Genomic DNA, 144,179 nt, shown 5'->3' on the forward strand with positions numbered 1-144,179 from the left:
AACTGAGAAATAATGAATTTTTTCCATTTCTTTCTTAATTTTCCTGTTAAGATGTATTTAGAATAAAATAATTCTTAGCAAAATAATTAGTGGTGGAAAAAACAAGATATAGATCATTTCAGTGTGATAAGTAGTGATAAAGTTATGACAAATGAATGGGAGGTGAAAGTTGCTCGGATGCATAAAGTGAACATCACTGTGGGCTGAAGTGGTTAAATGGAAAGTATGGGCAACTGTAAAGGGTTGGCCCGCATCTAAGATGGTGGAAATTTTACTTCTGCTTCTGTTTACTGCTCGGATGGATGGAGGGGCGGGGCTAAACCCTAATCCCTGCAAAAAACATTTCAGATTACAGAATGAGATTATATAAGGCAGCCTGTTGGGATCCCCCCCTTTCAGTGCTCTGGAGTTTTGGCCTTTATAATATTATGGGAAGCACTGTAATAGAGGCATTATATTAATGAGCGCTACCATTATATTGGGGAGATCTGTAACGGGGAAACTCTTAAGGTACCCATTAACAGTACATTTTTTTCATTAGATGTGATATTGATATTACGATCGGAAATAATCAGAAGGTAATTCTCGATTGTTCCCATAAACAGGTTGATTAGGGCATTTTCTCTCTTCAGATATGATAGTAAAATTCTAATTTTGGGTCGACTTTCAGTTCCAATCAATCAAAAATCATTTCACATTGATTTTCACCAAACACCATGCTGTTTCCTGTACAATTCGATTGGCATCAAAAGATCACTTCTGATGAAAATATTGTACTGTTAATGGGCACCTTAAAAATACCCACTAATAATAAAATCTTAATTGTACAATCTTACCATTTCTATGTAATATAAAGGGACTACTTAAAATATCTAACCAAAGTATATTTGCTCCGTTTACTCTTCTACAACATGGATTTGGTAAGATTGTACAATCACGATTGTATCAATAGTGGGCACCTTCAGCAAAGTACTGTAATTCTATTGAGAACACTAGTATAAGGTTAGAAACTTGCAATTATAATGGGGAACAAAAAATAAGTGAAGTGTTGAAAAGAACATAAAAAAGGCAATATGCGGGGCTCTATGAAATGAGCATTGTACTGGGGAGCTCTTCACTGGGGGCCAGGGGTGTAACTACAGGGGAGCAGCTCCTGCATCCACCGGGGGGGGGGGGGGGCAGAGCTGAAAGGGGGTACACAGCAGGATTTGATACCACTCGGCACTCAGCAGAAACTTTCTGGAGGGGGAAGGGGGGAGTCAAACTGCACTTGCAAATTATATTGTACACATCCCGGTGTTGCACCTGTATAGAGGCTTATTCAAACAAGCTTGGTGGCGTGCAGACCGGCAGACTGAAAACAGAAGCAGGTTATACGAAGTTTTAGTACATTTGAGGCAGGCCGGGCACTGTCACTTTAAATGCTTTTATTTTCTTGCAGCCATATATACATTCATTGTTGATAAACATCACATCATTTTCGTCTAACAACGTAACCGTTACAGACCTTGAGTGGTGGCGGTGCTGGGGTGTTGGGGACGTAGGTGACCAGGGAAGAACGGACGGCACAACAGCCGTTTCACGCCTGAAGTCGGCGCTTGCTCACGTGCGTGTCCTGACACGCACGTGAGCAAGCGCCGACTTCAGGCGTGAAACGGCTGTTGTGCCGTCCGTTCTTCCCTGGTCACCTACGTCCCCAACACCCCAGCACCGCCACCACTCAAGGTCTGTAACGGTTACGTTGTTAGACGAAAATGATGTGATGTTTATCAACAATGAATGTATATATGGCTGCAAGAAAATAAAAGCATTTAAAGTGACAGTGCCCGGCCTGCCTCAAATGTACTAAAAAGAGCTGAAAGGGGGCCCCAACTGCAACACTCCCACTGATAAAGAGGTCAATTCTTCAGATAAGATGTTTTGTGGCTATACTTGTTCTGCGTGTAAAGATTATGATGCAATCTTGCAAGATGGGCCCCCAGCTGGGTAAGGGGTAGGCAAGGGGAAGGGTGTCAACATTGGGGGGGGGACACTAAAGTTTTGCAGGGGGCCCCCATGATTTAGTTACACCCCTGCTGGGGGCTCTATGATGGGGGCTCTATGAGGGGAGATTAAAATTAGAAACACTATTGCAGGGGCACTATTATGCATTAGAATGGGGGCATTAAAGGGCAGTATAGCAGGGGCAGTATATTCAAGAGCACTATACTGTAACAGAGCATGGTACTGGGAACACCATAATGAAGTAATTATTTTTTTTTTTTTTTTTTTTTTTGACAATCAGCAAGCTCTCATAGCTCGTAGCCCGGCAAAGAATATCAGCTTCATCACAGTGCTCTTAAACCAGGGCTATGTTTTGCATCATAGTCAAAAATCGAGTCAAAAATCGTCCCTATTCTTTTATCCCTCCCTCTCCCCCCCTCACTCCCATCCCGCCCCATCCCCCCCCTCACCTCCCTTCAGCCACCCCCCCGACCCCGAAAATGAGCTATATATAGCGCACTACAATAGAGAAAGGAAAGAAGAAGAAGAGAGAGAGAAAGAAAAAAAAAAAAAAGAAAAAAAAAGCACATATCACTTTATTACAATATCAAAGTTATCAGTGTCTTAATATTAGCGACAAGAACAGCCAATTTTAAAAAATTTCCTATACTTCTCAGGTCTCCAGCAGCAAACTGGAGAACCTATGAGGTTGCGTACGCACTAATCTTCCGCGGGGAGACCCCCCAACCGTACACCCGCACAAAGAGCCAATGGCTATCTCGCACCGATGCCCGGACGTCAGACGGTGGGCCAACCGCCCCATCCCTGCGTGAACACAGCCCCTTCATCCCTCACATATCAGATTTTCCACCAAACAAATACATACTCACATATCAGATTTTCTACCAAACAAATACATACTCAGCCCGTACCCCAACCGAGAGATTACTTGCCTCATTACCTCACCAGTCAACCCAGTCACTTCAATACCTCAAAGAGAAGAACTATTTGCCTCTTTGCCTCAGCAGATAACCTGCTCACAATATAGCTAGGTTTCTATAACAGAACTCCATATCCCGTACAGATTTGACGGGTATTCCAGTGAATCATTATCCGTATCATCCACCACATTATCTTCAATTCTCAAATAAAATGAAACCTTTTCTTTCCATTCTTGTAAACTTAATGTCAATGGGCTTTTCCATCTTTCTGCAATCAATTTACGTGCAATTAGAAGGGCAAAATTTACTATTTTTCTCTTGGGCGACAATTCCTTTTCGGCCTTGGGCTCAAAAATATCTCCAAAAAGGGCAATTAATGTATCATCACTATTTCTAGCCATATCAAAATGTCTATGAGGAAAATCCAGTACCTTCGACCAATATACTCTAATTATCGGGCAATGGGCCCACATATGCAAATAGCCAGGTGAGTCTTCCTTACATCTCCAACACACATTTCCATCTTTTTGTTTACCCATTTTCGTCTTTCCGGGAAACCAGTACCACCACATTACCAATTTATACTGAATCAATTGACAAGCGGGTATCCTTGAAATCCATATACTGTCCAGTATTTTTTTCCACATCGCATTATCAATCATTGAACCTAGTTCATCAGACCACTTATCACATACTCTATTTGGTACTATCAATTCATTCTTATTAAGAATTTTATAAATACGAGAGATTGACCGTGATGGTGTTTTTTTATCCATAAAGAGTTCCTCCAACTCGTTTGGGGCAGATCTTACCAATCCCCATTCTTTTTTTAACTTTGCCATTATATTACAGGCTTGTATCAGAAAGAAGGATTTTAAATGGTCATTTTGTTTAGTGATATTCTCCCTTTCCTTGTCCAGTAATGACATCAGATCTCCGATTGTGGCCTGTTCCGTTAATCCTATCCTCAATAACCACGTCTTATCCCTCAATTGCTCTATCCCCAGACTCTGAAGAGAAACAATCGGTGACATATTCTTAAGGCCTCTTTTTGGCTTTAGGTAATTCATTAGTATACGTAAAGTAGGTTTTATTAGAGGGTGAGAATTCATCAAGAAGAGCTGCCGGTACATTTTAAAATTCCATGTGGCCAACAATTTATCATCAATTAAACTCATCTCCAGATTAGTCCATATCCTAGCCTGGTCACAATTCCTCCAACATAAGACCCGATCAAAATGAACTGCTTGGTAGTATTTAAAAAAGTCGGGGGCTGCCAGACCACCATCTCCTTTATTTTTAGTCAATGTTCTATAACAGATCCGTACTTTTTTTTTGTGCCAAATAAATTCTTGTAAAAGCTTATGAAGCTCTTTAAACCACATATTTGGTATATTTACTGGTAGATTTTGGAAAAGAAACAATATCTTTGGTGTAATCATCATTTGTATAATATAGATTCTTCCCATGCTATTAAAGCATGTTCGATCCCATCTGTCCAATAACATTCTAGATTCATTAATAACATTTCTATAATTTAGCTCGAAGAGCTCATCTAATTTTGTACCAATCTTTATACCTAAATATTTAATATATTTTTCAGACCATATCATGTTTATTCTGTTAGAGATGTATTCTCTTGTAATTTTTTTACATCCCAAATCCAGAATCAAAGATTTTTCATCATTGACCCTGAATCCAGACAGAGGTCCAAATTCTGCGACTAGGTCCAGCGCTCTTGGTATAGATCTTCCTGGACTAGTAAGCATTAGCATAATATCATCCGCATAAGCCAAGATCTTTGCCTCTCCATAAGTGAAGGGCAAACCATCCACAAGTTCATCCTGTTGGATCTTTTGAATAAGTATCTCAATAACTAAATTGAACAAATATGGAGATAGAGGACATCGCTGGCGAACCCCTCTATCCACTGACAACAAATTGGAATTAAAACCATTAATTTTGACATACGCATATTGGTTCTTATATAATTTCTTAATGCGATCAACCGTATTTCCCCCAAAACCTATTTCATACATAATTTCATAGAGAAAATCTCTAGAGATCATATCAAAAGCCTTCTCAGCATCTAGGCTTACCAGAACCGCCTCTAATTGTTGAGCTTGGCATTTATGTATAAAGCTACAGATGGTATATATATTATCCCGTGCCTGTTTGCCCTTTCTGAAGCCTGCTTGCTGTGCTCCTAATATTTTTTCCATGACAGAATCCATCCTAGTTGCCAGAATCTTAGAATATATTTTCACATCAATATTTATAATGGAAATCGGTCTGTAATTCTCACAAGCGGTCTGTAGCCTACCTTCTTTATGAATCAGAGAAATAGCCGCTGTATTTGTTGTATTAGAAAAAGTAGTTGAGGTCTGATCATTATTTACCATTATGCAAAATGGCTCTGCCAGAGTTGATACAAATGTTTTATAGAATTCAGCTGTATATCCGTCCGGTCCTGGACTTTTGTTTAAAGCCAGGCCTTTCACAACGTTAACAAATTCTTCTTCCTGAATTGGTGCATTCAGGAGCAATCTTTCTTCCTCCTCCAATTTTGGTAAATTAATTGTTTTTAGATATCTAAACATATCTGATGGAGGACCTTTCTCTTTTGTATAGAGCTTTCCAAAGAATTCCACAAAGGCATCAGCTATATCCGTAGTACTATTGGCACAGTTACCATCTTTTTTTATAATTTTTTCAATAAATTTCTCCGCTTTTTCTCTATGTAACTGGTCGGCAAGAAACTTTCCTGGTTTATTAATCCCTATCATATAAGTATTTTGTGCCTTTCTATGTAGGCCGCTACATTTTTTATCCAGCAGTGAATTTAATTCTTCCCTATACTGTACTAGGCGCCTATAAGTTATATTGGATCCGTCTTTTTTATGATTAATTTCCAATAGCTTTATTAAATCTAATAAATTCTGTATTCTTACTTTTTTTTCTTTACTTTTTCTGCAACTATATTTAATAAGAATACCTCTAATAACGCATTTCAGCGTATCCCATATTGTTAACTCATTCATGTCGGGAGATCTATTTTCTTTATAAAAATTTTTAATAGTGAGTTCAATCTCCTTCTTTATCTCTGGATCTCCAATTAGTTCATTGTTAAGTTTCCAATATCTTGTCTTGGGGGTTTCCAATTTGGGGCTGAAAACAATATTTACAGGTGCATGATCGGAAAAGGAGAAGCTGCCAATTTCTGACTTCAGATAATCGGTTATCTGATCCTGGAGTACAAAGAACATATCAATTCTAGTATACGTATTATGAACCCTCGAATAAAACGTATAATCTTTATTATTAGAATTAAAAGTTCTCCAAATATCAATAAATCGATTTGCATTCAGCATCATTTTCAATTTCTTTAATTGTTTGGTAGTGGTAACGGACTTTCCCTTAGAGTTATCCAAAGCAGGGTCAAGCACCATATTAAAGTCTCCTCCAACTATCATATATCCTTTTCCCAATTCCTTAATTTTCCTAAAACATGTACATATATAATCAACTTGACCCGAGTTTGGTGCGTAAATATTTGCCAATGTTACGTCACATCCATGTACTTTTCCAACCAAAATCAACAAACGTGCTTTATTATCCAAATAAGAAGTCTCCATTACGAAGTTCAACTTAGATTTTATCATTATAGCCACTCCTGCGGCCTTTCTGTGGGAATTAGAGTTTAAATACCATTTATAGTCTTTATTACTTAAGAGGGGGATCTTATCCACCCTAAAATGAGTTTCTTGCAGGAAAGCAATATCTGCTTGATTCCTCTTGAGTTCATCAATAATGCGATTTCTTTTAGGCCCAGAATTTGCTCCCTTTACATTATATGTCACAAGTTTAATGGATTCCATAAGAAGACAAAAAAGAGAAAGGAGCCTCTCAAAAACATCATATATCCGAGGCCCAATGACTGCATATTATTTGCCCATATATTCCGACAAGAAATTTGGCATCGCCTAATTATACCATTCAAGAAATGAGTGTTGATTATATTACACCCTTGGTAGTCAATATCATAACTAGAATGATTAATAGCAGGAAACTTAATACCAGTGTAAAAAGAAAAAATCAAGACTAAACCAAAGAATAGAGAAAAAAGAAAACAAAGAATTAAAATCTGAGGAAAGGACCCATAGAAGTATATGTTGACTGTCGTTCCCAAATAGGGCCAACATTGGCAGCCAACAAGTGTTCCTTGACACTTCAACTCCCGGCTGAGAAATTCATCCGGAGTAGGTGAAAAACTTCAAGATGGTAAGATAAGGGGAGGGGCAACGGGCTTACTGATGATCCAGTTTCTAAGAAATAGGATCAAAGGGAAGGGATTCATCTTATCCAGCACTTTTCTTATGTTGCCATTTTGTTACCTCCAAACTAGAAGTTTCAAAAGTTTTAGAATATTCCCACTCCCAACCCTCCAATTTAATAGTTGTTAGATTCAGTTTTTCCATAAACGGGGCAATTGGATCATAATCTTTAAGTGAGATTAATCGTCCTTCATGATATACAACCAAAGCGAGCGGATAGCCCCATCTATATCTTATATTTTTTTCTCTAAGAATATCCAACAGGGGCTTAAGAATTCTCCTTCTAGACAAAGTACGCGGAGTTATATCTTGATAGAATTCGATTTTAGCCTGTTCAAAAGTAATGTTTTTCTGTTGCCGTGTCTTAGATATAATAAGTTCTTTTAATGAGAAAGATTGAAGTTTGCATAAAACATCCTGAGTCATTCCCTGACCTGTATCTCTGATTTTTGTGGGCTCGTTCAATTTCAATAGATGCCGGTGCTTCATCTCCCAACACTTGTTTAAATAGTTTTTTCAACAATGATAATGAAGTAATTATAATGGGGAACACTATAGTGGGGAGATATAATGCTGGTGCTTTACAGAGGAACTGTATTAAAAATAATGTAATTAATAAAGTAGCTTTTTTTTTCAATATTTATTTATGAATTTAGTCAGTGTTTGCCCATTGTAAAATCTTTCCTCTCCCTGTTTTACATTCTGAAACTTATCACAGGTGGCGTCGTGGCGTAACTAGAGTTAATAGGGACCACCTGCAAAAATGATAGCATGGGGCCCCCTTGGTCACCAAACCCCATGCGGGTCACGTAACTGGGAGTCAGCGAATGGCAGCAGGGAATGTTCTGCTGTGAAGAAGCCTCTGGAAGCAGGAAAAAATTACAGCTACTCGTTACTCTGCATGGCGGGAGGAAGTGGCAGGGACTTTTTAAGTGAACGGGGAGGTTTTTTTGCTAATTGGCTGCACTTGCGGTTGGGGAGAGGAAGGAGGAGCCTCCGGGGCCCCCCCAGCGATGGCAGGGGTTGCAGGGGTGAGTGCTACGCCCATGGGTGACGACATCATTAGTCCTGTCAGCAGGGGAGCCTCTAGGCATAGGCAGTACAGGCCATTGCCTGGAGTGCTATTGGTCCTGGGGGGCACCATGTTGCTGGATTAAGCTACGGCCCCAAATTAAGCCCAACTAAGACTAAGCCCCGCCCCATGGGTATTCTATTACTTGCTTTTGCTGAATCTACTTAGCGTAAGTTGCAGGCAGCTGCCACCTCTGTGCCTTGTGCATCCTTCTTTCCCCCTTTGTGCCTACTTCTGTCTTCTTGTGTATGAGGGCTATTAGGGAAACTAATGGGAAAGGGGGGGGGGGGGAGGAAGAGAGAGGAGCCCTGCCTATGTGTATTTTCTGGTGAACCGCTGCCCTCATTGCATACTTTCTGGTGAAACGCTGCTGCATTTCATGTTTTTTTCTGGTGAAACGCTGCCGCAATAAGTGTAATTTCTGGTGAAACACTGCCCCATTATGATTATTTTCTGGTGAAATATAGCCGCATTATATTCTGGTGGAACGCTGCTGTATTACAATTATTTTCTAGTAAAACGCTGCCATGATTATTTTCATGGGGGGGTGCCATGGGGTGGGTGCGCCACGGGTTTTTTCGCCTGGAGTGACAAAATGGTTAGAGGCTCCCCTGCCTGTCAGGTGCAACTCTGCGAATTTCAAAGCCAGTGAAAGTAATGCCTAGTCTCCCAGAATGCTCTGGGAGGATAATTCTGCATAACTACAGTCTCATTGGGAAACCACTCCCTTCGCTTGACCTTCTCTACAACTCCAGACTGCGCTCCAGAGCACAAAGGATCGCAAACGACCGCTCACACCCAGGTCACCGTTACTTTAATGTGCTCCCATCAGGCAGAAGGCTACAGACCATTTCCATCAAGACAGCTAGGCATATGAACTCCTTTTTCCCTGCTGCCGTTAGACTCTTGAATTCCATCCACTGGCTCCCCCCCTCAGGCCAGTAGTCCGAGTCTGATCATAGGGTTCCAACGATATGAGTGATAGGTCACCCACTGTCTGTGTGGGTGTTTTTTATTTTTCTTTCTGCCACCATTGTTCCCCTTTCTAAAGCTACACCTAGTTACTGTACAACTTACTGCACTCTTTTGGGCGTCATCTGTTTTGGGGGTAGATGTCATGGTTGTACTTAATGTCTGTGTTGTTGTCTTTTTGTATTACTGCTGTTTTTTGCTTCTTATCTTTTTTGTCGCTGAGTTCTCTGTTTTTTGTGCCAAACCCAATTCCGGGCATGTCCCAGTCATGCTTGGCGAAATAAACTTCTGATTCTGATTCTGATTCTGATTCTTGGCTAAGCATCACTGGAAGGGCGGGGCTGCAGACCAATGCACAGCAATATATAGATGCAGGAAGTATTTCTGATGCTGAACCTGGGAAAATTACCATAAAAGTGGATATCCTGAATCATTTACTGCATTCTACTATGTGTCACCACAGTGCCTTTTTAAAGAGGGCATAAAGAGGAGTACTAAAACAGTAAGTACTTTAATGGTGGGGAGGACAGTGAACTGGCTCTTTGTTTAAAAAGTCTGAGGATCCCGAAAGTAGTATTTGTGGTTTACAGAAGTACAAAAAAAGGACTCTTTTAGTGGCTAAGAACTCTTCGCTTTGATGTGTGACCCCCTCACAAACACACAGACTGCAGTAAAATGACTCATCACTTGAGTGAGGCGGAGACAAGCTTGTATGGATTGTGCAGCCCCTTTCCCTGCTCCTGTCCTGGATTTCACGAGGCTCCTCCGAAAATAAAACTGAAAAAAACATTGATTTTCTACCCATTCACACTAGAGCGTTTTGCCGCGATTTCAGCAAAACGCGCAAACGCTAGCGGTTTTTAAAAGCGATAGTGTAATAAAACCCTATGGGCCCGTTCTATCTTGGGCGATTTGTGCTAATCGCCGCAAATCGCCCAAAATCGCGAAACGCAAACACGTCGCCTGCACCATTTTCAGGCGATTTCGCGTTTCAGTGCTATAGAAGCGCTAAACGCGATCACGGAAAAATCGCCACACCTTTCTGCGTGAAATCGCGGCAAAATCACTCCTGCAAAACGCCGGCGTTTGTCGAACGCAAGTGTGAATGGGCCCTAAAGCCCAAACCTAGAAGTTTTTGTTTTTGATTTGGATAGCATTGTCAGAGAATAGCCACTGTGGGCCATTTAGTGTGGTTATTAAAAGCCTGTTAATGACCCTGATTGGGTGAATGTCCCTTACTTCATGACCTGACAGGAAGTGTGTGACACTCCCCCAAAGTACGAGGGGTAGAAAAGAAATTAACCCTTATTTTTTAGACTAAAGCAGGCCATACACTGGCCCGATTTGCGCCCGTTTCGACAGCAGATTCGATCACTGGGATCGAATCTGCTGCCAATCGTTCACGCTACACGCCGAATTTCGATCCATTTCGTCCGATCCCGTCGATCGTGCCGTGCGGAAAATAACCGTCGATCGCCCGCGGGTAAAGAGCGCATCGCTAGCGGCGTTCGAGTGCCCGACGACCGACGCAATAGAGCCCGCATACATTACCTGCTCCGCCGGCGCGACTGCAGTCTCCCGGTCACCGCTGCTCCGTCTGCGCTCTGGTCTCCAGGTCCGGCATGCCTCACTTCTTCTAGCCTGGCAGGAAGTTTAAACAGTAGAGCGCCCTCTACTGTTTAAACTTCCTGCCGGGCTAGAAGAAGTGAGGCATGCCGGATCTGGAGACCAGAGCGCAGACGGAGCAGCGGTGACCGGGAGACTGCAGTCACGCCGGCGGAGCAGGTAATGTATGCGGGCGGGCGGGGGCAGCAGCAGCAGTACCACCACAACAGATTGTGAACGGTTTCAGGCTGAAATCGGTTCACAATCTGTTTGCTGTAAAGGTAGCCATACGATCCCTCTCTGATCAGATTCGATCAGAGAGGGATCTATCTGTTGGTCGAATCTGATGGCAAATCGACCAGTGTATGGCCACCTTAAGTTTTAAATCTTTATCAAGTTTTCATTGATGACCCCTCAGGTTTCATTAAAAAAACCTTGAGGCCTGTTCAGTTCTCTGGGACGGGAACTGAGGGTATAATGGGGGCATAGGGGCATAACATTGGTCTGGAACATGCCAGATGGAATTCAGCTGAAGCGGCCGATAACAACCACCTTTGCCGAGAGTCCAGTGTGTGTACAGCAGCTCCCGATTCCTCCTGACCACTTGGCCAGCAATTTGCCTGAAAGATCACTTCGGCCAAGCGACAGGAGATAACATTGTTCTCCCCCACTTACACCATGCAACGTCACTCTTGCGCAGGGCCGCATTTACCATAAGGCGCTGTAGGCACATGCCTACAGGCGCCTGATGATGAAAAGGCTGCTCACTCCCCTCCCCCAGATCCTCCCTCCTTCCTTATGCAAGTCCTGATGAGAGTGTAAATGAGAGGTTATCTACCTTGCTCCTGGCATTCCACTAACGAGAACTCCCTCCAGTCAGGGGCACCTGTGGCTACTTATGATGGGCAAGGGAAATAAGGGAGAAGTGACAGCTGGGCCAGAGAGCACACTTGTGGTGCATTTTGGTTGGGGTCTGTAGGTTCATGGAGGGCGGAGACTAGGGTGCCCAGACATTAGGCTCCTATAATGTAAATCCGGGCCTGCTCTTGCGCCACTCTGCCCCTCTCAGCATAGAGCAGAACGCTTTGCACTGCACAGCCTCACCCTGAAATGTCAGGTGAAGATAATTGAACATTTATATGGGTCTTAAAGGGAAGGTCCAAGCAAAATAAAAAAATGAGTTTCACTTACCTGGGGCTTCTACCAGCCCCATGCAGCCATCCTGTGCCCTCGTAGTCACTCACTGCTGCTCCAGTCCCCCTCTGGCAGCTTGCCGACCTCGGAGGTCGGCGGGCCGCATTGCGTACATTTTTACGCTTTCCCGCTAGTGCAGGAACATTAACACATACATTTTTACGCATTACTGGTTCAATGCGTAAAAATTTACGCATTAAACCAGGAACGCGTAAAAATGTATGTGTTAATGTTCCTGCACTAGCGGGAATGCGTAAAAATGTACGCAATGCGGCCATCCGACCTCCGAGGTCGGCAAGCTGCTAGCGGAGGACTGGAGCAGCAGTGAGTGACTACGAGGGCACAGGATGGCTACATGGGGCTGGCAGAAGCCCCAGGTAAGTGAAGCTCATTTTTTTATTTTGCTTGAACCTTCCCTTTAACATCACTGAGTAAACTCTTAAAAGGAAGACGGGATTCATAAACCTTCTGGCCATAGTGTGTTCATCTTATCTGAAACAGGAAGCTTGTTATCTGCATACTGAGATAAGCTTGTTACTGTAGCTTGAAAAAAAAAAAAAAAAACACAATCCCGCTGGCACTGCACAGTTCCTGCAGATAGGCAAAGGAACCCAGAGCAGGGAAAAAAATTGAGTGACATATAGGGGACCTATTACAGAAAAAAGGGGTTTACATATATGGGGCTGGTTCCCCAAACCATAAAGAGACATGAGGGGCCCTTTTGTTACAGCCAGATTTCCCTCCAGGGCAACTGAGCTGGCTGCTGTAACTCACCCCACCCCCAACTGGTCTCCCTGGGGTCCCTGCAGAGTCTTTGGCAGCGTCTCACCTGTTGGGCGCACTCCTTGCGAAAATTCCCGATTGCGCACCAAAAAATGCATGTGAAAACGCTAGCACGGCCGTGCTAGGAGTTAGCACGGTTTAGTGAATCAAGTCCTAGGTGTACAGAAAATGCAGACAGAAAAACGCACACAGAAAGCTGACAGATAGGTGTGCTGCCAACCTCAGCTTATTACACTCACTCTGTCCTCTGATGGAGCAGAATCGGCTTTGCAAACTTCTCCAGCATCATTACAGTACACAGAACTTGGGGAGGGGTAGAGAGGTTGGGGTGGGGCTCTGTAGACTCCTCCAGCATCACAACAGTACACAGCACTTGGGAAGGGGGTAGAGAGACTGGGGCTGGGCGCTGTACACTGAATAGGGACTGTCTACAAAACTTTGTATGATTCCTTATAGTGGCTGAGCAGATGCAATTGTGCAGAGAGCAGAAAGCTTTTTCTCTCCGTGCCCTTAGTTGTTAGTATCTCAGGACAGAAAAAAAAAAACTCCCCCCATGGGGCCTCCTGCAGCTCCTGGGCCCCCCTGAGGCTGCATCCCATGCAAGGTCTATTGTTATGCCCCTGCAGCAAGGTAATGTGCATTGTTTAAAAGGAAATAAATGTCAGCCTCCATGTTTATCTTACTTCAGATGCGCTTTTCTACATTTACAGTGGGGAGTTGTGTTGTGTTCCCTGGAAAACAGGAATTCAGTGAAAGTGGAAAATCATACAGCACTTTATGCATGCAGTGCAATGCATACAATACACAAAAGTATGCTTTACTGCTACTGTTATGCGTTTGTTATACGGTAATGCATTGCATGCAGCACGTTATACCCAATGCGCAGATGTGAACATACCATTACAATCATCTTGTTACCAATGCAATTATATTACCTGACGCAGTGCTCTAAAAATAAATTATTAAATATATTAAACAAGCCTGAGTATTTCCAGTAGCCGTAATTAAAAGCATGCAGGATTATTTTTTACACACTCTAGGACAAAGTACTGGGCATTTTTCCAGTAGCATTGGAACAACGCACTTACGGTGAATTTCTATTGGCCGCAGAAAATTCTACCATTGTCTGCTTCGCGTTAAAAAACTACGTGCATCTACTTTCCGCATACCACGTGGGCGTCTAATCTATAGCTTTTTGTTGCAATTTTAAAAATTGCACGAAAGAAAAAAAAAATTAGGCTGTGACTTCACCCAGCCTAATTGTTGTACTCAATTATAAAGTAACTACTCCTAAAAAAGTGTCAGGCAGGGGTAAATCGTGTGTTTTCCCATATAGCGTAAATGCACGCAAAAACACACTCAGGCCTTGTTCGCATTGCGCTCCATTCGTGTGTCTGTCCGCGTCGGGCTGTTTTTCAGGTGTCTTTTTTTTCTGATTCCCGGCGCTTGAGTGGGTGATTCGTATTTGCGCTTAGCGGTTTTCTAAGCGTTTTTTCCGAGCGGTTTTGTAATTCACTCCCTGACGCAAGTCAGGAAGTGAACTCTTTGACCCGGAAAAGAATAAATACAATGTATTTATTCTTAAAAACACAATCGCTACACGAAGTGATTTTGTGAGCGTTTTGCGTCTCTCCTATACTTTCCATTGAGGCGGAATCACCTCAAAAATGGTACATTTTTACTGAACGGACAGCGCATGATCAGCGCTGATATGAACCTTCTCATAGACATTCATTGTTCATGCGGTCGGGGGGAGTTTTTAAAAATTGCACACGGCAAAAAAAGCCGAAAACGCCTATAGTGTGAACAAGCCCTCAATGGTTCTCTATGTAGAATCATAGTAATCACGGTAATAGTCTGATTTTCCACATGCAGAAAAAAAATCAGGTTTTTTTTCCCGCAAACGCATGTGAATGGCACTATAGTGTATCGAATGAATTAAATAACAACGCATGCAATCGATGAAAATCTAACAAAAACTCGGTAGTGAAAAAAACACTGCTTTTTTACACTTCTAAATGTGACCCCTGCCTCATTGTGGGTACTTAAAACTTGCTCTGAGTTTATAGAAATTCTCTCAAAAATACTTCATTTTTTAGTAGCTAGGTTGGTATAAAAATATAAATACCATATATATATATATATATATATATATATATATATATATATATATATATATATATATATATATATATATATATATATATATATATACCGGTAGTACTATATAAAATGTAAATACAAATGTGTTAGAAATACAGAGCCTGATAACTCCTGGCAGAAATAATAGCACCCTAGTCTACCAGGGCATGCTTGGACTTCTAGCACCGCAGCTGCATTCCAGCACCGTGCACAAGTCATTGTATATTCTCACACTTCCTAGCTCAGCAAAGCGAGTCAGTGTGATTAGCATGAGTGAGGCGAGGGTCAGGAAAGTGATCAGGCTGTGAGAGAGAGGAGGAATGGAGGAAGGGAGGAGGCATTAGCAGGGGAGAGGCTGCGTGCTGTGTAAATATATATTTATGAAAGTGTCAATGTTGACTGGTCCAAGCCTCCACCCTAATCCACCCTCCACCCATTGGGCAGGACCTGCCCTGCCCCACCCTGCCGGCTGTTGCTGGTGTACAGTGTTGCTGATTAGACCTTCCCTCCCTTCTTGCTGAATTGCCATCCCTTAGAGGCTTGTCCCTAACCTCCAGGCTGCTGCAGCCACACACCGGCGTCCTGCTCATGTGAGCACAGCGGAGATAGAGAGAGAGCTCGGCTGCCGGGATCATTACTTCTGCCACTGCTCATCACCCAAGGAAGGATTATTATCATCATCCCTGCTTGTCACCAGGGGGGGACGGGAGACTCAGGCTTATCACAGTAAGTTCAATCATCATCATCATCCTTTCTGGGAAAGTAGCTGAGAGTGTATCAGTGCAGGTGCTGAGCCTCAGAGAGTGGGGTGATGTGGGGGCGCTTCACTCCTGCCTGGGGCCACTTGGAGCAGACCTTGCAGTTGCAGGGGGGCCCTGAGATGTAGGGGCCCCCCACTACAACTTCACTCCCTCTGATAAAGGGGTCCATCCTTCAGATCAGGTGTTTTTGTGGCTACACTTATGGATTTGAAGATTAGGATGTCCACACTTGTTTTATGACTCTTGTGAGAAGGTATTCCAAGGCTATGAGGGTCACCAGGGGTAGGCAAGGAAAAGGGTGTCGATATTGGGGGCTCTCTCAAAGTTTTGCTGGGGGACCCCATGATTGGTAGTTCTTCTCTCAGCTGCCTGTGCTGGTGGATCTCACTGCTGGATGGAGGAGACCCTCACATAAGGAGAGAGAGAGAGGAGTTGAGTTTGTGTTGGCACCGATCACCTGGCTGCGGTGGGCACCATTCCCAGGACACACTGTCAGCTGATTGAGCGCTGGCCAAACATTGCTCGGCATTTTCCACCAGGGGAGATCGGGCTGAATAACAAAACGCTGATTGATGGCGAGAGCACACAGCGCAAGTCCCAGTGGCCCAGCCGGGACCCCTCAGGACGGAGGACAGACGAGCCCTTGTCGCTCCCCCTGCCTGCCGGGTCCCTACAAGATTGGCATGTGTGTGTATGGGATTTCCGTGCTCTGATACTTATGTATACTCACCTATAGTTACCTTTTCCCACCTTTCTGAGGACATTGTCCACCACTAATACTATTTGTGATTTTTTTTTTTTTTTTTTTTTGTCACAAATTCCCACATTTTACTATTGTTTACCTTACCGCATACCTCCCTGTACTATTAGCAGAGCACACACACATTTACTGCTATCTGATACCTGCCTTCTACTCATTACTTTTTATGGCATTTTTGTGTGTGAAGTCATAGGATTATGATTACTTAGTATTTATATAGCGTCGACCTCTTCCGCAACGCTGTACAGCGTATATTGTCTTGTCATCCACATCTGTGGAATTTTGGGGGTCATTTTTGTATTGTTATCATTTTTTGTTGTTGTTTTTCTTTTACTTTTTTTGTTGTTTTTTGTTTGCTTTTATTTTACTTTATTCTTGTTTTAACTTGTGCTTCAGATTTTTTTTATCTTTTTTTTTTTTTTTTTTTTTTTTTAAGTAATTTTAAACTTACGAATATCTGCTATGTCAGCTTATTATTCTGTTTAAAATTTCTACCCATATACTATTTGTACAGCACCTCCATATCCAGGCAGGGAGTTTTGGAGTAGGTTTGTTGTTTCAGCAGTTCTGCATTGCTGGTAGCTGCCTGATGACTGACAGCTTATAGTCTTTAGTTACATTGGCTTCTCTATCTGCTGGTTTTGTCTGTATGCTTTTGCTGTGACCTGGGTGTCTTTTCTATGCTTGCAGTGTAGTAGACTGTAGAATTAGTAAAGTGTGGAATAACTGGTAGCGAGAAGGCTACCTTGGAATGCTATCAGCAAACCCTAATCCTATATACATATATTAACATGTACATTCTGATAGCGAGAGAGTAATCTGTGTGTACACAGCTGGGGGAAACATTTATTTTAATACCATGGGTGTGGGGATCCAACTAGAGCATTTGCATACTGTATGTGTGAAGAGCTACTGTAGGAAATCTCCCACTTTAGAATAATCAGAGGTGATTTCTGATTGGTTGCTTGGGGCTATTGCAGACCACTTTAGCTGTAGCGCCTGGTACACACCATGCAATTTCCTGGGTCCGATAGATAACTTCCCACAGGTCCGATCTGATTTCCGATCATTTAACTGATCAGTTTTTTAATCACTTCTGTGCAAAATCAGTCAGAAAAACGATCGGAAGTCGGATTGGACCTGTTGGAAATCATCGATTTGACCCGAAAATCTGATAGGAAATTGCATGGCATTAGGCTTATTTTTTTTTTTTTTTTTTTTTTATGTGGAATTGATTAGAATTATTTGAAAAGCTGCTGAACAATTTGAACAGTTCAGTGACCACTTCTGACTAGTATAAGTTGATACAGTTTGAAACCTGGTTGCTATGGTTTGCTTCACTTGTCACTTCCTGTTTCAGCATATCGCTTTCTGAAATGACCTGATTGGGTTTATATTGTTGATCAGCTCTGTGCTGCACTGAAGTTGTCTGTGGGATGTTGTAATGACTAAAAAAAGCAGACTTTGCCCTCAGCCTGCCCTTCACTGTGTTATGAGTAGGGCAGATGTGGTCACACCACACAGTTCTGGGACTCTGGGAGCCTGACTGACACAGAAGCAGCACAAACCCCTCATTGTCAGATATCATCAGCTTGGAATGATGAGATTGTTTCATAGTAACTCTGATTGTGGCTGCCTTCATTCCTATGGTCCAGAAAGCAGCAGCACCCGATCATTCTCTTTTCATACATGGAGGGGTTTGGAGAAATTGTAGTGGGAACTTAAAGCAAACCTAATGAAATAATGAATTGTATGTGTTGTACAGCTAAGAAATAGAACACTAGAAGCAAAGAAGAATTACATGTTGTTTTCCAGTACAGGAAAAGTTAAAACAAAACAAACTTTGGTTGTTATCTATGCAAAAGAGCTTCTCTGACCTACTTGACCCAACTTGGTCACATACAATCCTTTTTTCTGGAGCACATAAGCCCAATCTACACGATACGATTCTTTATACGATTTGATTACAATTCTATTTACGATCCGATTAAATCCAACATGTCCGATCGGGATTCAATTCGATTTGCCATTGCATAACAATTGCAAATCGAATTGAATCGAATCCCGATCGGACATGTTGGATTTAATCGGATCGTAAACAGAATCGTAATCGAATCATATAAAGAATCGTATCGTGTAGATGGGGCTTTAAAAAGCCAATAAACAGTGAGAGATAAGGCTTTACTGTAGGAAAGTTTAAAAGGCCATTATTTCTGCTTTGCTTTATAGCTGAAAAGGCAGAGTGTGGTTTTAAAACTGCAACTGTGACACTATGATGCAATGTTTGATGCAAAAGAGATGGGATAACTGAAAATAAAACTGGTACGCATCATGCAATTTCCCGTCAGATAAATGGGTCGAATCGATAAATTCTGACAGATCTGATCTGAATTCCTATTGTTTCTATGATCCTTTTTTTTGTATAACAGTGATCGTAAAATCGATCAGAAAAACGATTGGAGTGTAATAATGAACAATGACCATTAGAAGTCTTGTTATTATTTGCAGATTTTTTTTGTGAGTAGGTGCCAAAATGCCAACTCTTTCCTAAAGGCAGAGGAAGTGGTATAGCTGCTGTTTGCCGCAAGACCCAGGCAAGCAGGCTGCACACAGCAACACCAGGGAGTTTTGAGGTAGAAGGCAGATGTTTCACAAAGTAAATATTTCCACCTACTGTACTAGTGTTCAGAGCTGACTGATATGCTTTCCAGCTTTATCTGTGTGACTCTGTGGGCTGTAGGATTCTAATCCTCTTGTGGCAGCTCAGCCACTGTGGCTCTGTACAGCCAGGTCTGAGTTTATGGCCAGATTGGGCAACCATCTAATGTATCAGTATCTCCCGATGCCCTCTGCCTGGGGGAAAAGCTCCTATACCTCTACTGTACCGCTTGCCATCATTCTTCACTTGTCCCATGATCTTCCACCTCCATTTTTTGCCTTGTTTTAGAAATTTCAATCAACTTTATTTGTTGTTTTTTTTTAAATGTACACCCTGCTTTGTCTGTCTTCCCAGAGGGTAGTTGTGCCTGAGCATCCAGCAGCACTTGCCTGTAAGGTGAATACTGTATTGATCTGCTCTTTCCACACTGATGGAGCTCTCACAGCTAACCAACCTTCTTAGGCATACAGCTCCTGCCTTGGAACGCCTCAAAATTGGTACCATTCATATACTGCAAGCTGTCAGTGAGCAGCTGTGGTCTGACTGCTGTATACCACCCTGGCTGGCACACCTGGCTGTTTCACATTTGCACTGTGTGTTGTTATCATCATGTTTTGGATTACTGGGGAATTCACAGTAATTGCTTCAGTATGCTGTGTGACAGATCCCAGCACTCTAGTAGTACTCATGTCTGTTTACCCAACCACAGCATTACTTGTCAATGTTAAATAATGTATTTCCCCCTGACTGGGCTTTTTATGTGTGTCACCAGTTGCTAAGGCCACCGCAATGCTATGCTTCCCTCTGCTTGTTGTGACACCTTACAAAGTTCAGTTTGCTCAAGGAAGCTGTGTGCGCTTCAACGTATGGACATCCTGTGCACAAACAGAGTGCTATATACCCACCTTGCTAACCTGTATGCTGAAGCAAGGGAGAACTCAGCATTCCATTGTGAACTCACCAGCCAATCATTTTCCATGTTTCCAGTATTGACTAACATAGGGAATGCAATCCACAACTACACTGTTTACTGCAAAACTTGGGGGGGGGTCGAGGTCTGTGGCTAATACTGATAGCCACAGACCCTGAACAAGCATGCAGATCAGTTACTACAGAGTACCCGGCAAGCTCAAGGAGAACCAGAACTCTCAGACTAAGTTCACAGTGGGACGTTAAAGTCGCGCGTTAAAAGAGCATTTAACGCAGAATAACTCACTGCAATGAAAAATCAATGCTCTGTTCACAGTGCACATGTTGCGTTGGTGTCTAACGCTGCACGTTAAGTAAAAGTACTGCATGCAGTGCGTTATACACGTTATTAGCTGCGTTGGACTGTTTGCACATGCTCAGTAAGGACTTGGAAGCATACTTTTCATTGCCTGTATTTTTTACTGTATCTGCTGTATGCGACGGTAATGCTGCGTTGCCACTTTTTGGGCGCGTTGCGATGTAAGCTTGCGGTGCGACTTTAACGTGGCATCAAAACGCAACGTCCCACTGTGAATCTAGCCTGACTCAAATCTGACTCAAATTAACCACATGCTTGTTTCAGGGTCTTGACTTTGACACTACTGATGCCAGAAGGGAAACAAGACTACCAGGCAACTGGTATTGTTTAAAAGGAAATAAATATGGCAGAAGGTTCCTTTTAACAATGTGTTTTGGGGTTTCTTTCTTGGACTCCAGACTTGACGAATCTGTGTGCAAAACACCAACCACCGCACACCAAATCAATGGGTGATTCACATTCTATGAAATTTGTAGTTCGCACTGTATGTGCAAAAAAGGGAGGGGGGCAGCCTGTTTTTTTTTCGGACACTGCAAGTTTTCTCTTAACTTTTACATTAGGCTACCAAGGAAAAGCGCAAACCTTTTTCCACATACGATTGTGTGTCCGGAGAAATGCAAGGGAAAGTACGTGCGTGGTTTTCGTGCATAGTAGTGTGAACCTTCCCTAAGTTGTAGTTTTTGATGTTTATTGAATAACCAAAAAGTTGTTGTTGTTTTTCTAATTACTACTTCGTTATTATTATTATTATTATTATTATTATTAATGTAGGTTACTAGGCCATTTGCCATCAGCCAATAATAGTTCTGAGTGAGAGAGGTGTAGGACTTGGAGTGATGTAGTCATTAGTCACATATTTCTCTTATATAATATGAATGCGGGCCCGGGACAAACACCCTGTGTGTATTTGTAAATAGGGTTGCTCCTGCCCATAAAGCTGTTGTTATTATTCACACCCATAGAACAAACACCTCCGCCCGCTACCGCCATATAAAATAACTGCAGCTGCTCATGAATATCGGTCAGCAAATTCTGACTAAAGTCTCTCTGTGCTTTCTCTGCAGCTCAGCCAGAAGAGCTGTTTCCTTTTCTTTGTTTCAAGGCTGGAGTTTGCGTCATACATTCCAAGTGGCATATGTGTGCTCTTTCCTGTTTCAGATCACGGGTCCTGACCAAACCCCTGTCACTACCCCAGCTACTCCCAGTCCACACCCAGGGAGTTAATACCTCTGCTCATTAACGCTTAACCCTTTGTCCCTGCTGATGAGATATGTATGATAAAGGCTATGAGCCACACTCATGATGTACTAATGTCCCTAGCAAGGCAGCAGTGTCTGTGAATACATCATTGTCTGCTGTGGGATTTATCTGTGTACAGCGTAATGTTAGCCTTGCCCTGAAAATGTGCTCAAAGTGTGGAACAAGAATATTAGTTTAGTATTCATATAGCGCCAACATCGTCCACAGGGCTTCAGAGTGTATATAGTCTTGTCACTACTGTCCCTCAGAGGAACTCCACAATCTAATCCCTACCATAGTCATATGTCCATTGTAGTCTGGGTCCAATTTAGGGGGAAGCCAGTTAACTTATCTGTGTGTTTTTTTGGGGATGTGTGAGGAAACCGGAGTGCCCTGAGGAAACCCACACAGGCATGGGGAGGACATACAAACTCCTTGCAGATAGTGCCCTGGCTGGAATTCAAACCAGTTACCCAGTACTGCAAGGCGAGAGCACTAACCACTATGCCGCCCAAGATTACGGACAACTTGCACTCTTGGCTCTGGGCTCAGGGGGTACTTCAATTTGCCCCAATCAAATTCTCATACAGTGGTACATTTTGAGATTAAATAAAAGCATATTGGAATTCTTGTCCACAATTGGGGATGTCTGGCTGATGCTATCTGATTAGGCCCTGGGTTGCCTCAATCTTCCAATTTGCATGGCCTGAGATGAACCATCAGTCATGCAAGCAACAATTCAATATGGATGTGTGATGAATATGCCCATAGACTGATGATGTTGTTGCTCCGTTGAATCCACTACACTGTCTGTGAAGCCGGCTATACATTGTACAATTTCCTTAAATAAACTAGATGTTGGTATCAATAAGAACATTTTAGCCAGTTTACGGTTGCTTTGAACTGACCATAATGTTAAAGAACTATGAGAACAACTTGATCTATTGTACTATTGTATTTATAAATAAGGTGGGGGACATGCAAAGCATGCTGGATTTCACTCCAACCAATGTAGATGTAGTCAGCTAAACAGGCATGTAATCTACTATGAGACCTCCCGTTGTGCATTGTCTCACAGAGGGGGGTGAGAGGTGGGGGAGGACTGTTGCACCTACAGACATTCAATTGTCATTCAGAAAGGCCATTAGGTCACAATGGCCAGCAGTCATTGAAAGCCTGTAGGGTGCTTTTCCTATGGATCGCTTGCTGGTTATCAGCTCTAGTGCTGGGAATACACGGGTCTATTCTGAGCTGATAGATGGATAATTTCCGACATGTCCGATTGCCGTTTGATCGTTTTGCCACTCGATTTGTCATTGAGTTGAATTGAAAAAAAATAACAAAAACGAGCGGAAGATAAGCGAATAGAGAGCAAAACGATCAGGTGCAGAATCGAGCGCCCCAAATCGACCCATGTATTACACTCGCAAAGTCGTCTGAGGCAGTCGAAAACGAAAGTTATACATATGTACAGCAGCCCCCGACCGCCGCTCCACAAGCAATGCCAACGGATCAGCTTGCCTGAGCGACAACTCCATTGTCCTGTTGCTCCCCTGCTTGCCCCATGACGTACGCACCGCTCCTCATAGCAACAGAGCGCATTGTCTACTGCTACTCAGCTGACTTTGCGTCTGTCAGCGATGGCCCAGCGAGGTCCTCTGGGGGATCAGATCCCTGATGTGTGGCATCACTCAGAAATATGTGTATGGACCTCCTCTGACAGGGAAGATCAGGGTTCGAATGCTGGCTGATGCCAGTACTTATTCAGTAAGGGGTCATTGGGCAAGACTTGATCTGGTGGCCATCAACTAGTGTTTGGCCACCTCTCTCTGTTGCCTTTGGAAATATGTTTCCCTTACTTCCTGTCCCAGTGACACAACAGGAAGTAGAGGAAACTTCCCCCAAAGAGAAGAGAAATCCCATCTTCGAACTATCACTGGAACAGGTGTGCCCTTTATTACCTAGATTTTGTTCTGGCGATACCCGTAACTTTTTGGGATTTACCTAACTTCTAGTCACAAAGCCAGGAGTTCTGGGAAAATGCTGTTTCCTAGCCAACTACAAAGGGAGAAGAATGACAGAAAATTCTCTACACAGGGGACGCAGACAGCAATGAAAACTGTAGAAAAAATGGAAGCGTGCCTGAGGTGATTATATTTCTCCCTCTTCTGTTTCACAGACAGGTGTCTTATGCATAAGTTTTTATTATTTTATAAAGCGCCAATATATTCTATGACCAACACACTAGAATTTCAAGGGGAAAGCAAAGCATTTCAGATGTTTGCCAGATTATCCATTCTTACTATGACTGGAGGGTTTAATGCTAGGTACACACAATACAATTTTCTGGCGCCAGATCTATTTTTTTTTTTCCAACATGTCCTATCTCAATTTCAATTTATTTTTCCGATCAATTTCTGTTCACTTCTATGGAAATCGATGATGAAAGCATTAGAATTCAGATCGGACATGTTGGAAAAAATCGATCTGGCAGGTAAATCTGCCAGAAAATTGTATTGTGTGTGTGTGTACCCAGCATAAAGGGATTCTGATGTTTAAAACAAACTAGGTGGCTGCAGCAAAACCTTTCCTCTAATATGTCCTGTTGCCACACCACCTCCTGCTTGTGTACCTGGGGCCCTGCTCCTCCCCCTTTCCCCAACAGTGTGATTCCAAGCCAATCACTAACTGCAAGGAGGAAGGGGATGCAGGATTTGTTCAAATTAGGACCTGTGGGGATAGTTTGGGACTAGAGAAGGTCAATGGCCTGTTAATAAGTCCACTGTAAATTAGATTGTATACAGATTGGAATTGGGCCATTTAGTACAAGTTTGAGTGGCCCATTTCAAATTGGCATAAATTGTTTACTATGTAAGCCAGAATTATACGGATCTGATTAAAGGGACACTTAAGCCAGAAAAAAAATGAGTTTTACTCACCTGGGGCTTCTACCAGCCCCCTGCAGCAGTGCTGTGCCCTCGCAGCCACTCACTAATCCTCTGGTCCCCCGCTGCCAGCTAGTTTTGTTTTTGCCGACAGGCCCATTAGGAATGGCCAAGCGTAGCTTTTTCCGCATTCCCGACTGCAATAGCGCTATTGCGGGCCGCAACGCGTACAAAAATACACAATGCCGCATTACAAACGCATAGGTATGCGGCAACGCGTATTTTTGTACACGTTGCGGCCCGCAATAGCGCTAATTACAGTCGGGAATGCGGAAAAAGCTACTTGTGGCCAGTCCTGATAAACTAGCTGGCAGCGGGGGACTAGAGGATTAGTGAGTGGCTGCGAGGGCACAGGACTGCTGCAGGGGGCTGGTAGAAGCCCCAGGTGAGTAAAATTCTTTTTCTTTTTTTTCTGACTTAAGGTTCACTTTAGGCTGCTTACACACAGGGACGTTACAGGCGCACGTTAGTGCGCCTGTAACGCTCCCCCAACGCACAGCAATGTAACTCAAGTGGGCTGTTCACACAGCCCACGTTGCGTTACATGTAACGCTGTACGTTGCCCGGAAAGTGCAGCATGCTACGGCGTTAGAGCGGCTATAGCCGCGTTAGACTGTTTACACATGCGCAGTAGGGGGCGGAGAGGAGGCGGGGAGAGCCAGCTACAGTAGCCGCGCACATGGCTACTTAATATTCACTGCACTGGCAGCCGCTGATTGGCCGGCGGGACCACATGATGCGGAGTGTCTCGCTCCGCATCACGTGGTCCCGCTGGCCAATCAGCGCCACTCTGGGAGACTTTATCGGAATTGAGCCGCCTAATGCGGCTCACTCTACCGTCGGCTCTTGCAGCACCATACGTTGTGTTAGGTGCACGTTATGCGACCTTAACGTGGCACCTAACGCAACGTCTTGGTGTGCAAGTAGCCTTAATCATCTCTATTCAAGAAAACAAAATAGGACATCAAATTTTATTTTTGAACAGCGTGATCTGTAATGTTCATGGGATTAGGTCTACCTTAAACAGGAATTTGTCAAACTTGTGAATAACAAATGGGGAACAAAAATAAAGTGCAGGCAGCCAATCCGGTACAGGGCCAGGCAGCCGATCCGGTACAGGGCCAGGCAGCCGATCCGGTACAGGGCCAGGCAGCCGATCCGGTACAGGGCCAGGCAGCCGATCCGGTACAGGGCCAGGCAGCCGATCCGGTACAGGGCCAGGCAGCCGATCCGGTACAGGGCCAGGCAGCCGATCCGGTACAGGGCCAGGCAGCCGATCCGGTACAGGGCCAGGCAGCCATCCATTTTTCTCCCATCCCTCCTTCACATTTCTGATCATTCACCTTTTAAACAGACACCTTGTTTGAAACCAACAGACAGAGGTCCAAATTGTATATATACTTTAGTTTTATTTGTAAGCACAACTGATGTGAGAGGCATATTGATGCTGCCATATTTTTTTTCCTTTCAAACAATACTAGTTGCCTGGAGGTCCTGCTGGTCTTTCTGGCATCAGTAGTGTCTGAATCATACACCTGAAACAAGCATGTGGCTAAAAGTATCAGAGGCAGAGGATCAGCAGGATAGCCAGGCAATGTGCATTGTTTAAAAGCAAATACATATGGCAGCCTCCATAACTCTCTCCCTTCAGGTGTCCTTTCATGTCTTCACTGAATCAAATGCCTAAATGATTATACAAATCGTATTGTGGATGGTGGCTTTTAGACTTTCTTACCAGCTGGATATGACTTTGATACAAATAAAAACACTGTAAACAGAGATAGAATCACGGAAACTAACTTCCAGGTCAAAATACCAGAATGTGGGGTTTTCCCAGGGAAATACTGGGTGGAAACTGTATTGTTTAGTAGATAGATGTAAAGGATCACAACGTTTTTTCCCCAAGTATTGTCTGATCACCCTGTACACTGTCTTCACTACCTGTTTTACTGTGTTAAAGGAAAAAAGTTGCATGCTGAAAATACTGCAACTGAACACTTGCTTCAGTTTATGACCATTCTGTATTGCAGGTGCTATGGTAGTTTGTGTATTGCCTGCAAGCAGAGATTATAATAAGTTGTATTCCATCTTTTATATATATCAAGCAGTGTTACAACTTTTATCATTCCATTAATTTAAAAATGTAGTATTTTGTTGTCTTGTTCTCATAAGTTCCTGTTCCGAAATGTCTTTACCGGACTCGGTGATACACGCTGGACCCAACTCCACTGTTGTGTTTATGTTGGGTAATACACTTGTGGCTGCATGAATGTATGCATTCTGTACACAATGGTAACGCAGTTTCGGGTATGAATTATCATTGGCTTATTAGATGATACTTTGTATAGATTTTAGATTGTGGCTGGACAAAGCCAGGTTACTTGGGATCCTTACAAGTTGAGATGATGCCAACGTTTTTGAGTTCTTTCTAGCTGTTGTCAATTGAGCTGTGTCTGGATTGGACAGACTCTGTCAAGATTTACATATTGCATTGCCCACCTCTGTTTAAGATGATTTTTGAACCAGGCAGTGATCGGAGGTGTTTGAGGCTCATCTGTCCTGTTGTCTCCTGGGTTCCTCCTTGAGATGGATTTTCCTGCCCGTTTGCTGTTGTAAGCATTTTAGAAAGCCCAGCTGATGTTTTATGAAAGCCAAAAAAACAGGATGATTATACAAGGTTCTCCTGGGAGCCAAAAAAGATCTATAGACACTTAGTAAGCAATGACTCAGCACTGACTAAACAATTTAAAAAACAATCTGCAAGTTTTTCAAGCTTTCCCATTTAAGTCAGTGGGAGCATAACAATGTTCAGAAAAGAGCGGGAGGCGGGGTTATTAAGGGTTAAGAATCCTGAAGTGAAAGGAATACGGAGGCTGCCATCTTCATTTCCTAACTGCCGGTTTCCAGTTGAGCCATGTCTGTTTCCGATTTTGCCCTGGCTCCCGTTGCGTTGTGAAGATGCACCTAGAATCGCTACACCGTGCCATGCATGGATACAGTGTTTCAGTTGCGTGCTGCAGAAATCTGCAGCCTGCCGTCCTGATTCGCACAGTAGTATGATCTGGCAGGCATTGAAAAAGTAGGCAGCATTTCCCGGCCCCTCCTGCCTGCGGGGAAAAGCTGCAGATTCATGCCGTATTTGGCACTAGTGGAAGTGGGCCCTTGTAAATTGTGCCAGTTGCCTGGCTGTCATGCTGACAAAGTATTAGAGGCATAGCATCAGCACAGACATCCGGCAACTGGCAGTGTTTAATAGAGAATGAGGATAGCAGCCACTGTATTCCTTTCACTTCACGTTCAATTCAAGACAAGCGCTAGCAAAACTAGAGCAAACTTGGAGTAGTTCCTAGGAGTCAGATACCAGAATCCTGGCATCCCTCAACAGATATAACTCGATTGGTTCCTTTAGGCAACGTCTCCAATTTTGCATAAAATTTCTTGCACTAGTCTTGATTAGTCCACCAGAGGCTGAAGTCAGTGTAGCGTTTATTAAGCTGGACACACGCTTGGTATAATTGCGTTCATTTTTCGTTTTACGTCAAACACAAAGTGCTGCATAAACACTATGGGCTGCTTGTGTTTTGGCAATTCTTTGAGCTAGTTTTCATGTTTACATTGTGGTAAGGAAACTGCCTGAATTCAGCTTTATTACGCAAAACAATGTATTTTTATGCTATGCACTAAAACGCAGGCAAACGTAATACAAAAAATTAATGTAATTTTGGCAAAACTTTTACGGTTGCCCACAGCTGAAGTGTGCACCCAGCCTTGATTGCAAGGCAAATTACTGCAAGCAAGAACTTCTTCTGGAGCTTGTGTGGACACCATCATTTACTACTCATGTTATAGTTTCGCTGAGTGTTTGGTCAGCTGCAGTGCAGTGAACAAGGGAGGTTTATTACAGGAGATGCATTGTTCCTTGTCATAAAATCAAAATGGCACACAGACTGACAAGCACTGAGGGACACATGTTGGCGGACAGGCAGTAAGAGGTTATAAAGGGTTGCCTTGTAGTTGTACAGCCTTCCTGAGGTGATCTATTAGAATGTCTTCTGAACTTGCTGGGAAAAGTAGAGAGTTCAGTGACAAAGGTGCAGCTGCTACAGGGCCCATTAATACAGGGGACCAAACAAAGCATGCCATTAATTAACCAGTATATGTGGTGACTTTACATTCTGTGCTGATTAAATTAGCGTTTTGGTTCCCTTTATGTGCTTTAATTTTGCTTTCCTGTATTTTGTTTGACACTCTGGTATGTGTAGACCTGGCCACAAACCTGACACATTAGTCAGCAGATAGTAGGCAGATAAGCAGTCCTTACCATCTTGCACCATGCTACGTTACACACCACAGAGCAATGTTCTGGAACAGGACCTATAGGCCTTGCTTTGGCCAGCAAGCTTCATTTGGAATGGGGCAATGCAGGAACCACTGTAGTGATGTCATAGAAACTCAGCGCTAACCCTCAGTCAAAGTCATCTTGGTTGAAGGGGTTTTAAGCCTTGTAAGATCTTATTTTGATTGGCTGGAAAGACGATTATAGGATATCTATGACTTCCATAATGGTGACCAATATACAAAACAATATCAATAAACAAGTGGTCTGAAAAATCTATTTTATAATAATAATTGGCACAAATTGTATGAAGCAGGGTGGTCGCGTTTAAAAGAGGAACTGTAGTGAAAATAACATAAATGAATTAAATTGTTTTTTTACAATATTCATTGATAAATTATTTAGTCAGTGTTTGCCCGTTGTAAAATCTTTCCGCTCTCTGATGTGCATTTTGAAATGTATCACTGGCGGTGACATCTTTAGTTCTGCCAGGTGATCTGTACAGAATGTTTGTTACTGCGAGCTATAGTTGGCAGTTGGGAAAAGCCATTATTTCCCACAATGCAACAAGGTTCACAGACAGCAAACTGTCAGGACCATGGTCATGACCTCACACTGTGGGAGGGGTTTCACCACAATATCAGCTACACAGACCCCCCCCCCCCCCCCCCCTGTTGATCTATTGCTGGGAATACACATTACATTTTTCGCGTTCAATTCTGCGTGCGATCTATTAGCCATTTGATTTTCTGCTCGATTCTCTTATCTTCCACTCGTTTTTCTTATCTTTTTTCCATTCATTTCTATGAGAAATCGAGCGGAACATCGGACATGACGGAATTTTATTATCGAAGGCATCTATCGGAACGATTCTTCGAAAAAAAAGTAACGTGTATTCAATCCTTGTCTAAAGTTTCTCTTTTTAAAGAGAACCTAAAGTAAAAAAAAAAAAATGAGATGAACTCACCTGAGGCTTCCCTCAGCCCCCTGCAGACGATCGGTGCCCTCGCAGCCCCGCTCCGATGGCCCAGGACCCGCCGGCGAACACTTCCGGTTTGGCCGACAGTGGCGGCAATAGCAGCATAGGGGGCGATATACAGGCTGGGAACGCGAACAATCACTCGCGTTCCCATGCCTGTCGGCCGGTGACGGCCAAACCGGAAGTGTTCGCTGGCGGGTCCTGGGCCATCGGAGCGGGGCTGCGAGGGCACCGATCGTCTGCAGGGGGCTGAGGGAAGCCCCAGGTGAGTTCATATCATTTTTTTTTGTGACTTTAGGTTCACTTTAAATTAAAACAAGTGATTTGAAGGTTGTCTTATTGGCTGGCCTTGCTAGAAAGGTTAGATCGACTCTGTGGCGATTGATGGAAATTGGTTCTTATCTGTCAATTTTGTACCTGTCCACTACATAAAATGCTAAAGAGTAGATGTAATATGAGGAGATGCAAATCAATAAAAAAAGTTATTCAGACTACTTCAAATCAATTGTTGAAGTTCAAAATGAACTAATCAGGGGCGTAACAATAGACCCTGCAAGGGATGCAGCCACAGGGGGCCCTGTCCTAAGAAACTGACAATTAAGGGCTAGAAGAGAAATAAAAAAACCTTTCTGGTCTCTGCCCAATTGTTCTAATGACTACGTCTGCTCAGCCACTGATAAGGAATTATACAAAGTTTTGCAGACAAAGATTTGTAGACAGCCCCTTTTTAGTGTTCAGCAGGATCTTGTGTACAGCGCTGTTCTACCCCCAGCCTCTCCAGCCCCTTCCCAAATGCTGTGTCTTTTAGTGATGCTTGAGGAGTCTGGGCATGGAGAGAAAAAGCTTTCAGCTTTCCGCACGATTGTTGTAATGACAGCATCTGCTCAGCCAAAGATAGACAATGATTTATAGGCAGTACCTATTCAGTGTCCAGCAGGCTCTTGTGTAAAGTGCCCAGCCCCCAACCTCTCTACTCCTCCCCAAGTGCTGTGTACTGTAGTGATACTGGAGAAGTCTGCAAAGCCAGTTCTGCTGCATTGGAGATAGACACAGTGAGTGTAATAATCTGAGGCTGGGAGAAGTTTGGTGGGAGGGGGCCCCATCCAAAGTTTCACAAGGGGGCCCAGTGATTTCTAGTTACGCCCCTGTAACTACTTGACTTTGAGTTGCTTCTCTGCATGTAATTGTTTTGCTTGATTGCTCATTTACATTGCTTCCTGCATGGTCACCTTTAAGTTCACTGAGACCTTCATTAAGGTCAGGCACAAAACCTGAGGAGGATAAGATTGTTGGGTGTGTACTTGGGAGCATATTTATTAATTAAAGGTTAAGGACATGGATAAATACACTAACCTTCATGATTAGAAATGGTTAGTGTTTACCATAGGACCAGGCAACAGTTAAAGTTAGTGGTAAGTTTAAGGGGTTGTTTGCAGAGAAAGGCTGTATGATCTCCCCCTCCTCCTCCCTGACTTCCTTTTATGGGCAATGAGAGGTCAGGGGCGGAGTTTTTGGAAAAATAGAGACTGCTGTCCAGTCCAGCCAGCAGCATCTGAAATTAGTACAGAAAGGCAGCATGGCAGGAGCTTCAACTAGGGCACAGAAAGCAAAAAGCTGACCCATAATACCAAGACATAGTTTAAATATTGGCATTTAAGCAAGCAGTCATGGGTTGCTTGGTCCATGAATAATGCAGTTTATCACATGCAGGTTTAGGACACCCTCCCACCGCAACCCTTCAGAGGTGAACGTGAGATGTAGCAGCATTACTGTCATGTGACACAGCTCTCGCTTTCAGGCACTAAAGAACCGTACTGAGTGGTCACATGATTTCCAGCTGTAAGGGCCTGTTCACACCTGAGCGGGAATCGCCCGATTCCCGCTCACGGCAAACCGCTAGCGGTTCTGCAAGAACCGCTACACAATGTAGCGAGTGGCAGTGTTCTCACTGCCGCGGTTGCGGTTAGCGTTAACCGCAACCACGCTGCATGCAGCAGTTTGCCGGCGACGAGCGATCCGCGATTTGCGATCGTGATTAGCGTGCACAGCATGTTAATCGCGATCGCTCCAAAACCGCCGCAGTGTCCAGTGATTTTTCTGCGCTAATCGCGGGAAAATCCCTCCCACAAAACGCCGGCGGTAATCGCCGGCGTTCTGTGATTTTAAGTGTGAACGGGCCCTAAGGCCAGAAACCCATTAGGAGCGATTTTTCTGAGCGCTTTGTGATTTAAAAAGCTCTTGCTAATGTAATGCTATGGCTGTGATCCCACTTGAGCGATGTGATTTTATAAAAATCTCCAATAGCATTGCATTAGCAAGAGCTTTTTCAAATCACTGGTGCTTAAAAAAGGCTGCTAGTGGGTTTGAGCCCTTACAGTAATATGAGATACATCTGATGATGTCTTCCCAATAAGCTCTCATTGTTTTTTAATAGCTTGTAGATTCCTTTCACATTCCGTGTCAGCGTTGTGCTGTGTCTAACTAGAGATACAAGTGTCCTGAGTGGCTTCGCACTTATGCTACTTGGTCTCTTATGGCTAGTGTCCTACTGGACTTATTTAGTACTTCTAATGGTATAATTTGTTTTTTACTGCATCTCCTTTACAACTAGGAGCTGTGAAAGTCCTAATTCCCCACCAGCCCCAGGGGTGAAAGCGTTAAGGCTGTGGCCCTGTGGCCGTGTCCTCCAAGATGTGACCCTGCAGCATTGTGGGAGAGGAAAGAGGAAAAGGTAACTGTGTAAGCGAAGCAGGAAGGGAAAAAAATCTGCCTGGATTCCTCAGGAAATGTCTCATACTCCCTGCTGCTCAGGCTCCACATTTGTTTTCCTAACCAGGGTGAGGCTCCTGGAGCACTGCCCCTTCACCTCCCATGGAGCTGTATGTGAGGAGGAGGAGGGCGGCCATGAGGAAGTACTCTGGAGAAAGAGGAAGAATATAGATTTAAGAAAGCTGACTTCTGCAGCATCAAGATTTTTTTTATCTCAAATGTGAAATGACAGCCAAGTGTTTTAACCCTTGCTACACGTGTGGCAAATCTGTTCTTGTGACTTGATTCAGGCCAGTATGAAGAGGCTGCGATCACGGTTTACCTTGTTACAGGTCTGGTGCAGTAAATACTGATCAATCTCTCACTGTAGCTTCTATTGCCATAAGACATATACATAGACTCCAGGGGAGAACTGGGAAAGGGCTGAAATGTTCCTACCTGCCAAAGGTCTGTCATATTTCCGTACAGGTATGAGGGCATGCATGGAGTCCCGCTTATCTGGAACACATCTAACCATCAGTCTCAACCAACCGGCACAAATCGCCAGAAGTACTCTCAGTGGTGAAAGCCAATTTCTTGGGCTGTTTGTGGGCTGTGTCCAAAGACTGGGTTCCACGGCTCCCCCAATGTCAATATATTTTGAATAACTTTATTTTAACATTTAATACAGAGTGCATGGTATGTATATAGAGTGGTGTGTATATATAGAACTGTATAAGCTGGGCCTATTTTGAACATTGAGAGAGACTCAAGCAACCAGGAAACTTACTTATCCGGCATCAGCTGATTCCGTTGATACCTGATAACCAAGACTTTGTATTATACACACCGTCCTGCAACTGCATCATTTGCTTGAGGTAAGCATTTGGGCATCTGTAGCTGGATAGTACTTTCACCTTCCTTTGTTGGGTCCCAGGTTCAAATCTGGACTGGGAAGAATACTTGCCTGGGGTTTGTATATTCTGTTGCAGCCTGTAGTCCCCAAGTGCTCAGAGACAAATGTGGCCACCACCAGGGCATAAACCACAACACAGGCTTTAGTTCAAACAGGGGGCTACACTTTATTAAAACTTCTCCAGATACAGGTTAAAAACCTATAACTTACATTGAGGGTCCATGCGCACTGGACCCCGTTTGCATCAAATCGAAGGTCAAAGAATCGGGAAATGTTGTGACTGAGCATGGCGCATGGCCACGTTCAGACGTGACTCAATGGGGGGCCGCCTGCCCGTTGCCTGTACTGAGCGCTAACAAGCACCCGGCCACTGCAGGAGAGCAGCTAACAGGCAGTGAATTTACCTCTCAGCTGCCAGTCTGAAAATTGATGATGGTAATGACCTGAAGGGAAACCTGCATTTTTGCACGCTGATAATGTCCTTCTCTGCCGTATGAGAACTTGTGAGATGCAGCTGTGATATGCTTCATGCTAGAATAGCAGTCCATGCCTGGAACATGTAGCCATCATGTGAATGATTTGGAGCATTTTAGGTTGGGGAACTAATCATACATAAGACCAATACAATGGCTCAGATTTATCAGGCTGACAGGAAATCTTCTGAAATCCCTCATCCATGCGCGAGGCCTGCGGGGAAGCTTACTTCACACCATGTGCTTTGTTTCCACAACATGTGGAATTAAGACTTTAGGGAGAAAATAAATAGCAGAATTGGGAAAATGTCAGCTGTCAGGAAAACAATCTGTTCCAGCTGAACAGGAGAGACTAGTACACTTTTGTGTACACAAAAGAGACAGTTTACAAAAACAGGTGGATGAAACCTGGAGAGCGAAGCCTCTTCTAGAGTGAGCAATGAGAATACTTATTAGATAGATGACACCTGATTGGTTACTCTGGAGAACAGTTCCGCCTCTTTTGTTTTAGCGTTTTCACCTTTAAAGAGACTCCGTAACAAAAATTGCATCCTGTTTTTTATCATCCTACAAGTTCCAAAAGCTATTCTAATGTGTTCTGGCTTACTGCAGCACTTTGTACTATCACAGTCTCTGTAATAAATCAATGTATCTTTCCCCTGTCAGACTTGTCGGCCAGTGTCTGGAAGGCTGCTAAGTTCTTCAGTGTTGTGGTTCTGCTATGAATTCCCCCTTTCAGGCCCCTCTCTGCACACTGCCTGTGTGATATTTAGATTAGTGCAGCTTCTCTCTGCTCTCTTATCTTTTACAAGCTGGATAAATCGTCCTCTGAGCTGGCTGGGCTTTCACATACTGAGGAAATTCAGACAAGGGCAAAGCTGTTTGCAGGAAGAAATGAGCAGCCTGAAACTTCAGTGCATGAGAGATGCAGGGGGAAAGAAACACACAATGATCTCTTGAGATTCAAAAGGAAGGCAGTATACAGCCTGCTTGTGTATGGATGTATTTTGTATGTGTGGACATGCTGTACATCAACCTACTTCCTGTTTTGGTGGCCATTTTGTTTGTTTATAAACAAACTTTTTAAAACTGTTTTTAACCACTTTTAATGCGGCGGGGAGCGGCGAAATTGTGACAGAGGGTAATAGGAGATGTCCCCTAACGCACTGGTATGTTTACTTTTGTGCGATTTTAACAATACAGATTCTCTTTAAGGCTCTTTTCCTCTAGCAATAGCAAATCACTAATGCCAGCGATTGCAATTTTTCATACACAATGCATTTGCATTGCACAATCCCTCTCAAAATGGCTCCAAAAAGCTGTTGTTTTTTGCAGAAAATCGAATCGCGGTAGTTGAAAATGCCTACCGCGATTCATATGTTAAATTATCAACCTAGCGATTTAAAAATCTCTATTGTTTTGCAATTTGAATCAAATCACCTCTAGTTGAAAAGGGCCCTAAAACCCACAGACCTCAGCAGAAGCGGCGCTAAGTATGGAGATAAGGAAGTACAATCACTATGGGCAACATGGTTTGTGCATTTGTACACTTCTTAAAGGACCATTATCACAAAGAAAATGTACATTTTATAAATGCATGTGTATATGTATGTATAAGATGTGCATTTGTTCCAGTTTTTTACTATGTTGCTGTCATTTATAGTAAGTAACAAAAGTTTTGGACTAGTCAAATTCCTCACAGGGGGTTCTCAGGGTTTCTCCTATTTTCTAAAGCACTTACAGAATAGCAGTTGCTTAGTCCAGTTTCCAACATACCATGAAAGTTAGTATGGAGGCTGGCCAGCTCCATATATAGATCCTTTTCAGGGAGTGTTTTTGTAACCTGCCCAGGGAGTGTTTTGTAAAGGATAAAGGAAATACTGAATATCCCCCATGAGGCGACGGACTAGTCCAAAAGCTGTCCGACTTGTACTCCCTTACTGTGACAGTGACTTCGGAGAAAAGTCATTTATAGTGCATTTTACTCTGGGAGCAATGTACTATTTTTATAAATAATGCGCTTTCAGTTTTACAATTTTTCACAATAGTGGTCCTTTAAGACTGTAGTAGAATTAAAGCGGGCCAAACATTGTTGATTTTCCAATCTGATTCCTGGCAGGTTCAATCACACTGCCCTAATCTGACAGAAATCTATGCCCCCAACATCTCCAATCGATAGATTTTGACCTATAATCGATCAAAACAATCAGTGGGACAGATGGAAGATTTCCGTCGATCGGTAAGGGGTAGGAGTGGTGGTCGATTGATGGGCCATAGGATTGCATTGAACAGTGCTACACTACAGTTCAGTTCATTTTTAGTAGATTAGCTGCTGAAATCTATTGAACATCGATGTGCTGTCTGTCGTGTATATCGATCCCTCTCTGATCAGTTTCTGGTCGGAGAGAGATGTATCGTCGTCTTGTCACATCAAGTGACCATCGATAATTGTATGGCTAGGATTGTGAGCTTCTCTGGGGAACGCATAGTGACCTGATTACATGCTCTGTAAAGTGCTGTGGAAGATGTCAGCCCTATATAAATACACAATGATCATAATAATCATTATCTTACTCACAGCGGACCAGCCCAGTCCAATATGCACAAAGGTTTGGGTGGAGCGGTGTTCTCATAGTCACTATGTGCTAATCCGGTAAAGCAAATGTTCCTGGATCAATTCCATGGCTGTAAATAGGCCAAACGGAGTAAATTTTTTGCAATGAATCACACCTATTCACTTGATGTTATCAAACATAAACACACATGTTCTCTTTTTTTCATGTCCCCAGCCTGATTGATCTAGTGGGAGTAAATAGGCAAGCAGTTGCACAACTGTCTCGCGCTGTTGCACAAGGCTTTTTATATACAGTATTCATGGCTATGTCCTTTACACTACCTGATAATAAATACACACGAATGGAACAGCTTAATGTTCTGCTGGATCAGAGGTTTCTTAATATTCGTGTCATGAGTTTGTCTACAATGTAATCATGCGTATGTTGGCTCTTTAACACTTATTTTTCCAACGAAAGAATTGTGCAATAAATGGGAGGGGAGGGGTTTGTTACACATTAACCAGCGACACAGAGGCTTGCATTGGAAGTGGAGGGAGTGCTCTCTGTGTAGCCTCGCTGACTGAACATCTGGGAAGATTAGCATAGAGATATTTTTTTTCTTAGTGTGCAAAAAAAAAAATTTCTCATGGTCCTGTTCCTGTTGACTGCTGTGAGCCCACAGGCATTTCAGCACGTGCAACAACTGCTTAAAGGAACATACCTCCTACGTCCTTGTGCACACAGGAATGCTTTTCCTCTTTACGAGGAGTACATGACCTTTTATAGAATAGTACTGGCAAAGTAGTGGAATCAATTGAATGCGTCTGTGATTGATTTTAGAAGCTGCCATCTCCCTACGTTTAAAAGTCAGTCTGTAGGCTCATTATGTACTGAAGCCATAGGATGAGCATGCAAGCCAGGGAGTTGTCTGAAACAGAAGAAACAATGCTCCCATATTTGTGAAATCCATTTTGCTTTAAAGGGGAACTGAAGTAAGAGGTATACGGAGGCTGCCATATTTATTTCCTTTTAATCAATACCAGTTGCCTGGCAGCCCTGCCGGTCTATTTCTCTGCAGTAGTATCTGAATAACACCAGAAACAAGCATGCAGCTAGTCTTGTCAGATCTGACTTTAAAGTCTGAAACACCTGATCTGCTGCATGCTTGTTCAGGGGCTATGGCTAATAGTATTAGAGGCAGAGGATCAGCAGGGCTGCCAGGCAACTGGTATTGCTTAAAAGGAAATAAATATGGCAGCCTCCGTATACCTCTTACTTCAGTTCCCCTTTAAGGGTAAGCGGGCACCACTTTTTTTCCTTGTTTTTAAAAGCTATAGAAGCTGCCATGTCCCCCCCCCCCCCCTCCCCTTCTTGCTGCCCATAATTTATCCAGGAGAAGGTGTGAAAATAGCATCGGTGACTTCTGTAAACTCTCTGAAGCATAGTCTCCTATGCCCCCTCCCCCCCCCCCCCCCCATGGAAGCTATTGTTTGCTCTCTGCTAATGTGTGCAATAAAATGATTACATTAGTCTTTATCTGTCTAAAAATTGTGCGGCTGGGCAGGTCTCAGACATAGGCTAATAAAACCCTCTGCTAAACTTTTAAATGTAAAAAGAAGAGGTAAATTTGAAGCTTTTTTTCATTAATGAGCCACATTGTTGGCATGCATATTAAATGTGCTATTGAGATGCACTGGGTGCTAAAAATGGTGATTGGTTCACTTTAAATGTCTTGATTCAAAGTGGTGCTTAGTTTTTAACCTGTTTCAATATGCGCGCAAGTTAAATGTGTATACAAATATAAATTAGTAGTTGCCCCTGGTCTGTATTGCTTTTGGTGGTTCGTGGCTTATACAGTATATGTCATGCTGTAAATCTCTGGCTCAAGAAGTCTGCTCACCTGCATTTGCCTTACTCTCTTTAAACTGACTGTTGGTTCCCTGAAGTGTTTTATCCTGCCTACGTTTACAGTTCTGTTGTGCAGATAAAATATGGCTGGTTGCTATGGGCAACAAAAATGGCTAATTCCCACACATGAGGGTCCTGGGTTAAAGAGAAACTCCAACCAAGAATTGAACTTTATCCCAATCAGTAGCTGATACCCCCTTTTACATGAGAAATCTATTCCTTTTCACAAACAGACCATCAGGGGGTGCTGTATGGCTGATATTGTGGTGAAACCCCTCTCACAAAGAAATTCTGAGTACATACTCTTGGCAGTTTCCTGTCTGTGAACCCTGTTGCATTGTGGGAAATAGCTGTTTACAGCTGTTTCCAACTACCGAAAAAACATACAGCAGCTACATCACCTGCCCACAGTAAAAATGTCACCATGTAATAAATGTCAGAATGTAAATCAGGGATTTAAAAGATTTTACAGTGGGCAAACACTGACTAAATCCTTTATACATAATTATTGTAAAAATGAAGCACTTTTTTTTTATTACATTATTTTCACCGGAGTTCCTACTTAAAGTCCCGTTTTTCTCTCTCGACTAGCATGACAATTTCCATCTCCTTTGTTTTCTTTGTAAAACGTATGAGAATTTTCGCATTTCACATGCGGCGCTACCGAAAATCGTTATGTGCGATTTGTACACAAACTAGTGCAGCATGCAAAAAAATGCAGCAGGTTATCGGGCTTTTTTTTCTGCAGTAGAACGCAAACAGAAATTCACATTTAATAAAAACGAGACCAGCACATTAACTTTCATTACATGCAAATTTTAATTGCAGGAAAAATGTGAACAAAATGCATAAATGGAAACGAGGCCTATTTCAGTATACTTTACACTACAAAATATACTTAATAACTGAGGTCATAAGATGTCGTCTCTCAGAGGAGGTCACAATATAATGTCTCTTAAGTTCAATACCCACCACAAAGACCGCATGAAATTGTTTGAGAAAATTGCTTAGTGGGTATAGGCCTTTATAGCCTCTGTCAGCCTAGGGCCAATTTGGTTGGAAGCCTGTTGGCCTAATAGTAGTTTTTTTGGGCCGCAGCCCAAGCAGACGTTGTTGCTTGTTTAGATGAGTCTGAGCACAATAATAATGTGCTTGCATAATATCCTCACTCACCATGTAATCATCAGAATCAGTCATCCATGGGGAGACTGGTATATCCTAACTCTACCTTGCCCTGAGGAATTCACCAGTCTGTAGTATTGCACTTCTTGTTTGTGTTGCTTGACAGAATCTGAAGCTGTTGTCCTGTTGCCATCACTTTTTGTTTATGTATTTTATGTGCTGAGATCTGTATGGAAACCGCTGTGGGCATGACCGGCTTTCCAGCCATCATCATTAGCACCAGATTAAAGGCCACAGTGGACACTGAACAACACGTCAACACTGACAATGTCCAAACTGCAGTGACAGCAGTTAGCTGTGAAATGGTGGGTCAGCAATTCTATAGAAGGCGGTGTATTTATATCCTGGACATACATTGTAGTAGCTGCTGCTGCTGTTGTTGTTGCTTTTATCATTTTTAAAGGTGCACTCCGGGCAAAACTGAAAACTAATCTTCATCTTTAGCAGAGTGAACATTTGGGGTAAAACTATGTTTCTACAACTAAAATCCTGTTTAAAAAATGTGCTCATGCAGCCTGATGCTATGGAGCTGAATGAGTTAACAGTGGGACTGCATTAGCATACTGTTGAGACTGTGAAGGGCAGGGCACAGAATTGGGGGTCCTGAAGGAAATGCCTATAAAATGCTCATGATTAAGTATTTCATTAGACCTATGTATAAAGTGGTGAGAAACACATTTTATATATTTGTCTTTTTTTTTGCCACACTTCACCAGTTGCCATTTCTATTTCTCCCAGCAAAAGAAAATAACAACTACTGCATTTTTTGGACGTTAAGACTCACTTTTTCTCCCCCAAAAGTGGGGAAAAGTAGTAACTGCATCTTATAGTCCAAATGCAGGGAGTTCCTGACTTGTGAACGCCTGCCAATACGTACCTCCAACCCGCGCAATGCCGGCGACTCCCTGTACTGTGACCATGCAGAGGAGGACACAGGGGGACACAAAGGGGCATAGAGGACTGAGGCAGACACATGGGGGACAGAGAGGAGGACACATGGGGACAGAGAGGAGGACACATGGGGGACAGAGAGGACACATGGGGGACAAAGAGGAGGACACATGGGGGACAGAGGAGAGAACACATGGTGGACAGAGGAGGACACGGGGAGACATAAGAGGTACAAGGGGGCATAATCCACAAGATGCCCCTTCATCATGGATGCACCGGGTTAAGTGTATATATTTGTCCCCTGTTTTTTTTGTCCTCTAAACCTAGGTGCGTCTTGTAGTCCAAAAAATACGGTAATCTTCAGAATTGTGAAGTCAAGAGACATTCAGGGCTACTTCACAGTGCTCAGTTGCATTGCAGAATAATTTTGCATGTCAGCTCAGTGCCCAAACAAATTCTATGGGCCTGTTCACACTCACAGTACTGCGGTGTAACTGATTGCATCATTGTAACTCGCTGCATGCCTGCTTTGCATTAAGGTAAACTTTTAGGGAAAAAAGGGCTCCTGGGGGGTACTTACCTCCTAATGAGGCTTCCCCATCCTCCTCAGCCAGCTTATTCCAGCATTGCAACACTGTCAATAATATTTACATTAGGCGATGCGCACAGGTGCTTTAGAGGCTTCTCCCTCCCAGGTGGAAAGAGCCGAGCCCAATTTGGATCTGCTCTACCACCCAGGCGTGAACCAGCTGTGCAATAGAGCGGACCCAATCAGGCTTCGCTATATCTGCTAGAGCCTATTGGAAATCCTCTACTCCGCGCACTGCCAACAAGCGGCAAAAAGGGAATTTTCGGGGGAGTAAGCACTGAATCTCCCCTGGAGAACAGGAGGGGAGAAGCCTCTTTAGGATCCAGAGGCTTTAATCTCCTGAGGTAAGTACCCACTAGCACACTTTTTTTTCCCTTTACGTAAACTTTACAGCCTATGTCCAGTCTCCATTGCAGTTTTACACTCATTATAACACATGTGTTATGCAACTGACCACCGTGAGCCTCATAGAGCAGAAAAAAGCTGTCCGCTGTCAGTCAGTGGCAGCAGTCAAACCTAAGCAAGGAGAACTGATGGCACAGCTTCCTGTCAGGTCATGTGATAAGGTGCTGGGGGAGAGTGAAAGTAACCCTATTAAATGTTTCAAGCATTTTCAGCAAAGTCCATAGCAGCATGACAGCTGTATAGATAATTAATGTGTCATAGCTTTACATTAGGGGGGACAGAAGTCACTGTCATTGACTTTACCCAAACAAAAGAGCAGCATGTAGATCGGTTGCATTTGGGTAAAAATCGAATTGCTTTATTGGGAACAGGGCAACACCATTACAGTGATAATCATGGTCCCTTTGTGATCGGCATAGTAGGGGAAAATCGCGTGCGAGCTGATTCTTTTTTTCGTTTTGTTTTTTAATCAAAATACAGCTGGTGGAAAAAGTGCAAAGCGTGCATCGGTGTGTTTATTAATTTTTGTTTATTTATTCATAGAAAAATAAATTATAAAAAGTGTTGTAACAGCCCTGCAGTGAGTACCATGTTGATAGGTGTGTAATCCCTTGCACAGATGCTTGTGCAGTCCTATGGATTGCTATGCATCACCAGAAGCCTAGATATCCTCTGCCCGTCCTTTCCTCCTGAGCTCTCATTTCTTGCAGGACACGTAGCTGGTCAGATGTGTTGGGGAACCGGCTCCCGCACCATCCCCTGCAGACAAGAGAGTCCCTTGTCTCTTAAGTCAGTATAGTTTGCCTTGGAGGAGGGAACTTGTCTGCATACTTTCTGCAGTGGGATCTGATATAGACTTTGTTCCCCTAACTAGGCTACCCTGTTTCACTTGTCCTAAACCGTAATGCAGAAGTCTGGGACAGGAAACCAGACTGCAGTCTGCTCTGATAAGGGATGGTATTGTTTCAGGGAGGAGATCAGGGCTATTTTCTCTGTGACCAGCCCTGCCTTTCCTCTGACAGCTTATGGAAGCAATTCGGAGAGTGTGATTTGCATTAACCAGACTGTGATAGGAAACCTGCAGCACCCACATTCCTGCTTACTGCGACACCCCTATATAGCATTCCAGAGAGTAACTTGTGCGCGAAATACTTCCCTTATATTTTTCTTCACCTTTTTTTTCACTTGTCACGTAGGCATGTTTACTATACTTATTACATGGAGTATCTCCATAGCCATCCAGTCGCTATGGGGCCCTGTATAATGCAGGGTGATGTCTACCTGCATAGTGGCTTATTCGTGTAATGCTGGGCATAGACGGTTCGTTTTATATTATCAATCGAGCCGCTGATGGCTCGATTGAGAATATTCAACCTATCCGATCACCGCGGCGGGTCGATAGCGCTCTCGATCCCCGCGGGCGGACAATGGTTGAAACGAAACGCTGATAAGGAAGTGCCCGTGCGGACGAGCGGGGATCGATCGGACGAGAGGTGACGCACCGGCATCAAGCCGCTGGCTCGATACCGGCGCATAAGAATTGAATATGGCAGATTAGTCTGGGTTTTTGTTAAAGTGTAACTGTTGGGCATAAAATCAAAAATCAATTCTTTATTTTTATCTGGTAAATAAGTAATAAGGATGCTAACCAGGTAATCCAAAAGTTAAAATCACTATTACTTTTCTTGTTGATAAATGATCATTCCCCAGTTTACCTGACTCTTATTTGGTACACAAAAAGGAAGTTGCAGGGCATGCTGGGTTGTCCTCTTGCTTCTCTACTTCCCCCTCAGACTTAACTAATGCAAAATGTAAGTTTCAGCCATGGTTCCGCCATCCACAAGTTCACTTTCCACAGTCTATTTCCACGGCGAGCTTCCTAGTGTTCCTAGTTCAAAAGGAAATAAATATGGCAGCCTCCATGCTCCTCTCACTTCAGGTGTCCGATGAGAAAACCTCCTGTATAAGTGGTGTAACAGAACTGCTCCTGGCTTGCAGGGTAAGGAGAGAGGAGTGCCCTTGGGAGGGGGCTGCATGCTGGATCTTGAAATGAGCTTGGTGGTTGAATGGCTGCCTCAGTTGAAGGTAGAATATCGTGTGTACGTAACTTTAGGCTACAGTGTTCTCCCCAGGCTCTGGGTGCCCCACGCGGCTAGTTTTGGTGAGCGCCCGGCTGTCATTGTCTCTCCTCCTCTTATGCTTTAAGCAGAGTTGTGCCAGCCCTGCATTCCCCCGGCTGCGCTCCACCCAGCTACTTTTTCATGGCACCCGGGTGGAAAAAATTTCTGGGAAGAACATTGGGCTATGTACACACACTAAATTTTCAGCTGCTGATAGTAGGCTGAAGAGACCTTTTGTGGAAAGTTCATTCCTTAATCTATTGTATTTGTTCATAATCTTTTTACAGTAAAAATCTTCATTCCCTAATCTAGTGCGAGTACAATAGTCCCCCAACCACCTTGCAGCCATTTCCCGCTCCTCTCTCCATTCAAAACAGGCTTGTAGGCTGTGTGTCCGTGCAAAGATATTGTTTGCAGAACATTCTCAGAGCTTTCCAGGTAACTGTTATTGTGTATACCTCCCAGGAAACAGGTATGGAGTGCATATATGTAGCTTCTGGCAGTACTGAAAGGTGAACCTGCTAAGTGACTTGAACTCTACCTAGAGTTACAGATTGCCCAGCAAGCTTGTGGTGAACCAGAACTCCTATAGCTGTGTAAGAGGCTAAAAAGGACCAAAAATCCCCCTGCTAAAAAAATACTCTGCGAAACAGAAATTTGCCTTCTTAAAATATAAGGTATTTGCAGGGAGCATATCAGGTCTCCCACAATCCATCACTGCTGAATATGCAAATCTTCCCTTTTTGTTGTCCCTGAAAGCTAAACACACCTCCAGAACCCCTGGAATGCAATGCTGTGTCAGCTTGTTGATTGGATGGTTACAGGGATAACAATAGATAATTTACATATACAATGGTGCATTGTGGGAGACCTCCTATGTTCATTGCAACCTGGATAATCACAGATACCTTCTGTTGTAAGAAGGCAAACTTCTGTTGAACTCTTACCTAGTTAAACTCTTGTCATTTCAAAGTTGTTACTTTGGAGATCGCTGTTGATTACAGTACCTACAAGGAAAATGCTGCCTCTGTTCAGAGCTGCAAGCATCCATACTGAGATTTAATAGACTTGTATATTGCTTTCCACATTACACATACAGCTTTCTGGAATTTTGTATTTTTGCTGTTTGGTAGCTGTACGTGTACAAGTGTCATTTGAGCACTTTAAAGTGGACCTGAACTCTTGCACAGGACAGAAGGCAAACAGAAAGAAATGCCCCCTGTATGTATTTAGAGGTGTTTAGCCCATCTAATTCCACCTCATCTGTAACTAATCACAACTGTAATTTGATCTGTCAACAGGCTGCCAAGGTAGAGCAGCTAATTTGTAAACACAGGATGTTATCTCTGTCGTCTTCCGTGAAAGCAGGAAGCATACACACAGCAGATTTACTGCAGGATTTGTATCAGCTGTAACAAAAGAAATGTTTCTTTAAAGGTTATTATGCTGTTGCTTATCTGTTAGAGCAGAGAGGAAGTTCTGAGTTGAGGTCCGCTTTAATTCTGGTTTTAGCATTTGTAAAGAAACGCCTGTCTGTGGCTAGTATTTTCCATTCTCTTTTATAAGAAAACACAAAACAAAAAAGCAAGCAAAAAGCCATAGTACATCGTATGCACAAATCTATACTGCACACTAGGCACAGTCACCTCACACAGTATTCATTAGCTGCAAGAGAATCTTTGTTTCTCTTAACCACAAAGTGGTAGTGAAATGACATTGGCCTCCTAACCTGAATGTTATCCAGCGGATCGCATGTCTTTATACAGTAGCAGTCTTTTAGGAGATGCTTTGGGTATAGCTTTATTGGCTTATTATTATTATTATTATTATTATTATTTGGCTGGAAAGGTGTCAAGTAACTGTCAACAAGTGATCGTATTTTAGATGATCGTTCTTATAAGCTCAGTGAAATTGATGTCGGTTTGCTACAGATTGCTGATTTATTATGTCCTCTTGCTCTTTGCTTTGCATTTTTATCAGTTGTCTGTATTCATAAAGTCAACGCAGCACACAGCTCGACTCGCGGTATTATGACGGAACCTATAGCGGGTGCATTGCAGCGCATGGTTGTGGGATTATAACTTGCATTATAACACATCGCAATGTGTATAGCGTGAGGGCGTCCGATAGATGCTACTGCCCCGGCAGATCCTTCTGTCTTCTATTAATAAAGCTGTACAAAATGCAATGATGTCCTACCTGCAAAGCAACCAGATCAGATAAGTCAGAACAATAACCATTTCTCTTTGCCTTTCTACTGCATATATCATTAGAAATCATGCTAACACTCTATGGATGTCCACCCTCTCACATCACTTGCCCACTCACGTCCAGGGCTGTGGAGTCGGAGTCGTGGAGTCGGAGTCGTGGAGTCGGGCAATTTTGGGTGCCTGGAGTCGGAGTCGGGAAAAAATGCACCGACTCCGACTCCTAATGAATTTGTAGCTGTAATTAAAATAGAAAATATGATAAAATGTTCTATTTCTCAGATAATAGTCATTAAAAATAATGTATATATACAGTAATAGCTGTGCTTAGTCCACAAAAATTAAATAAACCAATCAAAATTAGTTACTTGTGCTGCTTCAATAAAGCAGTCCCCGTATTTTTAAGGTCAGATATACATATCTGATTGTGACTGTATATATGATGTGTACACAGGAATCTCTTATATATACTAAATAACATCTATGCTGTAAGAATAAAGCCTGATGTGTAGCTGTGTCACTAATAGAGATGGTCAATGAGATGGAAATAATTCTGCACTGATGCTGATGTATGCAAATGTATGCACTCCCTTTGCTGATGAAATCAAATAATTTGATATGTTGTTAAAATTTGATTTGGTGACTACAAATTAAAGGGTACCTGAGACGGATGAAAAGTAAAGTTTTTTTTATACATACCTGGGGCTTCCTCCAGCCCCCTTCAGGCTAATCAGTCCCTCGCTGTCCTCCACCACCCGGATCTTCTGCTATGAGTCCTGGTAATTCAGCCAGTCAGCGCTGTCCGGCCGCATGCCGCTCCCACAGCCAGGAACATTCTGCACCTGCGCAATAGTGCTGCACAGGTGTAGTATGCTCCTGGCGGCGGAGTGTGTGCATGCGCACTACACCCGACTAGCTCAAGTACCTGGACTCATAGCAGAAGATCCAGGTGGTGGAGGAGGACAACGAGGGACTGATTATCCTGAAGGCGGCTGGAGGAAGCCCCAGGTATGTATAAAACTTTAATTTCATCTGTCTCAGGTTTACTTTGTTACACAGTAGTACTATACTCTACATATGCACTCCCCACAGAGCTGCAGGGAATCCACTGAGAATGCTGTGCACATTGAACACAGAGGTGTTGTCTGTCACCCATAAACCTTGTTCAGATTGTGCATGAAGAATGTGTAATAGAGGAAGAATCTCCTCATTCCCCTGCAGAGCACCTGCACATCACTCTTACATGTACCCACAGTCACATTGCCTAGGGCCTGATAGATGTTCTTTGTTCCGGTCTGTACCTTTTACAAGTACTCTTACCCAGGACTAGTTTTAGTCTAAAGGGAAAAAATATAGTAGTCTACATATCCTTCTCAGTTCAGTTGTCTTGTAAAATTCCAAAGCGTTGGCAGTTAAGCCCCATCTACACGATACGATTCTTTGTACGATTCTATTTACGATCCGATTAAATCCGACATGTCCATTCGGGATTCGATTCAATTCAATTCGATTTGCCATTGTTTTGCAATAGCGGATCAAATTGAATCGAATCGAATCCTGATCGGACATGTCGGATTTAATCGGATCGTAAATAGAATCGTAATTGAATCGTACAAAGAATCGTATCGTGTAGATGGGGCTTTAAGAGACGAATTTCATGTTACATACTTTTAATGAACAAAATTGTAATATGCAAATTAGAGGAGTCGGAGTCGGTGGAATCCTAAACTGAGGAGTCGGAGTCGGTGGATTTTTGGACCGACTCCACAGCCCTGCTCACGTCTCTAGAGCTGCTCCTACTCTCTGGAATTCCCTCCCCCATTAGGCTCTCCCCCAACTTCAACTCATTCAAGCAGGGCTTAGGCTGGTTTCACAGTGGGACGTTACAGGCGCACGTTAGAGCAGCCTGTAACGCACCCCACTGTACAGCAATGAAAAATCAATTGGCTGTTCACAGTGCCCACGTTGCGTTACTTAGTAACGCTGCACCATAAGACAACGTACTGCATGCAGTACTTTATAAGCGGCAGAGCCGCGTTAGACTGCTTGCACATGCTCAGTAATGTTGGGGAGGAGGGGAGAGCGGCCAGGCACATGGTTAATTAATATTCACTGCACGGTGTGACGTGCAGTGTTTACTTCCTGGAGCGCCGCTCTGTGCGGCGATTGGCCGGGCGGGACCACGTGATGCCGCATGCGTCCAAGAGTACGCATCACAGCATCACGGACACCAGAGTGAGCTGCACAACGCGGCTCACTCTGACGTCCACATCAGAGAGCACCAGGCTTTGCGTTAGGGGCATGTTATGCGACCATAACGTCCCCTAAAACGCAACGTCCTACTGTGAAACCAGCCTAAAAGACTGGTCTGTTTACTATTGCTTACCCGCCATCTTTGTAGCTCCATCCCCCTCACTTGGACTTAAACCCCACCCCCTTTTTGTGTCCCTCTCCCCACCCCTTAGATTCTAAGCGTATTTGGCAGGGCTCTTCTCCCTGTGTGCTCTTCTCTGCCACCATATGGACTCAGTGGCTCGTCTGCTATATTTATCCCTACATTTCATCTGTGCACCACTGTTTGTTACATCACTATTTTGTGGACCATTGTTTATCACTGTATTGCCCCTGTGCAACACAATTGTAATGCCTCCCCTATCTATTGTACAGCGCTGCATAATAAGTTGGTGCTTTATAAATAAAGCTTTGTGATACGGCAATCTATGCTCTCAGGACTTGCAGATATTAAGAAGAGCAGGGATGACAAACGTTTGGTACAATGAGTGAGGAAGTGGTTGCGAGACATTACGTTTGTGGCTGCTAGGATAAGCATCAGGATTTCAAAACACTGCAGAGGCGTATATGGTGGGAGGTGTAAATGTCCTTTGGATTTTCCCCCAGATCTAAGTGCAGAAGACAAAAACAGGAAGACTAGAAAAACATTTGCCTTTTAGGATGTTATCTGCAGTTGCGTTCTGCTTTTGCACTATGTTCCTTGTAGCGCATTTTGGAATGGTAGATAAAAGTACAGTGTTTCTGAGGGAGGGTTCACACATGCATCTGCCAGAATAGAAAACAAATACCAGCAATAGTTTTTCCGCACAATTGTACGTTTTGGGGTGCATTTTTTTCTTTATTTACAGTAGCAATTGATTTGCAATGAGAAAACGCATGTGTTGTGCGAGAAAGTAGTGCAGGTTGTATCTCTTTTTTTTTTTTTCGCATATGCTTCCGGAAAACGCAATTGCACCATAGACTAAAGTGTTTTGTGTTTGTGTGACCCCTGCCTAAGTGTGTTTCTGCATATATCTAAGCATCGTATGACTACGGTGGCCATAATGAAAACCCCTGGCAGTTCTTCTTCTGCTGGTCCTGATTCCTCCCCTTTTTATAGGGTAGAACAGGCATCCTGGCAAAAAGCAGGGAGGTGACTTTGTACGGGAATGGTAAACGTCATCAGAAATGGTCAGGAACAATCACTTTGTGCGACCTTAAAGTGGATCCGAGATAACTTTCACTCATTGCATAGTTGTGTTCCTTTCATATAGTTTATGGGACATTCCTCAAGCCAACTACTTTTTTTGTTTGTTTTAATACTCTAATTCCCTATAAACTAAACAAGCTTTGCCCACAGCTTCTTCAGTTGCTTGGCACTCTGAAAGCTATGTAGCAAGGGCTTAGGCTGGTTTCACAGTGGGACGCTAAAGTCCCACGTTACAGCAGCCAGTAACGCAGCCTAACTCACAGCACTGTAAAATCAATGTGCTTGTTCACAGTGCACACGTTGCGTTACATTGTAACGCAGCACGTTTAAACAAAGTGCTGCATGCTGTACGTTATACTGGGCTAAGCCACGTTAGACTGTTTGCACATGCTCAGTAATGCTGGAGGAGGAAGTCTCCCCTCCTCCTCCGCTGCCAGCCACATGGCTAATTAATATTCACTGCACTGTGGAGACTCCTGGTGGGACTGTAGTGTTGTTCGGATCATGAACGAATCGTTCATTTGATCCGGATCTTTTTTGTGAGTCGAATCATCTGGATCATCACAATGAAAGATTCGGTTCACAGTGGATGTCTGTCTGGAAGAAACAGGAACATACAGAATGTACAGTGCAGGGAAAGTCCTGTCCTGCTAATCATTTCACCCAGTCTGCTTCCCTAGTAAAATGATTCAAATGATTTAGTTCAAAGATCCGGATCTTTTCAATGATCCGATTCAAATGATCCGAATCCTTAAAAAGATCGGACTTCCTATCACTAACCTGGAGCGGCTGCATTGAGAGCTGCATAACGCAGGTCAATCTGACATCCAACTTCAACACCACCATACGTTGCGTTAGGGGCACGTTATGCGACCATAACGTCCCCTAAAACGCAAGTCTTGGTGGGAAAGTAGCCTTATGGGAGCTCAGTCTGGGCAGGAGGAGGAGCCGGTTACTAGCCAGAGATTTCAGAGGCAGAGGGGAGTGAAGTTTTTACAGGATGAGGGCTGGAGATGCAGGCAAGCTTGCCTATGTAATGTGACAAGCAAAATATGGCTGCTGTCATTATATCACAGGAAAAAAATAATCATATACTGTTGAAGCTGTTTGCAGCTACATTTACTATGCAAACAATCTAAACTTTAGCTAAGATATATAGACAAGTTACTTGTTATAGTTAGTTTTGTATCTCGGATCTGCTTTAAGTGCGTACGCTGCCTTGTCTGCAAAGTTCCTTCTTCAAAACTGATTTCTTAAAGGGAACCCGAACTGATTAAAATTATTAAAAATAAACACATGCTGTTCCTGCAAATGAATAATACATACTTACCTCGCCGTCGGTTCCTCTCAGAAGCTCACTGTTTTCTTCTTACAATGATTCCTTCCAGTTCTGACAAGATTTTGGCAGAACTGAAATATACCAGTTGCTGTCAGTTATAACTGAAAGGACAACTGATAAGCAAAGTAATGTCCATGCTTCCCTATGGCTCAGGTGAGCGATATTACAGTTTAACAGTGTGTTGCCCAGTAAGCTGTTATGGGGTAATGGCTATTTCACAAATGGAGGACAGAGAATTCATTCTTTCACAGTGGACACACAGGACACAGGAGAGGAGAAAGAGATTGATGAGCAGACTACATGGGAGGTAAGTATGATGTGTGTATGGTTATTTTGACTTTTCAGTTCAGGTTTACTTTTATATACCCCTCCTCTATGAAATCCAACCTATGCTTTTCGTATGATCCTATTTCCTCTTCCAACTAAGTAGTCTCTTCTCACTTTCACATACAGGATTTCTCATGGGCTTACCGCATCCTTTCAAGATTCCTCTCAACATCTTTTTGCAGCCTGTGACCTAACATTGTTTCTTCCTAGGTAATGCAGGGTGGGTGACACACAGAGTTCCATTCAGCCTAGCAACTCTCCTGGCCTCATTTGTCCAGCTAATATCCCCCTACACTGTAAGCTCATATGGGTAAAGCTCTCTCTCTCGTTGTTGTGTGCGTATCGCCATAACACCTAGTGTGTATATACAGTATACAAGAAGTGCTACTCAGCTGTATAATGTTTGTGATGTCCTTTTCTTTTATCCATGTCATTTTGTTTCGTATTATATGCTTTTTATGTTTTCTGCAGCAAGGAAGACGCAGGCACTAATTATAATCATGCAGATTGTATACAACTTGGAGCTGAGCCAATCAAATGCACTGTCAGTTTTAATTGGCCCAGTTGCAACATGCATAGAGTTTGCATGCCAACTGGAATTACTTTCATCTCATTACCCATTTATATAAACTGATTATGATTTATTGAATTTTAAAAATGGCTGACATAGCAGATCATGTATACCAGTGGAATGAATTTTAAGGAGTATTCGCATTTAAGATAAACTATGTCTGTTGCTTTAGAGGTACTTATCCGTTAGCCGGGCGCATCCGGCAGGTGGCGCTAATTACTATTCCCCCTCCAGGCCGACATGGATAGTAGGGAAAGATGTAACTCTGGTGGAGTTTTGTCGCCACCTAGAGGATGCGCCCGGCTAACGGATAAGTACCGCTTTAGACTAGTAGAGGGATCATATGTAATGCATTTAAAGGAACTTGCTGATCTACTTGTAACACATTTTGAAGAGGAACTCCAGTGCCCTGTAGTAGAATGGAGTTACATTTTCCTGGTTTCAGCATCAGAAATTTGAGTGACCAGGTGTAACTTCTGCTGGCTTTGGAACATACAGTAAACAACCATTCCGCAGCGATGCACCTGCCAGCAGTTAAGATGTCACAGCCTGTGAAAAATTAGGGTGAGGAAAGATTTTACAATGGGCAAAACATTACTAAATGATTTATAAATTAATATTGTGTAAAAAAAAAAAAAAAAAAAGCAAATTCTATTCAGTTAGAAGACCGCTCAGCAAAAGAAATAGGCAGTTAAAATCAGACAGAACTGACATTTTTTAGACTAATCCACCTACTCATGGGGGATTCTCATGAGTTTTCTTTTGTTTTTATAAGCAATGGCAGTTGATAAGTTTGACTGCCAATATAATGTGCAAGTGAGTAGGGAGGCTGGTTGGTAGCTTTACTATTTTGGCAGTTAAACTGCTGTTCAGGCAGACACAGAAAACCCTGAGAATCCCCCATGAAGAGATGCACTAGTCCAAAACCAGTTCTGTCAGATTTCAACTGTTTTTGTTTTTGTTTTTTTCGCTAAGGTGGTCCTTTTAAGTTCCTCTTTATGACACCTTTCAACAAACAAATGATGTCATTATTTCTTTACAAGAGCCACTGCAGGCCATGTATCTTTTGATTTCATATGTATATTTGTAATTACTACTGGATGCTACCGGCAACCAAGAAAAACTGAGGAGGAAAGGCACCGGATATGAGTTAGTTGGTCTGCAGAGAGCAATCTGGCCTGCTACAAAATATAGCCTCAATTCCCCAGGATGCACACCTGGCCTTGGTAAAAAGCTTTTCAAATAAAACCTAAAAGACTGAATACTCAGATGTCATAATGGACACCGGTGCAGCTGCTGTGGTGAAGTGATTAGCTTATCAGTTTTTATAGGCAATTCCTGCTTATTCTAGAAGGACATAAGTATTACTTGCATAAACAAAGCAGGGTTTGAAAATTGATCCTGTCTGGCAATTAACTCCTTCTGCTGACATGATGTAAAAGAGGTTTTCCAGCAATAAAAGTCCTGAATTGTCCCTGTTCTGCACATAGTATTGACATTACATACAAATTGTCACATAGTGTGCAGGCTGCTTAGTTTACCAGTGCCGGGGTGCAGGCTGCTAATGTTTACCAGTGCCGGGGTGCAGGCTGCTAATGTTTACCAGTGCCGGGGTGCAGGCTGCTAATGTTTACCAGTGCCGGGGTGCAGGCTGCTAATGTTTACCAGTGCCGGGGTGCAGGCTGCTAATGTTTACCAGTGCCGGGGTGCAGGCTGCTAATGTTTACCAGTGCCGGGGTGCAGGCTGCTAATGTTTACCAGTGCCGGGGTGCAGGCTGCTAATGTTTACCAGTGCCGGGGTGCAGGCTGCTAATGTTTACCAGTGCCGGGGTGCAGGCTGCTAATGTTTACCAGTGCCGGGGTGCAGGCTGCTAATGTTTACCAGTGCCAGGGTGCAGGCTGCTAAGTTTGAGTGCCTGGTGTGCAGGCCGCTTAGTTTACCAGTGCCAGGGTGCAGGATGCTTAGTTTACCATTGCCAGGGTGCCGGATGCTTAGTTTACCAGTGCCAGAGTGCAGGATGCTTAGTTTGAGTGTCTGGTGTGCAGGCTGCTTAGTTTTCCTGGTGTCTGGTGTGCAGGCTGCTTAGTTTTCCTGGTGTCTGGTGTGCAGGCTGCTTAGTTTTCCTGGTGTCTGGTGTGCAGGCTGCTTAGTTTTCCTGGTGTCTGGTGTGCAGGCTGCTTAGTTTTCCTGGTGTCTGGTGTGCAGGATGCTTAGTTTGAGTGTCTGGTGTGCAGACTGCTTAGTTTTCCCGGTGTCTGGTGTGCAGGCTGCTACGTTTACCAGTGCTCAGTGTGCAAGCTGCTACGTTTACCAGTGCTCAGTGTGCAGGCTGCTATGTTTACCAGTGCTCAGTGTGCAGGCTGCTATGTTTACCAGTGCTCAGTATGCAGGTTGCTATGTTTACCAGTGCTCAGTGTGCAGGCTGCTATGTTTACCAGTGCTCAGTATGCAGGTTGCTATGTTTACCAGTGCTCAGTGTGCAGGCTGCTATGTTTACCAGTGCTCAGTGTGCAGGCTGCTATGTTTACCAGTGCTCAGTATGCAGGTTGCTATGTTTACCAGTGCTCAGTGTGCAGGCTGCTATGTTTACCAGTGCTCAGTATGCAGGTTGCTATGTTTACCAGTGCTCAGTGTGCAGGCTGCTATGTTTACCAGTGCTCAGTGTGCAGGCTGCTATGTTTACCAGTGCTCAGTATGCAGGTTGCTATGTTTACCAGTGCTCAGTGTGCAGGCTGCTATGTTTACCAGTGTTCAGTGTGCAGGCTGCTATGTTTACCAGTGCTCAGTGTGCAGGCTGCTATGTTTACCAGTGCTCAGTGTGCAGGCTGCTATGTTTACCAGTGCTCAGTGTGCAGGCTGCTATGTTTACCAGTGCTCAGTGTGCAGGCTGCTATGTGTACCAGTGCTCAGTGTGCAGGCTGCTATGTTTACCAGTGCTCAGTGTGCAGGCTGCTATGTTTACCAGTGCTCAGTGTGCAGGCTGCTATGTTTACCAGTGCTCAGTGTGCAGGCTGCTATGTTTACCAGTGCTCAGTGTGCAGGCTGCTATGTGTACCAGTGCTCAGTGTGCAGGCTGCTATGTTTACCAGTGTTCAGTGTGCAGGCTGCTTGATTTAGTGGATGCTGCTGTTTTTGGAGTTCTCACTGCTAGAAAAAATAACGTTGCAGGTGTTAAATGAAACTTCTGTCTGCTACAAAAGGAAAACCTCAGTTATCTTATTCTTTTTTTTTTTTGTAAATCTTGGAGACATAGCTGACTGAGCAATCACATCAAGTGAAAATTCTGGTTGAGGCCACCCTCTGACTGGATTAGCTGCATGCTTGTTTCAGGTGTGTGATTCAGACCGTTCTGAAGCTAAGTACACACGGGGGACCTTTGTGTCTAGTCGCTAGCGCACAGGGGACGCTTGCGCGACAGCTCGGCCCGTGCGACAGCTGTCTACACGTCTCTGAAACAGAGGCAGAGACACGGCGGAAGCTGTTCGCCGAAGGTTCATCCCCCGCCCCCCCGGAAGCTCCATACATTGTATATGGAGTTGCTGTCGCTAGTCCTCATACACACGGCGGACTAGCGACAGTTGCGTCGAAGTTGCGGCGACAGCTGTTGCCGGCGATTGACCAAGTCAATCGCCTGGCGACAGCTCAGACTAGCGACGGTTCGTGGCGCGCGCGGCATACACACGAGGGATCTGTCGCTGCCACATGCGCATGCCACGCAGTTGCAGCGACAGTTGTAACCCGTGTGTATGTACCATACAGCTAAAGAGATGAGCAGGACTGCTCGGCCACCAGTATTGTTTAAAAGTAAATAAACATGGCAGCCTCTATATGTTTCCTTTATACCTTTAAAATCCTATGATGGACTATGTCCAACACTGGCACTTCCCAGTTCAGTTTCCAGTGCACCACTGTTGGACATAGTCCAACATTTGAAAAAATGACCACCTCTAGGGGAGCTGTTGCTGGATACAGTGTGGCACGGTATCAGCCCCTTTAGATTGCGCCTGCAAAAGTCCCACCGACGTTAATTACCATTTCCCCTCCAGGCCAACATGGGCTTATGGGAAAGAAGTAATTTTGCTACTAGCTACAGGTGGCTGTCGAATTACGCTTTTTTAAAAGAAATTTGGGCCCAACCTTTTGACCGCACCCAAATCACTGTCTAAGCCTCGCTATAGTAGTAATTCACCCAAATCTCCAGCGCCTTTTCGCGCTGTTACAGACTTCGGGTACCTTCTTAAAAATAAATTGTGCTTCAGAACAGAGGCTGCCAGTGAGCTACTGCTGCCAGAGCTGGATTTTCCATAAGGCACTGTAGGCTCATGCCTACAAGCACCTGGTGATGGAAAAGCAAATCTCTCCCTCCTTACCAATGCAGAGTCCCCAAAAAGCATAAATGAGGGGTTACTCACCCGGGTCTCAGCATTCCACTGAGGAGTTCTCACTTCATCAGGGGACACATCTAGCTAATAAATATTTTGCGGAACCTCTAGCCACTTTAAGGTATCCTCAGTATTAAGGGCCACCTGTGGCTTCCTATGCCGGGAAGGGCAACCTGGGCAGCCAGCACACTTGTGGTGCGGTTCAGTGGGGGTTTGTGGGTATGTGGAGGGTGAAGTCTGAGGTGCCGGAACATCTGTGCCTACAGCTCTTGTGATGTAAATCTGGGCCTGACTGCTGCTCTTCAAACTGAAATCTATTCACTCAGCAATGCTTGGAGCACTAGCAGCAGTGTAGTATAGTGTATACATAATATATAAATATTATAAAAAACATAGAAGTGTATTCATTCTGAGAAAATATTTATTCACACAGTTTCTGGCATGTACTTTGTTATAAGTGACTCTAAACATTTCCATCTAGCAGGTATCCAGTATGCACTCTGCTGTAATGTGGCCCCATCACATACTGTATACACAGATACACACAGCAGAGGCAGGCGGTGTGTCTGGCAGAGTAAGCATCAATGCTATAGGGCATAGGTGTTTCCTAGAGATTGCTTACTTGTTGCCAAGCAAAGAGGACCTTTATTGTCATGCAAAATCCTTTGAAACTGAATGTCTCTTCAGGCTTTGAATAGATGGCTAAAGTCATCTGGTAATCCACAGGAAGTAATGAATTGGACATAAACAGTTTCACCAGCTGCGTGTGAATTCCTTCAAGTGATTGTGAGGGCTCTTTCACACCAGAGCCCTTTTTACGCGTTTTAACGCAAGGTCTATACTTTGCGTTAACCAAGGTAAAAGGAAAGTCCATACACTTTCCTTTTACCTTTCACACCCGACGCTGCGTTTTGATACGTTGCGATACGACGCATCCCGGCGCATTTTATCGTCGGGAATCGCAGTTTCCCCTTCGGGTTAATTAACTACTACCGCCGCTACTCAGCGTCGCACCCGACGACACGCCGCAACGCCTGCAGGAGCCTTTCTCCTGCACGTTTCTGATGTGTAACAGGCCTAAACAAACCCTTTGATAAGCCAGATCCTCTGACCAATTGCAGTGAGACCCAGAGCCAGATTCTGATTGGACCGGTGATCAGACCAATTGGTGAAATTTTTCTCTTTAAAGCGGAACTACAGTGTAAAAATAAAACTCGCACTATCAGCACAGGCAGCAGAAGATATGACAGAGTAACAGAAAAAAGTCCAAAGCCTCATACTCACCGCAACAATGCAGGAAGATGGATCTAGCGATGGTTCCCTTGCGACAAGCACCAAGCGATTCATCTTCCTACCTGTAGGTCACACGATGGCGCGAACGAGACTTCTAGTGATCGCGGCACTTTGCGCAGTGTCGTCCCGCCGTGAAGGTCTTTTATCAATGCACGATGCACGTTCATGTAATCATGTGCCTGTACCGAAACGGTTGCTCGCCACTCAAAAAATCACTGGTCGTCGAGAAAATCGCCATGTCTAAGCCCAATCTCCTGGTCAGTATAGATATTGACTCTTCTGTGTAGAGCAGAGTAACCAAGCTGCTTGGGGTGACCCAAACCACCAGGAATGTATTTTTGGTCTCTCTTGTCCCTCTATACATTCCTAGTGGTTTGGGTCATCTCGGGCTGCATGGTTACTCTGTTGTACTGGTCCAAGCTCTATCCCATACAGCCATATCGAAAAAACACTTGTTGCGCATACACGGTCCAATCTCCAACTGAAATATGACACCCTATAATAAAAGCAGAAAGAGAGCGCACATAGTGCTCAGCACTGTCTATACACTGTGTAGTTAGCACCTCGTGCTCCACTCCAGAGGGATGTGCCTTCACCAATGGGATCACGCAAGTCTTCTCCCTTTGTGAATAAACTCACCGACTGGCGTCTTGATTCATAGCATATAACATGTACTGCACAATAACTATCCTCTGGTTGCGTATGCCACAGGTTCCTTTATTAAAATAGACAAGGCACTCCACGCTAGTAACAGAATCCAAAGCTCTGGCCGCGGACACAGAGCGATCCGTCCTCACTGGGTGTGCCCACACTTCCTGGACTGTCAGCGTGCTGCCTGGCTCCGCCCTACGCGTTTCATCACAATGACTCACTCAGGGGCTGGCAGCACGCTCTGCTGACGCTATTCAAATACCATCGCTGCCACTCCTGGTCTCTGCTATATCAATCCCTGCCATGTGCTGATGAGGGTCAAAAGCCCGAAAGAGGCTGTCTACATGTGGGGTTGATGTGGCTGTGTAATATTTAAAGAGAAACTCAGACCAAGAATTTAACTTTATCTCAATCAGTAGCTGAAACCCTCTTTTTTACATGAGAAATCTATTCCTTTTCACAAACAAACCATCAGGGGGCGCTGTATGGTTGATATTGTGGTGAAACCCCTCCCACAAAGAAATTCTGAGTACGTACTCTTGGCAGTTTCCTGTCTGTGAACCCTGTTGCATTGTGGGAAATAGCTGTTTACAGCTGTTTCCAACTGCCAAAACAGCAAGCAGCAGCTAAATCACCTGCCAGCAGTAAAAATGTCACCATGTGATAAATGTCAGAATATAAATCAGGGATTTAAAATATTTTACAATGGGCAAACACTGACTAAATCATTTATACATAATTATTGTAAAAATGAAGCACTTTTTTATTACATTATTTTCACTGGAGTTCCTCTTTAAAGCTATAGGCTTGCTATATACACCAGCGGTTCTGGATGCTTGCCTGGCTTACAGGGGCGAAAATAAATAATTTGCATATTCAGTAGTGGAGCATTGTGGGTAACCACATAAGTTCACTTATAGCTGAATTATTGCAATTTTCCTTCTGTTTTAAGAAAGCCGATTTCACCATTCTCTGTGTAGAGCACAGTCCTTTCTACTAAAGTAGTGTATATGGTTAGGCCATTCTACTGATTTATCGCAGAGTATAATGCTGGGAATACACGTTTCGTTTTTGCCTTCGTTTTAGCCTTCGTTTCGTTCGGTAAACGAATCGAGTGTTGAAAACGTATGTGAAAATAGTCATAATCTCATTATAGTTTCGATTAATAGACCCCAAAAATGAACGAATAGTGATCGAACATGTTTGATATTATCTCTCTTTATCCATCTAATCGAGCCATTGGTAGGCTTGATGGCTGTTCAGATCGATTATATATTCGTTTATGTTAGTCCGTCCCTGTAAAAAGGGATTTTCGTTTCGTTTCTTTGCAGCCTTCGATCATTGGAAAAACGAAACCATCAGAATCGGAAAAAAAAACGAAACCGTGGGTGGTGATATTAACCGTATGTTCGAATATTTCGGGATCGAGAAGGACAAAAGGCACAATCGAAACGAAGGTTTAAACGAAGGCAAAAACGAATGGTGTATTCCCAGCATTATAGTGCTGACATACTGTACAGAATGTCATCTGGGAAACACCTAGAAGAGGCGAGGTTTATGGCCTGATATAATGCTCCAGGATCAGCCCATAGATCTTTACACATGATTGGTGGGCAGAAACTAATTGTTCATGACTGCTCAGAATTTCCTTTCACTTGATGTGTGTCCAGTGTGCATGTATAGCCTGTGATTGGTGGCCGCAGATATCAGCAGACACTCACTCTCCTGGAATGCAAGCAGTGCTCAGCTGTTTGGAGAGTTCCTGTTTATGCATATGGATAGATAGGGCAGGGAGGAGCAGCAGGGACACACCCATAGCATTAGCTTTTCATAGGGAAACAAAAGCTCCACAGTGGAATATAAAAAGCTATTAGAAAAGATTTGCCACCCTATCCAGTAATTCTCTCTGTAGAACCATACACTGGCAGATGAGCGGTAAGCGAGCGCTATCTGATTAAATCAAGCATTAAGCTGGGTACCATTGGGCAGCACTTTATGACCCATACTCCATTCACTAATACTCTTTACGTTTTCACGTAGAAGATATGTTTTCATTTTCTGTTTAAACTAACCTTTCAGCACTCTGCAGTTGAAAAAGTACCAAAAAGTAGGTGAAAAAATACTATCAAAAATATTGTGAGTATTTTCTTGCTTGCTGGTGGCATAAAATGTGTTTTTTATTGATAAGACTGGAAAATATCACCTAGATGGAAAGTGACTTGAATATGGGCCAATGTTCTATCAAGCTAGGCAGGAAGTACGTCACTGGGATTCCAGTAGGTCTGCGCATGCGCACCACAACACACAACACTTCAGCATTTACTGTCCTTGCCATGGCTCAGATGCTTCCCACACACCACAACAGACTGTAAGAAGTGTGAAAGCTTCATTGTTTCTGCGTCCCCTTGTGGTAAAATAGGGTATTGCAACACAGGCTTTAGGCCACGTCACTTGAATCTGCTCTCTCCCCTTTGTGCCCGACCTTGTGGATTTTTACCAATCAATATTCTGTCAACTATTCAATCTTAACAAAACATAAAAACTAGGGTACATACAATTGATGTTTGTGTCGATTCTGATATCTTGTAGAAAACACCTGATGTCTTGTAGACATGACTTTGTAACCAGATCTGTATGAAAATAGACAGTTTTCGAGCTCTTTTACACTACATGTGACTCCAATTTTGACACGATTTTACACGCAATTCCGATTTTTGATAAAATTAAAAAAAGTCTGTTTTTTTCTTTTTGAGTTGCTAGCATCCGGTGTAAATTGCAAACCAGAATTGTGATTCACAGTGTAAAGAAGCCTCCATCTGTATATGGTGAATAACACACTTGAAACAAGCATGCAGCTAATCTTGTTAGATTTTTATCACACATCTGATCTGCAGATGCTTGTTCGGGGTCTATGCAATTATTAGAGGCAGAGGATGGGCAGGACAGCCAGGCAATATGCATTGTCCATAAGAAAATGAATATGGCAGCCTCCATATCCCTTTCACTTCAGGTGTCCCTCCACAGAGCAGTATCAGGGGTCTAGGACTTGCTGTCCCCTTGTAGGAGTTGTAGAATGAAAGGGAACGTGCTGTTTTCTCTGATTCATTCTGACTTTGCTTCACATGACTAATTTGATACTTTGTGGGGAAAAAAATCCACATATAGATTATGAATATTTGAAATAATACATTCTATAACAGATAATTACAAACTATAACATGTTGTATTTTATTGGCCACATCCTTTGTTATTATTATTTAGTATTTGTATAGCGCCGACATCTTCCGCAGCGCTGTACAAGAGTATATTGTCTTGTCACTTAACTGTTCCTCAGAGGGGCTTACAGTCTAATCCCTACCATAGTGATATGTCTGTGTATGTATCGTGTATGTATCATAGTCTGGGGCCAATTTAGGGGGAGCCAATTAACTTATCTGTATGTTTTTGGGGTGTGGGAGGAAACCGTAGTGTCCGGCGGAAACCCGCACAAACACAGCAGGAACATACAAACTCCTTGCAGATGTTGCCTTGGCTGGGATTCGAACCAGGAATCCTAGCGCAGCAAGGCAAGAGTGCTATCCACTGTGCCACCGTGCTGCCCCTGCAATGACATTGCTTGTATTTCACTGTTTGTGTGTTCTGTGAAGTATGACATAAAAGTTGATAAAAGTAAAAATTACATTTTAGAAATCTGGATGTAGCTGTAAGTTCTGTTTATGTATGTATTTTACTAGCGCCTATGGGAATCAGATTGTATGATACTGCATTGGATAGATTCATATAAATATAAACTAAAGCCATGAAATTGAGCAAAAAAAACAAAAACAAAAAAACTACAACTACTAGATCTCTATGAAGGATGGTAGTGTTATATTAACAAAGTGTTAGCAAGTTACTATCTTGCCAATGAGGACAGTGGGCATGGGTGAGCCATTGGAACTATTGTTCCTTTCTCCCATTTCCTTTCATTACTCCAGTCATTGTTCTTACATGAACTGCCTCTGCTATGCATAATAATTGCTCTTTTTGCCACAACTATTTAGAATACAAAAGCAGATCCAAAGTTGATTATACAATTTCCTGTTCCAAACATTTAATCCCTCTGATAGTAATCCTGTAATAGTCAGCCTCCCATGAAAATATTGTCAACGATTAATACATTTTGAGGTAAAATTAATTGAGCAGTGATTGGGTGATGCAGAAAAATTGAATGTATTGGCTGCATTCAACAGTACAAGACCGCTGTAGAGTCTGGACAGACAAGTGCTTGGTTGCAACTGCAATTCACAGAGAAGTCTCACACCAAGCTCTCAGCATATGTGCTTATGACCAAAGAACTCCTTTACATTCACCTTATTCAAAATGTAGTGTGCATCGTATGTGTGTTAAGAAAACACCACACCACAGTACTGTACATATCAGGGCTGTGGAGTCAGAGAAAATTTTGGTTACCTGGAGTTCGAGTCGGTGGTTTCATAAACTGAGGAGTCTGTGACAGATGATTTTTGTACTGACGCCGCAGCTCTGGTACTTATTGTGGCATTTTAGCTGAAATGAGTGGTCAGAATCAAGTTATCCAACTGCACCGTGGCAGGCAGAAGTGAAAATACACTTACTGCACTATAGAACTAGGAAGATGCTCCAACGAAGAGTTAAAAAGTTGTAGTTTGCATGCAACTAACCAAAACCAAATCATAGCACTCGATTCAGTTCCCAAAAAAAAACCTTTCTAGCCATGGGGATAACAAATATACAGTAGGTTCATGAACCTCCTAACAACAACACAACACAAATTCACACACACCACCAACACCGCTCCATCTCTTGTGTCTGCCTAGGGTCAGACACAATGCACCTGTAGTTCCACAACACAGTTCCTCTACATGTAGTGCCTGCATTGTGGCCAGCTGTTCCTCCCTGTCAGCATACACCAGCCCTCCCCTTGGATACTCCTATGAGGATTAGTAGCTGTTCCTCTCTGTCAACAATCACCAGCCCTCCCCTTGGATACGTCCATGAGAATCAGTAGCTGTTCCTCTGTCAGCAATCACCAGCCCTCCCCTTGGATACTCCTATGAGGATCAGTAGCTGGTCCTCTGTCAGCAATCACCAGCCCTCCCCTTGGATACTCCTATGAGGATCAGTAGCTGGTCCTCTCTGTCAGCATACACCAGTCCTCCCCTTGGATACTTCCATGAGGATCAGTACCTGTTCCTCTCTGTCAGCATACACCAGCCCTCCCCTTGGATACTCCTATGAGGATCAGTAGCTGTTCCTCTCTGTCAGCAATCACCAGCCCTCCCCTTGGATACTCCTATGAGGATCAGTAGCTGTTCCTCTCTGTCAGCATACACCAGTCCTCCCCTTGGATACTTCCATGAGGATCAGTACCTGTTCCTCCCTGTAAGCATACACCAGCCCTCCCCTTGGATACTCCTATGAGGATCAGTAGCTGTTCCTCTCTGTCAGCAATCACCAGCCCTCCCCTTGGATACGTCCATGAGGATCAGTACCTGTTCCTCCCTGTCAGCATACACCAGCCCTCCCCTTGGATACTTTCATGAGGATCAGTAGCTGTTCCTCTCTGTCAGCAATCACCAGCCCTCCCCTTGGATACTCCTATGATGATCAGTAGCTGTTCCTCCCTGTCAGCATACACCAGCCCTCCCCTTGGATACGTCCATGAGGATCAGTAGCTGTTCCTCCCTGTCAGCATACACCAGCCCTCCCCTTGGATACGTCCATGAGGATCAGTAGCTGTTCCTCCCTGTCAGCATACACCAGCCCTCCCCTTGGATACTCCTATGAGGATCAGTAGCTGTTCCTCTCTGTCAGCAATCACCAACCCTCCCCTTGGATACTCCTATGAGGATCAGTAGCTGTTCCTCTCTGTCTGTGTAGACCAGCACTTCCCTTGGATACTCCCATGAGGATCCGTGGGGTTTGCTGGTCCACCCATTTCCCCCTCATTTATGGCCAGATCCCAAAAAGGGTGTGCAGAGCACGGTAGCTTTATTCTTGCTGTTTTGCAGCAGCCCTAGATGGAGACTGCTGCTGCAAAGAAGTAAGCGGACGGAGAGGGGGGTGGAGGCCGAAACAACCGCTGGGCGCTCACATGTTTTAGATCTTAATGCAAAATAAAGATGAAGTACAAATTTTATTAAAAGAAATGTATATTTGGTAAAGTAACCTTTGCAGCATATGTTAAAGTTTATGTTTTTTATTATTTGGTAATAGCTCGCCTTTTAAGGCCCCTTTATTGAAGTAGATTAGGGGGAGCGTTCCGTACTGGCTACTTTTCCTACTTCATATGAGTCAACCTTAAACCCTCCAGCACCCGTGGTGCCTGCAGTGCTTTTGTAATGATTTACAGGCCTCCCTTTAGTCAGAGGTGGTTAAAGCCCAATATGTCTACAACACATCATAGGAAGTGCTGGGGAAAAGGTCATAGCCGGGATTGTGCCGGTCCCCCCCCCTTCTTCCCTTCTCATTGTTGATCTCCAAGGTCTGTACTCCAAAGCAGACAATTGCACACGGCCCCCACACAGCAACATCTGGCAATCCCCTGCACAGACCTTCTTCTCCTCTAAGCCGGAGGAAGAGAGTAAATTACATGAAATGAAGGATATTTCGGATATCCTATGCAGAGACGTCTGATGGCTAACACAGATGTGTTATGAGATTTTATGAACATGTCTGTTGATGTTCATGTTCAGAGGGGCTACTTATCCCTTCATATGAGAGGGCTAAACTATAGGAAAACAAGTAGAACATCCTTTCTGTGAATAGTAGTACTTCCTTTGTGGTATACTATTCTAGAGAAATATTGTATGACAGTCGTTACCATCACAAGTTCCATCAAGATTTTGCTGAAGAGTCCCGACATAGTTCAGAACCACATTCTGATTTCATATGTGGTCATTTTGAATTGATACATGGGAACCTGAGCTAAACAGGGATATGGATATCACTTTGGATATGGAGGCAGACCTATTTTATTTAATTTTAACCAATACCAGTTGCCTGACATCCTGTTGAGGCGCTGCCTCTAATACTTTTAGCCATAGACATTGAACAAGCATGCCGATCAGATGTTTTACTGAAGTTTGACTGGATTTGCTGCATGCTTGTTTCAGGTGTGTGATTCAGACACTACTGATGCCGGAATAATCAACAGGACTGGTGGGCAACTGGTATTTGTTTTTAAAAGGAAATAAATATGGCAGCCCCTAGATACCTCTCACTTCAGGTTCCCTTTAAATATTTTTCACAACCACAACATTGAACAATGCCATTGAACCATTTTTGCCATGTTTTCCCCCATTGGTCACCCAGCAGCAGGAATGATGGGAAAATGCTCATGTCAAGCGCCAGTGTCAGCCTAGCCTAGCCTTAATCATGCAGTACGTTGGTGGGTGGGGGGAGCGAGTTGGCAGTGTAAGAGGTGTAAGAACATTTTTGGCTGGACCAGGAGCATTAAATGATTACCGGAGCCCTAGTGGTCAGACGGCAAAATGCCTTCCAAACGGTGCCAGCGCACGGATCGTGCGAACTCTGATCGCAGTCTATGCGTAGGAACCATTGGGAATTGGCCGCAGACAAACCAGAAGGGAGCCTGTGAGGTACGGAACAAATAAAAACGGTTAAAACACGCTGTACTCTGTCTAGCCAACAACAAACAATAGTAGCGTCTCTTCAGAGATCTGAGTTCAGTTCCTGTGTATGCTGAATAATAGGGTAGCTGGAACAACAACTGACGATATTTACAAATGTTATTGTTATTATTGTTATTATGTACTTGCCTTCATTAACTATTGATAGTTTGAGTCAATTAAGTTGTATGCGTTATCTTGCATTTGCTTTTAGGCATGCTTGTTGCATGGTTTCGGTAGGGGCCCTAAAGAAAATGAATACCAATAATAATAATAATAATAATAATAATAGCAATACCAGCTGATTTAGTAAAGTATGAGGAAATGTAGCTTTCAGGGACAATAAAGGGGCAATTTGCATAATCAGCAGTGATGCATTGTTGGACACCTCAGATGCTCACTCCATGATGACTAATCGCAAATACCTTCTGTTTTAAGAATGAAAAATTCTGTATTGCGTAGCATTTTAGTAAGAGGCTTTTTGTTCCTTTTTAGCCCCTTACACACTCCTATTAGATCTGGTTCACCATGAGCTTGCTGGGCAATCTGTAACTATGAGGTAATTTACACAGTCCTTTTTATTTCAATGTTTTTCAAAATACCGGTAAATGTTTCAAGTATGAGAACCCGCTGTCTGGACCATAAGCCATTGAATAGTAGGTATTGTACAGCTAAGCACATGCAGCCCACCTCCCTGTATTTGATCCGTGACATAAAGCGGTGATCTCAGTGGGAGTATGGCAGTCAAGGAAAACCATAACACAACAGTGGGCGACATCATTGCACTCCGGCATAGAGAAAAGCTGCAGCAACTCCCCAGTTTACAGAAAATGAACAGCATTTACCAAGGAGCTGACCCTGGTTTTGGCTGCTTGCCTTCTTCCTGCGCAACATATAGTGCTGTGCTCCATATATAACAGCGCTTGCCAGTATTCCATTTATCGTTTTATCGAATGGGTTACTTCACTATTGTGTATGGTTTTTATTTTTAATGGGGGGGGGGGGGGGGGGGGTAAATGTGAAGTTGTGAGGCTGATTAATACAATTTTTTGCAGCTTGGAATTGGACCAAACAGTAGCTGATAGTTCTGATTGGTTGGTTTAAATCCAGTTTGCACATATTTGCATAACCAAAGGTTTTGCATTGTATTGACCACCTCTAGAAAGGAATAATGCGATCCACCTTTTCAACTTGAAAGGTGCAAACCTCAGAAGTGTTCATGTTTCTTGGTGTCACTGCCTCTTGAGTGATTACTGCTAATCTTGGAGGGAAAAAAGAAGACTAATGACTTCTAAAAGTAACACTTGCATGTGACTAACTAACTAACTTGCAAGTCACTAACTGGTGAAGCTAAGGCCAGAATGACAGCTGTGGGGATTGCACTCTATTGGCCCGTACTCACGGGCTGCAGAAGTGGCCTGTCGCCAGCACACGTGAGCGTGTGGGCGACAGGCCGGTGACAGCTCCTCGCCAGGTCCCTCCGCGTACACACGCGGAAGAGGGACCAGCGGCGAGACGGAAGCTGTCGCCGACGTTCCTCCTCCCCCCGCCGGAAGCTCCATTTACCACAATGGAGGTTGCTGTCGCTAGTCCGCGTACTCACGCGGACTAGCGACAGTTGCGGGGGAGGTGCGGCGGCGACTGTCGCCATGCGATTGAAACTTTCAATCGCATGGCGACATGAGCGACGGGCGACAGTTCGGGGTGTGCGCGCGCGCGACGGCCCATACTCACGGCGACCTGTCGCCGCAACACGCGCGCGCCGCGTGTTGAGGCGACAAAAGTCCCTCGTGAGTATGGGCCATAACAAAGAATACAGTAATGGCAGCTTGGCATCCCTGTCCTCCTCCTTTACATACAGTACTTGTGTTCTGGGAATCCATAATGTGCACGGCTCTCCAAGATGTCTGAGCAGTAGTTGCGGTCAAGATAATGGGGCTTATCCACCCTGTACCATTGCATCTGTGTCTATACTTTGTATCAGAGCTGTGGAGTAAGAACAAAAATCGCCCAACTCCAACACCTGGTACCCAAAATTGCTCCAACTCCTCGACTCTGACTCCTTAGTCTAATACCAAGGATGTGGAGTTGGTACAAAAAGCATCCGACTCAGACTCCTCAGTTTATTGAAACCATCGACTGACTCCAGGTACCCAAAAGTGCTCCAACTCCTCGACTCCGACTCCACAGCCCTGCTTTGTATGCACTGTAGCTTTCAGTGAGTGTATGTTGCTGTGTCCTCTCATTTGCATGGACAGTTGAAGGGGTCATTGCCTTTGTACCTAGGTCTAAAGGCCCATACACACGGGGCACAACTGTCGCCACAAACACGTGGCACGCGCATGTCCGAGCGACAGTTGCCCCGTGTGTATGACGCGCGCCCCCCGAACTGTCGCCGGACAGTAAAGTTGCTGTGCGATTGAGAAGTTCAATCGCCGGCGACAAACCCAAGTGAATGAAGCATCCAGCCGGGGGATGCTCCCTTCACAGACGGCTTCCGGCGTGTCTCTGGCGAGACGTGTGGATAGCTGTCACTGCCAGGCCTGGCCTCTTGTTTGCTGGCAACAACAGACAAAAGTAGCCCGTGTGTATCCACCATAGAGGCATTCAAACGTTTGCTCCATGATTTCTGTCAACCCCTCTGGAGGCCAATATGAAACTATACCTATCCTTTTTTTTTCATTGATTAAATTACATATTATGTTTAATGGAATCAAAAGATTCCATTAAAAAGGAAGCAGAAAATGGCCGAGAACTATGGCAAGGGAGTCTTGCATACTGTACCTCTGAAATTTAATGGATGTCTTATCCCACTAGACTCCACCTGTAACTGTAATTGCACTTATCGGGGGGTCACTAGTTCACTACACATATTGATGAAGACTTGTAAGCTCATTTGTGGGAATAAAGCCCAGTACCAGAAACAAATTCATTATCAGTTTGAATATCTGGAAAATATTCAAAACCTTTTTCTGGTAAGGTTTAAAGGCCCAAATCCAATAAACTTTTTCTCCTGAGTTTTATCCCAGTAGATTTTTTTTTTTTTTTAAATGTAAAAATAATTTTTTAGTAATTTAAAAGGTATTGAAAATTATGTAGAAAAAAAATAATAAACTTTATTTTAGGTATTTTCTTGTATGTTGGGAGCTGGTATTTTATTAGTAATGCTTGAAAATCTCTCCTCAGAAATCATGCAGGAGAAAAGTGAGTCACTAATGACATGTTCAGTACACATGGTGCAGCTTGGTGGCCCAGCAAGCAACACTGGTGCCTTGAAGTCCTAGAGTCCCAGGTTTGAATCTCGGCCAGGCTATTATCTGCACAGAGTTTATGTTGTCCCCACGTTTGTGTTTGAGTGTTCTCATTCCCCAAAAATACTGTGGGCTGATTGGAGTCCCTCCAGATTGGTCCTACACTATGGTAGAAACAGACTATGACTGGGCTATTAAGCTATATACTCACCTCACGATCCCAGTGACGTCCCACAACGACGAGCATTCCCCGATCCATCTTCCTGGCGCAGGTATACACAACAGCACATGAAGGATGAGTTCATGTGATTGCAGTACAGTACTTTGCGAGGGAGTCGTTGGGGATCTTAAAGATCCTTTCCGCTGTGATGGTTGTTATCGCCGCACGTTGATAAACGTCGTCTGCGTAATCGCCCGTCTGTACCCACAATGCAAGAAACTTGGAAACGGTTGCTTGTTGCTCAACTCAAAAAAAATCACAGACCGGTGGAAAAATCGCATAGTGGGTACGGGCCTTAACAATATGATGGTAAAGCACTACTGTAAAAGCAAAGTCTCAACTTTGAGGGGAAAAAAGTGTTTAGACTCCCGGGGGGCCAAACTGATTGTATAAAACATAGGAGAAGCCAGTGCGTTCCGTGAAAGGGCATCTCAACAGCCATGTATTAAAGCAGTATGATGTCATTCGACCTTTCGCCATCACAGTTATCAACAGTAGCGAGAACAGTTAGTCATAGTAAGACAGCCCCACGGTGTAAAAAGATTTATGGAGGGCTAGAAGGAATAACACACCAGTACGGCAATGACATGGGCTGCTTGCTTTCTGGAATGCAGCAGCTGAGGAGAGTTTCATGCAAATCTGTTCAAAGGTCACCCAGATTACTGAAGGAAATCATGATCATTGCCCTTTTTACAGCCTCTTTTGTTTGTTTTATCTCCTGTTTTGTTACAGCTTGCCACTCCTGTGTCCTTATAAACTTCGAAACCCCAACAAGTTGCACAGAGGAGTTGTCTGATTTTTCAGAAGTGATTTTTTTTTTTCCTAATGTCTAGTGGCTGACTTCCCCAGACCCACCCCATGCTATCTCTTATGTATATACAAGCTTCCTAATCATCAGCACTATTAATCATGTTCCAGAGACAACTGAAGAAAACAAACCTTACATTTTATAGATGTAGTGAAAGCTCCCACATGGTCACAGAATGTGAGATATTTTGCTATGTCACAGAGGAGTCAGAACTTTTCCTCCAGTTCTGGATAGTGCTTGGAAATGTGGTTGTTTGTGTTTCCCTTGGGAAGGTCCTCTGTCACTTCCTGCTCTGTGACAGATGGCACCTGGACAGAAGGTGAAGGGAATTCCACACTTTTATGGCTGTCACAGAAGGTGGCAATAAATGGGGCACCTGGTCCAGTGATGACTATCAAAGTTGACTTTTCCCCACACATTCTGACAAGGTAACCACAATTACCTGGAAAGGGAATGAGGAAACAGGCAGCACTACAAAAGTTTCCTGAATCCATTTTGGAAATCCTGCAAAACTCTACTGACTTCTCAGGAACAAGGAATGAGGTGAACTCTTTGAGGACACAGACAGCAACAGTAGTGAGACAATTTCGGCACCCGTGCTGCACCGGACTTAGGCGCCACCAAAGTATGCAGCGTGGATATTGTATGGCCGCGGGGGGTGAGTTGGGCGCAGGACGAATGACAGCTCTCCCTGCTGCCGCTAAACTCCCCGGCGGCGTTAAATACTATTTCCCCTCTGAGTTGTAGCATCTCGGAGGGAGATGTCATTCAGGGTCTGGTGATCGATGGATGACCAGATTACTCTTGCGCGGGGCGCACTTCACAGCATTGCTGCTATGACGGTGCCCGGCTTCAGCGCTGAGCGCAGTGCGCCAAAGTTAACTGTTTTGATGTTAGCGTTGCTCACTGTGTATTTTGGTTGCCAGCAATAGCCAGTGCCTGAATGACAATAAAATCCTCATAATTCGGGTGCTGGCAATAACACAGGCATGTCTAACCGGTCCTTTGAGGGCCGAGGTCCTCACATTTTTGACACAGCTCAAATGAATTGATGGGTCTGAATCAGGAAAGGTGTGGTCCATGAGGTAGAACACATTCCTCTCTTTCTCAGTCCATCCTAAACACTGGCATGGATCTGGCCCTCCAGGCCTGGAGTTCAACACCTGTGCAATAGCAGAAAGGAAGAAATTAGCTAATCAGTATGGGGAATACGGTATATTTTGTTATATTTCCCGAAATTGCGTAGAGCAGGGAGAGCCATCTTTCATCTTCCTGCACCCAAATTACACGCTTTGCCTTATCAAACAACTGCACAAAAAATATTTTTTTTTTTTCAAACATGGCTGTCAGCTTTTACTACTAAGGCTGGCCGATTTGTACCACAACGGCTTAGGAAAGTTGCACCGCACGTTATAGCTGCAGTCAGTGTGACCGTCATTTTTTTTTTAAATTTGTTTTAATTAACATGGGAATTGCAGGGTAACGCACTGCAGCTTCTGCGTTACCGTGCGGCGCCCGGAGCACTTCCGTCGCACCGCGGCTACTGTGGCCTGAAAATAATGGCCACTGCGGCGGGAGAGATTACCACGCTACACGTGTGTGTTACTACTGAGATCACCATGATGTTCACAACCACATGCAGGATGTAGCGCTGGAACAGCTGATCGGCGGTTACCTGGTCACCAGAAAACCTGCTCATTCTGCAAAGCTGTAAAATCACATTCCTATTTCCTATACAGATGAGAGTTGGTGTCTAGCGCAGCATGATTTTACCATCTCTGATCCCAGGGTGCAGCTTTAAGCTGGCCATGGGATTGGCTGGTGATAATTGACTGTATTCTTAAAGAGAACCAGAGCTGAAGAAGGGAAAAAGATTTTATACATACCTGGGGCTTCCTCCAGCCCCATAAGCCTGGATCGCTCCCACGCCGCCATCCTCCGCTGTCTGTATTCGGCGGTACCGGGTCCCAGGGCCGGATTTGTACTTTTTACCGCCCAAGGCCAACTATACCGTCTGTATGGTTGTTATCTCTGTGTGCCCCAATGAGAATTCTCCTTACTTTCCATCATTGGATGTCACAGACAATAACTATTTTAGTAATATGCGTATAGATATGTTATGTTTGCCATCTCGTTAATGATGGACCCATTGTGTCACCATGTGAGTTAGACTGATGTGTACCTGCAGGACAGAGCTTACAGGTCTTGCAGGGATGACAAAAGTACAGGACAAATAGTTCGAAGGTTAAAGCTCTCCTTGTAGATAGGGATGGCTCCATAGAACAGCTTTACTGCCCCTCACTGAGCCGCCCCTAAATTTCTGGTGCCCTAGGCCATGGCCTAGGTGGCCTTGCCAGAAATCCGGCCCTGCCGGGTCCCGTACTTTTGGCAAGTCGGCGGAAGCACGCGGCCAATTTTCCGCATCACTGGTGCTCTCTCCTTATCCTTAGCGTGCAGCGCCTTACTGCGCAGCCGCATGCGTAAGGGTATGGAGGGAGCCCCTGTGTATGCGGACAATTGCCCGCGTCCGCCGGAAGTGATGGGACTCGGTACCGGCGATAGAGGAAGCGGATGATTGCGGCGTGGGAGCGATCCGGGCTTATGGGGCTGGAGGAAGCCCCAGGTATGTATGAAATCTTTTTATTTTTTTACTGTCCTTCCTCTCTGGTTCCCTTTAAGCCTGGTGCACACCTTCAATTTTGATTGGCCAATTTATTCCCTCTATGTAGTATGAGAGCCAACAGATTTTGAACACTGTGAACAGATTGCGTAGGTAAACTCTTACTGCATGAAGGTGGTAAAATAGATCAGTGATTGGCCAATTAGAATTGGATGTGTGTACCAGGCTTTATGGGAATAGAAACCTACAAGCATAATCCATTTTTTTCATATGACACTTTTCACAGAGAATAATGAACCATTCACCTCGTCCCTCAATAGGGCTCACAATCCACTTGCTACAACAGGAACACTCATTGTATTATTTGATAAAGAGTTCTGAGTTTGACACGGGATTGTTTTTGCTAATATTTATGGCCACACATACAGAAGACGTTTAGTTTGCCGTTCTATGTGTCTTTTTGACAACGTGCTTATTTTTCCCCCAGTAAGTGACAGCTTGTCATCGTGCATCAAAGCAATGCCACCTGCTGGCCTTTCCTGGGTATGATTTGGTGAAGAGATGACATTTTGTCAGGAGGGAAAATACATATTTTTCCCTTTGTCACAATCACAATTGAACAACATAAACTCTCTTAAGAAAGGATCTAATTTCCTGTTCCGCCTTCATATATTTATAAGGAGATTCCTGTCTTCCGTACAGTGACTGCAAACCTTTACCGGAAGGGTAGTATTTGTGGAACTGCAACACTGTATTGTGGTAACTAAACAAAAGCTTGCCTCTGTATGACCTCAGTTTTTGTTCCTTTATTTTTTTTTTCTATTTAGACGTCAGTAATATAGTGGTCATATTTATTTATTTATTTTGGGCACGCCATACTTCCTTTACATCATTTCAGGTAAAGACAATCCAGTTGTTTCTACGGCTGAGATTTACTGGTGCTAAATTCTACCACTTCCCTTAATCCCCTTCTTCCCTGAGAATCCTAACCTTCCCACATTACCTTTAAAGAGAATGTGAGGAGACATGTGGAGGCTGACATTTATTTCCTATTCTCAATGGACATTGCCTGGCTGTCCTGCTGATACATTACCTACATTACCTCGAATGCACTTAGTCCTAGACCCTGAACTAACATGCAGATCAGATGTGTCTGACAGAAATCTGACAAGATTTTCTGCATGCTTGTTTCGGGTGTGTAAAAGTCTGTACCCCCACACAATTTTTTTGCGACGTTACTTCTTTTCTTTCCCACGACGTGCAACTTTTTCTGCGTCGAGTGATCATTCCTGTGATTTTGCGCCGTGGGTACACTTACACAGTTACCTCAGGATGCGCAGCGATCATGACTGTTACGACGGATCAGATCTTTAAGATCCTCAACGCCTCCCGAGCAAACTACCACAATCGTTTCAACTATTGTTCGTGCCCGCTGTGTGCCTTTCCATTTTCCCACAGTAGAAGATGGGTCGGGGGCACTCGTTTGTCGGGTCATGTCACTGTAGTTTCTCCAATAAAACTTCTGGTTGGTATTTAGCTTTGTTCAGACACTTCTGATGCCTGGAAGATGAGAAGGACACCAGACAACTGGTATTGTTTAAAAGGAAATACATATGGTAGCCTCCATATGTCTCTCACATCGGGTTCCTTTTAACCCTTTTCCTAATAAATAAATACCTAACATTAACCAGGGCTGTGGAGTCGGAGTCGTGGAGTCGGAGTCGTGGAGTCGGGCAATTTTGGGTGCCTGGAGTCGGAGTCGGGAAAAAATGCACCGACTCCGACTCCGACTCCTAATGAATTTGTAACTGTAATTAAAATAGAAAATATGATAAAATGTTCTATTTCTCAGATAATAGTCATTAAAAATAATGTATATATACAGTAATAGCTGTGCTTAGTCCACAAAAATGAAATAAACCAGTCAAAATTAGTTACTTGTGCTGCTTCAATAAAGCAGTCCCCGTATTTTTAAGGTCAGATATACATATCTGATTGTGACTGTATATATGATGTGTACACAGGAATCTCTTATATATACTAAATAACATCTATGCTGTAAGAATAAAGCCTGATGTGTAGCTGTGTCACTAATAGAGATGGTCAACGAGATGGAAATAATTCTGCATTGATGCTGATTTATGCAAATGTATGCACTCCCTTTGCTGATGAAATCAAATAATGTGATATGTTATTAAAATTTGGTTTCGTGACTACAAATTAAAGGGTAACTGAAACGGATGAAAAGTAAAGTTTTATACATACCTGGGGCTTCCTCCAGCCCCCTTCAGGCTAATCAGTCCCTCGCTGTCCTCCACCACCCGGATCTTCTGCTATGAGTCCTGGTAATTCAGCCAGTCAGCGCTGTCCGGCCGCATGCCGCTCCCACAGCCAGGAACATTCTGCACCTGCGCAATAGTGCTGCACAGGTGTAGTATGCTCCTGGCGGCGGAGTGTGTGCATGCGCACTACGCCTGACTGGCTCAAGTACCTGGACTCATAGCAGAAGATCCAGGTGGTGGAGGAGGACATACAGGGACTGATTATCCTAAAGGCGGCTGAAGGAAGCCCCAGGTATGTATAAAACTTTAATTTCATCTGTCTCAGGTTTACTTTGTTACACAGTAGTACTATACTCTACATATGCACTCCCCACAGAGCTGCAGGAATCCACTGAGAATGCTGTCCACATTGAACACAGAGGTGTTGTCTGTTTACAATCTCCTCATTCCCCTGCAGAGTACCTGCACATCATTCTTACATGTACCCACACTTACATTGCCTAGGGCCTGATAGATGTTCTTTGTTCCGGTTTGTACCTTTTACAAGTACTCTTGTACTCTTACCAAGGACTAGTTTTAGTCTAAAGGGAATAAATATAGTAGTCTACATATCCTTCTCACTTCAGTTGTCTTGTAAAATTCCTAAGCGTTGGCAGTTAAGAGACGAATTTCATGTTACATACTTTTAATCAACAAAATTGTAATATGCAAATTAGAGGAGTCGGAGTCATGGAGTCGGAGTCGGTGGAATCCTAAACTGAGGAGTCGGAGTCGGAGTCGGTGGATTTTTGGACCGACTCCACAGCCCTGACATTAACCACAACTTTTTAATGAAGTCTAACCATAACATTGACCCTTTAGGCGAACCTTAACACTAAACCACTACTGATCCATAACCCAATTCTAACCTGTAACCTGACATTGACCAAGCCTTTCCTGACTCTTACCGTTCTGTTTCCACAAATATTGCTACAAACCTATCAAGATGGGGAGTCTTGATTACTACTTTGGGTGCTCCTCACGTGCATATGGCCAAGTGCTATAAGTGCTCCTAATGTGCAAATAGCCAAGTGCAATAAACAGTGTTCACCCCAGAAAATGTTTCCAGCTGGGTGGCATGAAAAAGTGGCCGGGTGGGGCATGATGGGAGAATGCAGGGCGAGGCTTCTCTGTGCAACTCTGCTTACAACATAGAAAGAGGATTAGAAGGCAAGCCGATGACAGCCGGGTGCTCACTAAAATTAGCCGAGTGGAGCGCTCAGGTAAAAGTCTGGGGAGAACACTGGCTATAAAGACTTGGTGTGCATAAGCATTTTGGCCAATAGTTACACCTGTCCTAAATGCTCTGCCCCTCCTACTTGCACGTTACCTGGCCTGACCTTCCTAATCTCAGACATTATCACTACATGCCTCTTGGTTTCCGCGAGCCTAATGGGAGAATTGCACAAATATCAATTTTATACATTTTACTGCTTGTTACACTTATTGCTCTCTCATTGTAATGTATAAACCAAGGACAGAAATATATACCCTGGTCTAAGGGAAAATGAATACTGCTGAGTTTAACAACATTGGTCTTTTTGTATTTTTCAGGTAGGAGCACAAAGGTGGCGTGGATGCCATAATGCTGATGTTCGACCCAGTTCCTATCAAGCAGGAGGCCATGGAGCCCATGCCGATGGTATGTACAGAAAAGGATCATTTTATTTTATCCGTTTTGTATTATTTTCATTTTCTTATGAGTGCTTTTGTCTAATGTTATGTAACATTGTTCAGATATACTGTGATGTGTTAGACAATGCCCAGCTACAGTTATTGCCCATGGGCCTGCCAGGAGCCAGGTTTATGTATAGCTGTACATTGTGCTGCAGCCAGACTGGTGGTCATGCTCCCAAAACCTTCCTGTGCACCTCTCGCCAGTGCTGGCAGCCGCCTCCCGCCTCACACTGGTGTCCAACACACTTACAGCAAGTGAGGTAGCGGTAAAGTTGGTCTAAACCAGCCTTACTCCCAGCAGTCACATCACCTCGTCTACTTTCCTCTCTACCCTCCAAGAAGACTTGTGTCTCACGGAGCGGATGTAATTGTCCCCCAGGCAGGATGTGAATACTTAGACAGCAGTAATTGTTTTACCAGGACACAAATAAAACCGCTTTTCCCTCCGCCGTAGTTTAACTCTGTGCTTATGAGCTCTGACCAGAGTGGCTGAGTGATGGTCTTAATTCCTTTCCATGCGCCAATTAAACACATTTTACAGAATGCAGCAGCTTTATGCCAGAGATCATTTGGAGGTTTTACTGTTGTATCGGAAAAGTAGGGGCTGAAAATCTGTGAATACTGATGCTGGATGTGGAGCTAGTTTAAAAGGCAATGGGTGAGAAGGTTTGATCATCATTAGACTCCAGCAAGTGGGATGATTACTTTTTAACCACTTGCAGTTGCCATTAGTTAGTAAACTTTAAATTACACAAAATAATAATTTTTTAATGTACCAAAGCAGATCGTGCATCATAAGCCAGGAGGACGTCACTGTTTACATTTCATTTAAGCTACGTATACACTTTCAAAAATTGTCACCTGGAAAGATCACTATGGGGATGTTCTGTTCTGTTCTATGGCCGGGGAGGGGAGAAGTGCCCCGCTGCAATTTGTTTTCTTTTTCACATAAAAGATTTTTCCAAAACATCCCCCCTACTCTGGAACTCCCTTCCACAACCTGTTTAGAAATCCCCCAATTTCACAGTCTTTAAAGATTACCTGAAATGGCATGGGACATGATAGATTCGACTATATAAATACAGCAGCTATGCAATGGCAGCTTACAGAGCAGATAAACTGTACTTTGGGAACTTGTAATTTGTAAACAGACAATATTGTTAACAAAAACAAATATGATAAATGTATGGGTAGTAAAAAGTAGGAAAACACATTTATATTGAATGTTATGTTTATGCCACTTTAAGTTAGAAAGCAAAGGGTTTCCTTTGAAGAGCATTGAGGTGTATAATGTTCTCAATGGACCACTATTGTGAAAAAAGTAGGCAGTTAAAATTTGACAGAATCGTCAGGTTTTAGGCCAGTCCATCTCCTCATGGGGGATTCTCAGGGTTTTCTTTGTTATCAACAGCATTTCCTGAACAGTAGTTGCAAAGTCTGACAAAATAGTGTGCAGGTGAGTAGGGAGGCAGGCTGGTATCGCTCTACTTTTTACTGGCAGTTAAACTGCTGTTCAGGAAATGCTGCCGAAAACAAAGAAAACTCTTAGAATCCCCATGAGGAGATGGACTGGCCCAAAACCGGTCAGTTCTGTCAGATTTTAACTGCCTACTTTTTTTCTCGATAGTGGTCCTTTAACACAATGCTATATGAAGGGAGATCTACATCAGAGAATGGATACATCTGCCAAACAGTGACAACAAAACAAGCCCTTGCTCTGGTTTTACAGAGCCCTGTGTTAACGAGATCATTCCTATTGTTATAGTGGTGGTGTGCTTGGCACTGACATGCTTAATGTGTGTGTAGTAACATGAAATGTGGAGGCAGCTTGCTAAGCAGTAAGTCGTTCGCTGCAAACTGCATTTATCTTGGATGTGATGCCTTTTTCCACATGTGATAATTCCATTATTCCCAGTAAATATAACCTGTGAGGTGATGGGAACGGAGCCAGCCGCTGTCACTGGGCTTCTGTGCAGTAGGAAAATACTTTCACAAGAACATTTGGTTTCTATCTGGAGTTAGAGAGCTTATGATATTAGGTCATTTCTATAAATCGACTCTTGCTTCTCTTCGCCAGTGTTTGTGAAAGAAATCAGGTTGTCATGGAGCCCAGTCTTCGCATTTTGTCAGAAAAGCCTTTAAATGAGTCTGAGGCTTATTCTGCTGACACGTCAAAAGCGGAACGAAAACATCTCCGCTGGAAGGAAAACATCATTTATGAGTTCTGCTCCTAATGGCAGCTGATCCCGGTTTGGATGCTTTACCTGCGGTCTGGAGACCATCTTGGCCGTACAACCCTCTAACAAAAGCCTCTGGCATCCTGAGAATGAGGAGATCTATGCGCCAACCACTAATTTCGGTGACTTGTGAGTTTCCAGCTGTTGCGGACCTGCTGTGTTTTAGGTTTGATGGGGCATGCTGGGACTTTCAGTTCTAAAAAAGGATCCAGATTCCTAATGACATGACCAGTTTATTGAAAAATAAGAATGTCCATTATCTGACTTTCTAAGTCCACGCTGTTCAGGAGCAGCACCATATCCGTATACTGTACATGTGTATGTATAGCTGTAGTACTGCAAGGTCTATTGCATTAAACACAGTGAGTGAATGGGAACAAGCCAATACTAGTGCTCTCCTGCATGTTATGAGAATAAAGTGAATAAAGCAGGCTGGTAAAGGGAGAAGTTAGGTTGTAGTCCCCATTTCAGTGGTTAGACAAGCCACCTTTTATATAAACACAAAATACACAGAGGGAATTTTCTTAAAACACCACGGTCTCGAGAAATTGTAAAATTTAAAACACATACATGTAAAATGCATATTTGTTCCGGAGTAAAATGCACCAAAATTGCTTTTTTCCTTTGTCCCTGGCACTTTTCCTTGATTAGTAAAAATATGACCAGTTTTGGACTTGCCTGTCTCCTCATGGTAGTTCCCTGAGAGGGTTATTTCTTTGGTAAAGACAGGAAATACTAAGATTCCCCCATGAAGAGATGGACTAGTAAAATCTGTCAGGTTTTTCTACTTCCTGCAAACGACATCAACATTGGAGAAAGTAATTTATAATGTATTTCTGTACTTTCTGGAAGAAATGTGTGAATTTACATGTATTTGAAATCTTACAATTTTTTATGATGTGGTCCTTTAAGGAGATGTCTTGTACAGAACAATATATTGAGGCTTTGTTTACATCCAGCAAGGTGCGGGAAGTTAGTACAGCACTGCTCAGCAAGCCTGCATGTCTCTGAAGAGGGGAGTGTAATCACCTGTAACATCTGCTGCATTTATGCACCTAATCCAAGCAGGTCTAAGGTGAAAAATACTGCCGGTCAGGCACTGCCAGGAATCCTGTAATCTTTGCAGTCAGACGGGTTACACATTCGGTCTCTTCCTGTAAAATCCCATGAAGTCACAAAGCTGAAGGTGTGCAGAGCAGGGCTGGGGACTGACCTGGAAATCACGTGTTTCCCATTATGCTAATTGCATTGAGAGCCAGACATGCTTGTAACAAGCACACCCTCCGTGAGAGCGATGGCGAGATTAGCAGCGTCTGAAAGGAGTGCAGGCTTCTCAGTTGGCACCCGCCACACATCTGTCTTCTTGCCAAACCGCTGGCCGCTCACTTGCAATGACCTCATCTTCCGCTGGCCTCCTTAAAGGAGCTCTGGGCACTCTCCAGCCTTCCCTCCTAAACAGGCGCTTTGAAATAATGGCCATGATTCTATTCCTATTAGGTCATCCTGTCTGGCACTTGAGAGATTTAATCTTCTTTACTGATATTTCAGTCTGTTTCCTTAAATATGTCAATAAAGATGTCTGTTTCTTCTGGAATTAAGGACACTTTTACAGAACTTATTTAAAAAAAATAGACTATAATTTACAATGACATGTGGCTGAAGTCACTGTGATTTAATCTTCTATCAATTCGCTTTTGAAGGGGAAGGTAATTAATATGCAGATTTACAGCTCCCTGTGTCCCTGTGGTTAGACTTCAGCTAGATCAAGCGGAGCTAAATCGCAGAAGCTGCTGGTCACCCGGATGAGAGGGGGGAGACACGAGGCAAAACACTGAGGCTGTGTTCCCACTTGAGCAGAGAATGGACAGCTCATCGCTAAACTCACAGTGAGCGGCTCCTATTTTATATATAGGAGCCGATCACACTTGTCACTCTGCATTGGATCTGTGGGATCCGTTTCTGTAAGTGGGCCGCACTTCTGTGTAGTCCACTATAATCCTGGGCAGATGGATGCGTTCCCCACATATAGCCTATGGTGATAACGCATCTGCCCCAGACTACACGTCCCACCGCCGCTCGCTCCCTGTACACAGGGCAGAAGCATGGAGATCTCCATTGGGCTGCAAAAGACCAATGGGAATACTCTGCAACAGGGAGAATTCTCATTGGTTTATGGTGGGCCAATGAAAATTCTCCCTAGTGCTAGAGAGAATTGGTCTAATGCAGCCTATGGAGAGCCCCATGCTCCTGCCAGCCTCCAGGCTGGGTACATAGAGGGACCGAGCAGCGGCGATCGGCTGTGGGACACGTGAGTGGCGACCATGACAGTCGGGCACTGAGAGGGCGGCGTAGAGCAGATGCAAAATGGATGGAGCGCTTACTGTGTCTATTTTGCATCTGTTCAAGTGGCAGTTGCGTCTAATGCTGGGCATACACGGCAGTGTACTTTCTTATCAATCGAGACGCTGATGGCTCGATTGATAATATCCGACAGGTCCGATGACCTGCCGGATAGATTCCCCACTCAATCCCCGCCGGGAATCGATCCGCGTGGACAAGCGGGGACGCGGCAGGAGTCGATCAGCCGCCGGATTGACCAGTGTATGCCCAGCATTAGTGCTGTAGTCCATAGCAACCAGTAAGGCCTGGTTTGCATTGAATCAGTTGCTATCAGTTATAATTGGTAGACAACTGATGTGCAGCTCAGGTGAAGGTAATATCCAAGTTTACCTTTGGGTCAGTTCACATCAACGCTTTTTAACTGACTGCTTTGTCACAGTGCACTGCTACAAAGCAACTGATCAGTTAAAACGTACCAATTTGGCAGTGTTTAGTGTAATCCAGCCCTGCTGGGTTTCCACTTGGGCCGGACCTTGAGCAGCCAGTTGGAGTGGACAGTGTAGTGTTCGCTCTGATGCTCCGTTGGGGTCCGGTTGATGCATTTCAACCATAGGCTATATGGGGACTCATCCGCTCTTCCAGAAGAATCGCGGACAGCACAGAAGTGCGTCCCGCTTACCACAGCAAATCCAATGGATCCACTGCAGACTGACAAGTGTGACCGGATCCTAATATATAAAATAAGATCTGTTTGTTGTCTGTTTTCTGAACTGTAGTTCTCTGTGCACCACTACATCAAGGATAGTCCCCTAGCAGCTAGTCACACAGCATATCATACCACTACATCAAGGATAGTCCCCTAGCAGCTAGTCACACAGCATATCATACCACTACATCAAGGATAGTCCCATAGCAGCTAGTCACACAGCATATCATACCACTACATCAAGGATAGTCCCCTAGCAGCTAGTCACACAGCATATCATACCACTACATCAAGGATAGTCCCCTAGCAGCTAGTCACACAGCATATTGTACCACGACATCAAGGATAGTCCCCTAGCAGCTAGTCACACAGCATATCTTACCACTACATCAAGAATAGTCCCATAGCAGCTAGTCACACAGCATATCGTACCACTACATCAAGGATAGTCCCATAGCAGCTAGTCACACAGCATATCTTACCACTACATCAAGGATAGTCCCATAGCAGCTAGTCACACAGCATATCATACCACTACATCAAGGGTAGTCCCCTAGCAGCTAGTCACACAGCATATCATACCACTACATCAAGGATAGTCCCCTAGCAGCTAGTCACACAGCATATTGTACCACGACATCAAGAATAGTCCCATAGCAGCTAGTCGCACAGCATATCTTACCACTACATCAAGGATAGTCCCCTAGCAGCTAGTCACACAGCATATTGTACCACGACATCAAGGATAGTCCCATAGCAGCTAGTCACACAGCATATCATACCACTACATCAAGGATAGTCCCCTAGCAGCTAGTCGCACAGCATATCGTACCACTACATCAAGGATAGTCCCATAGCAGCTAGTCACACAGCATATCATACCACTACATCAAGGATAGTCCCCTAGCAGCTAGTCGCACAGCATATCGTACCACTACATCAAGGATAGTCCCATAGCAGCTAGTCACACAGCATATCGTACCACTACATCAAGGATAGTCCCCTAGCAGCTAGTCACACAGCATATCTTACCACTACATCAAGGATAGTCCCCCAGCAGCTAGTCACACAGCATATCTTACCACTACATCAAGGATAGTCCCCTAGCAGCTAGTCACACAGCATATCTTACCACTACATCAAGGATAGTCCCCTAGCAGCTAGTCACACAGCATATCGTACCACTACACTGAGGATGGTCCCCTTTCAGCTAGTCGCACAGCATTTCATATCACTACACCAAGGATAGTCCCCTACCAGCTAGTCACACGGCATATCATACCACTCATACCACTATTCACATGTCATGTGACCATGATTTGGTGGTTTGGAAGAGGTATTTAGGCTTTTATTAATATTGGTGAAACTGTGCTGTTATGCCTTGGGAAAGGACACAGCTATATTTTGCAATCTGCCCATACTTTTTGACATGAACTTGCCATTTGCTGAAAGTCTTGTTCCGTGTGTTGAAACCTGTATGAGACCCATGCAGCCTTTACATCCTTACAGAATGATCGAAATATGAAATCTGCCCTTGTTGGCTTCCATGCTCATCTGAAAACGTCACAACTCAGTAGGTTGCTGACCAGAATAAATGATAATTAGTGAATTCCTCCTACCTAAGGATGAATAATTATTATGAACCATTAATGACCGTTGTCTATATTCCTCTTTGTTTGGGATGATTCCTGTTCTCTGTACACTGCCGTAGCTCTTTGTAGCCCTGATGTCTCTGAGGTACAGCAGTCAGGTTGGAATACATCCACTAGTGACTTCACATTGCTTATTCAGACTTTTGCAGACTTCTTGCCGCTAGACAAAAAAAAAAAAAGCCAGATATCTGACACCTTGGAATGACTCAGTGGATATGCGAGAATGATGGTGTTTGGCTTCCTGTACACGATGCGCTCATGACTCCAGATTCGTATGTGTGCTGTTTATGATTTGTGTAAACACTCTTGTGGAAGGGGAAATCGTAGATCAAAATGGGATTCTGTCTGACATCAGAAGGCAGAGGAAATTCTAGACAGCCAATGGATCACTGAGGAGCACAGAAAAATGAGAAGTCCGAGAAGTACCAGAATCTTTCTGCTCTAGAAGCAGGTTTCTTTTACAGGGAAATTACTATATGGTGTTTTTACACTATGTAATACTTGACTAGTCACCAAACCGGAGTACGTTGCTCCATATTCTGTTGTTTTGATTATCAATAGGCTTATTTTTTTTTTCAAAGTTTGGTCATGCCTGTTGCAGTCTTATGTTGGGAATACACGGCTCAATTCTGAGCCATTTAGATGGCTTGATAGATAATTTCCGACATGTCCGATCTCCCGCCCGATAGTTTCCGCGCTCGATTCTGCATGGAGGACAATGGGAAAAGATAAAAGAATCGATCGGAAGATAAGAGAATCGCCTGCAGAATCGAGCGTGAAAGACGATCGGGCGCGGAATCGAGCGGCAAAAATCGAGCCGTGTATGCCCAGCATTAAAGTGCTCACAGAATAGAGATGACAGTCACCTGAATTGGCTACTTTTGGCCCGATCAGGAGTGTCACATTCGAGTTCACCCGACAGAGATCCACTTTTGTGAAAGTGACAGAGGTGTGGGCGGGGTCTACAGGTGGCTTCACCTCTCTATAACAGAGGCAGATTTTGCTTGACTAAACTAAGTACACCTGTTTCTATAGCGGTCGTTACCCAGTAGGCCCTGAGTACAGTCACTTTGTGCCTGGCCATGTAGTTGACCCCATATATCTGTGGCCAGTGTCTTGAAAAAAGTCCCACGGGGTTTATATTTTGCATTAGATTCGTTGTTCTTTTCTGCCCATTCATAAGAATGTATAATAAAGATATTGGGGGTAAGGTGAATGTAAACCTTACCTCCATAGACCCGATCCAATGCTCTTCTGGCATCAGAAATCACCACAACACCTTCCACTTCCAGGAGCAGTTTTTGCCACCAGACACTACTCAATACTGTAGAGCTGCAGTATCACATAGAAGCTGGATTTCAAACTTCAGAAGAAGATTGCCCAGGAGCTTGTTAGTGGTTTACTGAGCACCCTGGTGGAATGAACATACCCAAACAAGTTACTGTTTGACATCATGGAAACTTATGAGAACACATTTTAGCTTTTCTGAGAAAAAATGTAATCAAATGTTCCAGTCATACATTCCTCTGGGGTCAACCTGCCTGTGTGATCACCCTCACAGCAACTATGATGGATCTCTAGTGATTTGGTAATGCTGGACGCCACCAGTTTTAGAACACGTGAAGACCTTTTGCCTCCAAGTCCAGTAGTAGTGTTCCTGTTTCTCCAGACCTGTGGAGATGATATAAAATTTGTTTTCACTTTGTTGGATGTTGTTGTTTTAAAAGGAATCCAAGGTGTGAAACCTATGGAAGCTGCCATATTTATTTGCTTTGAAACCATACCAGTTGCCTGGCAGTTCTGCTGATCTTTTTGGTTGCAGTAGTGTCTGAATCACACACCTGAAACACACATGCAGCTAATATTGTCAGATTTGTCATAGAAATCTGACCCTCATGCTTGTTCAGGGTCTATGGCTTAAAGTATTAAAGGCAGAAGATCAGCAGTACAGCCAGACATGGTGCAATGGTTATCATGCCTAAAGTCTCTAACTGGGTTAGCACCGCTTTGTGAATCGAGCCCAATGTACATTATTTAGGAAGGAAATAAATACGTCAGCCTTCATATCCCTCTTACCTCAGGTTCCCTTTATAGGAGTCATCAGGCTATTTATTCTTCCCCCTTATCTACTTACCTTCGGCTTCCTCCAGCCCCTTGCAGCTTACATGTCCAACGCCGCAGCTCCGCTCTAAGCTGCCAGCCCGGGGTTCCCAGCGGTGTCTTGCCAGGCCGTCCTCTACTGCGCCTACGTGAGCGACACAGTCAATCAAGTCCACGTTGTCTGTACTGCGCAGGCGGCTGAGAGCTGATCTGTGGCATGGGATATGTCAGCTACAAAGGGCTGGAGTAAGCCCCAGGTAAGTAGATCAGAGAGTAGGGTGAATAGCCTGATGACTCCTTTAAGTCGAGGGTTCATGTGAGGCTAAGGAAATCTGACAAAGTAAATAGAATCTACAGGATGCAAGTTAGAGTGGAAGAAGGAAGCAGACTATCTCAGGTTCTCTTGCTGCAACGTTATCGTTAGCTTGTCATGTGATGCTGGAGTCATGTGATACAGAACTGACAGTTTCCTGCTTCCACATGATTTGGTTATGGGCATCTAGCTGATGTGAAAGAGTGACTTCAAGATTTTTTTTTTTTACACCCTCTGCAATTAATCACTATAGGTATATTTGTGTGCATAGAATGTATAATGCACAGATCTGTATGGGCTGTTGGGCTGCAATGTTGTATTTTGTGTATTTTATTTTTTTACACATTTTTCATTTTGGCCAAATAGAAGCTCTGAGGATACATTGTAAAGTGTTTATAGTGCTTAGCCTGTGTAGCTAAAACAACAGTCTCCACTTTCCTAGTGACTGCAAGTCCAACACTTTGTGTGCCAAGAGGCTTAAACTTTCCTGTACTCTCCTCAGCGGGCAGGGCCCGGGGTGGAGGGACTTATTTCCGTGATCAGGTTCAGCCTCTCAGCAGAGGGCAGCGATTCAGGGTAATCTCATCATCACATGCTACTCGTCTTTGAGGGCACTGCATGTAACACAGCCATAAAAGCTCGCCGCCGGCCTCCCGATAGCTCCACTTCCCTCTCCTAATCCAAGACATTGAGGTGATTGGTGCGGTTTTGTTCTACAAATCTACAGACATAATGACGAACTGATAGGGGAAACAGATGGTAGACAAAGTTAATGTTTAGCATTTGGCCAGGCAGAGACGCTCTATTCAAAATTAAAAGTGAGAAGAAAAAAACAATCTGGAAGACTGTTCTGTACCATTAAATGCCTGCCAAAAGCTGTGGTGTGGTTCTTGGCACGCAGCTTTATGTGACTAGATTTCATCTCGTAATAACGCAATTACTGCATCACACTAGCGCTATGGAAATATCCATTGTATTGTGAAAGTTTCACCTTACAGCAGAGAGGTGGCTCGCTAAGAATAAAATTCCTCCCTTTTTACAGAAGTGCTGCGAACGCTGCCGATCTACGTATATTACCGCCTAGATGGTGCCATTCGAAAGAGTTTAAAGTAAAAACCTTGGCTGGCGGGGAAACATTGGTGACTTCACACTTTGAAAACTTGCAGAGTTTGCTTAAAAGAAACTATAAAATCTAGCAGTAAAGGAATTTGCCGTTCCATGCCAAGCAGACTTGGAGACAGACTTTTAGGAGGTATTGGAACAAGTTTTTAAACAACCGTATTGACCCCACACCTCCAAGAAGGTCTGGCAATAAGACTGCTATACACATGTCACCTCTCCCTGAACCCACAGGACACTGGGCCCGATTTCAATGCTAGAAGTCATTGGAGAACATAAATTATCCTGAAAACCTGGCCTGGACCTATTCAGTTATCTGATATTGGTTGGTAAAAGCGTGTTTATGCTGGGAATACACTATGCATTTTTATGGTCGCTTTTCCATCCGATTGATTTTTCGATTCGTTTTTCTGCTCGATTTCCCTCTCGATGCTCTTATCTTTTCTTATCTATTTCCATTCACTTGTATAGTGTAGGTTGGGAACTTTGCTTCTGTTCTGCCATAGTTTTATGTATACGCTAACAGCATGGGGGGGAAGTGAGGTTTTATTGTTTGATGGCAGCTGTAATTCCACTAAAATATCAGAACACCCCACATCCTATGATGCTGTAATATGCTGGTCCTTACTCTAGTCCTGCAAACAAAGCTTGACATGTCGCTTCCCTTTAACGGGCACCAGAAGCCTATTCCCGCCCTCAAGGCTCAGGTTTGCAGAGTTTAAATAGTTTATATTACCGAGGAAGTCGAGGGTCCCGTCTATGTATAAGAGAACAAATCCTGGCTGGGGACAGTATCTATTCAGTAAGGAGTCATTGGGCAAGACTCCCATAACACTGCAGGGCGACCTGGTGAGGGCGCCCATAGTAAAAGTAGTAATAGAGAAAAGCACTATACAAATGTTAGCATTATTATTGTGTTAGCAGCCCTGTTGATAGATGAAGGGCTGACCATTTAAACAACATGGCAATTCTGATGTGTGATTGTGTATGTCTAACAGTGTGATGGAGGTGTCTGATCTGTGCTGACAATTCATTGTGTATGTCTAGCAGTGTGACGGAGGTGTCTGATCTGTGCTGACACTTGATCGTGTATGTCTAGCAGTGTGACAGAGGTGTCTAATCTGTGCTGACAATTCATTGTGTATGTCTAGCAGTGTGACAGAGGTGTCTGATCTGTGCAGATAATTCATTGTGTATGTCTAGCAGTGTGATGGAGGTGTCTGATCTGTGCTGACAATTCATTGTGTATGTCTAGCAGTGTGGCGGAGGTGTCTGATCTGTGCTGACAATTCATTGTGTATGTCTAGCAGTGTGACAGAGGTGTCTGATCTGTGCAGATAATTCACTGTGTATGTCTAGCAGTGTGACGGAGGTGTCTGATCTGTGCTGACAATTCATTGTGTATGTCTAGCAGTGTGACGGAGGTGTCTGATCTGTGCAGATAATTCATTGTGTATGTCTAGCAGTGTGACGGAGGTGTCTGATCTGTGCTGACAATTCATTGTGTATGTCTAGCAGTGTGACGGAGGTGTCTGATCTGTGCAGATAATTCATTGTGTATGTCTAGCAGTGTGACGGAGGTGTCTGATCTGTGCTGACACTTGATCGTGTATGTCTAGCAGTGTGACGGAGGTGTCTGATCTGTGCTGACAATTCATTGTGTATGTCTAGCAGTGTGACGGAGGTGTCTGATCTGTGCTGACACTTGACTGTGTATGTCTAGCAGTGTGACGGAGGTGTCTGATCTGTGCTGACAATTCATTGTGTATGTCTTGCAGTGTGATGGAGGTGTCTGATCTGTGCTGACACTTGATCGTGTATGTCTAGCAGTGTGACGGAGGTGTCTGATCTGTGCTGACAATTCATTGTGTATGTCTAGCAGTGTGACGGAGGTGTCTGATCTGTGCTGACAATTCATTGTGTATGTCTTGCAGTGTGATGGAGGTGTCTGATCTGTGCTGACACTATTGTTGATGTGGCTTTGCAGCTTAAAGGAGCTGCGCCCCAGTCCTGCTCTTAGCATATCCTGGGTCTGCTATGGGCCGTGGTGAAACACTTGCTGAAGTTGAATCTGTATAATGAAGTGCAAGTATTACATTTGACATTACCCCACTCCAGCCATTGGGATTCATTCCACCTTACACAATGTTAGTGTTAATGGTCTGAGTTGCCATCTTTCGGTTCAGCACAGTGTATCTGGAAGAAGCTGAGTGTTGTGTGTGTCTGCTGGCATTCCTAAACTAAACAGTCATTTTATACAGTGTATATATTATCTACTGTTGTTTGAATTTTGCTCTGGAAGGTGTTTTTGACTTGTTTTATTTTCTGCCTCTCTCCTGTAGTCATACCAACACAGCTACATGGAACCTCTGAAGACAAATAATAAATATAGCGTCATCTACCCGACGCCCGGCATGCTGCACGGTAAACTCTACCCCAGCGCGGAGACATTTTCTGGATTCCAATTGGAGCCGGTTGATCTCACCACAAACAAAAGGAATTCGCCGTCCTCCACAGGAAGCTCCCCATCTCCAGCAAAGTACCATTCGCCCAAGAGAAACTCTCCTATTGTATTCATGCCATCCTCAAGCCCGCCCATGAAAAAGCTAACCCCCTCCCCGCCATCTGTACCACCTTATCCAATGCCCTTGGCTATTAACCGTATACTATCTGCCTTCCCAGGAGAACATTACAGGAACCCGGCACTCTTACCTCTCTTACAGCCTGTAGTTGTACAGCCAGTTCATATGCCTCCCCTTGTGTACGGCCACCTGCAGCATCACCCAATCATGGTATCCACCATCGTAGCAGAAGATCTGGAGAGTCAAAGCAGTAAGCACAGTAAGTATCACAATAACTGTAATGTGGTGGGGGGTCTTGGCACCCTATAGGAAAAGGCATAGGAGACAAAAAACAGGAGCCCAGTAGTGCAGTATGTCAGTAACTGGTGTGATGAAAAATAAATAAGATACTACTCATAAAGGGGGGTTGCAGGGGGCAGCCGACCACAGGAAGCAGGTGGAGACCATAAACCAGACTCCACTTGGGGTGGTCCTGGATAGACCTCAATCTGGTCGCTCTCTTGAAGAAAAATGGGGACTGATGTCCACCATGGTAGACACCACCGCTGTTCTGTCACCACCCCTCGAACAGATTATGTATGGACTTTGTGTAAAGTGCATAGTGTATACTATGCACTTTAGAAGGGAAGAGGCACCCTGGTTGAATAAAAGCTTATAAAAGCAATGAAAAAAGAATAACGAGGTGTCTTACCTCAATGACGAAATCTATGTAACTTATAAAAGATTTGAATTTAGCACAGGCATCACGTTTCGCGGGTCTGAGCCCGCTTCCTCAGGCCAATAACAGTGTCAAATGACAAAAATCAGTTAGCAACAGTTTTTAAACTGTTTTTAGAAGCTTTTATTCAACCCGGGCGCCTCTTCCCTTCTAATGATCACAAGAATGTTTCTCCTCTGTATGTCAGTGTATATAAGCTGTGTTTTTCAGTTCTGGTCAGGAACCAGTCCGACAAAGGCTTTTTATAAGTCGAAAGCTCACGGTGTATCCATCTCTAAGTTAGCCAATAAATAGTATCATCCTGATTCAAAACTTCTTGCTAATGATCACAATAACTGGAGAATTGTATATCGAGATTCACATATCTATCCAAATATATAAATCTATCTATAGTTCTGTATTGTGGACGTTGCACCTGTCCTGCAAACCAACCATAAGATGGTTTTAGCTCCAAGGCTACAACAATCTCATATTTTAAAGGACAACTGAGGTGAGAAGAATATGTAGGTTTCCATATTTTTGTTTATTTAAACAATTCCAGTTGCCTGGCAGCCCTGCTGATCTGTTTGGCTGCAGTAGTGTCTGAATAGCACGAGAAACAAGCATGCAGCTAATCTTGTCAGATCTGACAATGTCAGAAACCTCTAATCTGTTGCATGCTTGTTTAGTGTCTATGGCTTACAGTATTAGAGGCTAAGGATCAGCAGGGCTACCAGGCAACTGGTATTGCTTAAAAGGAAAAAATATGGCAGCCTTCATATCACTCTTGCTTCAGTTGTCCTTTAAAAGAATATACTGAGAGGCTAATGACCTAGAGCAAGCATGCAGCAGATGTAATTTCGGTGAGAGACCGGAATTGGCATATGTTATGTTGTGTATATAGGCATTTTGATGAATGTGTGGTTTTAATGGACATTCCACACCATGGGCGATGAACTCTATTCTAGATGAATATGAAATGTTCACTATTGCCACTGTTCTGTTGTCACAGCATGGGGCTTAGAGTACTGCCCAGAGAAGAGTTCTGCTGTATAATACAGTATGTTTCTTTTGCAGTGTCTATGACGGGCTCCGACTGTTATGAAAATCCTCCCCTAAAAAACATTAAAATTGAACCTGGACTGGAGCCGGTGTCAATAGATGTGTACCCCGAACAAATGTCTCCCGGAATGAGCACGCCCCCAAAGGGAATGTTCCATGAGTAAGTAGAACCAGCACAGCAGGTCCTTGTACCAGTGGGCTCTTGGCTGTGATGTACAGATGTACACATCTTCTGTATACGTTTTTATAATCTGGGTAATAAAGAGAGACACATCCCAGTAATCTTTCAGAAATAAATGCTTTGAATGGAATAATCAGGATACATGGGAATGTGGGGCAGATGCTGCAGTCCAACAAGTGTCCCAGTCTTTACAACCATAATATAGTTGTTCTTTGAGTACACATGCTAGGTCTAGGCAGCTGAAAACTGATCTGTTGACTTAACTCAGTGTGAATGTACCAAAGGCAATGTGACGTGACTGCATGACAGCAGAGAATGCTCCCCGGGCTCAATTGCCTAGTCCACAGAGGCAGTGTTAAGCCAGGACAACAGTCAAACTGTACAGAATGATTCTATTGCCTGTATTGATAGTACAGATTGCAAAGCAGAGACTTTATCAGCCTTTGTCCCATCAGGTGATGAGTATTCATTTCTGTACCAGGGGCCAGTGAACGCTAGCACAATTCCAGTGGCTGGAGAGTACTAGCACAGTACCACAAGCTGGAGAGTACTAACACAGTACCAGGGACCGGAGAGTACTAGCACAGTACCACGAGCTGGAGAGTATAAGCACAGTACCAGGGCCCGGAGAGTATAGGCACAGTACAAGGAACCGGAGTGTACTAGCACAGTACCAGGGGCCGGAGAGTATTAGCACAGTACCACGAGCTGGAGAGTACTAGGACAGTACAAGGGACCGGAGAGTACTAGCACAGTACCAGGAGCTGGAGAGTTATAGCACAGTACCAAGGGCTGGTGAATAATAGCGCAGTACCAGAGGATGGTGAGTGCCAGCATGGTACCGGTGGTTGGAAATTACTAGCACAGTACCAGGGACCTGTGATTACTAGCACAGTACCAGTGGCCAGTGATTTCTAGCACAGTACTGTACTGGCACTATGACAGGGGCCGGTGTTTGCTTGCGCAGTACCAGGGGTCGGTTATAACTAGCTCAGTTCCAGGGGGCCGGTGAATACTAGCACAGTCCCAGGGGCTGACCACTACAACAGTACTGGGGGCAGGTGGGCACTAGCAGAATACCAGAGACTGGTAAATGCCAGAACAGTACCAGGGGTTGGAGAGTATTGGCACAGTACCAAGGGTTGGAGAGTATTAGCACAGTACCAGGGGTTGGAGAGTATTAGCACAGTACCAAGGGTTGGAGAGTATTAGCACAGTACCAGGGGCTGGAGAGTATTAGCACAGTACCAGGGGCTGGAGAGTATTAGCACAGTACCAGGGGCTGGAGATTATTAGCACAGTACCAGGGGTTGGAGAGTATTAGCACAGTACCAAGGGTTGGAGAGTATTAGCACAGTACCAGGGGCTGGAGAGTATTAGCACAGTACCAGGGGTTGGAGAGTATTAGCACAGTGCCAGGGGTTGGAGAGTATTAGCACAGTTCCAGGGGTTGGAGAGTATTAGCACAGTACCAGGGGTTGGAGAGTATTAGCACAGTTCCAGGGGCTGGAGAGTATTAGCACAATGCCAGGGGTTGGAGAGTATTAGCACAGTTCCAGGTGTTGGAGAGTATTAGCACAGTACCAGGGGTTGGAGAGTATTAGCACAGTTCCAGGGGCTGGAGAGTATTAGCACAATGCCAGGGGTTGGAGAGTATTAGCACAGTACCAGGGGTTAGAGAGTATTGGCACAGTACCAGGGGTTGGAGAGTATTGGCACAGTACCAGGGGCTGGAGAGTATTAACACAGTACCAGGGGCTGGAGAGTATTAGCACAGTACCAGGGGCTGGAAAGTATTAGCACAGTACCAGGGACTGGAGAGTATTAGCACAGTACCAGGGGCTGGAGAGTATTAGCACAGTACCAGGGGTTCAAGAGTATTAGCACAGTGCCAGGGGTTGGAGAGTATTAGCACAGTGCCAGGGGTTGGAGAGTATTAGCACAGTGCCAGGGGTTGGAGAGTATTAGCACAGTGCCAGGGGTTGGAGAGTATTAGCACAGTACCAGGGGTCGGAGAGTATTAGCACAGTACCAGGGGTTGGAGAGTATTAGCACAGTACCAGGGGTTGGAGAGTATTAGCACAGTACCAGGGGTTGGAGAGTATTAGCACAGTGCCAGGCGTTGGAGAGTATTAGCACAGTACCAGGGGTTGGAGAGTATTAGCACAGTACCAGGGGTTGGAGAGTATTAGCACAGTACCAGGGGTTGGAGAGTATTAGCACAGTACCAGGGGCTGGAGAGTATTAGCACAGTACCAGGGGCTGGAGAGTATTAGCACAGTACCAGGGGCTGGAGAGTATTAGCACAGTACCAGGGGCTGGAGAGTATTAGCACAGTACCAGGGGTTGGAGAGTATTAGCACAGTACCAGGGGTTGGAGAGTATTAGCACAGTACCAGGGTCTGGAGAGTATTAGCACAGTACCAGGGGCTGGAGAGTATTAGCACAGTGCCAGGGGTTGGAGAGTATTAGCACAGTGCCAGGGGTTGGAGAGTATTAGCACAGTGCCAGGGGTTGGAGAGTATTAGCACAGTGCCAGGGGTTGGAGAGTATTAGCACAGTGCCAGGGGTTGGAGAGTATTAGCACAGTTCCAGGGGTTGGAGAGTATTAGCACAGTACCAGGGGTTGGAGAGTATTAGCACAGTACCAGAGGTTGGAGAGTATTAGCACAGTGCCAGGGGTTGGAGAGTATTAGCACAGTTCCAGGGGCTGGAGAGTATTAGCACAATGCCAGGGGTTGGAGAGTATTAGCACAGTACCAGGGGCTGGAGAGTATTAACACAGTACCAGGGGCTGGAGAGTATTAGCACAGTACCAGGGGCTGGAGAGTATTGGCACAGTACCAGGGGTTGGAGAGTATTAGCACAGTACCAGGGGTTGGAGAGTATTAGCACAGTACCAGGGGTTGGAGAGTATTGGCACAGTACCAGGGGTTGGAGAGTATTGGCACAGTACCAGGGGTTGGAGAGTATTGGCACAGTACCAGGGGTTGGAGAGTATTAGCACAGTACCAGGGGTTGGAGAGTATTGGCACAGTACCAGGGGTTGGAGAGTATTGGCACAGTACCAGGGGTTGGAGAGTATTAGCACAGTGCCAGGGGTTGGAGAGTATTGGCACAGTACCAGGGGTTGGAGAGTATTAGCACAGTACCAGGGGCTGATGAATGCTAGTACAGCACCAGGAGCAGATGAATGCCAGCACACTGAATTTGTGAATTTTACCTTAGATTTTATCTTTAACTGGTTTTATAAACATTACAAGAAGTTAGTGGCAGTGTGAAAGCGGAATTTATAAAGTGTTGTTTATCGCTGCATTTTAATTAAGCAGTGTTTATTCAAAAGGCTGACAGGCAGTGGATTCACTACCTGTCTAAATGACAATGCGTTCGGCTCGCGCGTCCGTCCACGGTGGGCTTATTTTGAGCCGTTTTTTTCTTTCTCTGTTCCCAGCACTTGGGTGGGCGATTCTTTTTTGTGGTTACCGGTTTCCGACGCAGTTTTCCCAAGCGTTTCGGTAATTCACTCCCTGACGCAAGTCAGGAAGTAAACTCTTTGATCCGGAGAAGAATACATACAATGTATTTATTCTTAAAAACGCAATCGCTCCGCAAAGCGCTTAGCGTTTTTCCTATACCCTCTATTAAGGTGAAATAGCCTCAAAAATGGCTCAAGCACCGCTTATCTACACGGATCGGAAACGAACCATACATGGTACAATTTTCCATTTTTTTCCGATTAGATAATTTAGCTTGATTATACCGTTAGATCGAATACAAAGATTTTTCCAGCATGTCTGATCAGATTTTTCTTGAAAAAACAGGATAATCTTTTGAATTTCTTGATCGAAAAAAAATATTTTCAACTTTCATTCGATTCGATCACTTAGATCGAATAAACGGGAAAATCGAACGTTTTTATTGTATCGTGTATGGGCACCATTAGATATGAACTATCCCATAGAGAATCATTGTGTAAGCGCTATATCTGGGATCCTTTAGCAGGTCCACTTAATTGTGTCAGTAATGACAGCCAAAACCTTGCCTGCCCCCAGACTCTGCAAGAAGCAGTGCTGTGTCACTGGGTGCAGGACCACCTATTGCCACCATATATGCCCCCTCAGAGATGGAGGGGCTGGCTGGAGACTGAAGAATTTGAATCCCTACTCTTATTTTAAAGCCCTTGTCTAGCTGAATGCTATAGAAATGCAATGGGTCCCTCCTCCCTCCACTATAGTAATGATACGGTGTTTAAAAATTATTGGAAAAACATTTTATTTTTTGGAAAGCATTGGCAGTCATGTGACCATCCCTGCTTCTTGTAGCCCCCAATGACAATGTGGCTCTTGTTTACAGAATACTAGAGCCGAGTGGTCCAAATTCATCACCTTCATTGACCCCCTGTGGGAGGAGGGTGGAGTGGGGGTTCGCCTCAATGCCCTCCCACGTCCTGATTGAGAAGGGCAGTGAGCGGGGTCTTACCTCCCACTCCTTAGTGATCTTCATGGAGAAGCAGCAGTTTTCCTAAAAATAAAGGTATTTCTAATCAATCTTAAACAAAACACTTTTTATTTTTATATGCATCATTATTAGGGAGAGGGAAGGACCCATTTCAAAGCCTATTTATATTTTTTACAAGAAGTAGCACAGAGCTCAGGGCAGCACAGCCCCCGTTCCATTCTAGTAGAACTTTCTCCTTAAAGCGGATCCGAGATGAAAAACTAACTATGTCTTACTAACTGTAACTTGTATAACTTGTCTATATATCTTATCTAAAGATTAGATAGTTTACACAGCAAATCTAGCTGCAAACGCCTTTAATAGAATATGATTATTTCTTCCTGTGATACGACAGCAGCCATGTTGTTTGTAAACATTACACAGAGGCAGGCTTATCTGAATATTGAGCAAAAAATCCATGTTTTGCTGACAAATCCCCGCATCCAATACACTCTCAGTAGTCCCGGAATAAGCATACAAACCATATGTTATGGCAGGTATCTGAATCAGACCAAACCAAAAAGATCAATATGGCAGCTTTCATGTCAGGTTCCCTCTAGGCTGCTTTAACAGTGAGACGTTACAGGCGCACGTTAGTGCAGCCTGTAACGCTCCCCAACGCACAGCAATGTAACTGCAATGGGCTGTTCACAGTGCCCACGTTGCGTTACATTGTAACGCTGCACATCAATCTAAAGTGCAGCATGCTACGGCGTTAGAGCGGCTTTGCCGCGTTAGCCTGCTTGCACAGGCACAGTGATTAGCCACATGGCTAATTAATATTCACTGCACTGTGCTGATGTCACTGGCGGTACCGGTACCACGTGATGCGGAGTGTTCTGCTCACGTGGTCTCCACCAGCGCATGCGTACTATAGTACGCATCACGGACACATCAAAGAGCCGTTTAACGCGGCTCTTTGCTAACGTCCTCTGCCACCACCACCATGCGTTGCGTTAGGTGCACGTTATTGCGACCTTAACGTAGCACCTAACGCAATGTCTTAGTGTGAAAGAAGCCTTAAAGTGAACTTAACATAAGTTATATGGAGACTGCCATATTTATTTCCTTTTAAGCAATACCAGTTGCCTGGCAGCCCTGCTGATCCTCTGCCTCTAATACTTTCAGCCATAGACCCTGAACAAGCATGCAGCAGATCAGGTGTTCCTGACATTCTCAGAACTGACAAGATTAGCTGCATACTTGTTACTGGTGTTATTCAGACACTACTGCAGCCAAAGAGATCAGCAGGGCTGCCAGGCAACTGGTATTGTTTAAATGGAAACAAATATGGCAGCCTTTATATCACTCTCACTTCCGGTTCACTTTAATTCCGTTACAGAATGGAGCTTCTGCTTCTTTCACGTGGATACTTGAAACAGGTGCTCTTTAACATTTTAAACATAGCCCAGCAGGTTATGGAAATAATTCATACATTTTGTAGCAGTTCCTATTTAGACAAGTTCAGGTGTCTGGAATTTTGCATTATTCTATTGACCGTATGCTGGGGAAAAGGAAAAAAGAGAAAAGTACTTTCCTGTTCAGAGGTTTTGTTTTCTTACCGAAGGATTTTGTTGTAATATTTAAATGTAGCTGAAACTGGGTTAGTACAAGGAAATAGATGAGAAGGCGCTGAGGAATGTACATTCAGTCATCCGTTTATTCTACCTGTGGTGTGGCAATCGTGTTTTCGATGTGAGGAGCCAATTTTTAAGGCTTTCAGTGGGTGGGGCTCTCAGGCTGAACTCTACTTTTAGGAATTGACGCCAGTCACAAAGCAGGGACCGCACCCTCCTATTGGCAATGCACAACAGGAAACTCTTAATTGCCCTGAAAAGGAGTGACTGAGACAATAACAAATATTTCATCCAATGAATAGGGATTGCAGAACTCTTCTGTGTAAAACCAAGATTTTTTATTTTTGTTTGTTAAATTCAGTGAGAAGGGGGGAAAAGCTGTTTCAGATTACTTTAGTAGGAAATGACACATGTAAACAAACGTACTGAAAGCAAACTGAACCACAGCAAAATTTTGCAATCGTGAGCTGGTTTGCGTGGGAAAGAAGATTGCCTTGTTAATTATTGAAAAATAATAAACTCCCACATAGGCACTAAATGGCCTGTTTTGTACCCAGAGCTTTTTTTTTTTACCGAGTCTATATCTCCTACAGCTCAGCTACGGCTGAAGAACTCAGTGCAGACCTCCTATATACAGTACTTTATATCCATTGTTCCACTCTGATGTCATCTATTGTCCTAACCTATCCAAACCATTCATTACTGATCGATTTTGAGCAGTTTATTGATTTAAAGCAGATCTGAGATGAAAAACTAACTACAACAAGTAACTTGTCTATATATCTAAAGTTTAGATCTAAATCTAGCTGCAAAAAGCTTTAATAGAATAGGATTATGTCTTCCTGTGATACAATGACAACAGCCATGTTGTTTGTGAACATTATGCTTCATACACACTTGAGATAAAAGTCTTTGGAAAAGGCAAGATCACAGACCAATTTTACCCCCTTCCATGTAGTAGGAGAGCCATACTCTACACAGTCTATTCTATGGAGCTGCACTCCCCATCAAATAAAATCTTTGCAAGATGCTGCACACAAAGATGCCCGTACACGCTCAAAAGATCATTATCTGGAAAAGATCCATTCCTGCAAAATGCATTCATAGTCTATGATATCTGCAGATCCTCATACACACCTTGTTTAACAGACAATTATCTGCAGATCATCTGCAGATCAGATCCACCAGGATGGATTTTCAGATCTGCAGATGATTGCCAGATATGCAGGTGAAGTCTGTTAAACAAGGTGTGTATGAGGATCTGCAGATATTATAGACTATGAATGCATTTTGCAGGAATGGATCTTTTGCATGAACAGATCTTTTGCACATAATGATCTTTTGAGTGTGTACAGCATCTGTGTGTGCAGCATCTTGCAAAGATTTTATCTGATGGGGAGTGCAGCTCCATAGAATAGAATACACACAGGCAAGCTTATCTGCATCTTCAGCACTCAGCCTGTGAAAAAAAACCTAATTCTCCCTCCTCCCCTCTGCCTCTGAAATCTCTGGCTAGTAATACCTCCCCCTCCTCCTGCCCAGACTGAGCTCCCTTGAGTCCTTGCTACTGTCTGAAAATGCCTTGGCTCTTTGAAAAGCTGTGGGTGAGGCTTGTTTATTTTATAGGGAATTTAGAGTATTAAAACAAAAAAGTATTTGGCTTGAGGAATGCCCTATAAACAATAGGAAAGGAACACAATTATGCAATGAGTAAAATTTCATCTCGGATCTACTTTAAGGTCTGTTTAGACATGTTGGAAGATCTCTGTGCTGGGGGGGGGGGGGCAGGAGCTGGGGAGGATTGATAGCCCATATCATTGCATTGAGCAGTACAACGTTTGCTGTTTATTCAATGCTCAACAGATTTCAGCAGAAATTGAGTTTCACTACCAGGATTTATGTGAGCAGGTAGGGCCTGGTCATCTGTCATCTCCACCAGTATACATCTCTGCAAGCCAATGGGGTGTATAATATAGCCTATAAATGAATTTAAGGTGTATTCGCTTTTATTTTGTTGAAATTAGATAGACCCCAGATTCCTTTTAGTCCACTCTTCCTCCTCCAGCTCCAGGACATCAGCCCTCCACCAATACCTTGTCCACCGTGCATACCAACTTTATCAAAATGTAGTGAATCAACCCCAAGCTCTCCAAGTACCTGGAAACTGTAGTAGGCTGAACATGAGTCTATTGTTTTCAGTCATGTACGCCCTTGTTTGTCACATTTGCAATGAGATAATGATCAGGTATAGCTGCATCCATATTTAATCACAAATTCTACTTAGAATCGTGGGCAGCACGGTGGCATAGTGGTTAGCCTTGCAGCGATGGGTCCCTGATTCGTATCCCAGCTAGGTCAACATCTGCAAGGAGTTTGTATGTTCTCCCCATGTCTGCGTGGGTTTCCTCTGGGCACTGTGGTTTCCTCCCACATACCAAAAAACATTCAGATCAGTTAAATGGCTCCCCCCTAAATTGGCCCTAGACTATGATACATGCACTACACGATACATACATACACATGATTATGGTAGTGATTAGATTGTGAGCCCCTCTGAGGTACAGTTAGTGACAAGACAATATACTATGTACAGAGCTGCGTAATATGTTGGCGCTATATAAATACTTAAATAAATGTAAAACTACCATACCAGTGTGATTGTTTACATGAAGGCGTGTGAGATGTAGGAATACATAGGCTCAGCTGTAACATTATGCAGGCGTGGGATGCAGAATTGAGTTGACATGTTGTTCAGCGGTTGCTATGGTTGCCTGCATCACAGCATGTAACCACAGCCCTCTTATTGTGATGATGTGTAGTGTATACAGAGGTGTTAGGTTTGCGGTCTTTCTAGATTGTACTTGTGGTTTGTGTCCTGAGGCCGCCGTGTGACAGCGCAACACTGACTGCAGTTTTTGCCTACAAAATAATACGCATACTATCTATTACAGATTTAAAAAAAAGAAAATCACTTTGCTGTTAAAGTTCTTATTCATTTTTATTGCAGAACTTCCAGCATCATTGTTGTTTCTGTGTGAATTTAACCACTTAAGGACCGTAGGTTCACACCCCTCTAATGACCATCCTATTGTTTACAATTCAGAGCACTGCAGCTTTAAGGGCTCACTGCAGGGCCGCACAACTCCGCACACAAGTGATTTCCCCCCTTTTCTGGTGGGCTCTGATCGCTGCTCCTGTGTTTATTTATTTTTATTTGTTTGTCATTTTTTTTAAATAAATTTGTGCATTTTTATTTATTTAATTAATTTCCTACCCTCCCTCCCCTCGGCAGCCAATCCCAGCGATCGGCTCTGAGACATCAGCCTATGAGAGCCGATCACTCTCTGAGCCTCCTAGGGGGACAGCAGAGTGACGCGGCTCTCCCAAGTACAGCGCTTCCATTGATCACTGTACAATGTAAATACACAGCGGTTTTGGCGTCTAACAGTCTCCTAGCGGCAATCGCCGCTGGGAGACTGAAGACGGAGTGGAGCAGTTTTATACTTACCTGGGGCTTCCTCTATCCTCTCTTTACCTTCTAGCTATTAGATCCTGGGTGAATATGGAAACATTTCTGAAGATAAAGTGGGATGAAACTACAAATTTACTGAAAAAAAATAAAATAAATCATCCAATATGAAATCATTTATTTAGCTTACTGTTCCTATCCTATTGTTTTTAGTGTTTACTGTCGGATTTTAAGAGAAAAATGATATGAAAAAAAAAGAATGTTTCTGATGGTTTCCATCTTTAATTATTCTCTCTGTGATGCCAAACGTGACATCACTTTTGCCCTTTTCTTTTTTTTTCAACCCAGCTCAGTGTTAACTTACTGCTTATTTTACAGATTACTGTCCCTCCCACAGCAAACCTCACCTAGATAACAGGCTTCCATCACTGAGGGGGGGGGGGGGGGGCGCGGCAGTTGTTTACCTTCTGGTCATAGTGTCTTTACCTTATCTGTAATGGGAAGTCTGTTATTTGTATTTTGAGATAAGCTTGTTACTGTTGATAAAAAAAATAAGACCGCACACTTCTGTTGGCACTGCACAGTTCAGTAAGGGCACACAGACCATGTTAAAAACAAAATCGGGGCATAAAGGCATCTATTTTACAAAAAAAGGGGGGGGGGGATTGCAAAAATAAAAAAAGGGGGGGGGGTTGACGACTATTTTTAGGCTATTTTTTTTATTTGTGGATGCTACATTTCCCTTTAAAAAGCACAGTCATTAGTGAGATCTGGATTCCAGTACGCAGTAAAGATGCCCATACATTGGGCGAAGAAGCAGCAGATTCGATCAGATAGATCCCTCTCTGAGAGAATCTGATCAGGAGGGATCTATTGCTGCCCCACATCTACATACATTTGTTCCAATAGATTTCGGCAGAAAATCTATTGGAAATCTGTGCAGCCGTCTCCACCTGTCAGGCCTCCCAGGTCACCGCCAGGCAGTGTGTGATTCAAACCTACTTACCGTACTCGTCTTCACTAACTGCATTATCCAGTGTTATCTGTGAGTTTTATTTAGGTTATCCTAGTTGATGCACTTTATTTAAATCTTCTTTTGCTCTGTTTTTTCCAGACACCACCCATCGGTTATAGTACATCCAGGAAAGCGGCCATTGCCCCCCGAGTCTCCGGAGACGCAGAGGAAGAGGAGGATACACAGATGTGATTATGATGGCTGCAACAAAGTTTACACAAAAAGTTCCCACTTAAAGGCACATCGAAGAACGCACACAGGTGAGCACTCATGTGCCAGCATAGCTTAACTTTACACAGTGACCTCTGAATGCCAGATTATAGATGACCTGACTTGGGCTGCGTAAATGTATTCCCTCTTCCATCTCATCAAAACCAAAAGGGCCTAGAATAGCTTGTCCCTGGGTGTTTGTCTGGATGCAGAGGATAGCCTCAGCTCCCCTTATAGGCTGAATGGCCCACAGTTACTAAACAAAATGCCCTAAAACCATATCGCAAAGCTTTGAATACGGGACACATGACTACAGTGATGGTTTTCAATTGTTTGCCCACTGGAAGCTCAATAGTTTGATAAGCGCACCTTGATTACTTCCCCCAACCCCCTGCCCCCCTCCCTTCCAGCATAGTGGCCTCCTCTTTTACCGCCTTTATTTGAGCATTCCAGGTTGGGTAAGGATATAAAAAGCCACTCATGGCCATCCCTTTGCTCAAGGTACATCTAGAGACTAAGGCCCAGTGCACACCAAAACCGCTAGCAGATCCTCAAAACACTAGCGGTTTTGGAGCTGATTTCAGAGCGATTCTAGGCATGTTTAGAGACGTTTTCTAAACATGCCTAGCTTTTTTGGGAGCGTTTTTGTGTAGCAGATTACAAATGCTGTTACCGTAAAAGCTGTTACTGAACAGCTTCTGTAACAAAAACGCCTGGAAAACCGCTCTGATCTAGAGTTTTCCAGAGCGGTTTGCTTTTTTCCTATACTTTACATTGAGGCTGAAACGCTTCTGCAAACCGCAAATGTGCAGCAGGAGGCACGTTTGCGGTTTGCTAGAATACTCAAACCGCTGGTGTGCACCATCCCATTGAAATACATTAGCCAAGCGTTTTCATAGGCGAATGCGGTTGGCGGATCGCTCCTAAAACTGCTCGGTGTGCACTGGGCCATAGCGAGAGACTCCATGACCTGAACCTTCAGGATCCTTCTGCAGCACTTGCAGGCAACAATTGCAGGATCTAATTATAACAATTACATGTAATGATAGGATTGCCCACCCCTTTCCTCACCCCTATTGCCTTCCCCCTCTATGACATGACAACGCTTTGGCTGCCCCCATCCTCACACTCTACTTATATTGGACTCTGCCATGATGCTCATGTGAGGTCACACAAAGCTCACATGACCACCGTGCCAAAGGCGCCAAACTAGATCACAGGATAGGAGCCTCCCATTTATGTCACCAATGCATCCAAGGGGACGCATTTGCTTTATACAACCATGTTCTCTTCCAATACCTCATTGCTTAAAGGACAACTGAAGTGAGAAGAATATGGAGGCTGCCATATATATTTCCTTTTACACAATACTAGTTTCCTGGCAACACTGCTGATCTATTTGGCTGCAGTAGTGTCTGTCTGAATCACACACTTGAAACAAGCACGCAGCTAATCATGTCAGATCTGACAATAATGTAAGAAACACCTGGGGCTCAATTCACAAAAGGGTGCTAACTCAGTTAGCATGCCTAAAAGCTTTGGGCATGCAAAATATGGTGCTAAGCAGTTAGCACGCCCAAAGCTTTTATTGATCGTGCGCAAAGTCTAGCGCGGCACGCGAACCGCCGCCCGCACCGGGTGCCTCTAAAACGTTGCACCGTGTGCGCCCGAAACCTCGTACTGTTTTGGGCGCACCCGTTGCAACGTTTTAAGGGCACCCAGTGCGTCGTCGTAGTCGCACCTGGTGCGATGTTTGCGCGCAGCGCTGAACTTTGCGCGCGCTCACTTAGCACGAAACTTTGCGTGTCCTAAAGGGCTTTAGGCGCGCTAAGGGGCTTTTAGGCGTGCTAACTAAGTTGGCACTCTTTTGTGAATCAAGCCCCTGTTATGCTGCATGATTGTTCAGGGTCTATGGCTACACGTATTAGAGGCAGGGAATCAGAAGGCTAGCCAGGCAACTGGTATTGTTTAAAAGAAAATAAATGTCAGCCTCCATATCAGTCTCACTTCAGTTATCCTTTAAATCTGTTAAGCTGTGTATTTACATGACCGTCCTGGGCGGTTAGTTCACATTTTTAGGCATTAAGTTTTTCTAGAACAATTGAAAACTGCTTAGATGTGTGTTATTTATCCCGGTTAGCTTTTGACTTGAGCTATTTTTTCCCAGTTTTATTGTTGTGCATGAAGGAGACGTCCGTTCTTTGCACTGATCTACTCCTCCGTACACTTACATGTTCTTCCTGTTCTCTTCTGCAGGGGAAAAGCCTTATCAGTGCACATGGGAAGGATGCACGTGGAAGTTTGCCCGCTCTGACGAACTGACTCGGCATTTCCGTAAACACACTGGAATCAAACCATTTCAGTGCCCAGACTGTGATCGCAGCTTTTCCCGCTCGGACCACCTTGCCCTTCACAGAAAGAGACACATGCTTGTCTGAGAGGAAAACTTTTTGTAATTTTTTTTTTTTTTAACAGCAACTTCTGGATTCAGCTGGTCTGAATCACAAGTCTACAATTCCACAGGGTCAGTAGATGATGTTCTCTTAACCTCGTTGTACTTGCCACGGGTCAGACCTAAGAATGTGAACTTTTTTTTTTCTTTTTTTAAACATGGAGGCTAAGCAGTAACTTCCTGCCCTTTAATGACACCTCAGGAAATAGAAGATTAAAAACGGACAATGTACTGCTTCACTTGTACTTGCAAGCCATATATCTATAAGAAATAACTTATAATACCTGTATTTAATTACCAACACAATACCTAGTCTGCTTCATCTTGCCACATTCCTCACACTTGTTAGTGCTAAAAAGAAATTATTCTTGTTTTTATTTTTTCTGTTGTCCACTATTAAAAAAAAAAGAAAAAAGTACAAAATTGTCATTGAATGGTGTAATATTTCTTGTCTGGTGTTCCTATTTTACGCTGTGATGTCTGAAAGCAAAAAAAAAACCCTCTTTGGAGAGAGAAAAAAAGAAACATGGAGGACACGAAACAAAATGGAAGACGCAAGCACCAAATTGATGCAATTTTTGAATAGTTTATTGTTTTAACAAAGTGCAATTATTTGGATGTTTGTCATGGACCGGTCTTTTGCCTTAATCAAGAATCAATTTGACGCTACACTTTATTTTTTTTTCCTTTAAATAGCTCTTTGTATTCTACATATGTATCTACCTACTCATAAGATTTACAATTTTGTCTATGCCATGTATTATGACGTGCAATGTACTTGAATAATATTAAAAGTATATATTTTTAAAATAAATAATTTGTACAGAAGGATTATATTATGAATATCTTTTTTTTCCCCCTATGTGCAATATATGACGCAACATAAATTTGTTATCTTCATACATAAAAAGTAAAAACTGACATATGAGGACTCTACCCAATTTTGTTTTACAGTCTTACCCCATACCTTTGGCTTGATAGGGGTTTCTAGAGCTTTACCGTAATCACTTTCTTGGCACAAGTTTTTTCTCACATCTCAAGCTCTTCCCATTAATTCCCCAATAACTTTACCTATCACACCTAAATGATCTATATCCTTTTTTTCGCCGCACATTAGGTTTTTCTGGGTTTTTTTTTATTTTATTTATTTTTTTTTTTTTTGTAATTGTTATTCTCTATGCATTTTAAATGCATTACCGTCCACTATTGTTTTAACATAAACAATCCTACTGTCAGGCTTGCCTGATCACCTGCTATGAGTCAGGCTGTATGCCCATATGACTGACCTAGCCCAGCCCTAACACTGGTGGAAACTCTTGCCTAATACAAACTGCAATACCCTGCCGGCAGATGTAGCATACAACCTGGCAGACAGCAATCGCCAAACACAGCAATGAGCAATGCAAACACAGTATACTGAATAGTCACCTGAGGCCTATAAGCTGAGGCAATCCAGATGATGGCAAGATGGCTGGTAATAGCTGAAGTATAATCACTAGAAAGATGTGTGGTCAATCAAGCCAGAGTCAGTCCAGGCAGCATTCATGCAAATCCTTTAACAAGCCGGGGTTGGTAACAGATAATCCAATAAGGAAGCTTGGTCAGGTTCAAGCCGGGTCGGTAACTGTAAGATAATCTGGAAGAAGCTTAGTCAAGAGACAGACAAAAGCCGGCAGCAAGACAAGCACTTGGTGTGAGCGCAATCTCAGCAACAAGCCCAGCATAGGCTATCACGGGCAATGACAGAGGGCACTCATTTTACATTTATACAAGGACTAACCAATCAGAAAGTAAAGGAATCCAAAGCAACCAATCAACAGAGTGCGTGTCAGCAGAAAGGCTGACACTCAATGCACACACGAGGTTAATGTTTACAGCGGCGGAGCGCTTACTGAGAGCGTGTCCGCCGTTTATCCAATGTAAGCTGAGCCCCATGCGCTCCAGTGACGTCAGAGACAGGCCGAGACCCAGAGGCTTGCGCCTCAGCGTGGGTCTCGGCGTTCCGCCGCCATGAGCGGCCAGCGGATCTTACACCTACCATAGATAAGCCACACCTTTTATTTGCCCGTTTGTCCTGGTTATCCAAACATTTAAATGATGCCCCTAGTACAATGTATGGAGACAAAATATTATTTTAAAAAAACTGTGTTTTTTCCATCTTTGTTTTCTCATTGTACTCTATTAGTAATTACATACCTCCCAACATTTTAAACTAAGAAACCGGGACACTGGCCACACCCCCAACCACACCCCCAAGACACGCCTACCATCGGTTTTTGAAGATTTTTTTTATTAATATTTATGCCCTTATTCTTTTTTTTATTTTTTTTTATTTTTACTAAATATACCCTCATACACCCTGCCCATGGGTGGGGAGGAGGGTAAGGGTGCCCGTGGGTGGGGAGGAGGGTGAGGATGGGTGCCAAAAAAGATCCAAGTCCCGGCGGCAGTGGGCAGCAGTAAAAAAAAAAAAAAAAAAAATGGAGGCGCCAGCAGCGCGTGGTATGCTGGATGCGGCCATATCATTACTACCTCCCTCCCTCCTTCCCTTGAGATCTGCCCCCGTGTCCCTGTTAGCAGAGTGCGCAGCGAGCAGAGCGGACTGTCATCTTACCTGCATCCATGCACGCATACCGATGTGTTTATCCAGCTTCCTGTGACGTCACAGGAAGCAGAGTGAAGCCGGACATCGGTATGCGTGCATGGACGCAGGTAAGATGACAGCCCGCTCCGCTCGCTGCGCACTCTGCTAACAGAGACACAGGGGCAGATCTCAAGGGAAGGAGGGAGGGAGGTAGTAATGATATGGCCGCATACCACGCGCGGCTGGCGCCTCGATCATTTTTTTTTTTTTTACTGCTGCCGGTGCCCACTGCCGCCGGGACTTGGGGGGCTCATACCGTGACAGCGGGAGAGCCCCCCCAAATCGTGACAGTCCCAACGAGATCGGGACGGTTGGGCCCTCTAGTAATTACAAGCCCTTATTGGCAAAAATAACAGTAATACACCCTGTATTTTCTTCAACTGTATCACTTTTGGGGTTTTTTTACAGGTGTTTTATTTTGGTACAGAGTATATAAAATAACAATTTTATTGCTTTTGGTTCACTTTGTCACTAAAAAGAGTTCACATGACATAGGCACATAGATACACCATATACATAATCGGATAGCTTTTTGGGTCCACAACAGACTGTTAACCACAGGTAGCAACAATGGCTTTTTCAAGGCCAGTTTTCTCACCAAATATAGTAGTGTTATTCTTTCTTATCAAAGCCCATGGAACATTAGAACATTCGATAAGTCATAAATGTCAGCATTCTGAAAACTAGAGATTCAGGCTTACTCAGATATTGCTATTTTTTAACATTTGGACTACTTTTTTTAACTTCAGCTCTCAAACACCCCAAATTCTATTTTCTTGCTTGCCAATTAATACACTATATAACTAATCAGATAGCTTTTGGGGCACACAGCAGACTGTTAATCACAATTGGCACCAATAAATTTTTCAAGGCCAGTTTTCTCACTAAATGGCTTTTTTAAGCCTGGTACACACTTTCCATTATGTCCTCCACACAGGGCCGGATTTGTACTTCTTACCGCCCAAGGCCGACTATTACCAGCCGCCCCAACCGAAACTGTATCCTACCACCTCTCTCCACACACACAGACACCCAAAAAATTTTGGGCCGATGGTGTCCACTATTGCGGCTAGTGCTGAGGTCTTCATGGCAACGTGAAGTGAATCAATCACGTCACACGGGGGAACTGGTCAATCAAGTGATCTACAGGTGATGGGTGTGGTGGGAGCTATCCACCACACACACATAGTCAAAAGTGGCTCACAATTGGACAATGGGTGGGGTCAGCAACACGTAAAAGTGAGGCCTGTACCCACTGCTGTCTCCAGGGTAACAGCGCTGGCCAATCAATAATTAAGAAATGGGTACTGTGAGAGGCTGCCTTCTGTATTCTGTATTATTTGCTGGTGCGGCCCCTGGTCCTTTCATCCCCCACATCAAGTACGTGAGAACCGGCCTTCTGTAACTGCCTGCAGCTGCTGCTATGTTATTGGACAAGGTCTGGCTTTTTGCTAGTCACACACTGTTCACAAACGGTTGGTTAACGGACTGCAGCTGCCTGTAGCACAGCACAGGCAGATGCCAGCTGGTACTAATAGTGCAGTTATCCTGACCACTTTTATTTGTTTGGACACTTGCAAATAATGCCCACTGTCTACAGGCTGCCCCTTGTTTATCTGGTGCCCTAGGCCATGGCCTATGTGGCCTTCCCAGAAATCCGGCCATGCCTCCACATAGTATGAGAGCTAATAAATTGTGTGAATACTACGATCAGATTGTGTATGCAAGCACTCATACTACATGGGAGTATAGCAAGGTCTCTAAACACATAGGCCTAGTGCACACCAGAGCGGTTCGGCTGCGGTTTGCGATCCGCTTGCGGGTGCAGATCCGCTAGGGTAATGTATTTCAATGGGCTGGTGCACACCAGAGCGGGAGGCGTTTTGCAGGAACGCATACTCCCGGGCTGCTGCAGACTTTGGATTGCGGATGCGTTTCTGCCTCAATGTTAAGTATAGGAAAAACGCAAACCGCTCTGAAAAACGGCACTTCAGAGCGGTTTGCCAGGCGTTTTTTGTTACAGTAGCTGTTCAGTAACAGCTTTACTGTAACAATACATGAAATCTACTACACCAAAAACGCTTCCCAAAACCGCAAAATGCTAGCTGAAACGCTACAGAAAAATAAGAAAAAGCATTTCAAAATCTGCTAGCACTTTGCGGATCTGCTAGCGTTTTTTGGTGTGCACCAGGCCATACATTTGTACTCGCCACCACTGTAGAAGCTGTAGAAACATGGAAGCCAGAAACTGGTCGTCAGTCATGCCAGAGATCAGATCGTGGTCATCAGCCATACCAGAGGTCATATTTCAGAGAGAGGTTGCCAGCCATGCCAGAGGTCATCTTCCAGAGAGTGGTTGTCAGCCATGCCAGAGGTCATCTTCCAGAGAGTGGTTGCCAGCCATGCCAGAGGTCAGCTTCCAGAGAGTGGTTGTCAGCAATGCCAGAGGTCATCTTCCAGAGAGTGGTTGTCAGCCATGCCAGAGGTCATCTTCCAGAGAGTGGTTGCCAGCATTGCCAGAGGTCAGCTTCCAGAGAGTGGTTGTCAGGTCATGGGTAAAGTAAAATCTGGGCAGTGAAAGAGTAAAAAAAATCCTTAATAATGTACAACTTTGGTAGACTTGAAAGCAGTGATTAAGACAAAATCTTGCTTTTGATGCTGGGCACTGATATTGGATGTCCCTTCTAACTTGCACCTTTTGGGGGGATACTGGTTTGATGGAGTAGAGGAAAGTGGGGCAGGAAAATGCTTTCCTTGAAGTCTGATGACCTCCTCTGGAATAAGTTGGCCTGAGTTTGTGGCAGGTTGTCCAGATTCGTATATCAGTGATGTTATACCGTCCTCTTAGAATTCTAAAAAAAAGTGTCCCTGTTGCCTGATTTCTTGTGACGGACAAAAGCATTATGGAGGGACACCTGCATCAAGTATATTGTCACTTTTTTATACCAGGCCTTCCTTTTTCTATCAATCCTGTAATGCCCAAGCATTCGGTCACCCAATTCTATTGCCCCCATGAATTTATTCAGCAATGGCCACTTGTTTCACTATATTTTCTCTTCGAGACCTCACCATTGTTGTAGCCTCAGAATGGATGGTGGAAACAATGAATATATCACTCTTCTCTTTAAATTGTAGGGGAGGCAGGCAGCTGAAAATAACAACTTGAAGAGTGGGACAATAGTATAAAAATGGTCCACGTACAAGGGATTACTCTTGGTGGGGTAGAGGGCTGAGTCAGTCCAGGGCTATCCTCTCACATGTACCCATGTAGGGAGGACATTTGGCTGGCTCTATCAAGCTATCCTTTCTTTCATAGATCTTTAAAAAAGTAGGTTTACCCAGTCCCACTTTCGCACAGCTTGTAAAGTTTTACCCCATATCTTGACCTTTTACAGAGGATGTACTGCTTGATCCCTAGCCTTCCGTGGAATGGGACAAGGGAATCATCAGTGGCAACGTTTTGATCTGGCCTATAAGTTTTAGCAAATGTTTTATTTAAAGGAATACTGTAGGGGGGTCGGGGTAAAACAAGCTGAACTTACCCAGGGCTTCTCAAGGTCCCCCGCAGACATCCTGTGCCCGCACAGCCACTCACCAATGCTCCGGTCCCGCCTCTGGTTCACTTCTGGAATTTCAGACTTTAAAGTCTGAAAACCACTGCACCTGCATTGTCGTGTCCTCGCTCCTGCTGTTGTCACCAGGAGCGTACTGCGCAGGCACAGACCATACTGGGCGAGAGCGAGGACACCACGGCAATGCAGGCGCAGTGGTTTTTCAGACTTTCTGCGGGGGACCATTAGAAGCCCTGGGTAAGTTCAACTCATTTTCCCCTGACCCCCTACAGTATTCCTTTAAGTGGTTGATGAGGGGCCACAATTAAACAATCGGTCATGGGGGAGGTGGTCTGCATTATTGCTAAAATGCAAATAGCTCATCAACATTTGATAGCGGCATCTCAACATGGTGGCTGAATAAATCGGTATACAAAGCATTGGATCTTTCGACCAGTACATGTGTTACTCTGGTTTTGGACAAAAGACCATGTTAAAGGTTAAGCCCCAAAAAATATTTGTCTCCGGGTTAGTTGTAGGTATTGAATGTGCTGCTAAAGATGAGGTGGGACTGCCCACTATACATTGGTGGGGTAAATATTTGTCAGTTTTTTGCAAATATATCGGCGGAGACTTTCTGGCATAAGCAGACTAAAGAAATTAATTGGCTGCATATTGCCATTGTCCACTAGTGTTCCACTTCTGGCTTTGAAGGGAGGGATAATATGGGCCTCCATATTGCATGGTGACCACTGTGGGTGGCTTAGTTCATAGGGTAGCTGTTATCTCTGTGCTACCCTTGCTGGCATTCTCTGCCTTGGCCTGGCAGCCCTCTGAGCTCTAAGGTTGTCATTGCTGGTAGTAGGTACAAGTGATCCTTTAGAACAGTGATGGCTAACTTTGGCACTCCAGCTGTGGTGCAACTACAAGTCCCATGAGGCAATGCAATACTCTGACAGCTCTAAGCATACATCCTTTCCTCTCCCTGATTTACATTCTGACATTTAGCACATGGCGACATCTTAACTGCTGGCAGGTGATGTCTGTGGAAGGAGATGCTGCTTGTTTTTTGGCAATTGGAAACAGCTGTTATTTCCCACAATGCAACAAGGCTCCCACAGTGTGATGTCAGAACAATGGTCCTGACATCAGATTGTGGGAGGGGTTTCACCACAATATCAGCCATACAGAGCCCCCTGATGATTTGTTTGTGAAAAGGAAAAGATCTAATGGGAAAGGGGGTATCAGCTACTTATTGGGATGAAGTTCAATCCTTGGTTACAGTTTCTCTTTAAAGCCCCATCAAAGCACCTTTTGTATTGTTGTAAATGACCTACCCATGGCAAAAAAAGGCACTGAGACACTTAGGCCCGGTTCACACTGGCACGGATGGAAAACTGATCCGTGTAAAAACTGATCAGTGGCCCTCCATTCCGTGGTCAATGCCATTCATCTGTCGATCCGTAAAAAAAAACGCTGTAGGTTCATTTGGTGGAACAGACTGAACGGATCCATTCGAACGAAGCAATGTGAATGAATCCGTACACCTTCATTACGTTGCAAACCTATCTTTTGCATTGAAGTGCAATCGCGGCAATAATTGCGTAGCATTATGAAAAATCGAAAGACGCTAATGGAAAAGGGGCACCACGATTTCCATGTTACTAGCGGTGTATAGCAATTAGCAACACGCAGGCAATCCACCTTTTTAACCTGCTGGGCGTTTTTTTCGCCCGATTTTTTTTTTCTTAACATGTAGCTAGCCTAGCACTAGCTACATGATTCTTCCCTTCCTCCTCTCTAACTCCCACCCTCCTGATCGCCGCCGACGATCACGCCCATAAGGAAATCCCATTCTGAACAGGATTTCCTTTAGGGCTTCCCCCGTCGCCGTGGCGACGAACGGAGTGACGTCATTGATGTCGTGACATCACTGGGACTCCCGATCCACCTCAAAGCGCAGCCTGGCGGCGATTGGCCAGGCTGTGCACGGGGTCTGCAGGGGGGGGGGCCTCTTTCGCGTCAGGCAGGGGCGGCGCCAGGGGGGTGCTTGGGGGTGCTCGAGCACCCCCTAGAATTGTCCAAGCACCCCCAAAGCACCCCCTGGAGTGAACTGACTTCAGGCGTCTAAAAGACGCCAAGTCAGTTCACACAGCGGCAGCATGGAGCAGCAGGCAGGGCTACGGTAAGATGGCCGCCCGAAGCCCTGTTCTGAAGACTTCGGGCGGCCATTTTCCCGTAGCCCTGCTCTCAGGATGCAAGCAGGAAGTCTCGTCGTGACATCGGGAAGGAAGAGGATTGTGGGCGCGCGGGCGCTTCGCGCCACAAGGAGGTCGTGCCAGTGGTCGGGAAAGAAGGTCTTCTGGCTGTAGGTGAGTAAATGGGTTTTTCTTTTCTTTTTCAGGTGGTGCTGATTGTGCATATTGGGGTCATTTCTGCCACGGATTGTGCATATTGGGGTCATTTCTGCTACGGATTGTGCATATTGGGGTCATTTCTGCTACGGATTGTGCATATTGGGGTCATATCTGCTACGGATTGTACATATTGGGGTCATATCTGCTACGGATTGTGCATATTGGGGTCATATCTGCTCTGGATTGTGCATATTGGGGTCATATCTGCTACGGATTGTGCATATTGGGGTCATATCTGCTACGGATTGTGCATATTGGGGTCATATCTGCTACGGATTGTGCATATTGGGGTCATATCTGCTACGGATTGTGCATATTGGGGTCATATCTGCTACGGATTGTGCATATTGGGGTCATATCTGCTACGGATTGTGCATATTGGGGTCATTTCTGCTACCGATTGTGCATATTGGGGTCATATCTGCTACCGATTGTGCATATTGGGGTCATATCTGCTGCGGATTGTGCATATTGGGGTCATATCTGCTGCCGATTGTGCATATTGTGGTCATTTCTGCTATGGATTGTGCATATTGGGGTCGTTTCTGCTACCGATTGTGCATATTGGGGTCATATCTGCTGCCGATTGTGCATATTGGGGTCATATCTGCTGCCGATTGTGCATATTGGGGTCATATCTGCCTTGCGATTGTGCATATTGGGGTCATATCTGCTGCCGATTGTGCATATTGGGGTCATATCTGCTACCAATTGTTCATATTGGGGCCATATCTGCTACCGATTGTGCATATTGGGGCCATATCTGCTACCGATTGTGCATATTGGGGCCATATCTGCTACCGATTGTGCATATTGGGGTTATTGAACATGTTTTTTATTCAAATCTGTGCACATTACGTCTATTTACTTGAGAAAACATGCACAATTATGTGAATTTTCTGGGGAAAGGGGCACCAATACTTGGGCCATCTGTCTTTTCGTTGCACTTTTAAAGGGAACCCGAGGTGAGAATAATATTGAGGCTGCCATATTTATCTCCTTTTAAGTAATACCAGCTGCCTGGCTGCCGTGTTGGTCCTCTGCCTCTAATTCTTTCAACCATAGACCCTGAACAAGCATGCAGCAGGTCAGGGGTTTCTGACAATATTGTCAGAACTGACAAGATTAGCTGCATGCTTGTTTCTGGTGTAATTCAGTTCACTACTACAGCCAAATAGATCAGCAGGGCTTCCAGGCAACTAGAATTGTTTAAAAGGAAATAAATATGGCAGCCACCATATCACTCTCACCCTGGGTTCACTTTAAATTACAGTTAGCCCCGCCCTCATCCGGTCATGACCACGCCCATTTTTCCGCCTTGTAGCCACACCCATTTTTTGCCGCGGCGCGCAGGTCGTCAGCTCCCCCGGAAATTGGTCCAGCACCTGCTTAGCACCCCCTAAAAAAATTCCTGGAGCCGCCACTGTCAGGTAGCAGCGGATCGGCGCCGATCGGGGCAAACACGCAGCTAGCAAAGTGCTAGCTGCGTGTTTGAAAAAAAAATTATCAAAATCGGCCTAGCGGGGAGCGGGCCCTGAGCGGTGCCCTCTAGCGTCTCTGGACGAGCTCAGCTCGTCCAGAACGCTAGGGAGGTTAATACAATACAATACAATAACATTTGTAAAGCGCTTTTCTCCCATAGGACACAAAGGACTTTTTAAAGAGACTCTGAAGCGAGAATAAATCTCGCTTCAGAGCTCATAGTTAGCAGGGGCACGTGTGCCCCTGCTAAACCGCTGCAATAGCGCCGCTAAACGGGGGTCCCTTGACCCCCAAACCCCCCACTGCGACACTTGGTCACAGACTTGGTCGCTCCTGGAGGCAGGGCTAACGGCTGCAGCCCTGCCTCCAGTCGCGTCTATCAGCGGCGCATTGCCGCCTCTCCCCCGCCCCTCTCAGTGAAGGAAGACTGAGAGGGGCGGGGGAGAGGCGGAGATACGCGCTGACAGACGCGCGTGGGACAGGGCTGCGGCGGTTAGCCCTGCCCCAACCAGGAAGCGCTCCCCCGCATTACGGAGGGGATTTGGGGGATCAGGGACCCCCGTTAAGCCGCGGGATAGCGGTGGTTTAGCAGGGGCACACATGCCCCTGCTAACTCTGAGGTCTGAAGCGAGATTTATTCTCGCTTCAGACTCTCTTTAAGCGGATCGCAGCTAGTGGAAAAGAGCCCTAAGGGTCCATTCTATTGCAGTCCGCTAAACTCACTGTGTTTTTGATATTATGAACCGGGCCTAAGGGAAGCAGGATAAAATTGATGATTAGGGAGCAGGTACCTGTTTTCCTGTTGTATTTAAATTCCATAAGATATTTATTTATTTACCAAGTATCGTCAGCAATCAGACATTGCATGAGAAGGTCTGCATCCATATATACAAAGTGCAAGCTGTGATACAGAACAGATACAAAGTTCTTCAAACACAATCAGTGGCTGTGTTTGCATTCTGAAAACATATCTTGTGAGACAAAGCAGACAGTGTGGATTCCCTGAGGAGGGCGGGGCCAGAGGACATTGCAGGAGTCCGTCTGGTAACTGTTGAGAATGCACTACAGAGGTTCAGTCCCAAAATACACATGGCAGCTGTTACAGTTCCAGGAATGACAGAATGAGAATCACATATACAGTATGTTGACCTTACAAAGAACAAAAGCATTGCCACACATTTTACATTTTTATGTTAAATTCCCACCTTTATCTGGGAATAGGCAGCACCTTCCGTTCAGCTCTATATTTTGACACAGTATATGGTTAATGGAACATATTTGAGATTGTCTGCGTTGTATATCGAAATTCAACTGCTCCGCTTTTCCACACGACTTAACCAGTCACTGTCAACACTGGGAGGCTCAGAGCTTTCCAGAAGCCACTCAGTTTCTACAGGTGTGGAAAACAAGCAACATATGCTGCTGCTCTGTGAAGCAAATTATTAGTGCAGGAAAGGGAAAGTAACTGGGCTGCCGGTACTGAAAACTTGAGTAACAGTGTGCAGATTACAAACTAGAAAAGTAATGCAATTTTGGTTAACACAAAGTTTAGGATTAAAAAAAAAAAACAGTTTAGAAAATGTGTAGCTGTGTGCAAAACTGAAAAGGAAAAATATATTCTAACAAAATGAACCTGCAAAAACATTTGTGCAGCCCTGATACATCTTTAACACACATTTTTAAACATGAGTGTAATTTCATTTTCATGCACTAAAAAAAAAAAGATAGTGTAGAGCAGGCTTTCTCAACCAGGGTTCCCTGGAACCACAGGGTTCCTTGAATACTGTGCAGGAGTTCCTTGGCATTTTCAACCATCGTGGGGGAAGTGTAATAGCACTTTATAATAGGAGGTATAGTAAAAAGAAGCACTAAATTGGGGGTCAAAATAATGAGCACATTAATAAAAAAACACTAGCATAATGAGACAGTATAATGAGGGACATTGTAATAGGGGGTAGTGAAATAAACAGCCACTCCTACTTTTAAAGACCACGCCTCCTGCAAAATAATGCAGGGGTTCCTCAAGATCCAAAAATTATTTGCAGGGGTTCCTTGAGATTCAAAAATTACTTGCAGGGTTCCTCCAGGGTAAAAAGGCTGAGAAAGGCTGGTGTAGAGTCCTGGTTATCCACTTATGCAGGACTCTACCAACCGGCAATCTCAACAAACAAGCTGTTAAGTAACAAGCTGTTAGTGGGGGAGCCATGGGGTTATGCCTCCCTCCCTATAGCTAAGGGCCCGTTTCCACTGGAGCTGAAACCGGAAAAGGTTACTTATTTTTCACCTTAACTGTAAGGAGTGCCAGTGCATGAGATATAACAAATAAGGAGAGATAATTAATGAGATAAATAGATAATGAGAGCTAAACCATGAGTTATGTCAAATAAGGAGAGCTAAACCAATAGTTATGTCAAATAAGGAGAGCTAAACCATGAGCGATGTCAAATAAGGAGAGCTAAACCATGAGCGATGTCAAATAAGGAGAGCTAAACCATGAGCGATGTCAAATAAGGAGAGCTAAACCATGATTTAAGTTAGATAAGGAAAGGTAAATCATGTGTTAAGTCATTTAAGGAGAGATACATTGTAAGTTAATAAATAAGTTCATTTAACAGAAAAGCTTTGTGAATCAGGCCCTTTGAGAGCTGTGCAGAGGATATAGTAACGCAGCCAGCAGTTGCAAGAAGTGAAAAGGACCAGAGCTTCTATAAGTGGTTTCCACTGCACTGCTCTGCATTTGCTCAGGGGGCAGGATTATGGTTAGTATTATATTGAGGCATCCGGTTACCTGAACACTCAAGCTACAGGAAATTACACATATCCGGCACCAGGCAATCCCTGCCTGTGCCAGACAACCAAGACCCTACCGGATTATTAAAATGATACTTTTAGGGTCCTTCCACACACTGTGCACATTGACGAACAGTTGCAACATGCGATAGAAGTGCGGTGCAACCAAATAGTGAAGCATACAGTACAATGAAAATATGCTTCATTGCTACTGTAAATGCGCACATTGCCCGGTAAACACACAACATTAAGTTTGTTACTCAGACGGGACCCGCTGCAACATACCTACTATAGAAATATCATTGCATCATGTTGGGCTCCGATTATATTGTTTGTTACGACGACATGCAATGGATTCAGTGTGAAAAAGGCCTTAATAGTTAAAGTGAACCTGAGATGTGTTAAAAGGCTGTATTTATACTTACCCTGGGCTTCCATCAACCCCATAAGGTACGCGGGTTCCCTCGCCGTCCTGTCCGGCTGCTCCGTTCCTGCACTATCTCACCAGGTAAACTGGCCAGTTGCAGCCAGTCGTGCTCTTCAGCGCATGCATGGCTTGGCCGTGGTGCTCCCGCATCCAGGACCTTTCTGCATTTGGAATAGCCCATCCACTCATGGGGGTTTCTCAAAGTTTTCTTTATTTTCAAAAGTACTTCGTAAATGGCAGTTGCTCCTTCCAACTCCCTAAATGGCTGTGCAGTGAGTAGGGAGGCTGGCCAGCATCTTTGTATAAATCCTTTTCAGGAAGTGTCTTTATAAACAATAAAGGCCATGCTGCGAATACCCCTTAAGGAGATGATCTAGTCCAAAACTAGTCCAAAAAGTCAGTTCTGACAGATTTCTACTACGTATTGTAAGTGACAGCAACATAGAAGAGAAGTAATTTATGGCTCATTTTACTCTGGAAAAAACATACTTCTTATTTGTATGTATTTTACATTTTATAATGTTTGTGATAGTGGTCCTTTCAGTGAAAAAGATTCCTTAGTACAGGTTTCAGAGAACTGGTTTCTTCCGGTTATATTTTTAGATGTAAGCTGAAGAATCATAGCGTGTGCATGTGTGTGTGGGTGTGCGAGCAAGCACCCGCATGCGTGAATTGGATCAAAGCCACTGTGCACAGACAGAACACCTGGATGTGAAATGTCCTTGCAACTGTTTCTCAGCGAGTTGTCAGGAGCTCAACAGGCAGGAGTCTATGAGTTCACACTAGGGTTTGTATTCAGGCGTACATCAAAAAAGGGCGTCGGGAAAAAAGGGCGCGTGGTGTAAACGATAAGCAGTATTATCGTTTATAAAAAATATTGTGTAGAATTTCGTTTACAAATAGTGTTTTAAGAATTTATAAATGATTAAATAATGTGTATGAAATCAGCAATTCTTAAAACGTTATTCTTCCCTGTTTCTAAACTGAAACTTATAATTACGTTTGTTAAAAAAACAGTAATATTTGTTTAAACATTATAATTATATATTGTTATGAATAATCTTGATTTATCGTTTATTATCATAATAAAATGTGAAAATATTGTTTATAACAATGATATTAATATATGGTAAGTACATTCATAATAACTGTTGATTAGTATTATTAAAATTGTACTAAAACTGTACCTAACCCTACTCTCACGCATAACCCTCTCTGTACCTAACCCCTAGACCCCCTGGTGGTGCCTAAACCTAAGACCCCCCTGGTGGTGCCTAAACCTAAGACTCCCCTGGTGGTGCCTAAACCTAAGACCCCCCTGGTGGTGCCTAAGCCTAAGACCCCCCTGGGGGTGCCTAAACCTAAGACTCCCCTGGTGGTGCCTAAACCTAAGACCCCCCCCCCCCCCTGGTGGTGCCTAAACCTAAGACCCCCTATGGATAATAATGTTTTACAAACATTAATAAATAAAAAATTTAAATAAAAAAATTGAAATAATTTTTTGGGGTGGATAATAATGTTTTAGAAATGTTTTACAAATAGTAATTGTAAAAAATATATTGCAATTTACGTTACGTACTGATCGCTTTATTTTGTGAATAATAATGTTTTACAAACAGTAAGGGTTAAAATGTTAAATAATGTTTTAATTAAACAGGATAAATATGTTTAGTATTTTTATAAACGTTATTCGTCACGGGCTCATTTTGTAAAGTTAAATCATCACAAGCACAGCTATAAAACATTAAAAATCTCCGGGCGCCGTTCGTAAGACGTTAATAATCTCCGGCGCCCTTTTTTCCCTGTTCGGCGCCCATTAAACGATATTTATAATGGGAGTGAATGGGGCGCCCTTTTTGTCCACTTGTCTCATGCGCCCAAATCTCCTGCTTCCTGTATTCACAGAGCTACGATAAAACTGCTGCACACATGAACATTTTACTGGTTTTAAGGTGCCCACTAATGTACAATTTTTTCATCACATACGATCTTTTGACGCAGTTTTTACGATCAAAAGTAATCGGGAAGTAATTATTGATTGTTCCCATAAACAGGTCAATAAGCGCATTTTCTCTCTTCCGATTCCGAGTTGTAAAATCCAACATTCGGATTGATTACATTTTCTGATCCAATCAGCCATATATTTGTTTTACATCGATTTTTTGCCACACACTGTGCAGTTTTCTGTACGATTCAATTGTAAAAATTGCGTTGAAAGATTGCATCTGATGAATAAGTCAGCATTACCCTAAATCGCAAGTCCTGTCATATCTAGCATGCTGTGACCTGCCTCTCCTACTGGGGTATCCCTATCCTACTGGGGAATGCCTGTGCTACTGGGGTATGCCTGTACTACTGGGGTATCCCTATACTACTGGGGTATGCCTATCCTACTGGGGTATCCCTATCCTACTGGGCTATCCCTATCCTACTGGGCTATCTCTTTCCTACTGGGGTATGCCTATCCTACTGGGGTATGCCTATCCTACTGGGGTATGCCTGTGCCACTGGGGTATGCCTATCCTACTGGGGTATCCCTATCCTACTGGGCTATCCATATCCTACTGGGCTATCCCTATCCTACTGGGCTATCCATATCCTACTGGGCTATCCCTATCCTACTGGGCTATCCCTATCCTACTGGGCCAATCCTATCCTACTGGGCTATCTCTTTCCTACTGGGGTATGCCTATCCTACTGGGGTATGTCTGTGCTATTGGGGTATGCGTATCCTACTGGGGTATAACTGTGCTACTGGGGTATGCCTGTACTACTGGGGTATGCCTATCCTACTGGGGTATCCCTATCTTACTGGGGTATGCCTATCCTACTGGGGCATCCTTATGCTACTGGGGTTTGCCTGTGCTACTGGGGTATCCTTATACTACTGGGGTATGCCTGTGCTACTAGGGTATCCTTATGCTACTGGGGTACGCCTGTGCTACTGGGGTATCCTTATGCTACTGGGGTATGCCTATTCTATTGGGGTATCCTTATACTACTGGGGTATGCCTATCCTACTGGGGTATCCCTGTCCTTCTGGGGTATGCCGATCCTAGTGGGGTATGCCTATCCTACTGGGTTATCCCTATCCTACTGGGTTATCCCTATTTTACTGAGGTATGCCTATCCTACTGGGGTATGCCTATCCTACTGGGGTATCTATGCCTATCCTACAGGGTAAGCCTATCCTACTAGGTTATCCCTATCCGACTGGGATATGCCAATCCTACTGGGGAATGCCTATCTTACTGGGGTATCCCTATTTCAACTTGGGTATCCATATACTTCTGGGGTATGCCTGGGACTCAGTGATTGTAAAATGACAACTGTTCGCTCCAGGGAAACAGATAAAAATGGTTTAGGACTAACGCCTCATTCCAGTGTTATTTCTCTTGTGTGCAGTAGTCAATTTAGGGGCGTTTTGTGAAGACACTTATGTATAAAACATTAGATGATGCACAGGAACCACTGCTGCTGTGTTATGTAATAGCATTGTTGTGAATTTGGGATTTGTATTTGGCTGGTGCACAAGATAAGCAGCCAGGAGTCACACCTTCTGTCACTTCAGGGAAATATGCTTGTGCTGCAGTTCCTGGTATTGATACAGAACTTTTCATAATCGTGTCATGACTGCTGAAAAGTAGCCAGAAAATAAAAAAAGCCAGAAGAAGGGCCCTAGGAGATGATTCGTAAAACTTAGAGTCTGAAGCCTTATAAAATTGCTCTTTTTATTTAACATTTATCTTCTGTACTATCACTGTAACTAAAACACTGCATCCCCGCGGCAGAACGCTGTATTTAAACCCCCAACATCCCAGGGCAAAAATCCACGACGTTCAAAGTCGTGGATTTTGCTGCCTAGGGGAGGCAGAGCTTAGCGCTGTAGCTCTGCCTCCATTAGCGTCAATCCCCGCTGATCTCCGCCTCTTCCCTGCCCCTCTCAGTGAAAGAAGACTGCGAAGGGTGGGGAGAGGCGGCAATCAGCGGGGATTGACGCGAGTAGAGGCAGAGCTACAGCCCTAAGCTCTGCCTCTACTAGGAAGCGATCCCCGCATTTTGCCCATGGGATTTAGGGGGTTTAATTACAGCGTTCTGCTGCGGGGATGCAGCATTTTAGCTATGGTGACAGTGCAGAAGATAAATGTTAAATAACAAGAGCAATTTTATAAGGCTTCAGAAGCTGTCACTTCCATGCCCAAAAATTTATTATTTTAGGCAGCAAATTAAAACAAGTAAAACAGTCTGGTTATTAATATGTTTTGCCTACATACACCTGTTTATCTCATCATGTCACATACCGCCTCGAGTACTCTTTAAGGGCCATAATCACCATAGTTAAAGTCGGGGTGTACAGAAAGCCCCAATCCCCTAGAACCCTGAAAGTATTGTATTATGAAATTCTATTACAGTAAACCATTAAAATGGATAGTTTTTAGAATGAAGTATCTAGTTTTGTTCTCTTGGCTGAAGCTAAGGACATACACTGGATTAAATACAGCCGAAGTGGGCAATAATCTAGCATGTGTACAGAAGCCCCCAACGCCATCTAAAGATCCAGGCCATTCAGTGCCCGTCTGACACCCGAGCAAATCCTACTCACCCCGCCCATCAGAAGTTGCTCTATCGTGCGCCAATTGTTGTCCCTCTAGGCTAGTGGTGCTCACTGCAACACTATGCTTTGAACTGTCAGGCAAGAGTGATTGTGTAGGTATACATAGGTTAACACAGTACAGGGGAAATTTCATGTAAAATAGATCATACAGCTTCAGTGCACACCCAGCTATCATTTTGTGAAACTATCAAAAATACCTAAAATACACTTTTTGGCAACCTTGGGTATAGTTCAGTGTTTGTGCAAAGTAAAATGTCAGCATTTCCAAGACTTTTCCCGGATGTAATGGTTTGGGTTTAGACATGTGAAAGGACTTTAGACGTGATACCATTGAGTCTTTTAAAGGACAAATGAAGTGAGAATGATTATAGAGGCAGCCATATTTATTTCCTTATAAACAATACCAGTTGCCTGGCAGCTCTGTTGATCTATTTGGCTGCAGTAGTGTCTGAATCACACCAGAAATAAGCATGCAGCTAATCTTGTCAGATCTAATAATAATGTCAGAGACACCTGATCTGCTGCATGCTTGTTCAGGGTCTATGGCTCAGGCCTCATTCACATTGCGTTCCGTTTACTTTAGTGTTCACGTTTGTCATTTTTGGAGGAGTTTTTTTTCTCCTCCCGGTGCTCGGGTGGGCACTGCAGTTTTTGTAAAGTGCTTTAATAAGCACTTGTTCAGAGCATTTGCGTTTTTTCACTCACTGACGCAAGTCAGGAAGTGAACTCTTTGACCCGGAAAAGAATAAATACAATGTATTTATTCTTAGAAACGCGAACGCAATTGCTGCACAAATCAATTTTGTGAGCGTGTTGCATTTCTCCTATACCTACCATCGAGGCCTCAAAAATGGTTCACGCATCGCTTTCCTGCCCACACAGCGCACGACCCGCGCTGATATAAACATTCTCATAGACATTCATTGCACGACCCGCGCTGATATAAACATTCTCATAGACATTCATTGCACAAGCTTTTGGCAGGCGATTTTTAAAATTGCCTGTGTGTGAAAAAAAGGCAGAAAATGCCTCCAGTGTGAATGAGCCCTAAAGGTATTAGAGGCAGAGGATCAGCAGGGCAGCCAGGCAACAGGTATTGCTTAAAATGAAATAAATATGGCAGTCTCCACATCCCTCTCACTTCAGTTGTCCTTTAAATTACTCAATGACATCACGTCTACAGACACGGACAGCACAGCACCTAGTAATCCTGGTACAGACCTCTCTCTGCTGAGTGTCAGTTTAAGCTGACAATTCGTTTTTCAACTCTCTGTGCCCTCTAACCCCCAATCTTATTTATGCTTAACCCTTAAAGAGAACCTGAGGCAGGGTTCTGAGAATGAAATCCCCATACAGAGGCTGGGTCTGTCTATAGAGCCCAGCCTCTGTTGCTATATAGTTCTCCCCTAAGCCCCCCTGCGCCCCCCCTGCGCTCTGCAATACCCCCCTAAACACAGCCGCGCTGCTGACACGCAGCTTGTCAGAGCGCGCAGTGTTTTTCTCTCTCCTGTCAGTCTTGCCGCTCCCCCGCCTCCTGCCTCGCTCCGGTCCCCGCCCACGTCCCTTCCCTCGCCGCTGATTGGAGGGAAAGGATGCAGGCGGGACTGAAGCGATGCAGGAGGCGGGGGGAGCGCAAGAGTGACAGGAGCGAGGTAAACACAGCTCGCACAGCGCGGCTGTGATTTATAGGGTATTGTGTAGGGGGCGATAAGGGCCGATCTATATAGCAACAGAGGCTGGGCTCTATAGACAGACCCAGCCTCTGTATGGGGATTTCATTCCCAGAAACCCGCCTCGGGTTCTCTTTAAGCCTGATACACAAATTAAATTTTGATTGGCCAATCACTGGCCAATTTTACCACCTCCATGTAGTATTAGAGTTTACCTTCACAATCTGCTCATAGTATTCAGAATGTGTAAACCCTCATACTACATCCTTTAGGCCTCCTTTCCATGGGTGTCTGAACTGCTCGTATGTGGAGCAGTTAAGCGTCCCGTCTACTGCTCACCATTGCCGTATGGGTGCAATTAAAATGACACCAGATGGCAGAGTTTTGAACTCCACGCGTGTCAAGCGCTGACACATTACCATGCAGTGAAAAAACATCTCATGTCACATCTGAGTGATACAACTCCATGGGGTGAGGGGGGGGGGGGGCAGAGGTGTATTAAGATGTAATGGGGGCCTTGGTGAGGTAGTAGGGTAGATTTGGGGCCCCCTTGTTCTTTTTTTGGATAGCTGAAGTGTAGAGAGGTCAGAGAAGGAGGCCCCTTGACACCCACTACGCCCCCAGGCACCTGCCTAGGTTGCTTGGTGGATGATCCTGCTCTGGGGGGCTGCCTGTCTTCCGTCCGTGCTGAGGGCTAGTAAGTGTCCGGCCGGTGGGCGGGCACAGCTGACAGGTTGTGAATTCACTGCCTGTCAGATGCTCACGAAAAAAAGTGCTTATGTTTCAGAATAATTCTGCATGTCAACTCACTTCCCATACAATTCTCTGGGCTGTACACAGTACTGTGTTGTAACAGATCACATGCCGTAATCCTAACTCGCTGCATGCAGGCTTTGTATTAACATCTATGTCCAGTCTCCATTGCAGTTCACACAAACTCGATCCCTAACCCTAACTATACCCCCTGGAGATGCCTAAGGACTCTTTCACACTAGAGGCAGCGGTAGAAAAGGCCAAAACGCTGCCTTTGGCTGTCAGTGTTTTGGTGCGTTTTTAAGGCATTTTAACACCAATACATGACCATCAATGAAATGAGAAACGCCGCGGTCAGCCCTAAAAAAGTGCCGGGAGCTTCAAAACGCAGCGCTCAAAAACGCAGAGTTAAGTGTGAAAGGTAAAATGAAAGGCTATGGACTTTCATTTTACCATTGAAAACGCCAACTATGGCCGTGGCGGTAAAACGCTGAAAAAGGCCTCTAGGATGAAAGAGCCCCAATCCTAACTAACCTTAACCGCTCCCCTCCAGCTGCAAACCTGGCAAAGAAAAAACAAAAATGATAATCATCCATTAGGTGTCGGCGGTTACAAATAATTATAGCCGGGATTACTTAAAGAGGAACTGTCGCGAAAATCTTAAAAATGTAAAACACATACAAATAAGAAGTACATTTCTTCCAGAGTAAAATGAGCCATACATTACTTTTCTCCTATGTTGCTGTCACTTACAGTAGGTAGTAGAAATCTGACATTACCGACAGGTTTTGGGCTAGTCCATCTCTCCATAGGGGATTCTCAGCATGGCCTTTATTTTTTATAAAGACTTTCCTTGAAAAAGATTTATAGAGTGATGCTGGCCAGCCTCCTTGCTCGCTGCACAGTTTTTTGCCAGTTGGACGCCAACTGCCATTCACTAAGTGCTTTTAAAAATAAAGAAATCCTTGAGAATCCCCCATGAGAAGATGGACTAGTCCAAAATCTGTCCGTAATGTCAGATTTCTACTACTTACTGTAAGTGACAGCAACATTGGAGAAAAGTAATTTATGGCTCATTTTACTCTGGAAGAAACGTACTTCTTATTTGTATATGTTGACGTTTACATGTATTTTAAATTTTAAGATATTGGCGGCAGAGGTCTTTTAACTATTTCTGCTGCCCGGACGTAAAGCTCACATCCGGGCGGCTGCTCTGATGCGGTGTCGCGCTTCAGCGCGCCCCCGCCTCCCCGTGGTGTCCCCCGGTAGCCCTGGGATCAGTGAAAGGGAACATGGTTCCCGATCACCGATCCCTTTCCCCTGCAGTAAAAACCGAAGCGCTCACTCGTGAGGCTTCAGCTCTTCTGCCCGGAAGAATTTTCGCATCCCCCTTGTACTTCCGCTTAGCGAGAAGTACAAGGAGGGAAACCAAAAACGAAGGTGGCCATCTTGTGGCCAAATAGTAAAACTACATCTACACATTTTTTTATATTACAATTTACACACATACTAAAATTAAAAATTAGCTATTTATGTCCCACACCAAAATATTCTCCAAATAAAATTTTTAATGGAAAAAAAAATGACAATTAACAAAAAAAAAAAAAAAGACATAAATAGTTACCTAAGGGTCTGAACTTTTTAAATATGCTGGGTATACTGAAGGGGTATACTACAAACATTTTTTTAATTATAAGCTTGTAAATAGTGATGGGCACAAAATGGAAACAATGCACCTTTATTTCCAAATAAAATATTGGCGCCATACATTGTGATAGGGACAAAATTTAAATGGTATAATAACCAAGACATACGGGCAAATAAAATACATAGGTTTTAATTATGGTAGCATGGATTATTTTAAAGCTATAATGGCCGAAAACTGAGAAATACTGATTTTTTTTTCTTATTAATCCTGTTAAAATGCATTTACGGTAAAGTGGCTCTTAGCAAAATGTACCATCCACAGAAAGCCTAATTAGTGGCGGAAAAAACAAGATATGGATCAATAATTGTGATAAGTAGTGATAAAGTTATTAGTGAATGAATGGGAGGTGAAAATTGCTCCGATGCATAAAGTAAAAAATCCCCGCGAGCTGAAATGGTTAAAGATGCGCGCATGTGCAGCTATGCACAGTCTGTACAGCGAGCATGCGCTGTACGGCAAGTTACAAAATCTGTGGGGTCGCAAAATTTTTCACCACACCGTATTTGTACTTTCCAGCTCCCAAGGCCCCCATAAAGCACACCATTAATAAGATCAAGAATATAAAAAGCAACCATGCTAAACTGGTGAAGTGTAATCTGAAGTGACAAATTTTGGTTTATGCTGACAATTCCTGGCCATTCATCCAGAGCGACTAGCAGTGACACTGGCATGCTGTACAGTGCTGTGAAATCTTCTTAGCTAAACAATGTTAAGAACAGGAAATGAAACAGGAAACCGAATATTCTGTGTTATATTTTGAGGTTAAGACTTTGCATTCCATTGCGGAGTGCCAGAGGTGATCCTCAAGTGACCGGATCAGGCAGTGGCGGCTCCTGGACCACAGAGGGCAGTGCGACGAGCCCAGATTTCTCACACACAGAATGGGCTCCACAAATATACAAAACAAGTGTGTTTATGCTCAGTGCATGTGTGAGGGGTGCTGTGGGGGTACCACTGAATTCACAGCGATGAACCTTTCCTCCGCAGGATTAGAAGACTCGGCATTGTTCCATTGTTGCCCCTGGATAATAAGGTTCTGTGGAATCAGGAGCAGACACGCACACAGCAGTTTATAGTGAAGAATATTTGTACTTACTGGTGTGACACAAGTAGCTGGAGAAATAGGATGGAGTACTCAGCAATGCAGCAGATCATACAGAGCAAGGCTGAGACACCAAAGTGCGCCCCTCCCTCCCTCCCACCCCAGCCGTCACACACTGATTGCTATTAGACTAAAGGTGGCCATACCTCAGGCGACTTGGGACCGATTGACCATCCAGTTCGATTATTATAATCGAATTGGATGAAAATCGGTGCCGACAAGTGCAGGTCTGACCAAAATCGGTCACATTTTCGATCGTGCATGCAAGATGTCACTCTATCGGGTATGCGTCAGAAATGGCATGCAATTTCCCGACGATCGACAAATGCAACAAATCCCCCGGTTCTGTCCCCCTAATGGAACTGTCCCCCCAGTGCCCCATGTAAACTGTATACATTAGCTGTCCGCGGTCTGCGCTTGTCCCTCCGCTACACCGGGCGCATTCCCTTCCCCAAACACGCACGCCCCACGCGGTTTACTAGTAAGGCCTTGTGTGACGTCACACACGCACACCCTTACTAGGAAGCCATGTGGGGCGCACATGCATGCAGTGGAGGAATCCTGGAAGCCAGCGAGGGACAAGCAGAGGCCGCAGAGAGGTAATGTATACAGGGGGCATGAGGGGACATTTGCGGGGGACAAGGCTGATTCCCGAGAGATTTCATGTATGGGCAGCTGATAGATCTCTCTCTTACTGGATTCGATAAGAGAGAGATTTGTCTCTTGGTCAAATTTGCCCATCAATCCCTAGATCTATGGCTACTTTAAGAGTCACTCCAGGGTCCCCAACACCTTAATCTCTAGTTATCTGGCTTGCAGTCACTGCCATGTATCTCCTTTTCTTATTTCTCTCTGCTTCAAACACAATAGGGGAATGATATCTGAGTGAGTTGTGCACCCGCTCCTACAGTGCGCCCTGAGGCTGGAGCCTCTTTCGCCTCAGCCTCGCCCCAGTTCCACTTCAAAAAAGTATTTATACATACATATTGCAGGTCTTTAGATGGATAGTCCATACAAAACAAGGCCGCAAATGTGTTGTCCGTACTTTCTCTAAGGGTGTCCGTTCCTTTAAAGAGACCTCAGCTGAGTTCAGAACCTCTACTGCCCATGTGTGTTTAGTGTGTCAGCAGCACCTTTAAGCCACATTGGACAAAGATACCTGGAGCTAGGTTTATTTACAGGATCCAGCAGCTCTCTACATGAAGCAATGTATTCTCTCAGGCAGACAGGAACCAACAATCCCCAACAGACTCTAGATAATCTTATGCCTTAAAGGATACCCGAAGTGACGTGACATGATGAGATAGACATGTGTATGTACAGTGCCTAACTATGCTGTGTTCCTTTTTTTCTTTCTCTGTCTGAAAGAGTTAAATATCAGGTATGTAAGTGGCTGACTCAGTCCTGACTCAGACAGGAAGTGACTACAGTGTGACCCTCGCTGATAAGAATTTCCCCTTTTTATCTCTTTCTTGCTCTCAGAAGCCATTCTCTGCTAGGAAAGTGTTTTATAGTTGGAATTTCTTATCAGTGAGGCCCTTTTAAAAAGCGCTAGCGTTTGTGCGTTTTGACGAAATCGCGGCAAAACGCTCTAGTGTGAACGGGCCCTCAAAGGCATTTCGTTCACCATCTTGCTTCTGTTCCTATTTACTTATGTAACTTGCTATTAGAAATTGCCTCGTCTAGTGCTGGGTCCTCGCTGATCTATAAATAGGAGCCAGGCAGTCAGCACAGCACAGAGAACAGGAGTGTGGCGATAAGGCAGGAAAGGCGCACCAGCCTGTGGATGGGAGTGTGTTCACAATCTCTGTTGGAGGTTTGGAATGTGAACTGTATGTCAGAGCTTCATGTGACACAAGGAGATGACACAATCCAAGTGGAACCACAATTATGTGCTGCCCATTGTGACGTGTGTGACCGCACGCACGGCCAGGATGTTTGTGAAGGATGAAGCTTTGAAGGAAAAAGACATCACTTTATTTTGTTTTTTACCCTTAAACACGAACCAGGGCATGACCCAACCCAGTTCATCAGGAATTCTTGGCTAAACTCACAGCTTGGAAAAATAGAAGGCTTAGTGTTTGCTGAAACTGCTTGTTGACTCTCCTCCAGGCCTGCCATCGCAGCCTCACAGAACCGTCATCACCCGCGCTTTCTATAAACACAGCAGGACGTTTTGTGATTTAGAAGCAGCAAAGTAAGGTGGCTGCCCAAGTGAAAGGAAAGTGCCAGCATACCATCCACCAGACTGTACAATCCGCTATGAATAACTGATGTATTGCCAACCTTCCCCTTGGCTCATCTCCAGAATTGATCTGATCTTTCATGAAGCTAAATACAGTACTTATCTGATGAATGCTACAGAATATGCTCAAAATAAAGACATTTTATTTTATACGCATTATTAACCAGTTCATCCCAATGGACCAGAGCAATTTTCATCTGTCAGTGCTCCTCCTTTTTATTCCCTAATAACTTTATTACTACTTGTCACAACAAAATGATCTATACCTCGTTTTTTTTCGCCACCAATTAGGCTTTCTGAAGGTAGTACATTTTGCTAAGATTTTTTTTTTTTCTAAATCCGTTTTAAATGGGAAAAATACCAAAATAATGGAAAAAAATAATTATTTCTCAGTTTTCAGCCATTATAGTTTTCAAATTAAACGTTCTCCTGTGGATAAAACTGACACATTCTATTTGCTCAGTTGTCCCGATTATCAAACCGTTTAAATTATTTCCCTATCACAATGTATGGTGACAATATATTATCTTGAAATATAGGTGTTATTTTTCTGGGGGTTTTTTTTGTTTTTTTTTGTCCGGTCCATAATTACAAGCCCCTATATAGTAAAGTAAAAGTAATTTTATCTCATAAAATATAGATTAACCTATTTTGGTTCCTGGACGTAGAAACTACGTCCAGGAACCATGCGCGCTATCGCGCGCTCCCACGGCCGATCGCGCACGTGCACGCGCGCTCCCGGACGCGGATTTGGTAGCCAGACAATCAGTGAATCTGGCTACGGTGCCCGATCACTGATTCCTCTCCCCCGCTGAAAAAGCGACAGCTTCTCTCGGAAGCTGCGCCTTTTCTGGCTGTTCCCTCCCCGATGTGTCACTCTAAGCATGTGTTACGCTTAGAGTGACGTCATGTAAACAAACTCATGGCCGCCATCTTGTGGCCAAAAAGTAATACTACAACTGAAAATTAAAAAAAATGAAAATCAACACACATTTACATTACAAACCTATTGTTTACCTCCCACCCTCCCAAAACTACCCAAATAAAATGTTTACTATAAAAAAAAACATTACAATAAAAAAAAAACATGTAAATATTTACCTAAGGGTCTAAACTTTTTAAATATCAATGTAAAGATGAAATATTTCTATTTTTTTTTTATTTTATTTTAAACTTGTAAATAGTGATAGATGCAAAACGGAAAAAATGCACCTTTATTTCCAAATAAAATATTGTCGCCATACATTGTGATAGGGACATCATTTTAACAGTGTAATAACCGGGACATATGGGCAAATACAATACGTGAGTTTTAATTATGGAGGCATGTATTATTTTAAAACTATAATGGCGGAAAACTGAGAAATAATGAATTTTCCCATTTTTTTCTTATTCTTCCTGTTAAAATGCCTTTACAGTAAAGTGGCTCTTAGCAAAATGTACCCCCCAAAGAAAGCCTAATTGGTGGTGGAAAAAACAAGATATAGATCAGTTCATTGTGATAAGTAGTGATAAAGTTATAGGCTAATGAATGGGACGTGAACATTTCTCACGTGAAAACGACGGAACCTGAATGGGTTAAAAAAGCTGAGTCTCTAATGCTGGGAATACACGGGTCGATCCGACGGTCGATTAGCCGCCGGATCGACCCGAGCCGCGTCCCCGCTCGTCCGCGAGGATCGATTGCCGCTCGTCCCCGCCGGCGCTTCCTTATCAGCGCTCGATTCCCTGCCATTGTCCGCGGGCGGGGATCGCGCGGGCGGGAGTCGAGCGGCTTGATCGGGCCAGCTGAATATTATCAGCTGGCCGGATCAGCTGGTCGATACACGGTACAGAAACGTACCGTGTATCCCCAGCATAAGGCAACTATTTATGTTTAAACTGATTTATTTTTTTAGAAGTGTTTTTTTTTTTTTTAGGGGGGGGGGGGCTTTGGAAGTGTAAGTTATTAATTATTAATTAATAATTAATTTTATTGATATTGTGTATGTATGTATGTGCCTGTATGTGTAATTTTACTTTTTTTGGCCACAAGATGGCGCTAGTGAACACAGAATCCCGACGGAAACGGCATCGGTAGCAGAGTGCACATGTGCTGAGCGGCGGCGGGAACAAGCAACGTATTAAAATGTTGTGTTGCCGTTAACAGGCTCAAACATGATGTTTTAATACGATACATTGTCATTAAGTGGTTAAAGGAAAACCGAGGTGAGAAACAATATGGAGGCTGCCATATTAATTACCTTTTAAAGAGAACCCGAGGTGTGTTTAAAGAATGTTATCTGCATACAGAGGCTGGATCTGCTTATACAGCTCAGCCTCTGTTGCTATCCCAAACCCCACTAAGGTCCCCCTGCACTCAGCAATCCCTCATAAATCACAGCCGTGCTGTGAGGCTGTGTTTACATCTGTAGTGTCAGTCTCAGCTGCTCCCCCGCCTCCTGCATAGCTCCGGTCCCTGCCCCCGTCTCTTCCCTCCAATCAGCAGGGAGGGAAGGGATGCAAGCGAGGACTGGAGTTCTGCAGGAGGCGGGGAGAGCAGCAGACTGACACTATAGAGATAAACACAGCCAGCTCTAACAAGCTGTTTGTCAGCAGCATGGCTGTGATTTATGAGGGATTGCAGAGTGCAGGGGGACCTTAGGGGGGTTTGGGATAGCAACAAAGGCTGGGCTGTAGAGGCAGATCCAGCCTCTGTATGCAGATAATATTCTTCAAACCCACCTCGGGTTCTCTTTAAAGCAGGATTGTCAGCCACTAAATCAAGTTCCATTTACCCACTGCTCTGTGTTTATTATGCAGCCTGCAACCTGTCTCTGCATAGCAAGCATTCCAATCTAATCATAAATGTTTATGCTGTAATAAATCTTATCTCAGTCAGCCTGGCTCTATTTGGTACATTGCCGGGGAGAAGGAAACTCATCTCCCATCTCAAATTCCTGCTCCTCACTGATTGGCTGAGAGTAGTTCAGTGTGACAAGATGTTGAGAAGGGAAAACTTGCTGAAATATGATGTATGCCTTGCTCACATGTGTTTACAAAGCAAGCTATATATGACAGTGCCGTTTCTAGGAGAAAAATAAAGTAAGGGAAGAAAGGACATCAGGATTGACTTCAGTCTCAAGAAGTAAAAAAGGAAAATGCCAGGAACAGTTTTCTTTTTATTTACTATATAAAAATCAAACCGTGGACAGTATAATACATGTGTTAAGCAGAACAAGTATTTATCTACTTATATATGTTGTGTTTTTTTTCTTCCTGGGATAGTATGGCTGTCCCTGTTGCTTTAAACAATACCAGTTGCCTGACATCCTGATGATCTTTCTGTTCAGTAGTGTCTGACTCACCCACCTAGCATATGGATAATCTGCATGCTTGTTCAGGGTCTGTGGCTAAAAGTATTAGAGGCAGAGGCTTAGCAGCACTGCCAGGCAATTAACATTGTTTAAAAGGAAATAAATGTCAGCCTCCGTATCCCACTCACCTCTGGTGGTGGGGAGTAGTGTTGGGCGAACAGTGTTCACCACTGTTCGGGTTCTGCAGAACATCACCCTGTTCGGGTGATGTTCGAGTTCGGCCGAACAACCGATGGTGTTCGGCTAAACCGTTCGGCCATATGGCCGAACTAAGAGCGCATGGCCGAACATTCCCCGAACATTCGGCTAGCGCTGTAATTGGCCGAACGGGTCACGTTGTTCGGACCCGAACGCGCTCTGATTGGCCGAACGGGTCACGTGGTTCAGGTAAATAAATACCCGATCCACGTCATTTCTCCGCCATTTGTCTGTGGGTTTAGCTTTGGGTAGGCAGGCAGGGTAGTTCTCTCTCCAGCCAGGCTAGCCAGGGTCCCCCCAGTCATTGTGTCACTGCTGGGAACAGTAGTACACCGCTCACCCACACTATATAGCATTGTGTTTACTGCCACTCTGTGTACACCGCTCACCCACCACTGTATAGCATTGTGTTTACTGCCACTCTGTGTCTCTGCTGGGAACAGTAGTACACCGCTCACCCACCACTCTATAGCATTGTGCTCTGTGTCGCTGCTGGGAACAGTAGTACACCGCTCACCAACCTCTGTATAGCATTGTGCTCTGTGTCGCTGCTGGGAACAGTAGTACACCGCTCAACCACCACTGTATAGCATTGTGCTCTGTGTCTCTGCTGGGAACAGTAGTACACCGCTCACCCACCACTGTATAGCATTGTGCTCTGTGTCGCTGCTGGGAACAGTAGTACACCGCTCACCCACCACTGTATAGCATTGTGCTCTGTGTCGCTGCTGGGAATAGTAGTACACCGCTCACCCACCACTGTATAGCATTGTGCTCTGTGTCGCTGCTGGGAATAGTAGTATACCACTCACCCACCACTGTATAGCATTGTGCTCTGTGTCGCTGCTGGGAACAGTAGTACACCGCTCACCCACCACTGTATAGTATTGTGCTCTGTGTCGCTGCTGAGAATAGTAGTACACCGCTTACCCACCACTGTATAGCATTGTGCTCTGTGTCGCTGCTGGGAATAGTAGTACACCGCTCACCCACCACTGTATAGTATTGTGCTCTGTGTCGCTGCTGGGAACAGTAGTACACCGCTCACCAACCACTGTAAAGCATTGTGCTCTGTGTCGCTGCTGGGAACAGTAGTACACCGCTCACCAACCACTGTATAGCATTGTGCTCTGTGTCGCTGCTGGGAACAGTAGTACACCGCTCAACCACCACTGTATAGCATTGTGCTCTGTGTCTCTGCTGGGAACAGTAGTACACCGCTCACCCACCACTGTATAGCATTGTGCTCTGTGTCGCTGCTGGGAACAGTAGTACACCGCTCACCAACCACTGTATAGCATTGTGCTCTGTGTCGCTGCTGGGAACAGTAGTACACCGCTCACCAACCACTGTATAGCATTGTGCTCTGTGTCGCTGCTGGGAACAGTAGCACACCGCTCACCCACCACTGTATAGTATTGTGCTCTGTGTCGCTGCTGGGAACAGTAGTACACCGCTCACCCACCACTGTATAGCATTGTGCTCTGTGTCGCTGCTGGGAACAGTAGTACACCGCTCACCCACCACTGTATAGCATTGTGCTCTGTGTCGCTGCTGGGAACAGTAGTACACCGCTCACCCACCACTGTATAGCATTGTGCTCTGTGTCTCTGCTGGGAACAGTAGTACACCGCTCAACCACCACTATATAGCATTGTGCTCTGTGTCTCTGCTGGGAACAGTAGTACACCGCTCACCCACCACTGTATAGCATTGTGCTCTGTGTCGCTGCTGGGAACAGTAGTACACCGCTCACCAACCACTGTATAGCATTGTGCTCTGTGTCGCTGCTGGGAACAGTAGTACACCGCTCATCCACCACTGTATAGCATTGTGCTCTGTGTCGCTGCTGGGAAAAGTAATACACCGCTCACCAACCACTGTATAGCATTTCTGTACTGCCACTGTATTGCTGCCAGTCAGCGTGTACTTTAAGGATAAGTGAAATGAAGAAGAAATCCTGTGAAAGAGGGAGGGGCAAGGGAAGAGGTGTTTCCCCTGACGGTTCACGTACAGGCCACAGTGGAGCACCGAAGAAAACCCACTCAATACGGCCCATGTTGTCCAGGAAATCAACCCTCACAAATCCAAAAGAACAGGACCAGATAATTAATTGGATGACCTCTCAAGCGTCCAGCAGGGGGTTAAGCAGCACCAGCACATCACGCACGAGGTCCGAGTCCTCAGCCAGTTACAAGGAGCCAGTGGGCACAAAGCTGACACAACCGGCAGCTACACCACGCACACAACTGCCAAATAACCAGTCCGAAGAATTTCCTCAGGACACAATGGGGTATTCGCAGGAGCTATTCCCAGCCCAACAAACTTCCACCTTTCAAAGGTCAATGGAACAGCCAGAAATGTTGTGCCCGGATTCACAACCATTTACTGTGGTAAATGCACCGCGCACTGAAATGCAAGGCGAGTCCGAGGACTGTGAAACCCAAATCCCAGAGCAAGTTGGGCAGGAGGTCGGCCGAGAAAATCTGGAAGACGATGTTGGAGTGAGCTGTGCAGAGGTTGTTCTGGGGAGCTCTACTCCACGGCGGCGGCCCACAATCACATATGACGAGTTTGAGGAGATGGAAGAGGAGGAGGGTATGGACAATGTTGACAGAGACCCAGATTTTGTATGTGAAGGAGAACATCGCCGTCGTAGCAGCACAGATGAGTCTGTTAAAGAATCCACTGCTGCACGAGTTCGCCTTGTGCCACAAGGTAGGCACCACAAGCGTGGAAGTTCAAGTGAGACGCAAAAGAGGCGCAAACAGAAATCGCCAGCAAGGCAGGTGCTCCAAAGTCTGGCCTTTCTTTGAAGACTGCAGTGAGGATGGTACCATGGTGATTTGCAAGGTGTGCAAGACCCGCCTGAGCAGGGGGAAACATATTAACAACCTCTCCACCACCAGCATGACCCGCCACATGGTATCCAAACATCCCACTCTGTGGGCGCCAGGACAGGGTACCAGCAACACTGCCTCCCTTGGGGTCACCAGACTCACCACCAGATCCTCCTCAGCAGCAGCAGTAGCCCAGCCATTGCCTGGTTCACAACAACATTCACAAACATCAGACGACGCTGACACTGTCACTTTCCGGAATAGTGCTCTTGAGGTCTCCCAGTCTTCATCAAACACAACAACCAACAGCCGTTCAGTGTGCAGCCCTACGGTTCAGTTGTCTGTCTCGGAGATGCTTGAGCGCAAGAGGAAATTGCCAGCAAATGACCCCCGGGCCGTGGCACTAACAGCCAGCATAGCCAAGCTTCTGGCCTGCGAAATGCTGCCATATCGAGTGGTGGAGACAAACAGCTTCAAGGGCATGATGTCAGTGGCCATCCCACGTTACGTGGTTCCCAGCCGCTACCACTTTGCGCGCTCTGCAGTGCCTGAGTTGCATGAGCACGTTGTCAGCAAAATAACCCGAAGCTTGAAGAATGCCGTTGCCTGCAAGTTTCACCTCACCACTGACACCTGGACGAGTGCGTTCGGCCAGGGTCGATACATCTCCCTTACCGCGCACTGGGTGAACCTTGTGGAGCCTGGCAGCGATTCCTCACCTGCAAACAGCTGCACCGCCGTCCCTCCCACTGGATAACAACAGCAGCACCTACCTCTCTGACTCCTTCTCCTCCAACGCATCTCAAAGCTGTACCTCATCCGGAAACGCTAACCCAGCAGCAGTAGGATCGTGGAAGCAGTGCAGCACAGCTGTTGGCATGCGTCAGCAAGCGTTGCTGAAGCTGATCTGCCTTGGGGATAAGCAGCACACAGGGGAGGAAATTTGGAGGGGAATAAAGGAACAGACGGATTTGTGGCTGGCACCGCTGGACCTGAAACCGGGCATGGTTGTGTGTGATAATGGGAGTAATCTCATCCGCGCTTTAAGGTTGGCTAAGCTGACACACATCCCTTGCCTGGCGCACGTGATGAACCTAGTAGTTCAGCGGTTCCTGAGGACATACCCAGGCGTGGCCGATCTTCTGTTGAAGGTGCGACGAGTGGCCAAACATTGTAGAAATTCCAGTACTGCTTCGGGGGCACTCGCCAAGATGCAGGAGCGCTTCAATCTCCCCCACCATCGCTTGCTGTGTGATGTCCCTACGCGCTGGAATTCTACGCTGCACATGCTAGCTCGCTTTTGCGAGCAGAAGAGTGCAGGGGTCCAGTACATGACGGCGCAGTACCGAGGCGCATCCGGACAGCTGCCAAGCTTCTGTGGATCCGATTGGGCCAACATGTTGGACCTCTGCCAAGTTCTCCAAAATTTTGAGCAATCCACGTTGCTTGTGAGCAGTGACAACTCTTCAGTCACTGCTGTGTTTACTGAAGAAGTCAATGTTGAAAATCAAGGAAACAGCTGTCATGATGCAACTGGGGGAATCTGAAGGAGAAAACGATCAGCGTGATGATACCAACATCAGGCCATCTGCTTTAGGAAACGCTGGCCCCAGCAGCTATGACGAAGAAGAGGAGGAGGAACAGCTGGAGTTGGAGCAGGAATTTCATGCCACCACTGACGAGGGCCAGAGCGGTGCACGTTGGACTTCCACAATTCAGCGCGAATGGTCAGCAGAAGCAGACTAAGAAGAAGGTGACGACTATGATGCATCACAACAACTATCACAACGCTCACAAGAGGATGATGAGGATTCTGGCAGGACTCTGGCACACATGGCTCAATTCATGCTAGACTGCATTGAACGCGACCCACGCATTATGCGCATTCTGGACAACACCAATTACTGGGTTTATACCCTTCTGGATCCACGGTACAAACACAATGTTCCAAATCTGCTTGAAGAAAGAGTCAGACAGGTCAAAATGGAAGAATACCAGCAGGCCCTTGTGGAGACTTTAGAGAGGAGATTGACATCCTCCCCCTCCTCTAGCCAGTTGTACGCCGACAGACTGACTTCCGCAAACCCAGGACGACCAGGAGGGCAGCAAACAACACAAGCCGCAGCTAGTGCCCAAAAGGGAATGGTATCGGCAGTGTTCTTGGAGTGGGAAAATTTTCTGACACCCATGCAGCAGCCCACAGAACAGCAAGCGTGCAGATCCACCTCCAACACCGATCGCCTGGAGAAGATGGTCAAGGACTACATGTCAGATGGCGTAGCTGTGTTTAACAATCCATCTGCACCCTTCAACTATTGGGTATCGAAGCTAGACACCTGGCACGAACTGGCAATGTACGCAATAGAGGTGCTGGCTTGCCCGGCAGCCAGCGTTATGTCGGAACGCTGTTTCAGTGCTGCCGGAGGCATCGTCACAGATCGGCGTATCCGCCTCTCCACAGAAAATGCAGACCGTCTGACTCAAATTAAAATGAATCAATCCTGGATTGGAAACGACTACGCAACACTCCCGGACCCCAACCAAGTAACATGAACAATGAACATCTGTGATGGGTTAGCGTTTCCGGTCCCTGTTTATTGCACCTCTCATCTGTATTACATTTATGACTGCATGCCGACAAAATGCAAATTGCTATCCGCATGCTTCTTGTCCTCATGCAAGGCCTGGGTTGTTGTGTCTCAAAGCGTGGCCTTCTCCTCCTGCGCCTCCTCCTGTTCCATCACGTGTGCTGCTGCTTGGTTAGCGTTGCCGGTCCCTTTTCCTGGAACCTCTTATCTGTATTACATTTATGACTGCATGGCGGCAAAATGCATGCTATCCGCACGCTTCTTGTCCTCATGCAAGGCCTGGGTTGTTGTGTCTCAAAGCGTGGCCTTCTCCTCCTGCGCCTCCTCCTGTTCCATCATGTGTGCTGCTGCTGGGTTAGCGTTGCCGGTCCCTTTTCCTGGAACCTCTTATCTGTATTACATTTATGAATGCATGGCGGCAAAATGCATGCTATCCGCACGCTTCTTGTCCTCATGCAAGGCCTGGGGTGTTGTGTCTCAAAGCGTGGCCTTCTCCTCCTGCGCCGCCCTCCTCCTGTTCCATCACGTGTGCTGCTGCTGGGTTAGCGTTACCGGTCCCTTTTCCTGGAACCTCTTATCTGTATTACATTTATGACTGCATGGCGGCAAAATGCATGCTATCCGCACGCTTCTTGTCCTCATGCAAGGCCTGGGTTGTTGTGTCTCAAAGCGTGGCCTTCTCCTCCTGCGCCGCCCTCCTCCTGTTCCATCACGTGTGCTGCTGCTGGGTTAGCGTTACCGGTCCCTTTTCCTGGAACCTCTTATCTGTATTACATTTATGACTGCATGCCGACAAAAAGCATGTTACCTGTGCAAAGAAAACAGACATTTCCCGCATTTAAAAGACAGTTTTCCCTTTGAAACTTTAAAATCGATTTTCTCAAAAACTATAAGCTCTTTTTGCTAAAAAAAAATTCCTCTTGTACCCACTCCCAAGGTGCACATACCCTGTAAATTTGGGGTATGTAGCATGTAAGGAGGCTTTACAAAGCACGAAAGTTCGGGTCCCCATTGACTTCCATTATGTTCGGAGTTCGGCTCGAACACCCGAACATCGCGGCCATGTTCGGCCTGTTCAGCCCGAACCCGAACATCTAGATGTTCGCCCAACACTAGTGGGGAGTTGTCTATACTTGAGACGGCATGGCAATATTTACAGGGCAAGCGCCTGGCTATACCTATGAGAGGACATAAAAATATTAAGGGGGGGGGCTGGCTATACTTGTGAGGGAACATGATAATATTTATGGGTGGGAGGAACTGGCTGTACTTGTCAGATGGCATGGCAATGTTTATGGGGGGGAGGATTGACCTATACGCACGCACGAAACAGCTAAATAGAGAGCAACAAATATGCCAGCTATGCCTCAGCTCCCGCTATTTAGCGGTGGTCCAAATTTGTTGTGGGGTCAAGGGTTGAGGAGGGCAAGATCAGAGGAGCTAAGGTTAGTTGCCCATGGGGAGTTTAAGGCCAGGTGCCCATGGGGTTTCAGGCTAGTTGCCCACTGGGGGGGGGGGTTTAAAGCTAGGTACCACCGGGGGGGGGGGAAGTTAAGGTTAGGCACCACGGGGGAGGGGGTTGTGTGAGAGTAGAAAGAGGTTAAACGGTCAGAGTGAAATATCGGCGCTATATCAATTAAGCTGTAGAACAGCAGTAAATTTACAGATATTTTACCACCGCCATTTCCTGCGCCCTTTTAACTGATTTTTGGGGGGGTTTACGCTGCACCCAAATTAGCGTGCAGCATTTTCAAATGATTGCTATATGCAATATATTGTATATATTTATTGTCCAGCACTGCGTAATATGTTGACGCTGTATAAATACAATAAATAATAATATATTTAATTCTGTCCAGCACCCCTGCCGGTGAGTCATATTCATATCTGCCCGCTTGTCAATATGCATTCAGTCATTCCATACACATGGGATCGAGAAGGCCGCAGGTGAGGGACTGGTGTGCAATTGCAGAGTTCATAAAATTGATAGTGTTTCCCGCTAGGTCCCATATTTCTTACAAATTAGGTGGTCACAACCAAAATGCCACAAGCAGGAAGTGGCTGTAGGCCTATGAAGTATCCTGTTGGTTCACCTCCACTTGACTAGCTCCTAATTGTTTATATTTATAAGTTATTAGAATTTGCATATATGTATATATTTAGTTTGCGTATTAGAATTGCATGCATTTTGCACTTCAGTGAAATCGCATGTGTTGCACATCTAATGTATTTCAATGCCATTGCAATTTTTTCAGCGTTTTCGCATTCAATGGCAATGCATAAAAATGTGTGTTTTGCGCGAAAAGTTGCATGTTACTTCAAAGTTAACAAGATACATTTTCACGTGAATATTCAAGTAAAAAAACTGCAATCCTTAAATTTGCGTATGAACATGTATTAGAAAAAGGTAAAATATGCACTAAAATGCGTTAAACAAAATTCTCTAACAGCCCGGAAAACCAGCAAATGCAGATTCGTGCATGTGAGAAATCTCATGCAGTAAAAGGCTGTGAATGATCCCTTTATTAGAATAATATACAAACAGCAGAAAAGGTCCAGAACAAAAAAAAATAAACTACAGAATTACTCAGAAAAAAAAATCACATGGTACCTGGTAGCAAAGCAAGACTCTGCACTGCACCCTAGTATGGGCGTAGATTGCTATAGAACAATTTGGAAACAGTGATTCATAGATCATTCTTTCTAACGTAATACACATGTATTTCCAGTAGATGGCAGGCTAATTCCACAAGTGCTTGCAATCTACATTTTCAACCATTTCCACCCTAAAGTAGTTTGTAAGTATATTATAATGAATAAACAGGCAGGATTCACACTTAACGTGTACCAGAGACGTTCTAAAAGAAAGATTTGATACTTATCTGTGGGGCTTCATCCAGCCCCTTAAAGAGAACCAGAGACGAAGCACCCTCATGTATTTTATTACATTTATCAGTGGGAACATGACAGTAAACACCTACCCTGCTTTTAGTTTTATTCTTCTCAGTCTAATCTATCTGTTATCAACTGTCATAAGAATCCACCGACTGATTCAGTCGAGGTTTGACCTGGAATCATTATAGTTGAGTCACTCTTCTGTAGAGTCTTTTCAAGCCCAAGCCTGCCCCCTCCTAGCTCAGATTTCCTACTCAGAGCTGTTGACATTGGAGGGGCTGCTGCTGCCGAGAAAGAAGCTCTGAAACAGACAGTGTATCTGTGTGCAGTGTGCAGCCAGTCATTATCTACTGTATGCAGTATGAGAGACACTTCCTACAGGCAGCCACACAGCATACAAGAATAATCAAGTTGAAAGCAGACAGATGAAAGGCTGCAGCAGCCCTGCTTGTCCATAGTCTCATACAGGGATGCTCGGATGTGCCTCATCCACGAATTCGGCAATCCGCGTGGTTGCAAAAAAAAATCCGCATTCGGCCCCGCCGCATGCGGATTTTCGTCCGCGTCCACGCAACCACGCGGATTTTCTGCCGTGAATGGCGTAATCACGCGTGGATTCCCGCCCGGAGGCGGATTTTCTTTTAACGTTAATAACAAAGCCCCCATACATGCTACAATCCCCCAAATTGCATGGATTATCGAGGTGATAAGGGGAAACATAACTTCAACATAAAAAATTCCCCAAATTTTTTTTTTAATGGCTTTTAAAGACAAATCACCACTGTAAATGGGGCTATTAATTGGTAATACGTGATTTTAAAAAGGGATATACGCGTTAAGCAATCAAAGAGGTGAAGGCGAGTTCCAATGGCACTTGGCGGCGAAGGTACCGCTGGAGGAGGATGAGTGGCTGACGCCAAAAAGGCCCCAGAGAGGTTTTTGTGATTTGTTTTTTTTTTTTTTTGCAGCAATTAGCAATGACATCGCAGCAGAGTTGTCAGTGGACACGGGCAGTGTGAACGCTGAGTGCAGTGGTGGTAGTGACTGAGTCAGGAGAAGGACTATGCGGGCGGTCAGTTCAGCAGCACAGAAGGACCACGGCAACATACTGGTAGTAGTAGTAGCAGCACAGCGTCATAGTGCTGGCCAAAAAATTAAATGCACCCGGTGACCCGGGCAGTGTGAACGCAGACAGAGTACATTGGTGGAAGCGAGTGAGTCAGGAGGAGGAGGACAACGCGGGCGGTCAATTCAGCAGCACAGAAGGACCATGGCAACATACTGGTGGTAGTAGTAGCAGCACAGCGTCATAGTGCTGGCCAAAAAATTAAATGCACCCAGTGACCCGGGCAGTGTGAACGCTGACAGAGTACATTGGTGGAAGCGATTGAGTCAGGAGGAGGAGGACAATGCGGGCGGTCAGTTCAGCAGCACAAAAGGACCATGCCAACATACTGATGGTAGTAGTAGTAGCACAGTGTCATAGTACTGGGCAAAAAATTAAATGCACCCGGTGACCCGGGCAGTGATAACGCAGACAGAGTGCATTGGTGGTACCGTGGTAGCGACTGAGTCAGGAGGAGGAGGAGGACAAAGCGGGCGTTCAGTTCAGCAGCAGCAGCACAGAAGGACCATGGCAACATACTGGTGGTAGTAGTAGCAGCACAGCGTCATAGTGCTGGCCAAAAAATTAAATGCACCCAGTGACCCGGGCAGTGTGAACGCAGAGTGCAGCAGCGGGAAGCGACTGAGTCAGGAGGAGGAGGACAATGCGGGCGGTCAGTTCAGCAGCAGCAGCACAGAAGGACCATGCCAACATACTGGTGGTAGTAGTAGTAGCACAGTGTCATAGTACTGGCCAAAAAATTAAATGCACCCGGTGACCCGGGCAGTGATAACGCAGACAGAGTGCATTGGTGGTACCGTGGTAGCGACTGAGTCAGGAGGAGGAGGAGGACAAAGCGGGCGTTCAGTTCAGCAGCAGCACAGAAGGACCATGGCAACATACTGGTGGTAGTAGTAGCAGCACAGCGTCATAGTGCTGGCCAAAAAATTAAATGCACCCAGTGACCCGGGCAGTGTGAACGTAGAGTGCAGCAGCGGGAAGC

General features: G+C 44.4%; 1 protein-coding gene across 1 annotated transcript; it reads left to right on the forward strand.

The window, feature by feature from the left end:
- Window positions 1–15,540: 15,540 nt before the first annotated feature.
- KLF3 (KLF transcription factor 3) lies at window positions 15,541–105,607 on the forward strand. Its single transcript, XM_068278452.1, has 6 exons — window positions 15,541–15,752; window positions 76,459–76,546; window positions 89,391–89,889; window positions 91,405–91,549; window positions 102,228–102,388; window positions 104,595–105,607. The coding sequence occupies exons 2-6, from the start codon at window positions 76,490–76,492 to the stop codon at window positions 104,774–104,776; spliced, it is 1,044 nt and encodes a 347-aa protein (XP_068134553.1). The 5' UTR covers window positions 15,541–15,752; window positions 76,459–76,489; the 3' UTR covers window positions 104,777–105,607.
- The last annotated feature ends 38,572 nt before the right edge of the window (window positions 105,608–144,179 follow it).

The sequence above is a fragment of the Hyperolius riggenbachi genome, chromosome 1 (genome assembly GCF_040937935.1).
Source record: "Hyperolius riggenbachi isolate aHypRig1 chromosome 1, aHypRig1.pri, whole genome shotgun sequence".
NCBI lineage: Eukaryota > Metazoa > Chordata > Amphibia > Anura > Hyperoliidae > Hyperolius > Hyperolius riggenbachi.

Excerpts from the sequence above, each read along its gene's own strand:
- KLF3 (XM_068278452.1), top strand. The coding sequence starts at position 76,490 with ATGCTGATGTTCGACCCAGTTCCTATCAAGCAGGAGGCCATGGAGCCC. Across the intron at positions 76,547-89,390 it reads CCATGGAGCCCATGCCGATG|TCATACCAACACAGCTACAT; the intron begins GTATGTACAGAA and ends TCTCTCCTGTAG. Across the intron at positions 89,890-91,404 it reads GAGTCAAAGCAGTAAGCACA|TGTCTATGACGGGCTCCGAC; the intron begins GTAAGTATCACA and ends TTTCTTTTGCAG.